General features: G+C 43.7%; 2 protein-coding genes and 1 long non-coding RNA gene across 3 annotated transcripts; 1 reads left to right on the forward strand and 2 right to left on the reverse strand.

The window, feature by feature from the left end:
* The first annotated feature begins 14471 nt into the window (after window positions 1–14471).
* On the forward strand, window positions 14472–54598 carry LOC115096659 (protein-glutamine gamma-glutamyltransferase E-like). The gene is made up of 13 exons (XM_029611610.1): window positions 14472–14587; window positions 16724–16894; window positions 17723–17965; window positions 18640–18758; window positions 21124–21252; window positions 22276–22453; window positions 24676–24808; window positions 28950–29053; window positions 36357–36599; window positions 43681–44025; window positions 46182–46339; window positions 51183–51316; window positions 54155–54598. Exons 1-13 carry the CDS (start codon window positions 14581–14583, stop codon window positions 54306–54308), a joined length of 2118 nt encoding a protein of 705 aa, XP_029467470.1. The 5' UTR covers window positions 14472–14580; the 3' UTR covers window positions 54309–54598.
* LOC115096661 lies at window positions 46234–50508 on the reverse strand. Its single transcript, XR_003858123.1, has 3 exons — window positions 50343–50508; window positions 49731–50219; window positions 46234–46364 (listed from the first exon to the last, which is right to left on the reverse strand). It is a non-coding gene; the product is annotated as an uncharacterized LOC115096661 (long non-coding RNA).
* A 12910-nt stretch (window positions 54599–67508) lies between the features above and the next one.
* LOC115096660 (protein-glutamine gamma-glutamyltransferase E-like) lies at window positions 67509–120776 on the reverse strand. The gene is made up of 13 exons (XM_029611611.1): window positions 120670–120776; window positions 103467–103640; window positions 101603–101848; window positions 98197–98315; window positions 94230–94358; window positions 92957–93128; window positions 92612–92744; window positions 90120–90223; window positions 89759–90001; window positions 85825–86133; window positions 84567–84724; window positions 83444–83577; window positions 67509–67805 (listed from the first exon to the last, which is right to left on the reverse strand). The coding sequence occupies exons 1-13, from the start codon at window positions 120674–120676 to the stop codon at window positions 67652–67654; spliced, it is 2082 nt and encodes a 693-aa protein (XP_029467471.1). The 5' UTR covers window positions 120677–120776; the 3' UTR covers window positions 67509–67651.
* Window positions 120777–141260: the final 20484 nt, after the last annotated feature.

Here is a 141260-nt window from a genome sequence, read left to right on the forward strand (position 1 = left end):
GAAGATGAGCATCATTTTTTTTTCTGAAAAGATTGGATATTAGCTTGAAAGGGCTGGGTGGCATAGTTTTTGCTCTTCGTGGGGGCAGGTCACATCTGTCCCACCGGCAGTCTGCTTAGAACTGGTGAAGTACAAAATGGCGCCCGACATGCCCAGAACCAAGCCAATGCCAATTTGCATGGAAGAAATGAACCCTGGCGTTAGCCTGGGTTCGCCAGCACCAGTTCTGAGCAGATTACCAGTAGTGTAAGACTGACCAAGGTCTGCTCCTGCCTCATGAAGAGGAGGTGAGGCAGGGGGAGAGCTGCAGATTGGAGGAGAGGCCCAGAAGGCTGTTTTTCCTTTTCTGTCAGAGCTAATATGTAATTTTTTTTTGTGTTTGTTTTCTTCATTTTAAAATTTCATTTGTTGTATATGGTTTTGTTTGTTTGAAATAAAAAGAAATGAAACAGATCACAAATGAAATGATTAGCAAAGGAAAAAAAACCTGCAAAATGAAAAAAAGCAATCAAAATGATAAAAATGTCTATGCAGAGTCGTAGGGGAAACTAAACAACATAACTCTGAACCTGGATTTGTTAGCCCCTGGCTGATATATTTTGTAGGGGCATCTGAAGGTCGAGGGTTACTGTGCAATTTCCCTTCTTCAGATGCGGCCTTTCCCCTTCTTCACCTCACCCACTTTAAGCCACCACTGCTAAGCTCTTTCAAGCCTTATCATTCTCATCTTCCTCTTTCATTCTTATGAGAATCCCTTCCATCATCTTTGTAACAAGTTTTCTAGTAATCCACACAGCCACCAGAGTTAGTGAGGCTGTTGTCCAAAATACTCTGGGACCAATACTCAACACTAAATGTTTGTTTAAGTTAGCCAAATAGGGCTTATCCGGTTAACTTAAATGGGAAATTCAGCAGCACTGTTATGCTGCTGAATATCTGTGTACAAATTTCTACTTTGCCAGATAAATTAAATCCGGCTAAGTTCAACCTGCTCTATGGCAGATCTGTCTTATCTGGATAAGAAGACTGAATATCAACAGTTATCCAATTAGTATAACCAGATAGATTGTCCTGCCTTGATCTGCCTATTACCCACCTCCAAGATACCCAGCTATCTACTTAACTGGATAAATACTTATCTGGTTAACTGGCACCTGCTGAACATAGCCAGATATTCAGTGGCCACCACCTAGCCAGATATGTTGCTACTTATTCAACTAAGTAGGGCTAAATATCACTGCTTCCCAATGCTTGTTAATATTATTTGGTGCAGGTTACCCCAGCCTTCTTGGAAGAGTAATGCAGCTGTGTTACTGCAGTTTATGGCTGAAACTGCCATTCCATGCAGGCGAGAGCCTGATGCTGTTGTGTAGGGTTTTAAATGATGCTCCTGGGTTGGTTGCCTGAGTTTTCTCTACCACTCTAATTAGATGAACATACAAAATTCCATACTTAATCCCACACTCAATCCCCCACCCATGTCTTTCCCCCAAGTTTTGTAATCCAAATAGCTACAAAACTAGCAAGGCAGTTCTCTGGTCACTAATCAGCCTGCTGGCATTGGTCCAGTTGGTTTATGGGGAGCTGTAGACCACTGGCACTAACCCAGCTACTCCATGACCTGCAGCATTGCTGGGTAGGGATGTGAATCGTGTCCTCGATCGTCTTAACGATCGATTTCGGCTGGGAGGGGGAGGGAATCGTATTGTTGCCGTTTGGGGGGGGGTAAAATATCGTGAAAAAATCGTGAAAAATCGTTAAAAAAATCGAAAAATCGAAAAAATCGAAAAACCGGCACATTAAAACCCCCTAAAACCCACCCCCGACCCTTTAAATTAAATCCCCCACCCCCAAATAACTTAAATAACCTGCGGGTCCAGCGGCGGTCCGGAACGGCAGCGGTCCGGAACGGGCTCCTGCTCCTGCATCTTGTTGTCTTCGGCCGGCGCCATTTTCCAAAATGGCGCCGAAAAATGGCGGCGGCCATAGACGAAAAAGATTGGACGGCAGGAGGTCCTTCCGGACCCCCGCTGGACTTTTGGCAAGTTTCGTGGGGGTCAGGAGGCCCCCCACAAGCTGGCCAAAAGTTCCTGGAGGTCCAGCGGGGGTCAGGGAGCGATTTCCCGCCGCGAATCGTTTTCGTACGGAAAATGGCGCCGGCCATACGCGTATGGCCGGCGCCATTTTCCGTACGGAAAATGGCGCCGGCAGGAGATCGACTGCAGGAGGTCGTTCAGCGAGGGTTCCGGCGCCTCGCTGAACGACCTCCTGCAGTCGATCTCCTGCTGGCGCCATTTTCCGTACGAAAACGATTCGCGGCGGGAAATCGCTCCCTGACCCCCGCTGGACCTCCAGGAACTTTTGGCCAGCTTGTGGGGGGCCTCCTGACCCCCACGAAACTTGCCAAAAGTCCGGCGGGGGTCCGGAAGGACCTCCTGCCGTCCAATCTTTTTCGTCTATGGCCGCCGCCATTTTTCGGCGCCATTTTGGAAAATGGCGCCGGCCGAAGACGACAAGATGCAGGAGCAGGAGCCCGTTCCGGACCGCTGCCGTTCCGGACCGCCGCTGGACCCGCAGGTTATTTAAGTTATTTGGGGGGGGTTCGGGAGGGTGGGGGATTTAATTTAAAGGGTCGGGGGTGGGTTTTAGGGGGTTTTAGTGTGCCGGCTCACGATTCTAACGATTTATAACGATAAATCGTTAGAATCTGTATTGTATTGTGTTCCATAACGGTTTAAGACGATATTAAAATTATCGGACGATAATTTTAATCGTCCTAAAACGATTCACATCCCTATTGCTGGGTGTGCTTCCTTTCTCCACCTTTTTCTCTGTACTCATCAACTCTCCTCTTGCCTCTGTTCTTGAGGGAGTGAAAAGTGGGTTGTTTTTTTTTTGCAATAGTGCACCCTCCCAGCCATGTTTCTACCCCTGTCATAGGATATAACAGCAGATAAGGATCATTTGTCGATGCAGTTTCTGTCATATCCCTCTATCTGTTTTCTTCTTTAGGATATACATTTCTAGGTTCTTATGTCTCAGGTCAGAGGGCTTATGGTACAGATCCTTCATATGATATGAATGCTGATGTTTTCCATTCCATAGTCAGGTAGGGTGGGTGGTTAATGTTAAACCTTATGTATAGCTAAAAAGCTCAATATCTCCATAGTAAATTCTGATTTATAGCTCTCAAACTAAATCAGTCTGGAAAGGGTACAACGAGTGAGGTGATCAAATTTGCGGATGACATAAAATTATGCAGAGTAGCTAAATCTCAAGCGGTTTGTGATAAATTGTTGGAACACCTTGTGAGACTGGAAGATTGAGCTTCCAAATGGCAGATGAAGTTTAATGTGGACAAGTGCAAAGTGATGCATATAGGGAAAAATAACCCTTGCTGTAGTTACACAATGTTAGGTTCTATCTTAGGAGCTATCACCCAGGAAAACGATCTGGGTGTCATAGTGGATAATACATTGAAATCGTCAGTTCAGTGTGCTGTGGCAATCAAAAAAACAAACAGAATGTTAGGAATTATCAGGAAGGGAATGGTGAATAAAAGAATGGATGTCATAATGTCTCTGTATCGCTCCATGGTGAGACCGCATTTTGAATCCTGTGTGCAATTCTGGTTGCCACATCTCAAAAAAGATATAGTTGCACTGGCGAAAGTGCAGAGAAGGGTGACCAAAATAAGGGGCATGGAACGGATGCCCTATGAGGAAAGGCTAAAGATGTTAGGGCTGTTCAGTTTGGAAAAGAGATGACTGAAGTGGGATATGATAGAGGTCTACAAAATCATGAAAGACTTGAACAGGTTAATTTAAATTGATTGCTTACTCTCTCAGATAATAGAAGGACTAGTAGGCACTCCATGAAGTTAGGAAGTAGCTCATTTAAAACAAATTGGAGAAAATTCTTTTTCCCTCAGCACATAGTTAAGCTCTGGAATTCATTGTCAGAGGATGTGGTTACAGCAGTTAGTATAACTGGGTTTAAAAAAGGTTTGGATAAATTCCTAGAGGAAACACTATAAACTGCTATTAATTAATAAGCAATAGTAGCTTGTGATTTATCTAATGTTTGAGTACTTGCCAGGTACCTGTGACTTGGAATGGCCACTGTTTGAAACAGGATACTGAGCTTGATGGACCCTTGATCTGACCCAATATGGCATATCTTATGTTCTTATGGCCATATTGAAATAAATGAAAATGAATCTCAATCTCAATTCTCTAGGATCTAAGCACTGTGATTCTCGAGTGGCAGCTTTAATTGGTGTCCATGGAGGGACAACGAAAGGGCAATGTATTTGGTTTTAGTCTTTGCTAACTGTTTCTTAAACTTCTGCACGTAAGTGGTTGGTTCACCACCTCTAACATGAGGATCTTTTAGGCATATCTAAGATGTGCAGGATCTGATAGTGATTGTCCAATAGTTTATTGCATAATAGCTTCCTTACCACCACTATGTGCTCATTCCCACCTTTTTAACTGAAATATGGTAGATACTGTATAACTCACATTGCAATAAGCCACCAATAAATTCAGTTCCACAAGTAATACAGTAAATGGTTGTAATCTGCAGATGCTCACCTGGTGCTTTTCACGTTATTACATGATTTGCACCTAAAACATCTCTTGGAAGGAAAACACCCTTTATACATCTACTGTAAATTCAAGGCTTACACTGCAAAAACATATTAGACGGGTAGTCAAAACATTTTATCATTTAAAAATGATGAGACCTTTGAAAAACTATATTGTTGGGAATAATTTTCACACTGTTATACAAGCCTTAGACTAACTTTCAAACCAGCGTGCAGGCGCTTATGTGTGTGCGCATGCCAGTGCATGCTAAGATACGCGGTCATTTTATAACATACGCACGCATATGCATGCATGTTATAAAATAACCTGGCTACCCGTACATGGGCGCCAAATTTGAAGAGGATGTGCGCCTAGACACATAAATTCCGCTTCGCTTCTACCACATAAGTTGAAGAATTTTAAAAGGGGTGCGTGTCCACGCCGTTGCCAATGTCACCGGTTTTTCCCAGGTATGAGCTAGGTACACTTCCCCCTTATGCCTCTTCTACTGCAGAAATGGCTTGATCCTTCCTACATAGCAGACGGTAAAGTTATGTGGCAGGGGACCTTGTGGCACACTGGGGCGCGTAAGTGCTTACATGCACATCTCTTGGCCAGGTCCCGAAATGCCCTGCCCCTTTTTTGGAAAACTTATCAGATGGGCGCGCAGCGGATTTTGCATGCATATCTGGGCATTTTTAAAATAGGGTTGGCGGGCGTAAACCCGACTTATTCGCGCACCCCCCGATTGATGTGTGCACCGGGCTTTTAAAATTCACATCTTAGTGTTAAGTAGATTGGACCGTTGTAACTCTCTTTCATTTTGAGCTATCCAAAAAATGGTTGCGAGCATTAGATTCAGTTCAAAATGCAGCAGGGAGAGTTATAATGGGACAAAGCGTACAGAACACATTTCCCCATATTTGGAACAACTACAGTGGCTTCCCATTCAGCCGAGGAATTTAAAATACTGACTCTCCTTCATAAAATAGCACACAGTGAAGTACAAACTGCTTTAAATTCATTGTTGAGCCCTTCTTATGTAATATCTCGTTCTTTACGTTCCACAGGTAGACATTTACTTTCTGTACCAAATTTTAAACAAATTGCAGAAGGCCTGGAGATTGCTTATTTTTGTTTCGTGGTTCATTACTGTGCAATTCATTGACTGAGGATTTGCAAAATGAAAAAGATTATTTAAATTTACGAAGACACTGAAGGCTCAGTTATATGGCCAGGTCTACATGTAGATTTCTTTCTGTTATTTAATATTTAAACCGTTTATTAAAGAAGTCAGCGAAACAGAGAACAGAGAAAACATGGGCAAATATATATATATATATATATATATATATATGCCCATGTTATTTATATTCCACTTTTTTCAGTGCTTCAAAGTGGATTACATTCAGGTACTGAAGGTATTTCCCTATCCCCAGAGGGCTTACAATCTAAGGGGGTCATTTATCAAAATGCGCTAAGGCTTGATGGACACTCTACCTGGGTAACATCAAGCTAGGTGGAGAGAACATTGCCCAAATCTCATCTTGGAGTGAGTTTCCTTACTCCGAAGGCCAGCAAATCTTCACAAGAGACCACTGTTCTGTTCGTATGTCTCTCATTGAATGTCAAAGTGGCCCTTAACCCCCTACACTAATACCTAAACCTCACCGTTATTGCAATTTGTGTTAACTTAGCTCTTTGCATAGGTAAGTAGCGCAAATTGCGATAAACTGTGTATTAGCATAAAACATGCCCCTTTTGCTATCACATGCAATACTTACCACATTTTGATAAATCCAGGCCTAAGTTTGTACCTGAGGCAATGGAGAGTAAAGTGACTTGCCTGTCACAAGGAGCAACAGCAGGACTCAAACTATGGTCTTCTGGTTTGTAGCCCACTGCTCTAACCACTAGGTATGTATGTTTTATTGTGATCCACTTTGGACAGAGTATAGTTGAAAATCAGTGCATTAGAAATGTGTTTAAAGGAAATAAATACATTTAATTTATAGATGTATCCATCTTTCCAAAGTTAGCTCATTCCATACAGAGTACATGCAACAATAAATAACTCACAATGAGATACAATCAATAAACAGTTAAACTCTTTCTAACATCATTGATCCTTGTTATTCTTTGGTACTCCAGAATGTGAGCTGGGAATGAGATTCTCAATTTCTTGAGTCTTTTGCTTTCTAAATCAAGGTTCTCCCCTGAAAATGTTTTTAATCTGATAACCTACATGTTTTGCCAGTTCTTGTTAGAATTTTCTTTCTGTCCTTAGTGGAAGAGAAATGGCTCACAGTAAATGAGGCTGAACATGCCTTCTGTAGCATCTCAAATGTCCTTTCCTTTTGTGGATGGTGATCAGGAGTTGCTCTCTCCCCTAGCTGGCCTATCCAATCAAAAATGTTCTTCATTATAACAACAAGCCTATCCACTGGAAGGTACCGGTACATATTGAAAAGATTTGCCCAGGTAATTTTAGGAGTTACCCGGACTACTTTTTTATTTAAAATTATTTTCCTTGATCTCCATTTAAACTTTGTCCGGATAACTTATTACCTGCACAAAATTTAGCTAGAAAAAAAGGAGGCAGTGATGGTGTTTAACTTTAGCTGGTTAGCACCAGTATACATTGGTATCTAGATTACATTATCCAGTTAAGTCTGATCATACTGGAGAGCTATCCTGAGGTTATTCAGATAACTTTGACTTTAGCTGAGTACATACATTCAGTGGAATGGAGATCTGGTTATGTTCTACTGAATATCCGAGAAAAATTACCTGGTAACTTTGCCAAGATAACTTTCTTGCTCCCTGGCTTACTCAATATGGACGAAATGCATTATGGCGTTAACGCACACGATAACACGTTAATGCGATAACAGCACTATCACTTGGTGCAAATGCACATTTTGGGAAGGGGTGGGATTAGGGAGGAGTTTGGGTGGGATTTAAGAAAAATGAGGGGCAATATTGCATGGTTTTAATGCCAGAAATAACCACCTTTTTTCCTAAACTGTGTGATAAGAATGAAATGGCTGTATTGCGACAGGGAGAATGGAGAGAGAAGGGAAGAAAAGAGAGGGAGAGCCTCTGGGGAGGCCTTCACAGTATGCAACTATTTATATGCCTATAGGGGGGCCAGCTAATAGCTCGAGGTGAGGTGTTGGTGATGGTTTAGGATTTAGAGGCCAGTTTTTCATTCAGAGTAAGATGTACGAACAGCACAGTACACCTCGGTGAAGATTTGCCATCATTTAGAGTGAGGAAAGTCTCACGAGGATGAAGTTTTGTACTATGTTATCTTGCCCTAGCTTAATGGTACTCTGTTATAGAGTTCATCAACCTCACCTCAACTTGAGCTATTAGCTGGCCCTCCTATAGAGATATAGGGCAGACTGGATGGGCAGACTGGATGGGCCGTTTGGTCTTCTTCTGCCGTCATTTCTATGTTTCTATGTAAATACTTGACTACTATTTATTTATTTATTTAAAATTCTTCTATTCTGCTGTCTCCATACAATGTTCGGCGCGGATTACAAAATAAGTCATAAAATTAATAAAAACAACATACACAAATAAAATAAACATTAATAAGCAAATACTATGAAAGTTTTAACTCTTTCTCTCTCAATGTGATGGGGCCAGAGAAACTGCAAAAGTGAAAAGTGTAAAACTTCAGTAAAAGTGCTTTTGGACTTCTGCTCAATTTTTTTTTGCTGAGGATTTAACGTGTATGTTTTTTTTTTCTGTGATTCTTTTTTCTCTTCCTGAAGCTGCAGGATATTAAATCATTGGGCAAAAAAAATTTGCTGTTTTAATACTGTGCAAACAAAACTGCTTGCAAGCTTTTTGAACTTCAATCTGGCCTTAATATACAGATATAAGTGGGCAAGGGGGACCATCTATTCATCTAATAGATTTTCAGAGACCTAATTTAAGCATCTAACTAGCTAGATACCTAGAGCCAGGGGTTAGAAAATGGGCAGTAGAAAGACTTGATCGTACATTGGACATACATCTAAATGTAATCTCTGTTATTTATTTGTTTATTTATTAAGACATTTTATATACCGTTGTTCCATGTAAAGATCACAACGGTTTACAAAAGTAATATTCATAGCTAGGATCAACACATAAGGACAGGTTACAGAGGTGGTATTCATCAACAGGTATCAAATGAATGTTCCAATACATGTTAACTAAAGATCTAGGCATATAATTTTGCACCAAATATTTGATGCCACTCGAGGCATTTCAATCTAAGATTCAGATGGAGTTTTCAAAGTTGATTCATGAGTTCTAAACACAGGTCATGATGGGCTCAGGGGAATGACCACAGCATTATAGAGTCTTTCATCTTCAGGCCGCTGGTTTCAGTTCCAGCTAAGGTGATGAATGCGAAATGAAGGGGGTGGCCTCAGCCCAACTGCAGGGGCCCCAGCGGAAGCTTCCGATTCCCATGAATCTGAATTCCACTGCGTATCTTGTTCTTGGACCCGTGAAAGAGAACATCGCACTTAGATGCAGAATTACCTTAGGATCACCAGCTGGTTCTGGGTTTTTATCTTCCAGATAGGCGGATCCGGTTTTGGTTTTACCTCACCGCATGCATGGACCTTACAGTCTTGCTTTTCTTAGGGAAATCAATAAAGAAATCAGAGCTGCAAGTGCATGCATACAGTGGAGTAAAACCAGGACTGGATGATGCTGTCCTGAAAACAATGGAACCAACCGGTGCCCCTAAACCGTATATGTCTGAAAAATGTACTACTCGGTGTCCACTATGGAAGGGCCTCCACTGACACTGTTTCCTGAGGGAGAGGAAGGGATTGTAAAGTTGAATGGGGGTGTGGATGGGTAGACTGAATGGGGTTTCGTGGTATTTATCTGCCATCACATTATCAGACTCAGTTCAAAGTGCTGTAGCCACCAGAGTACACTACCTGCCCCAAGAGGTACACCACGGTTTAGAAAGAATTGTTTTATTGGCTGTTTGTGATAGGTTATATAACTTACATGTAGTCTATCATTTAAAAAAAAAAAAAAAAAAAGACGGTAACTTTGAAACAGCTGCGCGGGCGCACATGTATGCACGCATCCCAGCTCGCGCCAAATGACGTGGCCTTTTTACAACATATGCGCGCATGTTATAAACTAGGCTGAACGCGCTTACATGTGCCACCGATTTTAAATGGATGCGCACACATTCACGCATATGTCACATCTACCACGTAAGTGAGGGAATTTTATAAGGGACGCGCGCTGTCACCATATCCTGTTTTCCAGTTCGTTCCCAATTCTCCCAGTTTAAGGATAGCACTTCCAAACCCCTAAAACCCCGTTGACTACCCTAGATTTTTTTTGTTTTTGTTCTTATACTCCATCTATAGCTGTAGTAAAGGTTACGCGGCAAGGGATCCTGGTGAGTGATCTCTTGGCCTTCCCCCAACATGCCCAGGCCCTTGCCGGACCACACACATTCCCCGCCCCTTTCTCTGAGCTTTTGAATTGTGTGCTGGCGTCTTTTAAAATCCACGCAGCACGTGCCAGCCTGACTTCTGCCCATATCTCCCAGCTTTGGCGCGCACTGGGCTTTTAAAATTTTATAACCTACGTGCAAGTATGTGCACATGTTATAAAACAGGCCCAGTGCGTGTACATGTGCTCTTAATTTTAAGCATTTACATGCACAGTAGGGAATTGTCGGCATTTGCAGCACAAGTGAGGACATTTTATAACATTTGCACATGAAGAAAATGACCAGTTCAGAACATAAGAACATAAGAACATGCCATACTGGGTCAGACCAAGGGTCCATCAAGCCCAGCATCCTGTTTCCAACAGTGGCCAATCCAGGCCATAAGAACCTGGCAAGTACCCAAACACTAAGTCTATCCCATGCTACTGATGCCCTCATAGGGGAGCTGTTCCCTTCTCTGTATTTTCTCCATCACAACTATATCTTTTTTGAGGTGCGGCAACCAGAATTGTACACAGTATTCAAGGTGCGGTCTCACCACGGAGCGATATAGAGGCATTATGACATTTTCCGTTTTATTCTCCATTCCCTTCCTAATAATTCCTAACTTTGTTTGCTTTTTTGACTGCCTCAGCACACTGAGCCGATGATTTCAATGTTTAACCAGTTAGTCCCCCAGTTTGCCCAGTCAATACCTAGGTCCTCAAGTCCCCTGGTTTGTTTGGCTGCACTCCCCCCACTCCCACCATTTACCCAGACCCCTCAAGCAGTTCATATGTAGCTATACATACTTTTATTCTGATTTACACCTGATCAATAGCAGAAGGAAATTTGTGCTGAAATGAGCAAGATGCGCACCACATCCATTTCACTACATACACGCCCCAGAATGCTCTTACTCTGCCCCTTTCCACCACCGCTTTTCTTGATGCCAGGTATTTGCGTATCGGTACTTGTGAGCCTATGTGACAGATTTTTAAAAACTCATCTGGGCGCAATTAAGCGACACATGCATGTGCATCTTCCATGGTACGTGTATCTCTTTTAAAATTCACCTTTAAATATTTGACAGGGCATGGAGGTGTGATAAGAAAATGTAATTTGCGGAATCCCCATGGCCCAGCAATATCAGCACTTTAGTTTTTTAATTGGGTGTGGTAATGACATTAATATGTTGCTTGTGCTTTTGAATGCATGGCTTTGAGAGCATAAGAAGTTTTGCTGGAAATAGATGTAGTAGTCTTTTGGTCCAAGGATAGAAATTCTACTTACTGGCCATGTAAATAATTGTTAGGGATGTGCAGCAGGGACGGATTCGTCCCATTCGGGATTCGGGGCCCAAATCTGTTGCATCCGTTCTCGGGGGCCTCCGATCCGTTCATATGTCAAAAATATATTCGTTCCCCCCCCAAAAAAAACCCATCCCAACCCTTTAAAGTTATTTATCTACAACCCCCACCCCCAACCCAAGACTTGCCAAAAGTCCCTGGTGGTCCAGCGGGGTTCCTGGAGCGATTTCCTGCACTCGGGCTGTCGGCTGCTGGTATTCAAAAATGGCGCCGATAGCCCCTGTGACATAATAAGGGCAAAGGCTATCGGCGCCATTTTGAATACTGGCTGCCAGGAACACCGCTGGACCACCAGGTACTTTTGGCAAGTCTTGGGGGGGGGGGGGGGGTCAGGAGGGTGGGGGGCCTATTCGTTGGTGATCCGTTGTATTTGTGGGTGTTCGCCATACTTTTGGAACCCCCATGAATACAACGAATATGGCATATACGTTGCGGATTCACAATACGTCGAAAACGAATGCACACCCCTAATAATTATCCCATATCCCAAGAATTCCTAAGTATTTTAACTTTCATAAATCAATAAATATTTCAACTTTCAACCTTAGTCTCTGGTGTGAAGCCCGTATGCAGGGGAGGTTTGTACCTGAAGAGGTAAAATTGACTATTGGGCTTGATGTAACATATAAATCACCTCTGTGTTGGGACTGTGTGTCTGAGGCAAAGGTAGGACTTCGTATTTTGGATCCTTTGATCTTGGCTTCCCTGCTCTTTGCACAACACTTACGATGAGCACATAGAACAAGCCAATGTTCTTTAAGGGAGTACATTGCAGAGTCATTTACCCTCACAAATCTGGGTTTTATGAGCGGAAATGTCTGTACTCAGAAAGCCCTGCACCCAGTTCATGTAAAACTGTGCACAAAACCTGGTTTCACACGTGCTTTTCCAGGAACTGCAAGGAGTTGTTCCAGGGAGCAGAGTCGGATTGGGATTTACATAAATAGTTTTCTATTTGAAAGAAGTATCAGATGAATTTTCAAAAACGTATGCACGTAAAAATTAGCACATACGCATGTAAGTAGTCTCTGCTCGCATATTCTGTATTTTATAAAAGTGGAAAATAATGCACACATATTCACTTTCATACACACATGTACGTTTGTAAAAAAGAGGGATCCTGGGTCAGGGCCAAGGCGCGCATATGTCTCCATTTTAAAAGACATGCATGAACATTTTCCAACTTACGTAATTTTACACCTGTTCATTATCTGGCGTAAAGGAATATGCAAAGGTTGACTTAAAAACGAGCGCGCACGCGTCCATGTGCGCACGCACAAGGATGCAATCATTTTATAAGAAGCGTGTGTCAGTGTGCGCATGTTTAAATTCAATGTCTGCACGCCGGATTTTAACATCCGTGTGCGCATGTGTGGGCGGCCCACGACTCACACGCGTAGGGGTGGAATTTTCGAAAGTACGTGCAGTGACGCGATCCGGCCTTTGCCCAGTTCCTTCCCAGTCCACTCCAATTAAGGAGCAGACTGGGAGGGAACTTTCCTTTAGCCCTTCCCTTCCTCCCTTTTCTCCTCTCCTCCCCGACCCCTAAACTAACCCTACCTATCCTCTTTTTTTTAATTTTCATACTTACTGCTCCTTGGGAGCAGAAGTAAACTCCATACGCCGGCTGGCTGCCAGCGCGCGCTTCCCCGGGACAGTGCCATTAGCCAACCCCGTCCTGCCCCACCATTCCCCACTGCTCCCTGCCCAGACCACACCGCCTGGTCCACCCCTTTTGCAGGGCCCGGCACTTCTGCACATAACAGGAGTTATGCACATGACCAGTTCCATTCTAAAATGCGTGCAGCACTCGCAAGGCCTGGCCACAGACATAACCCCCAGTTTTTACATGCATGGCCCTTTAAAATCGGGCCTTAAATGTGTTTATTATGTATTATTGGCCGGGTGGGAGATCTGGGTAAACTGGGGTCAGGTAAGGCTAAAGAACCAGGAAGATCTGGAGAACTAGTGCATTAATTGGTAAAACTTGTAGTTTTCTTGACTTGTCCATGTTAAATTGGCCGATTTACGTGTGTAAATCCCAATATACAATTATACATGAGTAACTCAGTCTTTATTTTTGCATGTAAAATATACCCGCTTATATTTTTAAAATAGTAGAAAAGGTACACTCATTAATGTATTGAAACATGCACTTTCAGTGCATTGCAAGTATTTGGGTGTTAGCCTACATATGCACATTTGTGGAGGGGTAAACACGTGTATTTTATAAAACACACATATATGGTACGTGGTGGCTATAAAATATTATGGTAAGACTATGTGCAGCCATATGCATGCATGTATGCCGCCACGCGCATTTGTTTGACATTTCTCCTCCCTGCATGCAAATTACTTCTTAATAGTTACATCTTCCAAAGATCAGGTGGCATGTAGTATGCATGCCTAGGGCCTGATTTTCAAAAGCATTTACAGGTGTAAAAATGGGTTTTACACCTGTGAATGCACTTTACCCATGCCAGTGGACTTTTGAAAATTGCTACAGTATATGCCATTGAATTGTCAATAGGTTTTACCTGCAGAAATGCAATTTACATATATAAATCCTTTTGAAAATTACCCCTATGTTTGGCCAATTACCCGAATATTTTCAAATCAGACTTATGCTCAGAAGTTTCCTTTGAAAATATTCAGTAAATTCTAAACTAGCTGGCCTGTTTGAAAATTGCTATGTCTTTTTTTTTTTTTTTTTTTTTTAAATCAATGCTCAAATTCATATTCTTTGGGTCAGCCCTGGACTTTGTGCCAGGATGGGGTATGACACACAGCAGAACGAAGTCTTCAGCCCAGGACAACAGTGGGGCTAAAGGCTCGTAGTGGAGAGGATGGATGACTAACCCCAGCCAGCTGTGATATTTCCTCTCAAATGAGTGATACGGAAGAGTTGGACATCAGGGGCAGGGTTACTGTGCTGCTCCCGGCCACTCATGAGACCTAAATCAACCAGGAAGGTGGGGTAAACTCCCCCCCTCCAACAAAAATAAATTCTCCGCCCTTCTCATCTGCATAAGAAATAAAGCCTCAAGTGTGAGTAATAAATATTGGACATGTCCTTGTTCTAACTGTGCATTCTGAGCAGCTGAGAAGAGAGAAGAACCAGCGAGAGAGAGAGAGAGAAGGACGTGCAATCATGTGGAGTAAGTTCATCCTATTACTGTTATATATTTACAGGCACTGCTTCTATACATTAATTGTAATGGGTTCAATATGAAAATAAAGTTTAATAAAATAAGTTTATAAAATAAATATTATGAAATATAATAATTCCTGTTAAAATGTAATGTAACTGCTGGTATATTTGCTGTACTGCAAGGAAAGTTTAGTAAACAAAAATAACAAATAAACATGCTGAAACAAATTACAAAAGGAGAAATATAATGATGTGAAAAGAAAAGAATTGAGTCAAAGTTAAGTTTTTTCAATTTTGTCCCTATTAATGTGATTTTTTTTAGATACGGCCTTCCCTAAAGAGGATGCAAAACCCATATCATTTATAGACAAAGTTTTTCTTTTTGTGCTAGGGATAAAATGAAAGAAAAACAGTGTTTGTTGAATGGACATGACTGGAATGAAATGTATTTAATAATTAAAAAAAAACAAAAAACAGGCATTGAATGTAAAGATTGGAATTTATGACACTGCATAAATAGCTGCAGCTGAAGCAAACTGTTTCCGGCTGTGGCTAACACCATACGGCTGCCAATGCAATAATAAAGCACTACGTCAAAAGCAGAGTCCATACTGAAATGCATCTATAGTGTTTTCTAACACTGAGAAGTAAATTCATATCTAGTCAGCAAACAGCTGGGTTGTGGATTTTGTGGCCGGAGAAAGTAGCCAGGGCCAGGGATGCACATTTGTACTATCCGAATGAGCATAATTTGATGCATGAGTCGATTTTTGGTTTGGGCTCATTGCAACCAAAGCAGAAATAGAACTCATTCCAAAAATATCTTTTAGTTTGCTAAATAGTGTGTGCTAGCAAATAGTGCACACCATTTACTGCCACACCCGACCCGACAACCCCGCTGCAGCCTCCTCCCCCCCCCATCCTTACTAATGCCGTCTGCAGGGGTTTCCTCGAGAGAAAGGGGCAGGAACGAGTCCCAGTTGCTCCTGCTCCGCCGGTGCTGGCAGGCTTTGCGATGGTGAAACAACATGGCACCAGCTCTGAGTGCTTGTTCTTGCCTCCTTCTGCTTAGGAGAGCCCTGCAGGAGGGGTAAGCAGGGACCAGAGGAATGAGGGGGCTGTGGGAAGGAGTTGGGAGGTGTTTCCTTTTGCATTGCTTTTTCTCAATTTAATGTTATTAAAGAAGGCCATACCTGAAACTCCCCACCACTACCAAACAAAATGAATAAAACACAACATTTATTTGCGTGCATATCCCTAGTCAAGGCTAATAGCACAGTTGAGTTTAAAAAATGTATGATGGAATAAGTTTCTGGAGGACAGCCCTTAAAAAATGATTGTTCAATAGACTTGGCTGTCTCTATGTAAGGAAGGTGGACCCTTGAGCTAAGACGAGGTTGTTGCCACCACCAAGGGGAGGCCCCTGGTGGTCCTCGTTGTCGGGAGGCGGTTCCGGGAGAAAGAACCCAATAGGACCTTCACCTATACCAGCCCATGTTCCCCATGGGTTGAGCCTTTGGGCGCCTGGGCCTGGAGGACTTAGGCGAGGGTCTCTCAGATGGCAGGCTACACAAGATGGAGGCCAGGCCGAGGTCAGCAGACAAGCAGAGACGAAGTGTTGCCGAGGCAAAGAGGAAGTGGCAAGGCAGGGTATTTATACCTGCCTTGCCTGATGTCATCATCCCGGGCCGTGGGGAACTTTCCCGCTGTTGGCCATTTAAATCTAGCCCAGGCGCGCGCGGGTCTAGGGGGCCGGGGATCACTCCGGCATTGGCGGTGTCGGGAGCATCGTGAGCAGGCCACAACGGTGGCAAACCGCACGGGGATGTGGCAGCAGAGGAGAACGCTGGTACAGGCTTCCTGCCCTCACAGGTGAGGAGACCCGTCCCGACTCTCCGAGGGCCGGGCGCCTCACTCTCTAATTCATACTTCTGGGAGTGAGCAATAGGGAATGGACTTCCTGTTAGGATCTGCCAGGTTCTTCCAAATGACCCAGACTGATCACTGTCAAAGACAGGATGCTATTCTCATTGGAACATTAGGGTTCTCTCAGGATGGTAGTTCTTATGGCCTTGTAATTTTTTCATTTCCTGATGCTTAATGTAGAAGGATTTTTCTTAGATTAATATCTCTTATTTTACAGATCCCAAACCAACTGGTATAAATTTACAAGCATCATTAAACAAGAGAGCTCACCACACAGACAGGTACATCAGCAAAGCCCTGATAGTGAGGAGAGGCCAGCCCTTCAGCATTATCATAGACTTTGACAGATCCATATCGGGAGAGAAAATCACATTTACTGCACAGACAGGTAATCTCGACCACTCATCTCATAGATATGAAATGTCCATGAACTCATCTCATAGACAGGTAATCTCTATAACACAAAGAGTTAATCTTGACCACTCTCACCTCACAAACAGGTAAACTTGACCACTCTTACTTCACAGACAGGTTATCTTGATCACTCTCATTTTACAGAGAGGTAATCTCAACCACTCTCACCTCATGGATATGTAATATCCATCAGTCTCACTTCACAGACAGGAAATCTCTATTACACAGAGATGTAATCTTGACCACTCTCATCTCAAAGACAGGTAATCTCCACCACACTCACCTCACTGACAGGTAATCTTGACCATTCTAACCTCACAGAGGGGTAAACTCAATCACTCTCACCTCAAAGATATGTAATGTCCATCAAACTCACCTCACATACAGGTAATCTCTATCAATCTCATCTCACAGAGGGGTAATCTTGACCACTCTCACATCATAGATATATATAATGTCCATCACACTCCTCTCACAAACATGTAATCTTGACAACTCTCACTTTACAGAGTAAAGGCAGGTCATTCACATCACTTGCATACTTTGCAGACAGATAATCCCCATCACACATACACCTTGCAGACAGCAAATTTGCATCACTTGCATACCTCACAGACAGGTCATCTCCATTATTTCTAAAAATTAGTATCTCGCACTACCCACAGTTCTAGGTAATCCCTATCACACTCACCTCGCAGACATATTAATCCCTATTACGCTTATCTCTCCTTTATACTGCCCTTACAGATAGGTAATTGCATAATTAATTCCATTTTTAATTCCTTCTTATTATCTTTCAAAGGACCAAGCCCTTCGGAAGCCATGAAGACAAAGACTGTGTTTCCTCTTTCCCGCACTAGGAACAAGGGCTCCTGGAGTGCCGTGTCGCTAGTGCCTTCCTCCAGATCTCTGAAGATTGATCTTACTAGCCCAGTTAATGCTATAATTGGCCATTACAAGATAAGCTTCCAGATCGCCTCCATGTGCTCAGTTACCTCCCACAGCCTGGCAGATATTATTTTGCTCTTTAACCCTTGGACTCCAGGTACATCAGAAACTAAATGACATATTGATTGAATACTTAAAACTCTTCAGAGCAGATACACCTGTTTTTGTAGTGAGAAGACTATTTACTGCATTTAAGAAACGTTTCTTGTATGATGTGACTGCTGACTATCAGCCATGGAGGCATTGCTTCTCTTGCAGTGCAGTGCTGCTTTCTGCTTTCACTGTTAAATATGTGAGACGTCAACTTTAGTAATAAAATGTAAAGTTTGTCGTACAGTTTTTATCTCTGTCATACTGGCCATGCAGCCCGAACAACCCTCCAATACAGCTAGCCAAAGGAGAGCTGCTATTTAAATAGCTGGATATTATTCTAAACCCTCTTCTAGGGTCCCATGCAAAACTCTATATACATTTGGCCAAAACAAAACCCCAAAATGGCTTTCAAAAAGTTATTTACATTGTAATTTTTGGCCTGGCAAATGGCAAAACCTCTTTAGTTACTTCCTGGTTAGAGCAGAAAGATCTGTAGATCCAGAACAGGAGAGGACGGATTTTATTAGGGCAAACATCTGTACTGTTGTTCATTCATTTGCATCCATCATAATACCAGCAGTGTATGGAATCAATTATTCTTAAAAGCATTCCAGATTCATTAAATACATGACTAACCTGGCATGTGCGTGTGTGTGTGGGCGTGTGTTTGTTTTTCAGGTGATGAAGTTTACATGGCTGATAATGCCCATCGACAGGAGTATGTCTTGAATGACTTTGGAATAATCTACAATGGAACAAAAGATTATATCCGAGGCTCTGGCTGGAGCTATGGACAGGTAAACAGAAAACTAAAACAGGCCATTTCAGGCATTCCTACTAGAGGTGGAGCATACCAATGTTTATAATTTGTGATTAGTGTTTAAATATTATGACCTGACAATGAGAGTTGGAGCATTGATCTCACTGTATGATCCACAATTAATTAGTCTTATTCTGCGGTCCTTTATTTTATAAGGAGAGCCATTAAACACTGTAGGATAAATGCAGCATTTTAATAGTTTTATACATAAGCATTTTCAGGGTTCTCAAGAGGTAAGCAAGTGCTTATGTATATCCTCCAAATATAAAACACTGTATGGCAGGGTAGAAATTTTCACAAAAAAGGACCTTGAGATGTGGCCAGCAGAAAATAGATTAGCATCAGTGAGGGACAAGTAGCAGAACCTTAACTGTTGGAGGTGGTGGAATTCCTGTTATTATATGAATGTAGCCCTCAGCAGGACTGAAAGCGGAAGGATTTTCCCAAACCTGTTCTGGTGATCACCCAGCCAGTCAGGTTTTCAGGTGATCTACAATGAATTTCCTTGAGATAAAACTGGATATGTGCAGATTTACCTGATGTATATTTGTTGTGGATCTCCTGCAAAGCTGACTGACAGTGGGCTCACCAGGCCACGCTTAGAAAGCTTTATGTTACATAGTGAGTCACGAAGCAAATATCAGAATTTTATTATTAAACTACTCATTTTATCCCAGGGTTTTCTCCCATTTTTATAATCCTTTCCCTCCAGTGCTCAGGCAGTGCACTGGCACTCTTGTCACAGTGCTACAGCAATTACATAGAAGACCCGTCCTCAACAGCAAAATGGGTCCCTCTACTTTCATCTCACAGCATATTCTCTCTCTCTTTTCCTCACCTCCCTCTGTATCACTACCTACATTGAAACTATATTTTCTTTCTAGCTTTGCTTTTTTTTTTTTTTTTTTATCATTACCTTGTTCATGGTCTCTGCTGTGCTTCTATGATCTTTCTCTTAGACAGGGCCGGTGCAAGGGTATTAGGCACCCTAGGCAAACCTTCTGCCTTGCGCCCCTCCCCCCCCCTGTTCCGGCCCCGACCTCATTCACTCAGACAGGCCCCCCTCTCTTAAACACACTTAGGTTCCTTGTCTCATTCACACACGCACCCTTACACAGGCTCCCTCCCTCTCTCTCTCACTAAGACCATTGCTCTCTCATACACACACAATCCCTCTCACACACACACACACACACACTCACGCACACTTTTGGCCACAAGCAGGATGGGTGTTGCTCGCAGTCCGCTGAGTCTCTGTCGTTGCCTGCTGAGTCTTTACTCATCTCGGCCGCGAGCGGGATAGGCTCCACTCACGGCCCACTGAGTCTCTACTCCTCTCAGCTGTAAGTGGGATGGGCTCTGCTTGGGACCCCACATGGTTGCTCTTTGCCTCCCCCTAATGGCTGGCGCCCTAGGCGACCGCCTCATTTGCCTTTTGGGACACGCCGGCCCTGCTCTTAGACAGACTGCATTTCCTTGGCTCTGTTTTTCATTTTGGTTGTCCTTATAGATGCTGCTTCTCCTTGCTCCCTACCTACCATCATCTTGCTCATTTCTTTCTGTTTTCCATGTCAACTCGCTCCTTTCCCCCCATCCTCCCTTTCTGAAACCTGGGGCACAAATTCATTCTGTCCTTGCGGGGCCATATCTTGTACTGAGGAAGACAGATGTGGTAGCAGGACTTGCCTAAAAGGGCCCTACAGGGAAACAGAGGAGTAGGGCTTCTGTTTGGACCCATCTAGTCTCTCTCTTGCCAAGGCCAAAGGCACCGAGCCACAGTTTATTGATGGCTCAGGCATATTTCTTCTGAACCCTATGTCACTGACTTGCTGGCTAGGGCAGTGGTTCCCAAACCTGTCCTGGAGGACCCCTAGTCAGTCAGGTTTTCAGGATATCCACAAGGAATGTGCATGAGATAAGCTTGCATGCCCTGCCTCCATAGTATGCAAATGTTATCTCATGCATATTCATTGGGTATATCCTGAAAATCTGGCTGGCTGGGAGTCACAGATATGGCTGCCCTCTGACCTTGTATGTGCACATCCTGTTCTTGACCAGCAGGTGACACCATTTTGTGATTGCTGGGATAACCTTTGACCCCCTAGAGAGACTGTGATTGCTGAGTCCACGGCATTCCAGCTCTTGCTAGCCTCTGAAGAGCAGGCTTTGTGATTGGAGACCAGGCCTCCTGTATGGTCATTGGACCTTTGTTTAATCATTGTTTACAAGCATCACATAGGTTACTGTCTCAACATTGCAGTACTCGGGTTTCTGACTTTCATGCTGTCATGTTTCCATGTATTTTCTGTACAGATCAGTGTCTTTTTCCTTGTGCATTACAGTTCGATGAAAACGTTCTAACAACCTGCCTTGCGATTCTTGATCGGAGTGTAAACTACAAAAGAGACAGAACCAAGGATATTTCCTCCAGAAATGATCCCATATACGTGAGCAGGGTGTGCAGTGCTGTGGTGAGTTCTCTTTGTATTAGTGACCTAGACTAAAACAGTGTTGGTTGATTTTCAGTCTGTGATCTGCGATTCAGCATCATTAAACATTAGGCTAGAGGCAAATTATGTGGGGTTTTTTTTATGAAGAAGGTGAAGGCATGGCTGTTTCCAGCTATTAATTAGCAGTGATAAGTGGGGGTTTTTTTATGTTGAGATATTTTACAGATTTTTAAAAATGTGATGTATTTTTATGCTGTTTATGTAATATGTTGTAATCCGCCCTGGTCAGCTTGCTGTATGTGCAGTATAGAAAAACCGAGAAATAAATAAATAAATAAATGTCCATAAAACAATTTAGCGCTGGGCGGCCTTGAGGCTGGCACCATTTTTTAACTAGAGCCGGTGGGGCAGGAGGTGCTGGGGGTCGATCTGCCCCTTTCATCCTCAAGAGATCTGCGGAGAAGGTAAAGGAGCAACAGTGCGAGAGGGGTGGGCAGGTGGAGGAGAAGGATGGGACGTTCCTTGTTTTTATGGGGTTTTTTTTGGATTTAAGAAGCGTGCAATATTTTATTCTGATTCACCAAACAAAAGGAACCAAAACAAACATTAAAGAAACCAAATCCCGAAAAAACCTGCATTCTGAAATGAAAAGAAATTAACAGAAACAAAAGCCTTTATCCTAATATTTGGAACATGGTGCCTGCTGGTCCAAATTACTTCTGCCGCCTGCTATTTTTGGAAATTTGTGCACGCTTTGGAAGTAAATCACTTCCAATCGAATTAAATAGAAGGCCTGAGAGTATGTCAAGGACGTTAGTGTATCCTTCCTCGAGACCAGTCAGTGATGTAACAATGTCACCCCCCCGTGCATAAAATTCACAATTGTTCAGAGGCCTTTAGCCACTGAATTCTTTGGTCGCTTTCTACCAAGGCACTAAGTGGGATTTGTGTTTCATCATGAGATGCACTGTAATACAATATGAAGGCAGTTGACTTTCTTGCTTTAATGCACATGTCTGGGGCGCTGATGGAGATGTTTTTCAGGTTAACTGCAATAATGAGGACGGGGTGCTATGGGGAAAATGGAAAGAGCCATACTCCAACGGGCAGCGTCCAAATTATTGGAATGGCAGTGTTGCTATCCTGCGTCAGTGGTACAACAATAATTTTCAGAGTGTAAAATATGGACAGTGCTGGGTCTTTGGAGGAGTGCTGTGCACAGGTAGGTTCTCCTGGCAAAAGTGCTAGTTAAAAGTAGTGCTTTTTCTCTCTGTCTGGAATGGTTGGTTAAGAAAAAAAAAACAAAAAAACTTAACAGTTGTACTGTCTGAAGTACTTGTAACAGGACACCATTACCCATTAGCACATGTGTACACTGATGGGCCTACTATGCACTAGTAAGGGGCCGATTTTAAATATTACGCGTGTGGGGTACATTTGTGCACGCTACCTGGTGCGCACAAATGTACACCCTATTTTATAACGGGTGCGCTGCTGTGCGCATGTTAAAAAATCCAGGGTCGGCGCACGCAAGGGGGTGCACACTTGTGCACCTTGCGCGTGCCGAGTCCTAGGGGCGTCCCGATGGCTTTCCCCGTTCCCTCCAAGGCCGCTCCGAAATCAAAGCGGCCTCGGAGGGAATTTCTTTTGCCTCCCTCCCTCACCTTTCCCTCCCTTCCCCTATCTAACCCACCCCCCAGCCCTACCTAAATCCCTCCCCACTTATTTCGGCGAGTTACGCCTGCTCATGGCACAGCCGCTATGCCGGAGGACTCAGGAACACCCCCGACCGCCCCCAGACCCGCCCCTTCCCACCCCTTTTTTGAAGCTCCGGGACATACGCGCGTCCCGGGGCTTGTGGGCGCCGCTGAGCCTATGCAAAATAGGCTTGGCGCGCACAGGGGCAGATTTTCTCGGGTTACACGTGTATGTTACACACGTAGCCTTTGAAAATCTACCCCACATGGTTTAACATGGGAGAAAATGTACCTAATTAATTAATGACTTAAACATTTGCTATTCTGCGTCTTGCCAGTTTTGGTGTCAAAGCAGATTACAGAAATGAAGACTTTGATAGGTATAACACGGTTCGATGTAGTTAACTGTGAGTGCCATTGTATGGTATAAGGATCAAGTGTGGCAAAAACTTTAATATGTCTCATGAGCCAGCTGCGGAAAAGCCTGGGTGAATAGCCATGCCTTGGCTTTTTAAAATTTAATCAACGCCTGATCAAAAAACACTCCAACCGTGGTATGGTATAAAAAGCTTCCTCTACAGAAACTACAAAACACGCAAATCACAATAAATAAAAAAATGCATTCCTCAAACAAGGAAACAATCCATGCAGAGTACAGAGAATTCAAATAACCTGGCTTAAAAACATCTCAGCCTGCCAGTGACCGGCCGGCCGGCACGCTGATCCATAAAGCTTTTCTCATTATAGAAAAAAATACATGAAAATCTGTGCTAAACTGCTGGATTGTGGCAATGCTAAATCCTAGCGTGGGCATGCATTTATGCTAAATATGTAAATAGAGGGTAATGAGCTAGTTAACCATCACTGCACTATTTACTAATGTCTGCTATGTTTACCATGAATTGAGGAGTAGCTAAATGCTAGTATGACAACCCCGTATGCCAGCATAAACACGCTAGCTTTAAATGATGGGAGGAGGAGGAGGGGAACAAGGATAATGTGGGGATATAGGTTCCTGGCTGCCCCCCCCCATAATCACCTTCTCCTGCAATCTCACATCCCCCTCGTGGTGCCCTCCCCCCCAAACACCCTTCCTTCTGGGCAACCCCCTGAGATGAAGAACCATTCCCCACCTCGGACAAAACAACCCTTTTTGGTCCCCCAGAATCAAAGGCCCTACCACCAGTAACCGCCTTTGCCATACCCTCTCCAAGGCCAGCAAGGCCTGCTCGTTCGCATTCCCATTTACAAACGGTTTCTTTGCATTTAGACACACGCTTGCAGGTCAAAGTGCAACATGGCAAAGATCAATTATGGACAGCGAACTGGGAGGAGGCAAATTAGCTGCTCTCCTCCTCATGTGTGCAGGGTACCCGGAGATGGTGGGCTTTTTGGGGTTCTCGATTCTTCTCATGGAGAAGGGAGGGGTGGCAGGGGGAATGGGGAGAGCGAGAAGGGGGCGGAGCAGAAAAGTCCCATGCTAACTGGCTCAAAGTTATAGGACTGGTTAGTGTTGGGTTGGTGGAGATCATCCTTAGTTTAGCACAGCTGCACTCTGCATCTATTACCTTAGTATATTGGCTTGCAAAGCTCATTTTAGCTAAATGTGGAAGGTTGGAAGCACTCACCTTCCCAATTTAGCACAACGTAGTGTGTCAGCTTGTATGTATATGCATAAGCTTGGGTAAAGTTTTATCTGGCTTTAGAAATAAAATCAGAAATATATGCTTTCTTTATTGTATCTCAGTCCTCAGGTGCTTGGGGATTCCAGCTCGGACAGTCACAAACTTTGATTCTGCTCATGACACAAATGTAAACCTAGCTATTGACAAATATTTTGATGTTTATGGATCTCCACAGTCCTCACCTGACAGCATATGGTAAATATTAAGAGTAACCATTCAGCAAAGAAAGTACAGTTTACGTACTGCTTAACCACTAACAAAATCAACCATCCAAACAATAAAAAATTAGTTATAAGTGTCTAAGTTAAAACTTTAGCCAATCACATTTATTATTATTATTTTTTAACTTTTTTACGCTATGAGAAACTGTATCACTGGTACTAAAAGTGACTGAAAAACAGAATATTTATACAGTACACTGCTATATGCAAAAAGGTATCACTTTCATATTCTAAGTGACCTTTAGCTAATAATCATCATGTTCTGAAAAAAAAAACCCAAACACTCGCAAATCCATTTTCAATATTTAAGGAAAAACCACTACTCCTTTACAAAAAATAAACTCTTCATTACAACAATAATTTGTCAATATCTCTTCCTAGCCGTTAATGTAAATTATGTTTAATCCCTCCTTCTGCCTATCTTTTTAATATCTTACCCTAAATGTCTTTTCTGTACTTCTTTTGTCCTCAACTCATTTATCTCAGGTTTACCACAATTTACTGATTTTTGTCTATAAAGCTTCAATTCTTCTGGTTCTTAGTTTTGTGTTTTTTTTGAAGGAAAAAGGTTAAGGACATATTCACAAATAAACAGTAACACTAGAAAATTACATAAGACAGACAGAGAAAAAAACAATAAGAATTCAAAACAATTCACTAATGCCTGAAAACCACTATTGCAGCTTTTTTCTTTAAATTAAAAATGTAACTGTACATAAGATTGTATACTGCAGTTTAAACGAAATAATTCCTTAGTAAAAGACAAAATGAATTTTTGATACAGTTCTGTTAAAAAATAGTTGAATCAAGTTATTTTTTTCACAGTAAATATGCAGGAAATGCTATCGGGCCAATTTTAAAAGGCCCACTTGTATACAATTCAAGGGTTATGCACCTGGCCGGGCCCTACATGCACTGCATGCATTTTCTAAAGGGCCCGGCCACGCGAGGGGCAGCGCCATTAGACATTGTCCTGGGGACGTGCACGCTGGCTGCCAGGGCACGGAAGATACTTCTGCTCCAGAGGAGCAGTAAGTAGACAAATAAAAAAATTGGGGATAGGTAGGGGTAGTTTAGGGGTCAGGGAGGAAGGATAGGTTAGGGTACTGTGAAAAATGGAAATCGCATTGCCACGCATAAATTAAAAATTACCTGCCCACTGCGTGCGGAATAGGCCACCCACCCGCACATGTGGATATTAAAATCCGGCGCGCATGTTCGCGCAGGAATCTTATTTTATAACATGTGCATGCTATAAAATAGCTGCGTCCATGTGCGCGCACTGGGATCCACACGCACATTTAAAAAAAAAAAAATCCCAAAGTGTTTTAAAGATCAGTGACACAACATATAGTATATAACAATTTTTTATTCATTTAAGGAACAGAGTAGTTTTGCTTCTGCAAAGTTTTTATCTTCAAGTTCCATGAAAGAAGGGTGGGAGAAGAATAAAAGGCACCAACTTAGGGGGTCATTTTCTAAGCCTATCGCACGCGAAAAGGGATTTTTCGCGTGCGATAGCTTGCCGGGGGCGGAGTCGGGTCTGGACGGGGAGGAGTCAGGGCGGCGTCGGGGCGGACTCCATGGTGTCTTCGCTGGCGGCGATAAGGTAAGCCACGTTATCGCCGCCAGTAGCGCGCCCAATAGCACCACCTTTCACGGTGGTGCTATTGGGTGCAAAAGCCGGCAGCGATAACACCGTGGTGGTGCGATCACTGCCGGCTTTCACAGGCCCACCCCCCGGTTACCGCGGGATTCACTATTCTGTGCGAGAATGGAAAATCCAGGCCTTAGTTATCTAAAACTTTATTTTACATATCAAGTTAGATGAATTTACAAATTAACAATTTATTTGAATATATTTTTTATAAAACCTCACTAAAATTTAGTTGGATAACATAGGGGAATTCTAGGACAGAGTTGAGTTAGTCAGATAAGTTATCTGGTTAATTCCAATTCAAAGTTAATTGGCTAGCTTATCTGTTTAACTCTGGTTGTGCCACCAGCAATCCTAAAGTTAGACAGATAAATTTATCTGGCTATTTGATAACTGGCTATATTCAGTAGGGTGGCTGCTGACTAAATATCTCTCCACAATTAGCCAGATAAGCTTATCTGGCTAACTTTGCAATCCAGCCAATGACTAATATTACCCCCTTAGAGGCAGATTTTAAAAGCGTTATGCACAGCAAAATCGGGAGATACACGCATGACTTGATTTATGTACAGGCCTCGTGGATTTTAAAAGGCCTGCGGCCATGTGTGTATCTCCCAGTATGCGGATAATAAAGTTTTGTCAAAAAAGGGGCGGGATGGGAGTGCACCATGCAGTTACATGCACTACTGGACACTGGGATCCCGCAGCCGCGTTACTTGCTTCTGCTATGGGCTGCGTGTAAGTAGGAAAATTAAATAAAAAAGAGTTAGCAGGTTTTTAAGGGTCAGGGTTAGTAGGGTAAAAGGGAGGCTAGTTAGGCAGGGGGTTTAGGAAATCCTCTCTTTTTCTGGGGTGAATTGAGAGGGAACTGGGAAATAGGACTAAGGCGTCGCCACGTGCATCTACTAAAATCCTCCCCACTTACGCGCTCAAGATTACTTTCACGTGCACATGCGTGTCGATATAAAATTGTATGCGCATGTACGCGTGGTTAGCCGATTTTATAACATGCGCGCATAATCGAGCACAAGTTATATCGGTGCATCCATGTGCACCCGCCAGAAAATACGCACACGCGTGCATACGTGTTATTTTGAAAGTTACCTCTTTTATTTCCCGAGTGATTTAAACCTTACAGAAACTCCTACATTGCCTAACAGATAACAAATGCATCATGCTGCCTAATAAGCTTATTAATCCACAGGGACTTCAAACAAATTTTGCAACTAATTTACATAAACAAAAAAAAAAACAAAAAACCCTACATTTCCCTAGAAAGTTTTACATTCAATACAAATCAACACAAATGAAGCCATACATTTCATATGGGAGATTAAAAAAAAAAAAAAAGGAAACATTTTTCTAAGCAAAATTAAATTAAACTTTACAGTCTAAACTACTTAAAATATTTATACAGCTTCACTGCTGTCAGTTTCTTCTTAATTTACTAAAAACAAAACAAACAAGTATATTTGAACAAATGCCAAAATGGCACCCACAATACCTTTCTTTCTTTAAGATTAACATACTAAATCAAAACAGGATTCTAACAGTTCTGGGCATGGGCCTTGGTGACCTAACATGGCAGCAGGCCAGGACCCAGTATCAGGCCTAGGTGGGACCCAGCCTCAGGCTGGACCCTTGCTTTGGGCCTGGGCCTGCCTGGGCCTTGGTGACGCGACCTGGCTTTGGGCCTGAGCCTAGGCCCAAACCTTAGCAATTTGACCCAGCCTCGAGCTGGGCTCCAGTGTCAAATCTGGACCTAGGCCTTAGGTTGGACCCTGGTGTAGGGCCTAGGCCTCAGTGACAGGACCAAGTTGTCTATTTTTTTTTTTTTAATTACATGAATACATCAGAAAATTTTAGGGTATTTTCATCGGAGGCTGTTTTCGGTTTCATTTCATGCATAATATAAAACCTTTAAATAAATAAATAAATACATAATAAACTGAAAATGGCCTCATTTGTCACATTCATTTAAAACAAATGCACATCCCTATTAAGAAATATAGTGGAATAGCTCAGAGGATCCCCGCATCTCCTTTGCCATCATTTAAGTGTTGCAGGTTATCGTACTGAAAAGCTGTCCTGCTGCAGTTACCAGAAACCACAAGAAGTTCAGATTGCCAACGGATTCCATTTTTTTCAGGATAGATTTAGCCAGACCTGGTTTTACCTCATTACATTCATAGATTTGTAGGCATGATTTTTCTTAAGGTAATCAGAACTAAAAGTTCATATATACATGTCAGGACTGAATCAATCTGTTCTGAAAAAAATGGAGTCCGTTGACAATTTTATGTTAAGCCTGCACTGTTAGCAGCTTGAAGTCTCCATTGGGCTTGGAGCTTTTTTGTCAGGGACAGTAAATAGTGAGGTGAAGGATAATACCATCCTGGAAATACTGGGCGTCTGGTAACCGTAACCTCATTGCTACATTTACATTAATCTCTTACAGGAATTTTCATGTCTGGAATGAAGGCTGGTTTGTCCGGAAAGACTTAGGATCTCAGTACAAGGGGTGGCAGGTTTTGGATGCAACACCCCAAGAACCAAGTGAAGGTAACGCAGAACATGTGCATCCCGCGCTTTGTGAGCGCTTAGGAAACCAGAATTTAGTTTGTATATTGTGCGATTAGGCCTGTGTGATGACCTCTTTGCGCAGGAGTGAGTTTCTGGGCTTAGAGCTTATGGCTGTGGCAGCGACAGGGATTTCTTAAGAGTCTAGATGAGCTTCTGGGCCTGGATTCAGCCAACAGATGGTAGCAGGCCCTCTGGGCTTGGGTGGATGCCTAAAACCCTGAGAACCCCACTGGGGTTATGAATCTGTAGAACAAGTGGGGCCGGTTCTGCGCCTCCTTAACGGTGACAATCTGTAACATTTCTGGCCAGACCTCAGTGGCTACGGCTCTGTAGCTTATACCAGAATAAAAGTATTACAGAAAAGAAAGAAATCAAACCATGGCCTGAAAATTTACATAGGGGTGTGCAGGGGGGGGGGGGGGGGAGGACTGGGAGTGTGTATGGATTGGGGGGGGGGGGGACTTTGAAAGTGCCATTTTGTGTCATCCTTTACCAGTTGCTTCGATTATTTTTCCTTTTCTTTGTCTATTCTTGTGTTGCTTTGGAAGAGGAAGGGTTCCAGGAAGCTTTTGGAATTGAGAAGTGGTCTGCATTCTAACAGTTTCCTATAGAAAAAAAATGGTGCTTTTTTTTTTTTTTTTTTTTTTTTTAAAGCACTGGGGATTATTCTGGGGGCTTGTTTTTCAGAAAATACTGATCCAATGTTTCTGGTTTTTAAACTCATCTGATTTACTAAGATGAGATATTTTATCATGGGAGTGGCTAAATATCGTGGCGTCTCTGTGATATTTTTCCGCTGCTGACAAATTATTGCAGCAGTTGTGCCATTCAATTTTTGATTGTGGAAGAAACATATAACAAAAAAAAATCACACGACAAAACAGGGCCTACTCAGACAATGACGGTTCACCTCGGACCAGGGCCTCCATTGCATTAAAGTTTCCAAAACCCTAAATTCTTCCCCCCCCCCCCCCCCCATCCCCCCGAAGTGGCATATGTCCCCTGGGAGGTCTTTTGAGACTTTAGCCCTCTACTGCCTTCTGAAGTGGCGCAGAGCCACAAAAAACAAATAAAAAACAGTGAAACCATGCAGAGATGCCCTGCCCTGCCCCTTCCCAAACCTCTCCCTTTTGTCTTTAAATCAACCTCCCCCAAAGCAATTCTCCTTCCCTTCCAAACCCTCCCCCCACCCCACTGCAGCAGCTCCAGACACTCCCCCTTTCCTTCTGGTCAACATCAGAAAAAATCCCTGGGCTTTAGCGGTCTACCCAAGCCACTCCCTCACATCCCTACCAGAAAAAACAAGACCTTGGTGGTGAGGGGGTCAACCTGACCACCTCACTCCATCCCTGGCCCCCCTACCTCTTCAAATGCGAGTTGGTGTATAGTGGGGGCTGGCATGCCTCCTAGTTCCAGGCCCTGTTGATGCCATTTTCCCAAATGGCATCAACCTGACTTCACCCCATCATGTGATAGGGTTAAAGTTCAGGGACCGACCTTTGCACATGGAAAAGTCTGGTCCCTGGACTTTGATCCTATTTTGTGTTAGGGACAAAGTCAGGTCAATATTTTGGAAAATGGTGCTGATTAGGCCTAGAGATAGGGGCTTCTCTGGGCCCCCACTATACACACCAATTAGCCTTTGAAGAGGTAGTGGGGACCAGAAGTGGTATATGTGTGTGTGTGTGTGTGTGTGTGTGTGTGGGGGGGGGGGGGGGTTGGGTTGTCCCCCCTACAGCATCAGAGGTTTTCTTTTCTGATAGGGGTAGTGGCCATCACCAAACACCAAGGATTTTTTCACATTTTAATTAGGGGAGGGGTAGGGGTGCTGGGGAGTTATTGGAAAGGAAGGGGAGTTGCTTGGTGTAGGTGAGTGCTTTAAGACCTAGGGGAGGGGTTTGAGAAGGAGGGTGGGATATCACCACGTGTTTTCAACGTGTCTTTTTCTGGGGGGCGGGGGCCTGAGCCACCTTTGCAGGTGTCGCGGGGGAGGGTGTGAGTATACCTTGAGTATTGTGTGGAATTCTGGTCACTGCATCTCAAAAAAGATATAGCAGAATTAGAAAAGGTACAGGGAAGGGCGACCAAAATGATAAAAGGGGTAGAATGATTCCTCTATGAGGAAAGGCTAAAGAGGATAGGGCTCTTCAGTTGGAGAAAAGATGGCTTAGAAGAGAGTACTCCTGGGGGAATTCTGCGCTACTGCAGAATGCAGAATTTGCGTAGAATTCCCCATCTGCGCAGAACTGCCAAATTCTGTGCAGAAAATAGCAGAGGAGACCCCAGCATGCCACACATGCTCCGTTCGCGGCAAAGATGAAGGCCTGGTGTGCCGTTTGCGGCACACGAGGGCCTTCCCTTTTTGGTGCAAATAGCGTGCCGGGCCTTCGTCACGAACGGAACACATCCCGTGGCATGCCGGTGACAGAGAATGTGTGTCAGGGAGGGGAGGGGGGATGCTGGTGAGTAGGAATGTGTGTGTGAGAGAGGGGAGGGTGACAGAGCATGGTTGGTAAGAGGGGGGGTGGGGAGGGTGAGAGAGAGCAGGAGGGTATGAGAGAGAGCATGGGGGGGGGGATGCCAGTGAGAGAGAATGTGTGTGTGAGAGAGGGGAGGGTGACAGAGCATGGTTGGTAAGAGGGGGTGTGTGGAGGGTGAGAGAGAGCAGGGGGGTGTGAGAGAGAGCATGGGAGATAAGAGAGGGTGGATGGGGGATGCTTGAGTGTGGGTTTCAGAGAGAGGGAGCCTATATGAGGGGAGGGGATGCTGGTGAGAGAGAATGTTGTGTGAGAGAGGAGAGGGTGTGGGGGAGGGTGGGAGACAGCTTGGTTAGTAAGAGGGGGAGTGGGGGGATGCTTGAGTGTGGGTTTCAGAGAGGGAGCCTATATGAGGAGAGGGCGTGTGGGGGAGAGTGAGAGACAGCTTGGTTGGTAAAAGGGGGAGTGGGGGGATGCTTGAGTGTGGGTTTCAGAGAGGGAGCCTATATGAGGGGAGGGTGACAGAGCAGGAGGGTGTGAGAGAGAGCATGGGAGGTAAGAGAGGGTAGGTGGGGGGATGCTTGAGAGAGGGAGCCTATATGAGGAGATTGTGAAAGAGTGTGTATGTGTTTGAGAGATTGGGAGCTGATGTGTATGAAAAAGGGGTCGTGTGTAAGTGAGGATGCTAGCCTGTGTGAAGGGATTGTGTATGTGTGAGCCAGAGCCTGTGTGAAGGGCTGCGTGAGAGAGAGACATAGGTAGTCTGTATGACGATGTATGTATGAGAGAGAAAGGGAGCTTGTATGGGTGTGTATGCAAGAGAGAGGGCCCTGTATGAGGGGATGTGTGTGTATGTGGAAAGGACACTCTTACAGTGAATTTCTAGGGAAATTCTGCTCAAAATATTTAAAATTCTGAAACTTTAAGTGATAACCTTTTTCTGTAATAATTTAAAATGTAATTACTGAAAGATTGTCATGTAAATTGTGTTATTTTGACCAATATAAAGTTTGCAGAATTTTCAGTTTTTGTGTGCATAATTTTAAATTTTTTTGCGCAAAATTCCCCCAGGAATTTTATAGAGGTCTATAAAAAAACGCATAGAGTAGAACAGGTAAATGCAAATTGGTTGTTTACTCTTTCAAAAAGTACAAAGTCTGGGGGATAAACAATGAAGATACTAGGTAATATATTTAAGACAAATAGGAGAAAATATTTCTATACTCAATGCATAATCAAACTCTGGAATTCATTGCCAGAGGATATGGTAAAAGCTGTTAGTGTAGATGTGTTTAAAAAAGGGTTGGACAAGTTAATGGAAGAAAAGTCCCTAAACCATTATGAAGGTGGATTTGGGGAAATCCACTGCCTATTAACCTTTTGGGATCCTGCCAGGTACTTGTGACCTGGATTGGTTACTGTTGGAATAGGATACTGGGCTTGATGGACCTTTGGTCTGACCCAGTATGGCAAATCTTATATTCTTATGTTAAGTCCCTAATGAAAGGCTCCTCAGGAAATAAAACATCATGGAATAGGAGGCTAAGTCTTACTGAGGACTGGTAACTTGTTAAAAGATAGAAAACAGTGAGAAAAAAGTTCTCCCAACTCTAATATAACTGGTATTTAACTTATGGGAAAAGGAACAAGAAGAGAAGTGATTTACCGGTAATTTGCAGATGGCACAAAAATATTCAAAGTAGTTTAAATAGAAGCAGACTGAAGAACTGCAGGTTTGCAGAAGGACCTTGGCAAACTAGGAAACTGGGCATTTAAATAGCAGATGAAATTTATTGTAGATAAGTGCAAAGTGATGCAGACAGAGAAAAATAATCCAAATTATAGGTACACAATTCTGGGTTCCGTATTACGAGATACCACCGAGAAATAGGATTTTGGAATCACTGTTGCCAATATATTGTATAACGGATCAATTTTAAAACACCGGCTTGCAAACATTCCAGCAGATATGTGTGTGGTTGGGCTGAGCATGTGCAGAGCACATTTTCAAAATGGCCCGGCCATGCGCGTATCTGCAGTACATGCAGAAGTGCTGGCAGAGCAAAAAGGGGTGGGGCATGGTAGGCAGGGACAGCACCATTTTGTGATGAGCCGGCCGGCGCAACTTACTTCAACTATGAGGTGAAGTAAGTTTAAAAACAAAAAAATTTAGCATAGTTAGGGTAGGTTTAGGGGTCGGGGAGGAGAGGGAAAAAGGGAGGAAGGTTAGGTAGGGGGTTAAGGAACTTCCCTCCCAATCCACTCCTTTATTGGAGCAGATGGGAGGGAACTGGGGACATCCTGATTGCATCACTACATGCTTTTTAAGAAAATCCCCCCTTACGTGCCACCTACGCGCACATGTGTGTGCCGATATAAAATCAGATTTTATATCATGCACATGTCTTTAAAAATCTACCCTCAAGGATGTGCATTCGTTAGGGATGTGCATTCGTTTCATACATTTCCTATACAAGCTTGCAATATGAAACGTATGAAACATATGAAACGAATGCACATCCAATTGACATGTAATGGGAAACGTATGAAACGAATGCACATACCTAGCATTCGTTACTCTGTTCATTTCATTCGTTTCAGTGGTATGCGCGTATCTCATGAATTAATAGTAGGTGCACAAACTAGATGGTATGTAGTCAGCCACCTGCATACATGCATTCCATCTGGTTTGTGTCCTTACTATTCATTTGTGAGAAACGAATGTACCACAGAAACAATTGAAATGAATGGAGAAACTAATGCACATACCTAATATTGACTTCCTTAGCCTAGTGTGGGGTGGCTGCCATAAAAAGCTAATAGAATATTAGGGATTATTAAAAAAGGAATGGAGAACAAAACTGAAAATATTGTAATTCCTTGGTATAGATCTATGATACGACCATACCTTGAATGTTGTGTGCAGTTTTGGTCACCCCCATCTCAAAAGGGTATAGCAGAATTAGAAAAAATACAGAGAAGGGCAATTAAAATGATAAAGAGATTGGAACATCTTCCTTATGCAGGAAAGCTAAACAAATTAGCGCTCTTTAGCCTGAGAAAAGATGATGATCAAGAGGGGATTTGATAGCAGTTTATAAAATCATGAGTGGAGTGGAATAGAAAAATGGGATAACAGCTATTTACATTTTCAAATAGTGCAAGGAAGAGGAGACATTCCATTAAACTAATTGGTAGTAGTTTTAAAACAAATTGGAGAAATATTTTTTCATTCAGCGTGTAATCAAGCTATGGAGTGGATTTTGTTGTCAGAGGATGAGGTCAAAGCATCTAGTATAACTGGCTTCAAAGGAAAGTTGGAAAAATCCCTAGAAGAAAAGTTCATAAACTATTATTAAATGATACACAAGTTTGAGAAATTCCTTCTATCAAGCTGGGACATGTTTTGTTGTGGCTTTGACAGAAGGCACCAAGTTTATTCTGGTACTTTTGGCTCTTGTGCCTTTGATGCATTGGAGTATGCTTTTTTACTTCCTCGTTTAAGAGAACAGGGCATTACAGCTAATGTACATTTACATTACATTTGGTGGATTGTTTTGGTTAATAACTAGGGTGTGCTTTTTTTTTTTGTGTGTATCACTTTTGTTTTGGGTCATTATCTGTTTGATTTCAGTTTTAAATGGATTGGGGGTGTTTATTTCAGCTTTCCCTAATTTCAGAGTTAGTGCACACTAACGGGATTTCATGTTTTGCTTACTGGATGTTAGTATGCACTACCTGAAAATGTTACTGATATGTTAAAAAGTGTCAATACGGGGAGCAGTTCATTAGCTGGAAGTATGCTTCTGCATTCCCATTGGCTGTCCCTTTTGTTACTTGTTTGTGTTGCCAAGGTTGCAAGGTGGTGGTTATGAAAGAATGACCAATGCCTGGTAACAAGTGTAAACAAACAAGTGATGTAATAATAGAACCAAGATCTAGTTAGCAAGAGCATGTAATGCAAGTGCATATTTTGAATTTGCCAATCCCTTTGTATTTTAGAAAAGGGGTCTTGGCATTTTGGGATATGCATGCTTTTAATTCCCCTGGTGTGTGTCTTTGTGTTTGAAGGGGGGGGGGGGGGGGGGTGACTGATGACAGGGGAAGTGACCGGGTTGACTGTATGGAGTGACAGGTGGGAGAGAGGCTGGTTGGATCATGGTGTATGTTGATTGTGATCTATCACCCCATAAAGTCATCCCACCCCCATACACCCAGGCTGCATCTCTCTCCCAGCTATCACCCCATACAGTCACCCTAGTCACACCTCCTCTCACACACCAGGCTGCTTCTCTCTCATCAGTCACCACCCCAACCAATCACTCTTCTTCCTGTCACCCCAGTCACCACCCCCTCTCACCAGTCACCCCCTACATACACTAGGCTGCTTCTCTCTAACCAGTCACCACTTACCACTTCAACCAGTCTCTTTCCCACCTGTCACCCCCCATACAGTGACCCAAGTCATTCACCCTTTCACCAGTCACCCCACACAGACCAGGCTGCCTCTCTCTCATCAGCCATCAGTTACCGCTCCAATCAAGTCTCTCTCCCACCTGTCACCCCAGTCATTCCCCCTCTCAAAAAGTACCCATGTAGTTTGCACCAATGCATACAACGATTGCCCCCTTAGAGATGTTAGAGGAAAGATCCAAATGACATTCCATTCTATTTTGCCTGGCTGGCCACGATTTATCATGCCAGTATTATACAAAAGTATTCATAGCATTACCCCTACGTCCTTCTGCATTTTGATAGACTGAGAACAAACTTGATGTCTTCTGTTATTTGTCCTGCTGTATTAGGGCTTAGTCAGTGTGGTCCTACCTCAGTTAATGCCATTAAGGAAGGAGATGTGCACCTGAAATGTGACACTCCCTTCGTGTTTGCTGAGGTGAATGCAGACGTTGTCAACTGGATATGCTCCAAAGACGGCAGAAAGAAAAGAATCGCCTGCGATACCTCGAGGGTTGGCAAATTCATCAGCACCAAAGCTGTGGGCCAGAACATCCGGGAAGACATTACTGCAAATTATAAATATCCAGAAGGTAAATTTCCCATGCATATGTGTGCACAGGTTCTATATTGTGTTTAATTTTTATTTAAACTCTTCCTAGTTGTTTACTCTAATGAGTACATTTTCAAAGGGGTTACGTACAGAAAATTAGCATCTACAAATGAAAATAGCCTGTATTTGTGTACATGCTATTTTATATACATCGAAAGTACATGCGCACTTACGGTTTTGCACCCACATCTACTAACGCAAAAAAAAGGACGCTCTAAGGGGCATTTCCAGGACAAGGTCAAGAAACATGCGCCACCTTATTTGTGCACTGTCACACCTGCTCATTGATTTGGGCAAGTGAAGTAGGATTTGTCTGTTATCTGCTATTTTTGGGAGAGAGGTCTAGGTGAATTGGAGTGGAGTTCATATTGAAGTATTAAAGGGTCTAAGAGAACTGGAGATGGACTCAATGAACTGGCAGAGGTATCGGAAAACTGGTGATTTCAAGCACTTGCGCGTATTTTAAAATATACCTGCCTCTGCATACAAATCAGGCGTTTTACGTGTGCATGTTGTAGTTTTCTCAAGTGTAAAATACACGGGTGTATGTTTCTAAAATAAAGAACCTACTTTCAATGCACTGACATTATTTGGAACATAATGCATGTAATTTCAGAGCAGAACAATGCTGTATTTTATAAACCGTGCAGCAACCTGCTGCACATTTTGTAAGTACTAGGATAAATCTGCATACATTCACTTACAAGCATAAATGCGCTACCATGACTAGGTCTGAAAGTTAGCCTCCTTGGGAGTCATTTTCTAAAGCATGTACTCAGGTGACATGGTGATTTCATGCACATAAATGGGCTTTTTGAAAATTATGCATAAAAATATGTGCAGAAGCAATTTCACATTTACTTTTCTGTGCATCACGGCAGAGTTGGGGAATTCATTTACGCGTGTCAGTTCAGTTTTCAAACGTATACATGTAGATGTTTGTGCGAACCTTTACACCCGTTCCCTCGCAGGTACAAATGTGCGCTTCTGCGCCACACAAAGGTACACACGATCCTGCTAATTTTTCAGAGTGGACTTATGTGCGCAAGTCTGCTTTGAAAATCCTGATTGACTTCCTCCCTCCGTGCACTGTTATAAAATTGGATTCTGATTGGGTGTCTTGTTAAGGATGACTGACATTCAATGTGGGGTTATTCTTCTTCTATTATATATTTTTAAGTGGATTTAGTGGTTATGAAATAATCATGCTGGAGGAAATTGAACACCCTAACTGCATGGCGATGTTCAAGCAAAAATATTTTAAAACTGGTAAAGGCGGAACCGAGAAGGACATAATGGGCCCTGTATTTAGCAGTACTTAGCCCGATACGTTTGGATTTATTGGGCTCAGTGGTGATGTTTGAATGCTTGGATATGTTCAGTGGTTACTACTTAGCCAGTAATTATTTATCCAGCTAAATAGTTATCCATTTAAATGGTGGGATGGGGCATACTGGAGTATAGCTGGAGGGATGGGGCATACTGGTGTGGCTGAAGGGAGGTATGTATGGAGGGAGGAGGGAGGCTAAGTTAGCCAAATAAGTAATGATATTCAGATTTATCTGGCTAAATTAGACTTGCTATTGAGCAGTTCTAAAGTTAGCTGGGTAAACTTATCCGGCTAACACAAAGTTATTCAGTGGGGCAGCTGTGCCACTGAAAATCCCAGCTAACAGTCATTTATCAAATCGCGTTAAGGCATTTTCCCATGTGTTATGGTGTTTTCGCATGCAAAAAATGCCCTAATGCATGTGATAAGCACCATAATGCATGGTGCGATACAAATTTTTAAACAGGGAGGAACTGGGGGCGGGATTTCCGTAAAAGTGGGCACAATATCACACAGTTTTAATGCCAAAAATAACTACACCTTTTTCAATTGCGTTAAGCTGTGTGATGTCATGTGATATGTCCGTAATGCAATTTGTGATTTTTAGATTGGGAAAAGGCCTGAGATGAGGGAGAGGGAGAGAGAGCCTCGGGGGGGGGGGGGGGGGGTGTGTGACACCATAGTAAGCAGCTATTTATGCTACTATAGGAGGCCCACCTAATAACTCGAGGTGAGCTTTAGGTAGTAGTGTAGGGGTTAGGGGCCACTTTTACATGCAGAGTGAGACGTACGAACAGAACAGTGCACTCTTGTGAAGATTTGATGTCCTCACACATTGATGAGTTTACATCACTCTGAAGGACATCAAAACTTCACAAGAGTGCAATGTTCTATTCGTACGTCTCACTCTGCATGTAAAAGTGGCCCCTAACCCCTACACTACTACCTGAACCTCACCTCGAGTTACTAGGTGGGCCTCCTATAGTAGCAGAAATAGCTAACTACTACAAGGACCTTGTAGATAGTCTCTCTCTCCCCTCTCTAACACACATTCTGATACATAGGCTATTACTATCCCTTGTCATATTTACTACATTTTGATAAATCTAGGCCTAAGTTAGCTGGATATGTTTATCCGGATAACTTTCTTAGTTGAATATTGTTTGCATATGGACCTCAATGGGCAAGGCTAGCATACTATTTAGAACTAAAACAATTATACTGAACCAAGTGAGTCGGTGATGGAGCAGTACATTATTTTATCTCTTAGACCCAGCTATAAAACAAATTAATTAAATTTTTTTTAGAAAGGTTACTAGCTAAAACAGTAAAATTATTTTTACTACAAAAATAAGAAAGCATGCAGTATCCTTTCACCAGCAGATAGGATTTCTTTGGGGCTGGTTTGAAATATATTTGCTAGGAATATGAAGGCAAAAGTGTTTTGATTTGGTTTGTTTTTTCCATTGTGGAGGATTTTTTTTTTCAGTTCATGTAATGTTAATTTCAGTTCAAATCTTTTCCCAAAATGGTATAAACACTCAATGCACAATAAAGCTCTGGAATTTGTTGCCAGAGGATGTGGTTAGTGCAGTTAGTGTAGCTGGGTTCAAAAAAGGTTTGGATAAGTTCTTGGAAGAGAAGTCCATTAACGGCTATTAATCAAGTTTACTTAGGGAATAGCCACCGCTATTGATTGCATCAGTAGCATTGGATCTTCTTAGTGTTTGGATAATTGCCAGGTTCTTGTGGCCTGGATTGGCCACTGTTGGAAACAGGGTGCTGGGCTTGATGGACCCTTGGTCTGACCCAGCATGGCAATTTCTTATGTTCATAAAAGAAAACTCCATAGCAAAAAAAACCCCAAACAAACATAAAACATAAAAAATAAAGAAACCAAAGGGCTTCCTCAATGCCTTCCATGCCTCCTCCTTGCTCCCAAGAAAGCCGGGGGCCCTGGCCATTCTGACCTCTTTCCTCCCCCCCGCCAAAATTTGCTGGTGCCATTTTTAAAGGACTGCAAGTCAGGGCAGGAGTGAGTGGGCATTGCCCCTTTCACCTTGGGGGAACCCCACAGAAGGGGGTAAGGGGCCAAGGAGGTCCCTGGGCCCAGTAAAGTTTTTAGGGGTGAGAGGGTGTAGGAAGGGCCTGGGGAAATGTTGGTTGAGCTTGGCTCAGCCCAGCTAGGTAGGTCTGGGCCCTGGCCCTAAGGCTTTGTTGGAGATGGGGAGATAGGTTGGAGGATTTCAAGGAGGCTATATTTTAAAAACCAAAATGAAAACACCAAACATTTTTTAGATATTTTCATGCAAGGCTATTTTCTGTTCGGATGTGCCAATCATTTTTTTTTTTAAATTGACAATTTTATTGGTGGAATAAACCGTAAACAGAGCTTCCATTACATTACATTGCCAACTGATAGAATTAATTCATAAGTACATATTAAGCATGGAAAAACTTTCCAACCTCAGATATCCTCTGATAAATATGCTATTACAACTGACTGTCTATATACCCTACGTATCTGAGATGTGTCTCCGCATGGTGATGCTTTCCCCTACCATTCCACCTTTTTCCTATTCCCATGTCCCCCCCTCCCCCCCCCCATGTCCTGAAGCCCAATCCCTCCCATTCCACTTATCCCCAGCCCCACTCCTACTACCGCCTCCCCTCCTCCCTATCCCAAACCCCCCCCCTCGCTCTAAGTTAGGTGGCAACGTGGCGGCTATTACAGCTACCTCAGTCTTGCAGGTAGCGCGTCAAACGGGACCACACTCTATAAAACTTAGAAAGAGTGTCTCGTCAGATAGCAGACAAATTCTCCATCTGATAGATCTGCTGTAATTTGGCTTGAAGCTGCGAGCGGCTTGGTACCGTTAAGGATTTCCATTGAGCTGTCACCAACAGCGCACAGCTGTAGTCACATAGAAAAACAGCAGCTGTTGATTCTCTTTGAGGTCTTCCCCCAGAAGTCCTAATAACCACCGCTCTGCTTGTAATGAGATCTTAATTCCTATAGTATTCCCTAACAAATCTTGGCAATCCTGCCAGAAGCCTTGTATTGATGGGCAGCTCCACCACATATGCAGAAAAGAGCCAACCTGTGAGCATCCCCGCCAGCAAAGCAGAGAGCAGTTCAGCAACCACCGTGCTATTCAGGCTGGGGGGTAATGCCAGCGGTACAATAATTTGTACCTATTTTCCATCATAGCTGCCAACATAGATCCCTACCCTAGATTTTGAAAGCACTCTTCCCATTGATCCCTGCTCCATGTGACTCCCAGGTCCACCTCCCATGCTGCAATATGTGACCCAAATATGCCCTCCTGGCCCAACAATAATTGATAGGTTTTTGAGATAGTTTTCTGCACTTTGCCCGCCAGAATGCAATACCCCTCAAATAAGGATTGCCCCTGGCGAAGGTCCTCCCTAACTTCCGTAGTGTTAAGAAAATGTTTCAGCTGGGCACAAGCAAGAAAGTCCGTCGCAGGGAGGCCATAAACATTTTGCAACTGCTCAAATGCAATCACCCCGCCCTGCCACACCTGGCCCAAGCAAGAGAGACCCAGCTTTTCCCAACGGCGGAATATCGGGTTAGATCTCCCCGTTTGAAAGTTTCTCAAATAACTAATAGGTGAGAGGGTTGAATATCTTTTTCCCTTAATTAATGCACATATGATGTATGTGCACTGTAAAGGCAGGGGAAGGGCCAAGGGATCCTGAGTTGTGAGACCCTCTGACCAGAACAGTATCCAGAGGGGGACTCCCTCAAACAAGGCCCACTCTATTTCTACCCATTGTTTAGTTGTGGCGGGATCGTGACAGTCAAAGGTTTAAGTTGGGAGGCAACATAATAATGTAATAAAGATGGTAAACCCACCCCGCCCTCCCGCCTATGTCGATATAACACTTTCCGAGCTACCCTTGGTGGTCTCCTGCGCCAAATAAAGAAGAACATTTTCTTCACTAATGGTTTCACATTTCTGGTGGGAAGAAGGCTTGGCAACGCCTGAAAGAGATATCCTAGACGGGGAAGAACATTCATTTTAAGAGTATTGAGTATTGATCCTTCCAAACCAAAGGGATAGTCTGTCCCACCGGTCTAGATCTCCCATGATGGATTGCATTAACGGTTGGTAATTATCCCGTGTTAGCTTCCCTATGTCCAAACCTAAGTTAATATCTAGATAGTGAATGGGCCCTTGTGTCCATCGAAATGGGAACAATCTTTTCCCCTCCTGTGCTATGCCAGGGTCTATATGGATTTGTAAAATTTCGGATTTGTCAAAATTGACACGGAAACCTGAGAGAAGTCCATAAGATTCCAATTTATCCCAAACCCGGCACAAGGATGAGAGAGAACGCAAAAGGATGAGAGAGAACGCGTTAATGAAAACAAAATATCATCAGCATATAGTGTTATCTTATATTAGGCTGAACCCACTGGTGTTCCCCACACTTTCGGGTCCTAACGCATGGCTGCCGCTAGTGGATCTAAACTCAGAGCAAATAGAAGTGGTGACAGCAGACATCCCTGTCGAGTTCCCCTCTTGATATGAAAATTCGAGGTATAACTATGGTTAATTTTTAGGCAAGCTATTAGGTCCCTGTAAAGTTCTCTAACCCATATGGAAAAATACACCTCCAGGCCAACCTTGTCCATAACTACAAATAGGAAGGGCCAGTAGACTCTATCAAAGGCCTTTAAGACATCAATCGTCAGAAAAACTGCTGGACTGCCGTCCCTATTAGAGCTATAAATCAAGTCTATTAACTTCCTAATGTTATCCGCGGTGGTTCTACTGGGTATGAAACCGGCTTGGTCTGGGTGAATGAATCCCTCGATCCGTCCCCTGAGATGAAGGGCCAAAATTTTGGCCAGTAATTTTAAGTCAATGTTAATTACAGAAATAGGCCGGAATGACGGGCAGTTCATAGAATCCTTCCCTGGTTTGGGGATCAAATGTAAATCCTGCCATTTTACTGTGTGTTAAAAGTTGCCCCCCCGTCTCGAATATAATTAAACATAGTAGTTAATGGGCCCCACAAGGTATGTTGGTATATTTTGTAGAATAGGGATGTGCCAATCATTTTAAACAAATGCACATCCCTAGTATTTGCATGGCGGTTTGGAGTAGATAGTCTTACCTCTGCTTGTGAGCTTGCGCAGTAGATACAATACATGGACAGCCTCTGTTGCTGTCTTTCACGCACCTTCCATAAGACGAAAGGTTTCAGAATTCAGGAAGAGCAATGCATGTGTGGCAGCAGCAGCTGTAAAGGATGACAACAGTGTGTCAATCTCAAATTCATTAAACTCAGGGAATTACAAGTAACATGTTTACTTGATACTGCATCAAGACAGATGGAAGTAAGGTTGCTGTATCAGTTCACTTTCCATCCTTTAACCCCCTTCCTCTCCTTCCCCCCCCCATCACTGGAGTGCTTTTTATGGTTCACTTATGGCAGCCACACTGCTTTATATATTCGGGTAATAACATATTTTGCTCATTTTAATTCTGACATGAAGAAGAGAGTTTTAGCTCTCAAGAACTGGTCAAGAAATGTATTAATTTATTCCAATAAAAACCTATCACCTGACATATATTTTTGTTTCTATTTGTTAATCTTTATATCTGTGCAGAATAGAGGGGGTTGGCATATTTGACACTAATTACTGCATCTACTTGTACTTTCATGGGATCTGTCACCTTGTTTATCTATTCACCAGGCTCTGCAAAAGAAAGAGAAATTTACAACAAGGCTTGCAACAAGTTGTTTAGAAGAAAACCCTTGGAGGAGTCCTCTGAGGAGGAGTTGGAGGAGGACCTGTTAGACGACCTCAGTGATGATTGTGAAGAGCATAGATCTGAGCCTGAAATCTGCGCCCAATTTAAGCTGGCTAATCCTCCTGTGCTTGGCCAGGATATAAATTTCAAGATGATGCTCAAAAATAAAATTTCTGAAGCAAAAACCATACGGATGAATCAAAAAGCATTCTCTATTGAGTACACTGGGCAAGCAGTGAAGGAGATCCTGAAGAGCAATAGTTCTGTGGCTCTTGGTGCTAATGAAGGTAATGGTCTATAACTGTATAGCTATAACTCAACACGGATTATATTAGAACTATTTAGTAGGCGTGCCATTAGGCACTGTGTCCTAACTCTGAACTAGGAGGAGGCCCAAGATATGCCCCCCCATTTGACAGAATATAAACAGAAAGAGTCACAGTCTAGAAGTATTTTAAGGAATGGATCTGAGAGAGACCTAGGCCATATCCACTCCAGTTGGAGATGATAAGGTTGGGTCTCACTCATATAAAGCTGCAAAGTTCTATAAAACTTTAAAATTCCAGCAGGTGTTGACAGAAGCTTACATTGAATTATAATTGGTGTTGTAATCATTTCTCGTCCAATTAAGAATGAAGGAATGCAGTCTTTCAAAGGGGAATTATTTTTTGACTAAGAAGATGTCATTTGTAACCCACATTATCATCCTTGGGAATGTGGATCTCACGGTAGAAAGTGCCATGTGTTCTTTTCTATGGAACCCAGATGATGAGGTGAATTTGCACATCCCTGTTTCCTACCACGTAGGCAACAGCAAAAAGTACCTAGACTACATACATTTGTGAATAATTCTATTTAGCCATTTTTTTAAACAGGTTTTAATACAAAATTTCCCCCCCTATATTATTTTATTTACTTCACTCTTGGCAGCATGCCCATTTTTTTTTTTTGTTTAATTTATATTCTGCCTTTTATGTCCATTTCAAAGCAGATAATATTCAGGTACTCTAGGTATTTCCCTATCACCAGTGGGCTTACAATCTTAGGGCCACATTTACTAAGCATTTTTCCCGTAGTGATTCAGGCCCTAATTTTGTAACCTGAGGCAATGGAGGGTGAAGCGACATGCCCAAAGTCACGAGGAGTGTCAGCAAAATGTGAACCCTGGCTTGCAGCCTGTTGCTCTAACTACTAGGCCACCTCTCCACTCATCTGCCTGGAAAACCCTTGCCAGCCCCAAAGGCTGCCGTAAAGTCTTCTCCGATGCTTACCCTTAGTGCTACTCCTTTGGCTGACAGGGCTCACTACGGTAGTGGCAGCTGTCTGGAGCTCTACTGCACGGTTTCCATGGTGCCACCCCTCCTTCCCCTGTTGTCCTGGATATCTGCTGCCCCTCAGACAGGAGACTCAGATAGAGCTATTACATAAGCCATGCGGCTGGCCCTATTCAGCCTTTGCACGAGTGCATTAAACAGTGTTTTACATGCAGAAGTGTACTTTTTATGAAACTGCCCACGTGATATGCCGGTAAACCTATGCGTATATGAGTGGGGGTGTTTCTGGTGGGGGGGGGGGGGGTTGGAGTTGGGGGTCGGGCTTGGACTTACGCGTAAACTTCTGGATTCTAAAATTTTCAGGAAAATTGTGGGGGTACCAAATAGCAGGGGTAACGTGTGCACTGTAGATTTGTTGGGATCATTTTCAAAAGCTGACCTTGGTGTGTAAGTCCACTTTGAAAAACTGGTGTCATGTGCATGTTGGAGGTCTAATTTATGCGGGCTGATTGAAAATTACCCTCTAAGCCTGCAATTTTCAAAGCTATTTCCATGAGTGAGGCACTGTTTTCCTCGCAGACAAGGGCTTTTATAAAGTTGGCCGCCCTATCTGCACCGGTGTCCCCGTTCACACAGAATTTTACCTGGGACTGAGATGAGACGTCCCCAAGGGCTGAATCAGGGAGGAGTTTTGACATCGGTCTACATTCACATTATCAGTAGCATGCATATACATTTTCCTGAAAATTTTCCACGTACGTACCAACAGTGTGTGGCTAAATTTAATGGAATAAGTTTCAAAGCGGATTAAGTCCGCTTGGAAAATTGTTGCTGACTTTCTTATGAAAAGTTGCTGATTTAATGGGGACATGCAAATTATCTCATATATATTCAATGCAAATATCCTGAAAACCCGACTGGCTGTAGGGTCCCCAGGAGAGGTTTCATCAAACACCATATACAGTCCTATATTGCTAACAGCAGTATATATTAATTATATTAAGTTGATGTCTGACATTTTTTTTATGATTTTACTCATTTGCGGTATGTATTTCCTTGCAATATGTAAACATGTAGCTTAAAGCTGGGGCTTATTTATTTATTTGACAGCCTTGCGGACCAGATTCCTGATAGTATTTTTCTATATTTTCCTGCATGCAATTTTATAGAGAAACAGATTTCATTGACGATACCTTACAGCCAGTATGATAACTTGTTGACTGAAGACAACATGATTCTATTGGTGGCTGTGTGCGAGGATGATCAGGGAAAGCAAATCCTGGTGCAGAGGAGCATTGTCGTCGAGAGCCCCCCCATTGTCATCAAGGTAAATGCAGGTCCACACTGCTGCCCTCAAAGAAAAAGATAGGAACAAATGAATTCAGTGTTTGTTAACTTTTATTGTCGGCATGTTTTTATTTTCTTAGTTGAATGGTATTTATTGTTGGATTTGCCCCTATAGATTCGTTCCTTGCCTTGAGCTATTGTTAAACAATCAATACAAAGAGAACATCATAAATTATCGCTGTTTTTTAGATTGTGATACCTCATAGTATGTAAGGCCTCTCGATTTTTTTTCGAGAGTGCTCTTAAAAAAACATGTCACATTTCAAGCGTTCACCACCAGTTGGTTTTACGCTAAAGAGACTTGTATTTATCGTTGTAATCATAGGTATCATCAATCATACTAGCTTTAAGGAAAACTTGAGAGTTTTTTTTTTAATTTTTAAACTTTTTTAGTAGAGTTAGATGCGAACAAATTACTTATCATTGTACGCTTGGCGTGCTGTGACGACCGCTTTTCTGAAACACCGGTAAGAACTTTACACAGTTATTGGTGTGTTCTTGAGCTATTGTTAGGCAAGGTAAGGAATAAATGTGCAAACAAATAAATAAATGATGCACGGTAGAAAGAATGCGGAATCCCCTCTGACCTGGAAGGGGTCGTACTCTGCCACTGACTCAGGAGTTAGCTTCCGTGCTCATTCGAATCTGGCTAGCACTGCTACCCCAACTGGATGTTCTGGCATGGAGTGATCACCTTAGTTTTTAGATGAGAGGGGGGAACTTTGTTGGCAAAAGGACAGGAAGCCAAAAGCCACCTCTTTTCTTGCTTCTCCACAGCACACACACAGGTATCCGGATTGCATGTAGCCACGAGTCCTTCCCTTGCACATGGCTACAATATCTCACCATGCAAAGAACCAAACCGCACAAAAGGAAAATAATGAGTCATACCCACATTTAAGACTGAGTTATTGGTAGCATATTGGTGTGATACAACGCCTCACCTCCCTCCATCCATGGGAAATCCTGAACTTCAGTGGTACTGCCAGGTCTCAGGGACAGCTTGTAAGCTCACGGAGAAAAACTGTACTACAAAACAGATTTAATCTCCCAGCCTTCCATATCATTTCAATAATGATGAAAACGATATATATTTTGTGTATGTGATGTCCATACTCAGCCACCACTGGAACTTGGTTTTACCAACATCTGGATAGGGGAGGGCCGGTCAAACAACAGCATGCCTAATGCTAAGAAGCAGAGTCTGACATATTGCCAGGAGTTTCCATACGATCCTGTTCACCCTTCAGGGTTTAATTAAAGGAAGGTGACATCCCTATTTTAAGCAATAAGATAAAGGGGCCAATACAATAAATATGCGCAGAAAGCGGGCGCTGAACAGTCAGCGCCCGCTTTCTTAACGCGCCACCAGGCGTCCCCCTTGGAGGCGCCATGCAATATTTAAATTAGGGGGTTGCATTAGCAAGGAGGCGCTAGGGGCGCTTGCGTCCTTGCTAACGAGAACCCGATCGGTGTTGGTTGGGCGCCGGTTTAGGAAAACCGATGTTGAGTTTATCGGCGTCGGTTTTATTAAACGCCGCACAGCCAGGGGGTTCAGTTGAGCATCCAATTCCTGCACCCGACTGCCGCTGTTTTGTTTTCTTTTTAACTATTTTTTTTTACTTTAGTTAATTTTATTTTTCCTCCTACTTAATATCACAACAATATTAAGTAGGAGGTAGTACAGAAAATCAGTTTTTTTCTGCTTTTCTGTACTAGTTTTAAGAGCGCGCCAGGCAGGCGTTAATTTTTGATCGCTAAATGTGCGTCCTAGATGCACATTTTTTTTTTTTTGCATTGGGAGTGCATGCCTAATAGCCTCATTCACATGAATTTGCATGTGATGAACATTATTAGATTCACTCTGCACTGGATGCGCGTTGTAGAGGCTCTAATCCCCTTATTGCATAAAGGGATTAGTTAGCGCCTCTACAATGTGCGCTCGGCTGAGCGCACTATATTGCATCGGCCCCAAAGTCTTTATAGGCTCGTAAAGCTGAACTTTATCTCTGTAGGACTGAGAAGTCACCAAGTTAATCAAAGGAAATGGTTTAAGTTCCTAAATTTAACTGAGCCTGTATGATACATTTCTCCTCTGTGATAACATATCAAAATTAAAGGGGAAACTTAATAATTAAATTTCAATATGCTGTATAACTAGGTGAAAGTGCTCCTTTTATAATGTGGTAGATTCCAAACCTGCCTACCTTGAAGCAACCTCCCTGCCACAAATGGGGTGGGTAGCAGCCATATTGCATCATTTTAGCTGCAAAGCAATGTCGTCAGCATAGCCCCCCTTTCCTATAATTGGGCAGACTTGCTAACTTTACAGTTTGGTTGACGGGTGCCCTCTTGAGGGTAGAATGACCCAGTATCTGTTTAGATCTAAGGGCTAAGGTTAAGTTGTGGCCAAAGGTAAGACACAAGGCAAAAAAAACAAAAACAAAAAAACAAAAAGCCCAAGCAAAATGTGAGAACTAGGCAAAAGATACAAAGTCCTCTTAACACAAGATTTTGGATGCACAATTTGTTGTGGAATTATTTTCCCTTCTAGAAGTCTCAGAATATTAAGCTCTGCAGCATAAGGTGCACTTTTTTTTTAATACTGCAAGAATACACTTGCAAGGTTTTATTTTTTTTTTAACCTACTTGTCACAGAAACAAATCTGGTCCAAAAACTGTTGTCCCTTGAAGGGAATAGTCCCACCCAGCTGTGCAACAGGCCTGCCTTAATTTTTAGTGTGAGAATTCTAGGGGTATGCATGGAAAATCTTTGGTTTCTTTACATTTCCTTTTGTTTCTGTCATTTTAGCATGTGCTGAATTGTTTTAATGTGTGCTAAACACATTTAAAACATACTAAAATGATTTAATGCAAGGTTTTATTTATTAAAAATATTTATTACCTGTTCATCACCAGGTAGAATGACAGAAACAAAACATAACATTTTATTTTTTTGTTATTTTGGATGGGAAATGGCATTAAACAAAATAACACATCATGCTATTTCCCCTCCATTTTTAAATGACAGCATATTCCTAGAGAATTCCTCTAATTGAAATTCAGCTTCAGTATCCAGTAAAAAAAAACTCTGGAAACCACAATCTGCCCTATCTCTGAATCCTGCTGCCTCTCTGTAGCAAATAACAGAAAGGTCTATTGAGCTGCATTCAAGATCAAATCAAAATAGGCTCTGAAAGAGAAGTTATCATTCACTGCGTGTTATATATTGATTTTAGGGATGAATAAAAGATTTTTTTTTCCTATTACCATACATTTTAATTCACAATCAATGCTTGCAGCCAAAACCAACCCACCAACACATCATATCTGTCTATGAAGATTATTTGTGATACACAAGATCTACTCACTACATCGAATAAATGATAAGCAGTGAATACTGTCCCGGGGTAGAGCCGAGCCGAGCCTTCGCTTTATGCATCCCAGACTTCTGTGAGCAGTTCCACTCTGCAGTATTCTCAGACCAGAGTATCAGATGCGGTGTTCCTTGAGTCCAGGTGTGGGGAACCAGCCTGAATAGAGAGTAGTCCATCCAGGGAAAGCTCCCCTCCTAGCAGTCCTCCCGAGGATCAGTTCACAGGGGCAAAAGAACAACAACAAAAGAAAAGCTTGGGTGCAAATGTCCAGGCCTCACTGCTAGTGTTCCCTTTGTCTGCAGGCCAGCAGCTCTGCTCCCAGTCTTCAGCCTATTCCCGCTCCAATTTACCAACACGTAAAGAAGAAACAAAAACTTGAGCTTAAGTTCACAGGAGGCCTAGGTAAACAAAGTCTCTGTGCCCAAGCACCTTAGGAGGCCTCTTGGGCTGCAGCACAAGTCTCTTCTACTCCCCACCTGTCCTCTTTTAAAAGGAAAAAAAAATACAAAACAGTTAACAGATTATCTTCCCCTGTCTCTAGGTAGCCAGCAAACTCTGAGGCAGCTGCACATAAAGATATATGGAACTGAAGCCAAAGTACTATACCCTTAGTCCAGTTCCATGTCAGCCTGGGTCTCTAGCTCTGCGTAATCCGTGTCCTCCCCTTCCACTCCTGTGGGGCTGGCTGGCAGCTTAATCTCTCCAATGCCTGGGTGTGGCCAGCCCGTGTGCTCCCTCTTCCTCCTTTAGGTATTCAGGTGTGTGCCTTTTTCTTTTTTTTTTTAATTCAAATATTTTTATTAAGTTTCAAAGAAATAAACAAAGAATAAAGCCAAGAAAGAACATGAACAAAACAGGTGCAGTAATCCATCAAGGAAAGAAAATGGGAATGTTCCAGGAACACCCAGGAACATATTACGTAGACCACAACCCAATAGAGCTAGTTACAGATGAAAATATCAGTCAGTTAGTCCCCACGTCTCTGCCCACCAAGCAGTCCAATTATTTCATATTAAAGGCGTTCTAATAGACCTCTATGTGTGGCTAAATGTGAACAAGAAGTCAAGGACAACTAATAGCGTAAACTACAAAACTGCATAACCAGTCCATATCACATTTTTGCCAAGCCTGATACTGTGTTACTGGCTGTTCCCATGTTGACATGCAGCATGTATCCCTTAGGTCAGCACCTCCTTCTGTCCCAGCAGGACAGACTATACATAGACTTTGATATTTCTCCCCCATGAGCCTGCTATTACTGGGGCTTTGGGATACACGGTATGAAGATTATTTGTAATTTACTTACAAAATACCTGAATGGGATCCACTTTGAAGTGCTGAAAAGCCAAATATAAATACATAAGAAACACGGAGAAATGTGAACAGCTGATGCAGTTGTGAGGTGAAAGCGGAGTTCCACAAATCAGCGTCTGTTTCTCCCTGCAGGCTCCTGATCAGGTAACAGTGAAGAAGACTGTTAAAATGGAGGTCGCCTTCGACAATCCTCTCACTGAGGAGGTGAAGGATTGCACACTGGTGGTGGAAGGAAGTGGATTAGTGAAAGAACCACTGAAGATAAAGTGAGTAGAAGGGACATTTGCTCTCACCCCTCTGATCTCAGGATTTTTTTTTTTATATCTAATATATTTTTAAGATAGGCAGTTTCCCCCTGCTTCTTTGGATTTCATCTCATTGGGAACCGGCCTCTAGGGGGCTGTGACACCACAAAACCTTAGCCACACCCACAGAGGGTCCCCCCCCCCCCCCCCCATTTTAAACCCCATTCCCAAATACGCTGTCTAGTTCAACCATCGCAGCAGCAGTATTTGACCAGGGACTGAACATCATGGCTTCTCTCAGAGCCTGGTACGTGCACATTTTGAGTCCGGCCACCGGGTGTCACTATTGTGTGATGGCTGAGACCCATTCCCCACCAAGGGCCTCTGTGAATACTGCCTCTTCAGGATTCCTGGTTCTGGCTGGACCAAGGAGCAGCAGCTGCGCTTAGGAAGTGCATCCAGTTCTCCTGCATCCACCAGGCTGGCTCTTGTATGTAATCGGTTTTGTCTGTTACTGCTGAATGAAGGTACAGAGAAGGTACAGAGAAGGGCAACCAAAATGATAAAGGGAATGGAACAGCTAACCTATGAGGAAAGTCTAAAGAGGTTAGGACTTTTCAGCTTGGAGAAGAGTCGGTTGAGGGGGGATATGATAGAGGTGTTTAAAATCATGAGAGGTCTAGAACGGGTAGATGTAAATCGGTTATTTACTCTTTCAGATAATAGAAATACTAGGGGGCACTCCATGAAGTTAGCATGTGGCACATTTAAAACTAATCGGAGAAAGTTCTTTTTTACTCAAGGCACAATTAAACTCTGGAATTTGTTGCCAGAGAATGTGGTTAGTGCAGTTAGTATAGCTGTGTTTAAAAAAGGATTGGATAAGTTCTTGGAGGAAAAGTTCATTACCTGCTATTAAGTTCACTTAGAGAATAGCTACTGCCATTAGCAATGGTAACATGGAATAGACTTAGTTTTTGGGTACTTGCCAGGTTCTTATGGCCTGGATTGGCCACTGTTGGAAACAGGATGCTGGGCTTGATGGACCCTTGATCTGACCCAGTATGGCATGTTCTTATGTTCTAATGATACCTGTGCTGACAGACATTTTTTAAAATTGCAATAGAGATCAAAGTTGTAGCTTTCCCATTGTAGAGAATGCCGTAGTCATAGCCCTCAATTTCCTGCAGCAGATTTTTCAAGATTCTGTGGCAATTATGAGCCAAATTTGTATAATCCTGCATAAAGTTTCACATCTCTCATTATGCAAAAAGTATATTTTTATTGAAAACTTTCATATTGTTTTTAAACAGAATTTAAACAATATACAAATTCAAAATTTACCATGAACAAAATTCATGTTTCTCTTCATGTCCCCTTTGCCTGCTGTGGGACATAGCAGCTGCAGACTTCCAAAATACATTCAGGCCTTTGTCAGCTGGTGCAGGGTTGGCCACATATGAAGATGACATTCTTCCAAAGTGAGCCCACTCCATCTAGGACTGATAGCAGAATCACCTTTGGCTTGAATCAAAGAAACAAATCTTTGAGAGATAATACTGACTGCTTGCTCATTCCACTCCAGCCTCACCTCCTCCCTTTCTGATCCCTTCAAAGACAGAAGTAGAGGGTGGACCACAGAGGAGGAGAGCCTGGATTAGGGTGTGGAGTGGCTGACTCCTCCCTTTTCCAACATCAGCCTCACCCCCTCCTGTTCCCTGCCTACTGCCTGGGAGAGGAAAGGAGGGGCTGGATCAGCACTGCAGGCCCTGTGTGGCTTCCTTGAGGTGAATGGATTAGTGGTGGAGGCACTTCAAGTTTATTGATTGTGAGGCAGGTTGAAAATTAAGCTGGCAAGAGGCTCATTATGCAGCTTTCCCCCCATGGTCCCAGACTGGGGGCTTTAGTCACAGTATTCAATGTGACTGAAATATACATTTGCAGCCTCATTTTTTTTTTGTCTGCCCTTTCCCAGAGACAATAGCAAAGGGTTCCCCCTCAGAAATCCTTGCTGCATACGTTCGGGCCTATTTCTGTGATTAAAGGGATCTCTAGGAAGAGGCTTAAACCCCTACAGGGAATGTCTGTAGGTATAGGGAAGGGGGAAGAACAAGGAATCAAAAGCTCTGCCCACTGCTGCTAGTTACTACCTTCCTTAATTTCTATTTATAAAGTAATGGAAACAGTTACTATCCGAGTAACGCAGTAACAGAGTACACGAGAGCAGATAAAGGCCAATATGGCCCATCCAGGATGGGTAGATGCACAGACAACGTCCCATTTGGAACGCGATAGCCACTTCGCCTTCCTCTATGTCCCTCATCTATCCTTTCAAGGGACTGCCACCTGGTGCAGATTGCCCCAGTGCTTTCCTGAAGATTTGATGGAATCATTGCACTGGTGTAATGGCCGATCTGCATTAGGTGACCCCAGTGCCTCATTTCCATCCTCTTGGCACTAGGGGATCAACTGGGTCTCAGACAGGCGATGGCTCTTGCTTCTCTGCACTGTGGCGTGATGTTAGTAGGGATGCGCTTTCACTGGTTAAACTGTCATTTCCTTCCCTCGCGCTTGTTATAAAATTCCCTCACTTCTGCGTGTAAATGTTGACAATTCCCAGCTGTTCATGTAAATACTTAAAATTAGGAGCACGTGTACGTGCACTTAGGCCTATTTTATAATATGCACATGTACTTGTGCGCAGGATATCAGATTTCAGCATACATGGACGCGCGCACGCTCTTTTTAAAGTTACCCTCTTAGTGAATAAGGCCCTGAATATGTATTTTAACTTGCAGATTTTGGAATGCGCAGTAATAAAATACTAATCCTTATTATTATTTTTTTTTTGCATTTCAGTGTGGGAAATTTAAAGCCAAAGGAGAAGGCTAAAATTCCATTTGAAATCACTCCCTACACCTGTGGCACGCAGCAGCTGCTGGTTGGCTTGGTCTGTGAGAAATTTTCGGAGGTGAAAAACTTCCAGAGCATCGCCGTGGTAAAGGCTCAGTAAATTCAGATTGCAGAGTGTAGCCTTGCAAGGAATGAAGCTTCCTGTGCTGTCCTTCACAGAGTAGTTTATTCTTTTAAACGCCTGAGCAAAAAAAAAAATATATATATATATATATATGAGCAAAGAAATTAATAGCACTGTAAAGTGGGGAATTCTTTAGCTAATTGTTCTCAAAGATGAAGAAAGTGCTTTGCATAGAATCGATGCCTCCTGATTTCTGTTTCTGGCTTTCTCTCTTTGATAGCGAATAAATATATAATAAAACAAAGAGATAATGCACTTTTCCCTGATTCACTGTGTTGGTCTCATTTCTTTTCGTTTTTTTTTTTAATTGCAATGGATTTCACGCCGGTGCATCCCATGAAGCTTCCAGTGTGAGCTGGCCAACATGAGTTATATGCACTGGTGGAGGAATGAGAATTGCCCCAGAACGGTGCTGTCTCAGGAGTACTTGTCATAATCCATCCTGTTCTAGGAGAAATGACTTGTAGTGGAATGACATGAAAGTAAAGGCCAATAAACAGAGAACAATAATGGAAGGCGAATCCTTTTCGTTGGACTAACAATACATTTGTTTCCTATCTTTCAAGAGCTAAACGCTCCCTTCGTCCTATCAAAAACAAGAATGAGCAGGTCGGACCAAAAGACGACTGAACACACACGTCAATCATAGATCGCATAATGGTGGTGTGACTGGGACAGGGAGGAGGGTTGATGTGATAGCAGAATGATAAGAAGGGGACAGAGAGACACACAATTATGTCTGGTAGTGAGCATAAAGAAACCCAAGCCACCTTTTTGTCTTGGTAGGATTTGGAGCACTGTGCTCGCTCTTCCGAGGCGGGGGAATCAAGTCTCAGGGACTGCGAGCTGGGGGGCAGGATAAACCGCAGGGCCAGTTCTGGGCCGAGGACACGCCACACAACCCCCCCCCCCCCCCCCCCCCCCCATTTCCAGATATATGTGCCATGCTCCAAAAGGACAAACTCCAGGCGATGCAGAAAAATGTATAATAACCCAGTTCCAGAAAATGCTACCTCCTCTCACGTCAAACTTCCCTTCCTTTGGTAACAGTTTCCTCTGTTAGCAAAGCCTCGCTTTCTGCTTTGTTTCTTTTCTTTGCTCGGGTTTCTCACGGGCCTAGCCTGGCCCTCAAAGGTATTTACTCACACGGTCCTGTTCAGCTCAAGGAGGAAGGCCCTCTGAGGCAGCAGACAGGAGCCCATCCAGCCCTGCAAGAAGTCACTGCTGGCACAATTTGTCCGCCTCATCCAGACAGATGGCCTGCAGCAGTTAAGCGCAGGCTTTTCTTAAGATCTTTCCAATCTATATGGCAAATACTCCATTATTTTTGTCTTCAGGGCCCCTGAGATTTACGGAGAAAATCTCTGCCCCACTCTTGCTACTCCCTTCTGCAACCCTGGAAGAGGATCACAGCTCCAACCTGTCTCTGTCTTTCCAAATCTGGAACAGCCCTAGGCTCAGTAGGATCAGGGTTTTATGACTTTTCCAGAGTCCAGGCCCATAGGGGAGGTTCCCCTGCTGTCCGCCAAGAAGGGCGTGCAACACCCCCTGACCAAAAAATGACCCAGATCCCTGGGATATTCCTTCTCTGGCTCCAGGATAAACCTTCTGCACTCTGCACATCCGGTGTCCTGGCAGATGGTTCACACTTTGTTTACACTTTGCAGATTTCCCAGAAGGGGAAAACCCTCCACTTTACCATAAACCTCTTAACAATATTCATTCCTTTACACTCGGTGGCATGGGGATGCCACAGTACTTACTCACCTTTCCAAATACGAGCTCGGGGTGAGTGACAAATTCAGGTACAGGTCCCTACCCCAGGAGGTTCAAGTTGGTACCTGAGGCAATGGCGGGTGAAGTTGCCTTCCTATCATAAGGGGCATCAGTGGCAAAAGCAGGCTACGAGCTCTGGTTTTCCTTGTTCTCAGTTCACTGCTCTAATCCTTAGGCCACTCCCCTGCTATTGCTTGACAGATTTAGGATTCTGCCACCTCTAGCCACTCTCCCCATCCCCATTTCCTCTCCTCCCCCACGAGGTCAGACAGTAGGGGGGGGAGAAGAAGGTCTAAGGCCCAACCCCACAGTTTCTTGTGGCAGCTAAAGGGTAGCAAAAGTTAGAAAATTTGGAAGCATCTTGGCAAACATTCCCGTTTTTTATTTTACGTTATGAAAATAAAGTAGTTTTCCAACCTTGCTTGTATAATGTATTTTCTTTTTATTAAGTGAGGAAAAGGGATCCCAATAATCAGTACAGGAGGAGATCTCTGGGATGCGAAGAGGAAGAGGAGAGGGTGCGAGGACCAAGGATGAGGAAAGGAAGCAGGAAGGACCAGGAATGGGGTAAGGAGAAGGTGAGAGGGTGAGAGGGTGGGGGATGGGGGGAGAAGAGGGAGAGAGGATTGGGAATAGGGAGGAGGAGGAAGGGGGACAGGAAGATCAGGGATCTGGGATGGGGAAAGAGGAGGGAGAGAGAGGGAGGCTGTGAGAGTGAGGAAAGGGAGAAGGGAGCAGGAGAAGTTGGGGGATGGGTTCCAGGATCTGGGATAAGGAGGAGATAGGAAGGAAGGGAGGTTCCAGGATCTGGTGCATAGAATCTGAGATCAAGGGAGAGAGAACCTGAACTGCAAGGAGGAGTGGGGGAAGGGAGGGATGAGGGAGGGAGGAGGGAGGGAGGAGTGGGGGAAGGGAGGGAGGAGGCAGGGGTCCCCACCAGGCTCTAGTCCTGCTCCCTCTTGCATTACCTCTCTAACCTCCCACCTGCTCTGGCATACATACCCCATACCCGCCTTCTCTCTCACACACACACAGACACATGCCCCACCCGCGGATCTCTTCTCACTCCCCTGCCTCTCTCCGTACACTGCAGTGATCCCCGCTCATCCCCCGTCTCACTTCCCCAAAGTGATCTGCCTTTGCTTTGTCTGCTTCAGGCTCATCCCCTCCCCTCCTGTCCCTGAATGACAGGAGGGGAGGGGCCTAGCTCTTCTTTGCTTTGCAATTTCTGCTCCAGGCCTCAGGCCCTGGTCCCTGCATCAGGAAGGAGAGGGCTGTTCTCTGCTGAATGAGCTTCGGCACAGTTGGAAAGCAGCAAATCTCCAGCCAGCGTGCTCTCCTCAGAGCTTTGTTGCGCTAGGCACAGGCTATGTGTGCCTATTGACAAATCCAAACCTGCCACTATTAAAGAATGGGATGAGTTAAACTTCTAATGTCTTATGGTCCTGCATTGTTATTATTATTATTTATTTAACAGTTTTATATACCGAAATTCTTGTAAGGGTTTACAAATCAGTTCGGTTTACATTGAACAGAAACAGTGCTTCAGTAAATGAAAGCAATTACATTGAACATTGACAGAGCTTCAAATGTGAACAATTACAAAGAACTAATAATAAAAATATCTTATTAACCAAAAAACAAGCATTGTTCTCCTTTTCTCTTTTAGTATCCTGAGCATAAGGTCATTGATGCAGTAGTCTGGTGCTGAAAAAAGTTCCCGGGTGATAGAAAGGTTGATAAAGTCTACAGAAAAACATTCCATGTGACTTTTATTTTCTGCTTATTCTACTAGTGACCGGCTTGATAGAAACCTATTAAGCAACTTTTTTTTTTTTCTGGTTCATGAGGAGCCAACACTCCATAGGAAACCCAAAATCCCTTTAGGGTGTTGTGCTAATTAACATTTTTGGCTGAACAGCAGTGCCACAACATAGTGGGAAAAGGACTCAGTAAGGGGCACCCATACCAAAATTTACAGTTTTGTGTCCGTGTGTCTGTGCACCTATAACCGCAAAACTAGAGCACTGGAATGCAACTGCTCCTACTATGTGCCCTACCAATAAGTAAACCTGGTTCTCTTCCTCTCTTCATCCCAGCAAATGACACTTGACACTGCTTTAGTCTCTGGCAATATTATTAGCAATTCTGATTGTGGTGCACTGCCCATGCCCCTCCCCCCATCCAATTTTCAATCTTCCATGGTGACTGTGGATTCTCCCGAGTCCTTTCCAGACTGGCCACGTTCTCTGCACAGTCGTTCAGTGTCGGTGGAGGTCTTGTGGATCACCCAGCCTGCAGGTGCCTCACACTGAGGAAGAGTGAGGGCCTCAGAAACCCCATTTAACCACTGATAAGGTTATTGGTCGAACATCTCATTTGGGTTTTTGATAAAAAAGTAGAATTGGGCTGCTGGTATTGATTTGCGCAGCTACAGCTAGAGAACTAATATTAAATTACCCGGCTGATCCTTGTCTTGCTAGCAGCGTCGCGTGAGCGTAGCGGTTTCAGAACTAGTGATATTTTGAACTTTTCATGTGTTTACTTAGATTTAGCTCAGGCCTTTCCACTGTACATTCAGGTACAGTGCGGATTGCACTTTAGCAGCTATGCCTAACTTGAAAGGGGGAAGAGGAGCTGGAGTGGTGGTGGCAGGGGCAGCAGGAATGCTCCATCCCAGCTGCCACTGGCTATTTCTTACTTTGAGGTGAATTTTCAGAGTTACACATAAAAATATGCAAATACGTGCGTAAGAAGCATCTACTCGAACACATGCTACTTTATAACCATCAAACATAGTGTATTTTTGCTTGTGCGTGCACACATATGTGTGAAAAAGGGAGCGGTGCAGGGGCGTTCGGGGTCACGGTCTACATTTGTGCGCGTGAATTGCTATTTTTAAAGATGCGTGTGTACATTTGCCAACTTACTTGTGTGATTTTACGCCTGCTAATTGTGCACTATTGGTCGTGTGGGAAGTCAGGCTGGAACTGTGGGGAGTTCAGGCTGAAGACTGGAGGACCGGTGGAGTAATTGCTAAATTTGTGCGTGCATGTTTTTAAATATGCCGATTTACACAAGTCCTACTTTATTTTCCGCTGTGGGAGCTGTGCCTGCATAGTGCAAAACATAACTCACACATGAAAACTCCACTATTTCTCTAAATCTCTTCCTCTATACTACTCCTCTGTCCACATTGTCACGATGCCCCATGTTGGGTGCCAATTTTATGCAACACCCTGACATCATAAATGTAATGATGGAATGGAATTTCCCTGTTGGTCATGCAGATGATGAAATGGATCTTTATGGTAACAGTAGGATTAGTTGTTGACTCCATTCTGTCCTCTCACCGACTGGATAGGGAGGATCTTCCTCAACTCCCCTCTATGAACTTTGAGCCCGCTGCTCCACGCCAGTGCTGGCTGGAAAGAACTGTGACAGACACCAAGTTCAAAAATTCAAACTATTAACTTTATTCTCTGGATTAACCAGTCAGCAAACTGTCTATAGGATTGGGGAGGTATGATTACACTTCAGCACTGAATAAATCAGAAATCCATGGGTTTCCAACAGTCAGCGATACGCAAGAAAGCGAGTGAAAAAAGTTAATTGGAAAAACAAGCAGCACACGCAAAACAGAGAGATAAGTGATTTAGTATAGGATTCCACATAAGAGTTGGGTGGGAAAAATTTTTTAATCAAGTAATTTTATTGGGAAAGTTGGGTTAAATTTTTCACAGTTAAGTAATAAAAGAAAAATAGAAGAAAAATCTTACGTGGGAATGGTAGATGACGTAATTCAACAGTGCTAAAACATGAGAAGGGTTGCAGCCCTGTAAGGGCAAGAGCCCATGAGACTGGGAGCACTTCATAATCTGATACCATTTCCAGTAAGTCTTTTGTTGAATAATAACAATATAGTTGTCTGCTTTTTAGCAGTAATCCTCAAGGGAACTTTTTGTTTATATTTAGTTAACATTTTGAGGTAGTGAGCCATCATTCTAATTACATTTATTGGATTCGAAAGAATAAAAAGTCTTTAAGTAATTACATTTTAAATTAATACAGAAAAAAATATGCAGAATTTTAAATATTTTGAGCAGACTTTCCCTAGAAATTCACTGTAAGAGTGTCCCTTCCACTCGCTCTCCCTACTCCCTGGCCACTTTGCCCTCTCAGGCCCCAACGCCTTCACCTGCCAGTATCTCTCCCCTCCACCTCTAGGCTCAACGCCTTTCACTCTATTGCCAGTCCCAGAGTTTGACCCTGTTCTCAGTACTGCCCCTCACACAGGCTCCCTCTGTCCCTCTCTCTAGTACACATACACACACCCTCATACAGGCTCCCTCACTCTTTTGCACACACACATCCCCTCATACAGGGCCCTCTTTCTTGCATACACACTCACACAAGCTCCATTTCTCTCTCACACATACATCCTCATACAGGCTACCTATGTCTCTCTTTTTCACGCACCCCTTCACACAGGCTCTGTCTCACACATACACAATCCCTTTACACAGGCTAGCACCCTCACATACACACGATCCCTTTTTCATACACACGAGCTCCCGATCTCTCACACACATACACACTCCTTCACAATCTCCTCATATAGGCTCCCTCTCTCTGGCATCCACACCCAAGCATTCCCACCCTGCTCTCTTACCTCCCATACTCTCTCTCACCCTGAACTCTCTTATACCCCTCTCCCTGCTCTCACCCACTATTTTCCCACATCCCCTCCCCTCTTCTCTCTCAGACCCCATCCCCTTTCTCACACCCATCTCCCTCTCCTCTCTCACATACACACACACACACACATTCTCTCTCACCGAGGTCTTTATCTTTGGCATGAGCGGCGTACACTCTGTTCGCGGCACACGGGGGCCTTCTATCTTTGTCGTGAGCGGAGCACACCCTATTCGAGGCACAAGGGGGCCTTCCATATTCGCTGCGAGCGGAGCACACTCCATTCGCAGGGGCCTTCCATTTTCGCCACGAATGGCGCACCCAGGTCTTCATCTTCGCCGCGAGCGGAGCGCGCCCCGCGGCACACGCGAGCCTTTGTCTTTGCGCACTCCGTTCATGCCAGGGTCTCCTCTGCTGTTTTCTGCATGGGGGGGGGGGGGGGGGGGGAATTCTGCGCAAATTCTGCACTCTGCAGAGGTTATGCATAGCTTTTAATTGTGTGTGATGAGAGCTGGGGGTTGGGCAGAGCAAGGCTGTAAGGTTCGCCCTTGCATTGGCTGTGAGAGAGTGGGCCACGCACAGACCCTCACCATTCACCCATCTCCCACTTCCCCAAATGTTGGAGAAGGGTGGGGAGCAGATGGTAGGGCTCCAGGGAGTCTGGCAGGATTGCCAGCTTCTTAGAAATATCACTGACGCTGTTATCTGCCGCACTTCTGGGAACTCAGATCCCCTGCCTGTGTACTTCCTCACCATTTCAAATCATCAAAAGGGCCAGACTCCAAGGGAGACCCCCATCTCCTTGCTATCTCACTGATTGGACTTGCTCTGTGCCGTGCTTTGGGGTTGGGGGAGCACCATCTCTTCCCTCACCTCAGGCAGCAGATTGCCTTGAGCCACCCCTAGCTACCTTCAGGGCTTTTGGGCATTCCTCCTGTGGTGGGAGGAAAGGGAGGGGAAGACCAGCTTCTAGGCCCTTAGGGCTTGGGACACTCTCTCAGGATCCAGAAAGCAAACACCAAACACACATCCACAACAGTTTGGATTGTTCCAAAAATAAAAACAGTTTTTCTGAGGAACTTGATGAATAGTAGTCAGTTGACAAAAAATAACATTTCTTCTATAAATAAAACAAGACCAGCTGTAACTACCAGAAGGTTGTAGCTTTAAGTTAGTCCAGATCTGCCAGAGGGTAGTAGATTTATCCATCACCAGTGAGGTTTGGCCAGCCTGACACTCCCAGGTCCACTATACCATCTGATCAACCACCATCTATTAAGAGCCCTAGAACTCACGGCAGGATCTTCCCCCTACATCAAGTTACGTGTGCAAGCAGACTGAAGTAACCCAGGCACTGTCAGGTTACCAGCAAGTCCTGGGTATTTAGTGACCATGTCAACTAGTAGGGATGTGAATCGTTTTTTGACGATTTAAAATATCGTCCGATATATTTTAAATCGTCAAAAATCGTTAGAGCCGCGATACAATAACAATTCCCCCGATTTATCGTCCAAAAATCGTAAATCGGGGGAAGGGGGAGGGCGAAAAAACCGGCACACTAAAAAAAAAACCCTAAAACCCACCCCGACACTTTAAATAAATCCCCCACCCTCCCGAACCCCCCCAAAATGCCTTAAATTACCTGGGGTCCAGAGGAAGGGTCCCGCTGTGATCTTCCACTCTCGGACCTCCGGTGCTTGTAGAAATGGCGCCGCGCTACCTTTGGTTTTTCCGTATGGAAAAATGATTCGCGGCAGGAGATCGCTCCCGGACCCCCGCTGGACCCCAGGGACTTTTGGCCAGCTTGGGGGGGCCTCCTGACCCCCACAAGACTTGCCAAAAGTCCAGCGGGGTCCGGAACGACCACCTGCAGTCGAATCGTGTTGTCTATGGCTGGCGCCATTTTGCGCCGCCATTTTGCGCAAAATGGCGCCGGCCGTAGACAACATGATTCAACTGCAGGAGGTCGTTCCGGACCCCCGCTGGACTTTTGCAAGTCTTGTGGGGTCAGGAGGCACCCTCAAGCTGGCCAAAAGTCCCTGGGGGTCCAGCGGGGTCCGGGAGCGATCTCCCACGCTCCTGACCTCGGGGACAAAAAACAAAATGGCGCCGGCGCTACCTTTGGACCTGTCATATGACAAGGCAAAGGTAGCGCCGGCGCATTTCTACAAGCACCGGAGGTCCGAGAGTAAATGATCACACTGGGACCCTTCCTCTGGACCCCAGGTAATTTAAGGCATTTTGGGGGGGTTCGGGAGGGTGGGGATTTATTTTAAAGGGTCGGGGTGGGTTTTAGGGTTGTTTTAGTGTGCCGGTTTCCCGCCCTCCCCCCCACTAGACCCCAGGTAATTTAAGGCATTTTGGGGGGGTTCGGGAGGGTGGGGATTTATTTTAAAGGGTCGGGGTGGGTTTTAGGGGATGTTTTAGTGTGCCGGCTTTCGATTTCATGATTTTCACGATTTTAAAAAAACCCAAACGGCGACGATCCGATTCCCTCCCCCTCCCAAGCCGAAATCGATCGGTTAAGACACGATCGATCACACGATTCACCATCTCTATCAACTAGTCAGAGAGGGATGGATTTGCGAGGTCCATGCAGATGTAGCCCCTCCTTCTGCTGAGTTTGCCATGGCCATCCCACTTATAATTCTATATAACTGCGCCCTTGCTACAAGCTTGGAAGGCAGTCCTTGGGTTTAGTAACTGAGGACAGAAGGTAGAAAGGAGTTAGATTTTTATTTATAGGCCCAGCTGGTTTCAGCCAGGCAAGCCCTGCTTGGGTGGTCCCCAGCCAAGGTGATGAGGGGTTTCTTTCCAGTCAGCTCTCTGGCTGATTTGGCTATTCCCTTCTGAGGTCATTTTTTTGAACTTTTATCTTTAAGTATAGGGAACTTAGTGAAGCCTTTCTAGCTCCTAGCCAAGGGAATGGGGATTCATGGGGCTGGCTTAGTTAGGTTAGGGAAGGCCTGCCCTCCGTGAGCCTCAGTGAGGAAGGGGGTGTCAGTAACCCGCTATGAGCCATGCCATGTTTTTCCTGAGTTTGGTATCCTAATCTCAAGATTCCAGGTTGGAAGTTCTGGCTGCCCTTCCGTTCTGTTCGGAGTATTTTAGAGTTTGAAATCCTTGATTTTTAGTGATATTTCTTCTCTGCAAAATTACAGCAGGTACTTCCAGGGGGCTGTAACATACACATCCCCTACTTGAATCTCTGACTGATCATGCTCCAAGGGGTCCCTCCTATCAAGGATCCGGAAAGAAATGAAAAAAGGACTGAAACAGTAGCCAAGACTAATCCAACAAACTGTGAATAAGGCAAGCCTAACATCCAGGAAGTCACTCATCCAATATTTCCAAACCCAAGGGAGAGAGAGTTTATCTCTTTGTGCAGAGACTGCAACAAAATATCCTTGCCAGTTGGAAGGGGCAGTTTTACCCATCAAAAGGGCACCTTGCCCACCTGGGGACCCTATTTTTCAAAACTCTGAAGGGTAGGAATTTCCCTGGCTGGTGTTTGACCTTCCTACACAGATTGAGGAGGAGATTGTAACAAGAGAAATCATTGTGCTGGTAGGGAATAAGATTTTGACAGTCTTCATTATTTTCATCAGTAAATATTCATTTGGACACTAACCCAGTGACTCCAGTCTAGGGAACCCCTCTTCACAGGAGACGGAGGTTTGAGCATGCTACCAGTTAAGTGAACTATAGCAGAAACAATAAAAGAGAAGAGACAATGCATCTATGTAACTTGAACCGCCAGCCCAGGAAATTGAAAAGATTCCTAGACCCCTTACTGTTAAGGTGCTGAAATGAACCATTGAATAGATGAGTCAGAGATTCAAGTAGGGGGATGTGTATGTCAAAGCCCCTGGTAAATTTTGCAGAGAAATATCACTAAAAATCAAAGGATTCAAACTCTTAAATTACAGAAGTATGACGGGACAGGGATTTATGACAGAAATATACTGGAAAACAGTCCTAGGAAGGAAACAGATTCTCACCCTGACTAACAAGGGTATTCCAACACTTGGATACTGGTTCCCAGACAACAGCAAGAGAATGAGCCAAGCCAGATGTGTGTGTGTGTGGTGTGTGTGGGTGGTGTGTGTGTGTGTGTGTGTGTGTGTTGCACATGGTCTCTTTCCATGGTCCTGCCTGGGTCTTGGCCTTTGGCTGAGAGAAGGTGACACATGCAGGGCCAGACAACAGAGAAAGCAAAAGCCTGGCTGAGAGGTGACTTATCTAGGCTGGGTAACTGGTGAATGACTGGCCATGAGTTTAGTGAAGCTAAAATCACTAAAAAGCTGAGACTGCGCAGGGCCTGACTCACTGATTGCTAAACAGCCATGAGCCTAGTGGAGATATATAATCCAAGCCAGGGAAAAACCCTCCTACTAAAGGATAAGGAACTGAAGGACATAGAAACATAGGAATGATGCAAGAAGAGACCAAACAGCCCAGTCCGTTTGCCCAGCAAGTTTTGCAACTTTTTTTTTTTCTCATACTTATCTGTTACTCTTGGCTCTTAGTAAACCTTTTGGTTCTTTTTCCCTTCCACCCCCACCATTAATGTAGAGAGCAGTGTTGGAACTGCAATCTAAGTGAAATATCTAGCTTAATTAGTTAGGGGTAGTAACTGACGCAATAAGCAAGCTACACACCCATGCTTATTTGTTTACCCAGACTATGTAATTCAGTCCTTTGTGGTTGTTTGTCTGTAATATAGATCCACTTTTCTTCATTCCCCCTGCCACTGAAGCAGAGAGCTATGCTGAATATGCATTGAAAGTGAAGTATCAGATGTTCTCCTCATCCCCTGCCATTGAAGCAGAGAGCTATGCTGGCAGATCTGGAGCTAGAGCAGTCCCCCATGAGCAAGGGGACTCTAGCAGTAGATGTGAAGGTGGAGCAGTCTCTACCTCGAGCAAGGGGACTCCAGCAGTAGATGCAAATGTGGAGCAGTCCCCCCTCGAGCAAGAGGATCCCAGCGGCAGCCCAGAGATGCAATCAGGTCCCCCAGAGGGTGGTGACCACAGTGGGTAGTCCAGGATGTAGAATCAGGTTCCCCAGGAGGACGTGGACCCCAGCAACAGACCAGGAGGCAGTCGGGTCCCCCAGAAGGGTGTGGACCATTGCGGCAGGTCAGGAGGTGTAGAGTTGGGTCCCCCAGGAGGACATGGACCACAGTGACAGACCAAGAGGCAGAGTCAAGTCCCAAGGAGGGTGTGGACTCCAGCATTGGCACAGAACCTTTCAACAGAGCAGACCTCTCAGCGGAGCAGGAGACAGTTTAGATTCAACAGACCCCCCCAGGCCAACATTGCCTACCAGCTCAGTTGCATCTTTTCACATGGGTGAGACTTGGGGAAAAAAAGGGTGGATAATAATACTTTCTTAATGGGAACATAATAAGTCCCTTCTCTTCCATATGGAGGTATACTGTGTGGGCCAAGAACCCCAAATTGCCACTTATTAAATGTTTTTGCTATCTTGTAGAAATGTAAATAGTTGTGTGGCCTACTAATCACGAGTACATAAGTGTGCTGTTTGACATCCTATTAGCAATGTACATACTCAGGTAGAAATGTATATGCTAGTATAGTCAAATAAACCTATATATATTTGACTGCCAGCCCTTTTCACAGTCTAATTTGTTTTCCTGGGGTGAAGGGAGGGAAATCCCACCCACTAACACCTGGTGGAGGCACCAGGGGCCAAGAACATGAGGACCAATGGAGTCTGCCCTAGGAACACCCCAAGAGGTAAGCAGTCAAGGGGCATTACACTAGGGAGAGAAAGAGTATCTCTCTGTGCAGAGACTGCAACACAATATCCTTGCCAGTTGGAAGGGGTGGTTCTGCTCATCAAAAGGACAACTTGGCCACCCGGGGACCCTATTTTTCCAAGCCCTGGAGGGCAGGAATTCCATTGGCTGGTGTTTGATCTTCCTGCACAGATTGAGGAGGAATTGTGGACAAGAGAAATCATTGTGCTGCTGTGGAATAAGATTTTACCAGTTTTCATTGTTTTCACCAGTAAATATTCATTTGGACACTAACCCAGTGACTCCAGTCTCACTTTGGCACACCCAGCATGCTGTGGGACAGACATACGTTAGTTGCCCAAGAGGAAGAATAAAAGGAGACACAGGACCAACCCTTAGCACTCGGACCTGGGAATCATCTCCTCCCTCCCCCACTCGACCAAGAACCCAGGGCCCTGGAAGGAAGAGTCAGTGATCAAGCTAGCCTGGGAAGGTTCCTGTCCCCACGAGAACAACAATATTTTTATGGTCTCGTCGGGTAGCAACCTGCTCCCGAAGCTGGTTAGACTGAGAAGAAGGGATGTTTACTGTGTGTTCAAGTCATTTCAATACTAGTGGATCCTGTTATCAAAATCTTCAAATTCAAATATCAGGTTCTGCTGAACCTTGCTGAATGGGAGGTTTTGGTGCTTCTGTCATCTTCTATCTCAGAGACAAGCCCTCCTTCCCCCACCAAATTGTCAAAAATGTAGTGTAATTCTAGAGACCCGAGTGTGGGAATGTGGGGAGGAAGGGGGGGGGGGGGGTAAGCTGGCCCTACTTCCCTTATGTAAGGATGCCCTCATTCTAGCCTTGTGCCCAACACAGCTTCCTCTGAGCTCCGCGTTGCTAGATGTTTCTTTGATACAGCAGAAATACATACACAAAACTAGAGACAAGAATGTAATCAAGCAAATGTTATATTTCCAGATAAACGTCCATGCGGGAATTCATTTTTTCTTTATTTCACAGAATGAATTCTTTTTCATTCAGCGCTATGCTGAAGCCTCATTTCGTGCACTGCCAGCAGATGGAGCGAAGTAAATTAGTTGCTTGGGGCCACTTGTGTGACCTGGCTTCCATTCACACTCTTAAACTTGTCAGATAATAAACTAGCCAACAGCATTCTGGTGCCATGCCTGGAAGGGATGATGTTGAACTGGATTGTTGATCTCTGGTTTGGCTTTAAGGATGGTGCGCTGAAACAGGAAAAAAAAAAGACTGTTAGGAGAAAGCATTTCCACATGGGGTCTCTCATTAAATAACACAACGTCTGTGTGTTTCATTGCCAATGGAGAGTTTTAATACAAGAAAACAATAGGTTTACAAACATAAGATGCTTCCTGGCTTACTCTTGCAGAAAGATGCAGCCAAAATAAGTAATAATGCTGTTTCCCCTTACCAAGAATCTGTAGAGGAGACCTAAATGCAGCCTGAAATATTGCAGCTTGTTCAGACCCCTGTAAACGCAGTTCCCAGGGACACATTGTACCAGTAAGGGGCCTAATTCTGATCACCCCCTAAAAGCAGCTTCAAACAGGAAAGGTCTACCTGCGGCCAATGGAATCTGGGTTGGACGTCGCCAAATCCCGCATACTGGGGAGGATACCAACATTCCAGCTTCCCCATTTCCTCACAGGTACAAATAGCTCTTTCTCCAGTGCTCCAGCCTCTCACTGCCAGGGTCCACAGTAAAAGACCTCAGCCACTACTTTCACAGCCATGTGATATTCAATGGTGGTCACATCTGCCACAGATAGCAGGAGCAATCTCATCAACATAAGAACATAAGAACATGCCATACTGGGTCAGACCAAGGGTTCATCAAGCCCAGCATCCTGATTCCAACAATGGCCAATCCAGGCCATAAGAACCTGGCAATTACCAAAAAATTAAGTCTATTCCATGTTACCGTTGCTAGTAATGGCAGTGGCTTATTTTCTAAGTCAACTTAATTAGTAGCAGGTAATTGACTTCTCCTCCAAGAACTTATCCAATCCTTTTTTAAACACAGCTACACTAATTGCACTAACCACATCCTCTGGCAACAAATTCCAGAGTTTAATTGTGCGTTGAGTGAAAAAGAACTTTCTCCGATTAGTTTTAAATGTACCCCAAGCTAACTTCATGGAGTGCCCCCGAGTCTATTATCTGAAAGAGTAAATAACCGATCCACATCTACCTGTCCTAGACCTCTCATGATTTTAAACACCTCTATCATATCCCCCCTCAGTCGTCTCTTTTCCAAGTTGAAAAGACCTAACCTCTTTAGTCTTTCCTCATAGGGGAGCTGTTCCATTCCCCTTATCATTTTGGTAGCCCTTCTCTGTACCTTCTCCATCGCAATTATATCTTTTTTGAGATGCGACGACCAGAATTGTACACAGTATTAAAGGTGCGGTCTCACCATGGAGCGATACAGAAGCATTATGACATTTTCCGTTTTATTCATCATTCCCTTTCTAATAATTCCCAACATTGTTTGCTTTTTAGACTGCCGCAGCACACTGAACCGACGATTTCAATGTGTTATCCACTATGACGCCTAGATCTCTTTCTTGGGTGGTAGCACCTAATATGGAACCTAACATCGTGTAACTATAGCATGGGTTATTTTTCCCTATATGCATCACCTTACACTTATCCACATTAAATTTCATCTGCCATTTCAATGCCCAATTTTCCAGTCTCATAAGGACTTCCTGCAATTTATCACCATCTGCTTGTGATTTAACTACACTGAACAATTTTGTATCATCTGCAAATTTGATTACCTCACTTGTCGTATTTCTTTCCAGATCATTTATAAATATATTGAAAAGTAAGGGTCCCAGTTCAGATCCCTGAGCCACTCTACTTCCCATTCCCTTCCACTGAGAAAATTGTCCATTTATTCCTACTCTCTTTTTCCTGTCTTTTAGCAAATTTGTAATCCACGAAAGGACATCGCCACCTATCCCATAACTTTTTACTTTTCCTAGAAGCCTCTCATGAGGATCTTTGTCAAACGCCTTCTGAAAACCTAAGTACACTACATCTACCGGTTCACCTTTATCCACATGTTTATTAACTCCTTCAAAAAAGTGAAGCAGATTTGTGAGGCAGGACTTGCCTTGGGCAAAGCCATGCTGACTTTGTTCCATTAAACCATGTCTTTCTATATGTTCTGTGATTTTGATATTTAGAACACTTTCCACTATTTTCCCTGGCACTGAAGTCAGGCTAACCAGTCTGTAGTTTCCTGGATCGCCCCTGGAGCCCTTTTTAAATATTGGGGTTACATTTGCTATCCACCAGTCTTCAGGTACAATGGATGATTTTAATGATAGGTTACAAATTTTTTCTAATAGGTCTGAAATTTCATTTTGAGATCCTTCAGAACCCTGGGTTGTATACCCTCCGGTCCAGGTGATTTACTACTCTTCAGCTTGTCAATCAGGCCTACCACATCTTATAGGTTCACCATGATTTGGTTCAGTCCATCTGAATCATTACCCATGAAAACCTTCTCCGGTATGGGTACCTCCCCAACATCCTCTTTAGTAAACACCGAAGCAAACAAATCATTTAATCTTTCCGCGATGGCCTTATCTTTTCTAAGTGTCCCTTTAACCCCTCGATCATCTAATGGTCCAACTCCCTTACAGGCTTTCTGCTTCAGATATATTAAAAAAAAATTTTACTGTGAGTTTTTGCCTCTACAGCCAACTTCTTTTCAAATTCTTTCTTAGCCTGTCTTATCAATGCCTTAAATTTAACTTGCCAGCACTTATGCATTATCCTATTTTCTTCTGTTGGATCCTTCTTCCAATTTTTGAATGAATTTTGGCTAAAATAGCTTTTTTCACCTCCCCTTTTAACCATGCTGGTAATCGTTTTGCCTTCTTTCCACCTTTCTTAATGTGTGGAATACATCTGGACTGTGCTTCTAGGATGGTATATTTTAACAATGTATCAAAAATGATGGTATACCTGGTATCTTTTTTATATAACTTATTCAAGCTGTCACACTACAAGAAGGTATATAATTTTGTAGGACCACTACTCATAGGGTCAAGGTATTCTACCAGACTCTCTTTATGGTCTCAGGTCCTTTTTACTTTATATATATTTTTTTGTGATTTTTTTCTTTTATAAATATTTTCTTTCCAGCAAACTGATGAAAACTCCAAGGGTTCAAATAGTATGAATCCCGCGAATAAAAGGCCGGTATATAAAAATCCGAAATAAATAAATAAATAAATAAATAAATTGGCGACAATGTCACTTTTTCAATCTAGATTCAAAAACAATTCAGCAGTGATTCTCATCTGCGCAGCCCAACACGATCGCGTTTCGGACCCCCACCATCAGGGTCCTGCTTCAGGGGGAAAATCCTTCGCGCTTATTTCGTGACACTCACAGGGCATTCATCAGACACATTCATAATCGCCAGCAGCTGTTTTAATCCAATAAAATAGACGCGGTCCCGATTTGGACTCGCCTTTCTTTCAAATACAGCAACCAACTGGATGCCTTTTAAAGTTCTCAAACTGGAAGTTCCTACGGCGTAGATGTTCTCAAACAGGTCGGACCCTGTTCCCAATCAGGTCATGTTAGCTCTTTACTTCCTCCATGTACTAGTCTTCTATCAGGTCGTACATCGACGTGAATCCGGAAGTGATGTCACCTATTCCAAACAAGTTCCCCACTAGGTTGTCATAATCCAATCCTTAAGGATTCCCCAGTCTACCATCAGGTCCTCTTTTAAATCATGTTACAATCCAACACGATGAAGTCAATTTTAAGTGAAAAAATTATCGTTGTACATACACACGGGCATTGGATGACATATATTACACCCTCGGAGTCACATGTTGTCAAAGACCTTAGGTCTACTGTTATATCTACATGTTTTCCAAGTTCTATAACCTTGTTATATGTACCGCCTCTTGGCGTAATTTTTATGTTTCAATGTAAACCGATGTGATCTGTATTTTAATACAGGAACACCGGTATATAAAAATCTAAAAATAAATAAATAAATAAATATTCAAATGGGGGACCTGCCACTGTTCACCAGTCAATGAAAGGGCACACATATCACAGTGTCCACAAGTGCGATGACCCCCACTACCGGATGATTCTGTCTTCGAGACAAAGGTAGAATGAACCACCTTATCACGCAGGTTCTGCCTTCTGAAAAATGCAAGTCTTGGACCTGTCTGGAATACATCATGCAGTGCTAGAACCTGCCAATCAGTGCGAACCACATTTATTACCGCATTAATTTGAGCAGAGTATCTCAAAGTACATGTTAATTGTTGAGAGAATGGTTGTTGTTGATACTGCAACAGCAGGGGTCTATTTGCAAAGAGAGCCCTCTTAAAAGCTCTTTTTACCATAGATCTCGGGTAACCTCTCTGAATAAATCTCTCAAACAAATCCGATGCCTGTATATGAAACTCTTCAGTAGTGGAACATACACGCCGTAATTGAAGAAATTGGGATATAGGTAACCCATCCTTAAGTTTAATAGGGTGAAAACTGGAATACTGCAAATAATTATTGCGATCTAGACTAATAGAGCACAGAAGCTGCACATTTCTAGGACATTTCTAGGACATTTCTAGGACAGATTTGCTGTGTATGTACAACGATAATTTTTTCACTTAAAATTGACTTCATCGTGTTGGATTGTAACATGATTTAAAAGAGGACCTGATGGTAGACTGGGGAATCCTGAAGGATTGGATTATGACGACCTGGTGGGGAACTTGTTTTGAATAGGTGATATCACTTCCGGATTCACGTCGATGTACGACCTGATAGAAGACTAGTACATGGAGGAAGTAAAGAGCTAACATGACCTGATTGGGAACAGGGTCTGACCTGTTTGAGAACATCTACGCCGTAGGAACTTCCGGTTTGAGAACTTTAAAAGGCATCCAGTTGGTTGCTGTGTTTGAAAGAAAGGCGAGTCCAAATCGGGACTGCGTCTATTTTATTGGATTAAAACAGCTGCTGGCGATTATGAATGTGTCTGATGAATGCCCTCGAAGTGTCACGGAATAAGCGTGAAGGATTTTTCCCCTGAAGCAGGACCCTGATAGTGGGGGTCCAAAATGCGATCGTGTTGGACTGCGCAGATGAGTATCACTGCTGAATCGTTTTTGAATCTAGATTGAAAAAGTGACATTGTCGCCAATTGACTTTGATTCGCGGGATTCATACTATTTGAACCCTTGGAGTTTTCATCAGTTTGCTGGAAAGAAAATATTTATAAAAGAAAAAAATCACAAAAAAATATTTATAAAGTAAAATGGACCTGAGACCATAAAGAGAGTCTGGTAGAATACCTTGACCCTATGAGTAGTGGTCCTACAAAATTATATACATTCTTGTAGTGTGACAGCTTGAATAAGTTATATAAAAAAGATACCAGGTATGCCATCATTTTTTATATATTGTTTACAATTTGGTTCCTGGAATACACGTGTTGTGTTGGAGGGCCTTTGGGTGTGATTAATATTTTAACAATGACCACACTTCTTGCACACTTTTTACCTCTGTAGCTGCTCCTTTCAGTTTTTTTCCAACTATTTTTCTCATTTTATCAAAATTTCCCTTTTGAAAATTTAGCACGAGAGCTGTGGATTTGCTTACTGTCTCCCTTCCAGTCATTAATTTGAATTTGATCATATTATGATCACAATTGCCAAGCAGCCCCACCACTGTTACCTATCTCACCAAGTCCTGTCCTTTAGATCTAAAATTGCTCCCTCTCTTGTTTGTTCCTGAACCAATTGCTCCATAAAAATTTCATTTATTCGATCCAGGAACTTTAACTCTCTAGCATGTACCGATGATACATTACCCAGTCAATATTGGGGTAATTGAAATCTCCCATTATTACCGCACTACCAATTTGGTTAGCTTCTCTAATTTCTCTTAGCATTTCACTGTCCATCTCACCATCTTGACCAGGTGGACGGTAGTATACTCCTATCACTATAGTCTTCCCCAACACACAAGGGATTTCTACCCATAAAATTTGACTGTGCATTTAGTCTCATGCAGGATGTTTATCCTGTTGGACTCTATGCCATCCCGGAAATAAAGTGCCATACCACCTCCCGGGTGCTCCTTTCTGTCATTGTGATATAATTTGTACCCCGGTATAGCACTGTCCCATTGGTTGTCCTTCTTCCACCATGTCTCTGAGATACCAATTAACATGGATCAGATTTCTCATGGCCGATCTCTACTCCTGAAAAAATGACAATGGTTAGGGGCTTGCCCTGACCTCGCCATTCCTGATGGGGATGTCTCTGTATAGAGGGCAGGATTCTCTCTTTGAGATTGTGATCTGAAAAGCCATTTATCCACCTAAATGCTTGCTTATGGGGGTGGGGTCATAGAAGGGGCTATTTGAAAATTCCCCCCCTCCCTTTTGAACGGGGTAAAAAGACACACCGTGTTCTGGGACACGCGCACTTTTACCTGCATTTCTTGTAGAAGTGTTTGCCCAGTTGGGTTCAGGCTGGGGAGGCGACAATGTCAAAGCTGCACGTATTGCATTTGAAGGAAAGTATATGTACTGAGAAAGAAGGTGCAGATTTCTGGGGGAACCTTTTCCTTGGGCAATTTTTCAAAAGAAGATATGAGCGGTGTAAAACCCACAGATAAAAAGTGCCCATGGGCTTTGCACCTGCCCATGCAGTTTTGAGACCTACCCCCAGGTAGGATAACTTTCAAATCTGCATGTGTACACACATATACATGTGTTTATGGGCACGCGCAAAGTGGTTACTGTATTTTATGACCCGCGAGGATACGATGTGTACAGGTTATAAAATATGAGTACATAAACGCACAAACATGCTTGCTTAAGTAAAAAAGAGGTGTCGCAGAAGTTTGAACTTATCCGACTAAGTAGTGGCACTTATCCGGATAAGTTTCAATTAATCCAGCCAAGTAGTAGCAAAGCCGCTATTTAGCCAGATAAGTCTGAAAAATGCGCTACTTAGCCGGGTAAGTTTGAACTTGTCTATGTCAAATTTAATCGGATAAATGAGCACAAATGATATACGTGTGTATCTTTACTTGCAATTTTAAAGGGATATGCAAGTAGATTTTACTTGCGTTATTTTAAAACATTTAACCCCTGTAAGATGGCTTTGATACACGTACGTCGGGAGATTTCTTAACATGCATGTAGCAATGAAATAACCAGTTTTACTAATTAGTCTACCAGTTTTCCCAATGCATCTGCAGCTCGTGGAGACCCTCCTGGCTCTTCAGCCTGAAGACTCTCCATTTCACCCAGACTTCACCCAGTCATTTTTTCACTTTTAAGATATTTGCAATCACTTACTCCTGATACTGAGCAGGAGTAAATGTACACAAGTAAGGTGCCAAATTTACCTACGTAGCTTGATTATAAAATAGCAACTTATTCTTTTAAATATTGGCCCCTCTCTCGAAAGCCCTTGTTCTGCCCCTTTTTTACATGTGTACATTTTGCATGCAGACCCTGATTTCAGCGTGTATGTTGAGGTTTTTAAAATAGCACATACTCTCATATATGCTATTTTACCCACGTACGTGCTATTTTTTACACATGCAACTTTTGAAAATTCACCTCTAAGTGTATTTGCTGGGCACCCATGCACCTAGATAATTGTCTGCCAAATAATCCATAGCCTATAAAGACTATTTTCTCCTATTTATGCAATACTAACGAGCCTTCAGGCATCAGAGTGACGGGCAGGATGCTTTGCATCTTGGCGGGAACCCTGCGTAGGATGCGCTAATGTCCTTCTCAGGCCCAGAGAGCCAGACTAGACTATTGTTGGATGCAGAAGGCAGTTTTCCAAGGCATTTCCCTGGGTACTTAGGCATTAATACGGCCTGACTGAAACTTGCCCCTCCTCAAACGCAGTTAAAAGTACATGCGGGCTCCATAGCATACACAATCTTAAACACATTAAAAGAAGGAGCTCCTGTGAGCATGTTTAGCAGGGGGGAGGGGAGGAAAGAGAAATATAGTGCATGTGCTATTTTGCCTTCTCCCTGCCACCCACTGCACAGATAGCAGGCAGAAGCTGAATGGATGCTTTTAAGGTGCACCTGCTCGTTTTTAAAAGGGAAACAATGCAGATTGCTTTCCTTTGAAAACTGGTGAAACATACACAGGGGGAGACAGCCCGTGCCCTTTGTGCATAATCCTGGCTTGTTGAAAACTGCTCCTCATTTTCAGTCAGAGGGTTCATGCCCAGGCAAGAACTGTGCGGGTGCAGCTCAGGCATTTGGGTAGGCGCTTGCCTGTGTGTGTGCCATCTCCTGAGCCCTGGGATCCGAATGATAGGATGCTGAGCATTGAACTGAATTTGTTGGTTCTCTCAGTGTGCATATTATTGATTTCTCTTGCTGGATTCTGATACCGCCTCATCTTTGAGCCACAGATGGGGGTGTGAGGAGGAGGAGGAGGGTCTCAAACTGCACTGATTTTGGAAACTCTTTGTCATACTCCAGCCTTACAGTGTATGTTTCAAAGACTGCCTCCGGTGGCTTATTGGGTCCAGCTGATCATATCAAACTGCTCACGTCTGTAGTGCCACAGTGCAGGAATGTAGGGGCAGTGCTCGAGTCAGCACTCCCGTTCCATCGTCAGGATAAAAACTTGGAGACAACGGCTTTTTGGAAGATTGAACAACTTAGAAAGGTGAAACTTTTTCCAGAAATGTGTGATCTAAGAATGGTGGCTCAGGCCTTAATTTTGACACCTAAGGATTTCTGCAATTCTTTATTACTAGGATTTCCACTAAATGCTCTGAGAGCCCTTCAACTTGCCCAGGATGTGTGCATGATATCCAGTGCTGCCCTTAGGGATCATATCACCTCTATTTCTGACTAACTTCAAATCCTTCCTATTGAATGGCAAATTCCTTATTTAAGGTCCTTACTTTGATTTTCAGAGCTATTAATGGCCTTGCACCGTTGTGCAATAACAGAGTAATAAGGATGTAGCACCCTAACCATTCTTTAACATCTCCTGCACTATTAGAAGTACCTTCCTTGAAACTTGCTAGATTATGCACATTCGCAAAGTGTACGTTTGGGGTGGCGGGTCCTCAGTTATGGAATTCCTGATGAGCTCATGAAGGAGTCCTCTTTGTTACAATTTAGGCAAACGTTTGGTAATTACTAGCTGTACTTTGATGATGCTTGAGAGTCTCTTCTGGCTGGGTTGTATTCAGTATATATTGACGGTATTGTTATCTGGCCTAATGGGTATGGGCATTTTGAGTTATTTTTTTTCCTATTGTAGTTTGCATTTGTATTTGTTACCCAGGCACTGCTCGGGCTACCAGGAAGCCCTGGGCATTTGGTGACTTTCAGGTCGATACAGTAAAGTGTGCTCCGTCGGAGCGCACTGTCAGCCTGCTCTGGACGCGTGTTTTCCCTTACCCCTTATTCAGTAAGGGGAGGAAAACACGCGGCCCACCCGCGGCACCTAATAGCGCCCTCAACATGCAAATGCATGTTGATGGCCCTATTAGGTATTCCCGCACGATACAGTAAGTAAAATGTGCAGCCAAGCCGCACATTTTACTCTAAGAAATTAGCGCCGACCCAAAGGTCGGCGCTAATTTCTTCCGGCGCCAGGAAAGTGCACAGAAAAGCAGTAAAAACTGCTTTTCTGTGCACCCTCCGACTTAATATCATAGCGATATTAAGTCGGAGGTCCCCAAAAGTAAAAAAAAGTAATAAATAAATAAATAAATACATTTGAATTTGGCCCGTGGCTGTCGGGCCGAAAACCGGACGCTCAATTTTGCCGGCGTCCGGTTTCCGAGCCCGTGACTGTCAGCGGGCTCGAGAACCGACGCCGGCAAAATTGAGTGTCGGCTGTCAAACCCGCTGACAGCCGCCGCTCCAGGCCATAAGGAGGCGCTAGGGACGCGCTAGTGTCCCTAGCGCCTCCTTTCCCTCGTTTGCACCGCGTCGCCTAATTTGCATACTGGATCGCTCGCACCGGCCAAGGGCCGGTGGGTGCGCCGGGAGAGCGGGCGTTCGTCCGCTCTCCCGCGGTTTTACAGTATCGGACTGAATATCAGCTGGTCAGAGGAGGGTGGATTTGGGAGTGTCAATGCAGATGCAGTCCCCTCCTTCTGCGGGGTTTGCCATGGCCATCCCACTTGTATTACTTTATATAACTGCGCCCCTGCTACAGCTCGGGAGGCAGTCCTTTGGGTTTGGCACAAAGTACAGAAGGTGGAGAGGCGTTAGATTTTTATTTTACGGGCCCAGCCGGTTTCAGCCAGGCAAGGCCTGCTAGGTGGTCCCGGGCCAGGGTCGGGAGCGGTTCCTTTCCAGTGCCCAACCTGTCTGGTTGGGTTATTCCCCTCTGGGTCATTTGTTTTTGGAAACGTTACACTTTAAGTATTGGGGCCTCTCTGGAGCCTGTGCAGAGCCTGGCTCAGGGAATGGGGAACCCTGGGTTTGGGCCTGGGCAGGTTAAGGAAGAACTGCCCTCTGTTATGAGCCCATTGTAGAAGGGGGGCGTAGTGATCCGCTGGGAGGCACCCCAGAGTTTTCCTGAATTTTGTAAACCTAATTTCAAGATCCAGGTCAGAAGTTCTGACTGCCCTCCTGTCCTGCTGGGAGCCTTAAGAGTCCTGCGCCCGGGGGGTTCCTCCCATCGGGGAATCCAAAAAGAAAGAAGAGAACAAGGACTGCAACAGTAACTTATCCAACAAACTGTGAGTAAAGGCAAACCAGTGTTTCCAAATCCTGGCAAGAGAGAGGACTTTATCTCTTCGTGCAGAGACTGTAACAAAATATCCTTGCCAGTTGGAGGGGGTGGATCTGCCCATCAAAAGGACACCTTGCCCACCTGGGGATCCTATTTTTCCAAGCTCTGTAGGGTAGGAACTCATTTAGCTGGCGTTTGACCTTCCTGCAAAGACTGAGGAGGAGATTGTAACAAGAGGACTCATTGTGCTGCTGTGAAGTAAGATTGGGCCAGTTTTCATCATTTTCATCAGTAAATCTTCATTTGGACACTAATCCAGTGACTCCAGTGTTTCTTTGGGACATCCAGCACACTGTGGGACAGACATACAGTGGTTGCCCCAGAGAAATAATAAAATAAGACAAGGAAGCCACCCTTAGCACTCGGGGCCTTGGGAAGCACATCCCTCCCCAACTCAACCAAGAACCCAGGCCCTAGAAGGAAGAGTCAGTGTTGAAGCAAGCCTGGGAGGGTTCCTGTCCCCACGAGAACAACATAAGAAATTGCCATACTGGGTCAGACCAAGGGTCCATCAAGCCCAGCAACCTGTTTCCAACAGTGGCCAATCCAGGCTACAAGTACCTGGTATGTACCCAAACACTAAGTAGATCCCATGCTACTGATGTCAGTAATAGAGACGTGCAATCGTTTTTGCCAAATTGGACTATTTCAAAGAAATAGTCCAATTCGGCATGGGTCGGGGGACCCGAACCCTGAGAAGGATTTTCCCCGAACCTCGGGGAAACTTCATTGTTCGTGTTAGCACGGGGGGAGGGGCATCTTTATTTTTTAAAAAAAACCCCACCCAACCCTTAGAATTTAGTTATTTACAACCCCCCTACCCTCCGGACCCCCCCAAAACTTGCCTAAAATCTGTGGTGGTCCAGCGGGGGTCCCAGGAGCGATCTCCCGCTCTCAGGCCATCGGCAGCCAGTAAACAAAATGGCGCCGGTGGCCCTTTGCCCATACCATGTGACAGGGGCTACCGAGCCATTGGTCGGCCCTTGTCACATGGTAGGAGCAATGGACAGCTGGCGCTGGACCACCACGGATTTTAGGCAAGTTTTGGAGGGGTCCGGAGGGTGGGGGGTTGTAAATAACTAAATTCTAAGGGTTGGGTGTTTTTGGTTTTTTTGGCAAAAATTGCCGAGAAAAAAAAACCCGACCCGATGGAAAACGAAGTTTTCCATGGGTTGGCCGACATGTAGCCTGACCCGAGATGCAAAAATGAAGCACATCTTCATTTAGAGGATAGCAGTGGCTATCCTCTAAGTCAACTTGATTAATAGCAGTTAATGGACTTCTCCTCCAAGAACTTATTCAAGCCTTTTTAAACCCAGCTACACTAAATGCACTAACCACACCCTCTGGCAAACATTCTAGAACTTAATTGTGCATTGAGTAAAAAATAATTTTCTCTGATTAGTTTTAAATGTGCTACTTGCTAACTTCATGGAGTGCCCCTTAGTCCTTCTATTATCTCTCATGAAGACCTCTATCATATTTTCCTTCAGCCATCTCTTCTACAAGCTGAACAGCCCTAACATCTTTAGCCATTCCTCATAGGAGAGCTGTTCTATCCCCTTTATCATTTTGGTTGCCCTTCTCTGTGCCTTCTCCAGTGCAACTATATCTTTTTTGAGATGCAGTGACCAGAATTGTACACAGCAGTCAAGGTGCGTCTCACCGTGGAGCGATACAGAGACATTATTTCATTTTCCGTTTTATTCACCATTCCCTTCCTAACATTTTGTTTGCTTTTTTGACTGCCACAACACACTGAGCCGACGATGTCAGTGTATATCCACTAGAGATGTGAATCGTGTGATCGATCGTCTTAACGATCGATTTTGGCTGGGGGGAGGGAATCTGATCGTCGCGGTTTTATTTTTTTTTTAAAATCGTTTAAATCGTATATCGGGGGAGGGCGGGAAAACCGGCACACTAAAACAACCCTAAAACCCACCCCGACCCTTTAAAATAAATCCCCCACCCTCCCGAACCCCCCCAAAATGTTTTAAATTACCTGGGGTCCAGTGGGGGGGGGGGGGTCCCGGTGTGATCTTCCACTCTCGGGCCACGGCTGCGTTAATAGAAATGGCGCCGCCATTTCTATTAACGCAGCCGTGGCCCGAGAGTGGAAGATCACACCGGGACCCCCCCCCACTGGACCCCAGGTAATTTAAAACATTTTGGGGGGGTTCGGGAGGGTGGGGGATTTATTTTAAAGGGTCGGGGTGGGTTTTAGGGTTGTTCTAGTGTGCCGGTTTTCCCGCCCTCCCCCTTCCCCTCCCCCTTCCCCCGATTTACGATTTTTGACGATAAATCAGGGGAATTCCTATCGTATCGCGCCTCTAACGATTTTTGACGATTTAAAATATATCGGACGATTTTTTAAATCGTCAAACGATTCACATCCCTAATATCCACTATGATGCCTAGATCTTTTCCCCAGGTGGTAGTTCCTAATATGGAACCTAACATCGTGTAACTTCAGCATGGGTTATTTTTCCCTATATGCATCACCTTGCAGTTGCCCACATTAAATTTCATCTGCCATTTGGATGCCCAATCTTCCAGTCTCGCAAGGTCCTCCAGCAATTTATCATAATCTGCTTGTGATTTAACTACTCTGAATAATTTGATTATGTCACTCGTTGTATTCCTTTCCAGATCATGTATAAATAATATATTGAAAAGCACCAGTCCAAGTACAGATCCCAGAGACACAGTCCACTGTTTACCCTTTTCCACTGAGAAAATTGACCATTTAATCCTACTCTGTTTCCTGTCTTTTAACCAGTTTGTAATCCACGAAAGGACATTTCCTCCATGTTTTTTTTTTATTTTCTTAGAAGCCTTTCATGAGGGACTTTCTCAAATACCTCCTGAAAATCCAAATACACTACATCTACCAGTTCACCTTTATCCACATGTTTATTAACCCCTTCAAAATAATGAAGCAGGTTTGTGAGGCAAGACTTCTTTTGGGAAAATCTATGCTGTGTTCCATTAAGCCATGTCTTTCTATATGCTCTGTGATTTTGATCTTTAGAATAGTTTCCATTATTTTTCCCAGCACTGAAGTCAGGGTCACTGGTTTATAGTTTCCCAGAATGCTCCTGGAGCCCTTTTTAAATATTGGGGTTACATTTGCTTCCCTCAATTCTTCAGGTACAATGGATGATTTTAATGATAGGTACACATTTTAACTAATAGATCTGAAATTTCATTTTTTAGTTCCTTCAGAACCTCCAGTCTAGGTGATTTGCTACTATTTAATTTGTCAATCTGGCCTACTACATCTTCCTACTTCTGGCCTACTACATCTTCTAGGTTCACGAGAACTACAAATATTTTTATGGCCTCATCGGGTAGCAGTCCGCACCCGGAGTTGGGGTTACATATTTTATTAGCGTACTTATGTAAATCTCTGATAACTGTTGATCATACGGGGGTACACTTTTAAAATAATTTTCTACTTTCCCCATGAGAAAAAAAACGATAGGACCAATAGCGTATCTCTGATGTGGCAGGCAGAAGATTCTTCTAGATTTACTGTTGTATCCTTGTTTACAGTGTGCATTACATGGATTTCACACCCTCAGGCAGCAGGACTTACTTGATTTCAATCACAACACTCTACTCTCTTTGGGGTCAATGCAATAATTATGTGCAGAAAGCAAATGCTGAACAGTCGGCGCCTGCTTTCTTAGGGGCGGATTTTCAGAGCCCTGCTCGCCTAAATCCGCCCTAAACCGGGCGGATTTAGGCGAGCAGGGCCCTGCGCGCCGGTGAGCCTATTTTACATAGGCCTACCGGCGCGCGCAGAGCCCCGGGACTCGCGTAAGTCCCGGGGTTCTCTGAGGGGGGCGTGTCGGGGGACGGGCCCGGTCGTCGCGACGTTTCGGGGGCGTGTCGGCAGCGTTTTGGGGGCGGGTACGGGGGCATGGCTACGGCCCGGGGTGGTCCGGGGGCGTGGCCGCGCCCTCCGTACCCGCTCCCAGGTCACGGCCCGGCGCGCAAGAGGCCCGCTGGCGCGCGGGGATTTACTTCTCCCTCCGGGAGGCGTAAATCCCCGGAGAAAGGTAAGGGGGGGGAGGTGTAGACAGGGCCGGGTGGGTGGGTTAGATAGAGGAAGGGAGGGGAAGATGAGGGGAGGGCGTTAGAGGATTCCCTCCAAGGCCGCTCCGATTTCGGAGCGGCCTTGGAGGGAACGGGGGTAGGCAGCGCGGCTCGGCGCGCGCCGGCTATACAGAATTCATAGCCTTGCGCGCGCCGATCCAGGATTTTAGTGGATACGCGCGGCTCCGCGTGTATCTACTAAAACCCCGCGTACTTTTGTTTGCGCCTGGAGCGCCAACAAAAGTACGCTAACGCGCCTTGTTTGAAAATCTACCCCTTAATGCGCCCCTAGCGCCTCCTTGCTAACGAGAACCTGATCAGTGTCAGCCGTCTGTCGGTTGGGAAAACCGACGCCAGGTTTATCGGTTTTCCCTAAACGCCGCACAGCCAGGGGGTTCAGGAAACAGTTGCTTGTCAGTTGAGCCTCCGTTTCCTGCACCCGACTGCTGGCGTTTTTTTTTAAACTTTTTTTTTTTAAGTTAATTTAGTTAAGTTAGGCAGGCATTAATTTCTGATCGCTACAATGTGCATCCTGGACACACATTTTTTTTTTCTTGCATTGGGAGTGAATAGCTAATAGGCTCATTCATGTGCATTTGCATGTAATAAGCGCTATTAGTTTCACTTTGCGTTGGATGCGGGTTGTCGAGGCGCTTCTCCCCTCATTGCATAAGGGGATTAGTTAGGGCCTCCACAACCCACGACCAACTGCGGGTTATATAGTGCCCTCGGCTGAGTGCACCGTATTGCATTGGCCCCTTTGCTTGCTTCGTTAGAGGTAAACATCTATCCCTGGCTTGCTCCCCTAGCCTTCCAGTCTTCCCCGAAACTCAAAACATGGGATGGATCACTCAGGCTATTCTAGCAACAAAGGCTTGGTGAAGGTCTGGCCAGGATCCTGAGCAGGATTTCATCTAAAAACACTGCACTTACTTTATTATGAATTGGTCTTTAAGCAGACCACTGCCTTCCACCACCAGTTTGCAGTCTGTCACATCCTCATTGAGTGGATTGCTAAACATTATGTCCACGGTTAATGGTTTGCCTTCCACTGGCTGCCCAGTTAACTGCAGAGACAAAAAAAAACAAACCAAAACTCTTGCTGAGTATTCAGAACATTTTCTGCCTTTCATATTTTTTTAAATATCAATAACAGAGATGGGCCAATCAAAAATTGCAATCCAGCGACCCATTGGATTATCGATCGTATTCTAAAGAAAGAAAGATAGCGAAATGATGCACGTATCTCATGATGCTTATATCTCCCACCTTGAGTTAAACTGTAGTCCAATCTTAGAAATAAATGGAGATCCTGAGACAGGTGCAAGTAACAAATGACTTTCTGAAAAGGTCTGATTCAGTAAAATGATTTGTGCATCACTTTTACTATGATTTGATTCAGATTATGTCACAAAAGAGGGGTTTGGTTCTGAAATGTAATGGAATTATGGGAAAAAGTCACATCCTTCAGGATTGCTCCACTGACTTATAGATGTTCCATTACAGAGAGCCATAGTAGTATCTAGGCCAACCCTCCAAAATAAGGCAGGCATTGCCTTACTTGGAAGGGGAGTCATCCGCTTTCTGCTTCATTCTCCCCCCCCCCCCCCCCCCCACCACACACACACACACACTTTCTCTTGAAGGTCAACATCTCCAGTGTTGATGAAGCACAGATGTTGTAGTAATGTTGAGTTTCTTGTCTCACCCATAAATCAGTGCAAAATGCGCTCAGCCATGCAAGCAGTGCATTGACCTCCAAGCAAACCTCAGAAAGCAGAAATCGGCTCCTCTATGAGCAGTTTCTCAGTCAGGAAGGAAAAGGAAAAGGACTTATATTGCTTCTTCAAAGTCAGCCGACAACTACACCGCCTGACTCTGGGGTCTGATAAATCCAATACTGTAGCCGCACAGCTGGGATCCAAAGTGCTGGAGGGAATAAGGCAGTTATGCACCTACACTGCCACATGTGACAGACTTGATGCCTTAAGCTCTAGTTGCATGCCTAAGCTTGTTTTCACTTCTCCATCTTCTCCACTGAGCAGGCTGCCCTTACCGTGATGACTACTGGAGGGACCTTCAAGACGAGAGTTTTCTCTACCAGCAGTCTTCCCTCCTTATCATCCTCACATATCGCAGATATTTTGATCATATTGTCTTCTGTCAGAGCCTTGTCATACTGCACATAGGGCACTAACACTGGGATCTGTTTCTCTGGGAAATTCAATATTATAATATTAAAAAAAAATCTACGTGCACAGTAGCATTTCAGAACAAAAGTAAAGGGCAGACAGTACTCTCGGTTTGTTCTTCTGTTTCTATTTTTTCTGCTGTGTGTGAGCCAGAAACTGGGTGGCTCCCTGGTCTACATCTGTGGTGTAGCCTCACCTGTACCATTGCATATTTTTAATAGTTACTATTCTTGTTGGCCTACGGCAGAGACTGTTGTGCAGTGCCTTTTTTTTCTCCCTTTTATTCTACTCTTTGACATTCTCCCTGCTTGAATAAAATAGTGTCGTTGGGGTTGCCCATTTCAGCCCTCCTGAAGGCTGGCACTTCCTGGGTCACCCTCAGTACTTGGAGTGCTTCCTGGTGCAAAGGACAGGAAACACAGTCAATCCCATGCATATCCCTGTCTCGATCCTGTCATTTGTTAAAATAAAAATTCTTACAATTTTGCCCCTTTTGGCATTTTTTTTTTCTCTCTTTCCTGCCTTTTGCTAAATCCAGTCAGACAGGATGTGGATTAGGATTATGTGATTAGAAACACTTCCTTTCGTGCCCCAGATCTTTTTGTCTCTGGCACATCTCACGTTTGTGGTTTGTGAACAATTCACAAACCCATGTTACTTAAAACCAAGATATGAAGGATCCTGCTAAAGCCAAATAAAATACATTGTGGCCATCCTCCAGAAAGGGACAAAGAAGGTTTGGTGTACTTCTCATGTAGCTAGGATAAATGTTGCATAGAAAGGGTTTGGAGTTTTACATTGTAATTGGGCCTCTCTCTAAATTGCAACCAAGTGCTCTTTTGCTTACTGCAGTGGTTCTAATTTGATCATTGTGATGCATGTATACACACAATATGAATTATAGAAGCTAAGTTTTCAATTGTTCATTGCATTAATTACTGAAAAAGCAAGCTAGTTTTACACATTTTTGCCATATATTCGAGATAACGAAGCATGAAGCAAACCTTGTCAGAGATGCTCTTTATTCAAGTGAGCTACAAAGATGGATAACATTTACATCTCCAAAAAGCCAAATCTAGCCAATGTAATCTGAAAATATTTTGAAATAATATGAAAAGTTACCTTCATTAGGTCCAAGAGAAACAGACTGGATGCTGTTCATGATCTCGTTTACTATGGCATTTGTGTATATTATGGAGTAAACATTTAGGGTTATCTTTATATTCTTGGTATCAGATACATCATTCTTGAGAGTCAGTGTGAATTCAATATCCTTGCCAACTTCAAGGGGTCCAATCGTATCAAACTTCCCAGAGAATGTAGGTTTTGGTGCTGGTTCTTGTCTCGCAAGTGACATAGCACTAAAACCCATTTCACCTCCGGTCAACTTTTCACGAGCCTTCTGATACCTCTGCCTTTCTTCAGGAGAACCTGACAAGAAGAGAAATGGGATGGTCAACGCGCATCAACTTGAGGCTATGTCTTTGTGACATGATGTGCAGTATTCCTAGGTACAATATTGTCTGAAATGGATAAATAAGCATGAAACAAAGTCATAGAGGATTTTCACTTTATGATGAATGCCTCGGTATTTTTCGTGTATATTCTCATGATTCCTGAATAGAGAATCCATGAAGTCTGTGATAAGCCTCTGATTTGAGGCTTGTGTATTCCTTCATTTATCTAAGATTTCATGATTACAAAGAATTGCAAAACTGATATCTATTGTATTGTCTACTGTAGCCATTCCATAAATGGATATTCTATGTCTGTCTATTAACCTTTGCTAATCTCTGTCTGTTCTTCTGATTAACTCCTCTTATATTTTTATCTAATTTCACTCAGCCATACCTCATTGGAAAGCTCTTAAGCTGTAGATGTGCAATGGGGAGAAGCTTTTCCATATCAATGTCAAATTCAAAATGGCAAAAAATTATTTTTGGTGTACTATTTGTCTGTGTTTGGTAAAAAGCTGATGGTTGTCCATAGAATGGATTAATCAGAGGCTACAATATCAGCAATCACCACAAGATGTCAGTATTATAAAGTTTTTATTGCACTCACTCTCCCTGTTGATTTCAACTGGTTTTTCTGCAAGTTAACTAGGTAAACCTGAGTGATGTTATCAGATAGCTGACATCATTGGAATTTTACAGTATGCTTGTCCAACTACTTTCAAGGTAACACAGTATAATTCCATTTCTGTACGGTAAAGAAACAAAAATATGTATTTAAGGTAGAAAGAATAATAATCCTGTTTTAGTAAACTGTTTTATGCAAAACATTATCAGCTGTCTTCAGATATATCAATTTACCGAACATTACCCAGCATGCATCTGTTGATGTTCACTTGCTGAAAATACCATTTTGCAAATGTAAATTACTATTCAAGGTTCCCGACTGACTGATCTATTCAGGGAATTAGAAGGTAAAGTGAACTAGAATTAAAACAGTGTTATAACTAGGGCTTCTGACCTTTGGCATTCATATTCATAACATATACATTTTGGTGTTTATTGTTGAATTAATTAGGGGATTTCCAAAAGGGTGCTAAAAATTAGCGCTTACTGTTTTTACAGCACTTGCGCTTTCTCCGATTACGTTTTTTGGTTTTGTCAAAGTAATCTGCTTTCAGTATATTCCAACATGCACTTTCCCAAAAAGGATAAAAAAGAGTAGGAACAGCATTTGCTCCCCCCCCCCCCCACCCACTATGTCTAGCCCCAGCCCTCACAATTGCTCAGCACACCACTCTCCCAAAACATTTTAAAAATGTGGGTATGCAGCATCTACAGAAATCCCCATTTCTTCTGAAGTCTGCGATTATTGCTCCCTGAGGTTTATTGTTATAGAACACTGCCTTAGGATATCCACAATGAAAATGCATGGGAGAGGTGTGCATGCACTGCCTCCATTGTATGCAAAATCTATATCATGCATATTCATTGTGGATATCCTGAAAAACCAGACCAGTTTCTAGCACTGGAGTACTGGAGTTGCCTACCCCTGGCCTATTTTATAAATTCATGGGGCTTCAGGAGACTATCTTATCACTGAAAGAGTTGTTCTGTGCATTTGGATGTCAGAATGCGAAAGGAAGCATCCTTAGAAGGCAAGTGATGTCATCAAGTTCCACTAATATATTTTTGATCATGAGGGTAGGTTAATAGGAAAACCTATTTAAAATGTGGAAGATTTTGTCATCTTAACCCAAATGGTCAGTTATGAAATGATATCATTAATTTGAACATAAGAGGCTCTTATATAAGATGAGGGTTTTTACACACTAGCTGATAGATAAGAAAGGACTACCTTTATCATGACTTATAATTTAAAAAGAGAAGTCTTTGGTTGTTCATCCATTCAGATCTGCTTGACTCACTGTTACACTGTTATTTCATTTTAAAAGCAAACAAAGATTAATTGGGCCGATGCAGTAAAGTACGCAGGAGAGCCGGCGCTCCGAGGCGAGCGCCCACTCTCCCGACGTGTGCCCAGGCCACTCTCCTGGGCACGCGATTTTGTATTCAAATGAGGGCGTGTGCTAATAAGGAGGTGCTAGGGACACTAGCGCGACCCTAGCGCTTCCTTATTGGCGGAAGCGGTGGCTGTCAGCGGGTTTGATAGTTGATGCTTAATTTTACCGGTGTCGGTTGTCGAACTCGCTGACAGCCACGGGTTCGGAAAATGAACACCGGCAAAATTGAGTCTCTGTTTTCCAACATGCGGGCTGCGGGCAGATTTTTTTTTTTTTAAGATTTTTAAATTTTTTTTTATTTTGGGGGCCTCTGACTTAATATCGTCATGATGATGATAGTAAGTCGGAGGGTGTACAGAAAAGCATGTTTGGGGCTCCTCCTCTTTACGCCCTTTTGCTGATCTCCAGCGGGTTTATGACTTACCGGAGTCGGCCAGGTACTCCTATGCTCAATTAGTGCACTTTGCTAAGTCTAACCTACTTGCTACACATTTGGTCCAGGGTGAGTCGGATTTTGAAAAACTGTGTGAAAGGGCGCATGGTTGTACTCGAATTTTATCCCGGCTGTATCGAATGTTAGGGTTGCAGGATACCACTATTTTCCCATTCCAGAGGGCTTGGGAGCAGGACCTCCAGGTTAGCTGGTCCCCCCAAACTTGGAAATCGATATTTCAGCGGCTCGGCAGGGGATATATTGCGGCTTCTCTTATTGAAAACTCCTATAAGCTGCTATATCGATGGTACAGGTGTCCTTCCCAATTACATAAATATACTCCTCTTTATCCAGATACATGTTGGCGAGGCTGTGCGGAGGAAGGCACATTTTTCCACATGTGGTGGGCCTGCTCCCATGTCCAGGGGGTTTGGGGGCAGGTGCATCAATGGCTCCGTGCAATCTTTCCTGGCATGCCTGTTTTCACTCCTGCATCTGGGCTATTGGGTCAGGCGATTTCTGGAATGTCGCAGCCATCTAATCAGTTAGCCCAGTATGTCTTCACAGCCAGCCGCTGTGAGAGAGCGCGATTGTGGAAATCCCCTTCCCCTCCTACAATCGAGGACATTCAGAGTAAAGTCCGGAAGATTTATAGGTTATCTCATATTACAGCTTATAAAAATAAGAGAGTGTCCCACTTCGAGCGAACTTGGCTTCCCTACCAAAAATGGTATACCAAGGTGTCGGGGGCAATGGGGACCTGAATAGTGTTTTGACCCCGGAATGGCTCAAATCTCGATCTGTCGGTCCAGGATATATTGAGTTGATTTCTTGCATTCTTCTGGCATATGCCTCATTTGATTATCTCCTTGATCTTTGTCTTTGTGTACATGTGAAGCAACGGGGGGAGGGGGGGGGATGGGTATAATAGTCAAATGAACCATGTATAGACGGTGGGAGGGGAAGGCCTGTATGGATTATGTTGTACTATGTTACTGTTTACCATATTAGGTACAGGCTGTTCCCTGTGTTAATTCCATTTACGAGTGCATAATATGTGTACACTTGCATGTGAAGTTTGGATTGTACATGCTTGTTGGTTCAATAAAAATCTTGAATATAAAAAAAAAAAAAAATTTCCTTACCCTCTGGATATTTGTAGTTATTTGTGACATCTACACGACTAAAGCTGCCCACAGCCTTTGTGCTGGTCTTCTGACCAACTGATTTAGTATCCGAGTAAATCTTCTTTGAAGTCCCATCATCGTAGACAAGCCACTGAGCTTTGTCAGCATTTGTTTCTGCATACACGAATGTCCCATCATAATCCAGATCCACATCTCCTTCCTTAATGGCAAACAGTGAAGCAGGACCCAGGCGATATATCCCTAAGAAATAGAGAAGACCAAAGTAGGCACCGGTAGCAACCAATCCAAGCCTATTCCGCTGCAGCAGGAACTTCTGCCAGCTCTCTCTCTCTCTCCTCACTGTTTCACACTTTGTTACCTCCACTCGGCTCCTGAGGAGTAGCATCCACTACCTGCCAGCCGTTGTATTTGGCTCCTAGGTCAGGACGGGTGAACCAACACTCATTCCAGACATGGAAGTTCCTGTCATTGAGAATTAACAACAGCTGTTTATAAAAGAATCCTAGTTCTGCCTAACCTCTTTTAGGAGCTAAGGCAACGTTAGAGGATTGTGTGCATGGCAACTTTTCTACAATTCTTGATGTTTTAGACCTCCATGTGTATTATAGTTTCCATGCATTTCACTGAAAGAATGAAGGTGAGACCTTCATTCTCCTCTAAAATGTTTGGCAACGTATTCAAAGATGAGAGCTCTCCCTGTCTCTTTTTATAGCTGGACGGGTACATTTTACAGGCCCAGTAAGTTCCATAGCCCGTTACTGCAGCATTGTGCAAGATAACCAAAGAATTATGCTACGAGCATGGCTATAGCGGCCCCAACAGATCTGGCATACCGGTAGTGATGTCTGAGCAGAGATGCATGTTTAGAGAAGTTTGACACGCCCCAGTGGGAGGTGTCTTAGGCTCAGCAAAACTCCAGTGCCAAAGTGAGAGCAGAGTTAGTCTGAGGGAGTTTGTCTGCATTCTGATGACTGAAGATATCTCCTGGTCACTGAATGGTGCTGGAGGGGGGGGAGGGGGTCTTTTCCCTCCAAGGGAGCGCTTTTCCAAACATAAAGGCACTGTCAACAGAGAGGTACTGTGAAGAAGAAATGTTCCCGGCCCAGGAAAGTGGCTGGGGGTCCCAAGGCCAGGGCTGCTCAGGCTTTCAAAGGAAGGAGGAAGTGTCTTGGGGTGCCTGAGAGTGATTCCTAAGAGGTGCCAAGTTCTGAAGGCCCAAGGATTGCTTCAGAGAGACAGAGGAGCGTAAGGCGATTGCCCTTTAGGGGAGTTCAGTAAGACCACTGCCCAACAAGGGAAGGCCTTGAAGAGTCGCTAACTGAAAAAAAAAAGTGATCAGCCAGGGACTCCGTTGCTGCAAGGAGGTGGCAATTGAAAGAGACAGAAGGAAGGCTGCATCCAGAACAGGTACTGGGTGGAGCCAAGAAAGGTAGTTTCCTTCTCCTGGGAGTTTACCTGCCAGGCTGTGCATCATATTTTTTACTGGGAGAGTCTGAAATTATTTTCTGTGCTTTGTTGTTTCTGAACTGTCTAGTGCGTCAGCCATTGATGCAAACAGTATTGGACTTTGTATGTCCTGCCTTCAAGTGATCAGTGGGAGACTTACTTTTGAACAATTACTTCTGTGTGCAGTGTGGTGCTTTGCATTTCAACTGGACTGGTGTGCAGAAGCCCCCCCCCCCCCCCCCAGAGAAGAGAGAAAATCATAAAGGCCTTAAATATTTGATTGCTCTGCCTGCCACCCCATGCGGAAAACTCAGAAGGGGATGAGACTGTCCATGCTCCGTGAGCCTCCTGGTGCGCCCCTGTGCCTATGCCAGGCATAGGCACAGGGGCGCCTTTGCAAGGTGACAGATCCAAAGGCCTTGCAGGTTTGAGCACCAGAAGGCTAAGTAAGCTTGCTCATACATGGCAGGGGGAGTAGAACGGATGGCCATTGTATCCAAGTGTCTCCAGGCTTGGGCTCTAATGCCAGACTACATGGCCAGACAAAAGGGACAGCTGTGCATACTTGGAGGATGTTGGTAGTAGTGGGCAATTAGAATCCCAGTCTGACCATGAGATTTGTTCCTTCTGCTTATATGATAGGTGCTATGATTGAGCTCTGAACAACTCTTGTGCAGGAGTTGAAAACTATAGATAACTAAATTGGACCTTTTCATAACAATGAGATCAGCATTTACATGAAACATATAACCATCCCTGAAAATCCTGACTAGCAAAAATATATTTATAATTCCTATGTGAATTTCTTGGGAATTTATAGGTAAAAGTCAGTAAATATAAATAATGGTTTTGACTGACTCCATTCGTGAAGAATATGCTCCCCATGAGAGAAAGCAATCCATGATTTTGTGATCAGTGGATTCTAATCTGTAATCCACTTGGGAAGTGAATTGTAATACTGGTAATCATTACCAAAAATCACAGTGCTCACAATCTGCAGATCATAAAACTTTAATGTGAGGCATTCTCCGAGCTGACGATGAGACCTTTGCATGGACCTAGTGAAATTCTTCCACCAGACCCCGCCCCCCCCATCTTTTCAGGAGAGACAAGTATGTTAGAAAGAGCAGAATTTCCTTCCCTGGCTGGGAGTGAAAATTCCCCTGGTCTCCATTCTGCCCATAGGGACAAATGGAGTGCGCAGGATCCCTGGGAGCCACCTGGTTCTCTCCAGATGTGACATGCACTCTCTTGGCCAGCAGGGAACCTGGTTTTGTCTTTACTATCTGAATTGTTTTCGGATTGCAAGAATCCAACCTCCCCATCAAAGGGGGCTACAGATTTTCAGACACTTTCAGGACCATCTTTAGCTCTTCAGATAAATGTAGGAATCGTGATATTTACCACACACTGTCACTGCCTTCCCAGGTTTTTTTATCTGGATTATAATATTGATCAACAATCAGGTTTCCATCCGTATCGTGGGCAGACTCAAAGTTTGTGATCATCCGTGTTGGAATTCCTAAAGTACGCAGGACTACATAAAATGATACATAACAAAGTTAATGAATTTATAGAAAGTCAAAGCACCCATAACTCTTATTTTAAGCACCTGGGAAAATGATCTGAGCAATATAAAATGTTGTTTTCTACCACATTTTCAAGCAATTAATATATTCACACGTCTCAAAAAAGTTTTTTTTCTAGTTTTATAAATTAACAAGTGGTGATGTTGTCCTTGACATATACCTGTGCATAGCACCCCTGCAAAGACCCAGCACTGTCCATATTTGACCGGTCCTGATGAATTCCACTTTTTGAGGATGGCAACGCTTCCGTTCCAGGTGGATGGACCGACACCATCACTGTAGTCTCCATCCCATCTTCCCAGTACTACCCCACTGTCATCATTGGCATTAACCTTAAATAAAAAAAAAAAGACATAATCGTAACTTGGTTTAGGTAAGCAAACTACATACTTGTGTTCGCCATCTAAATTAAAACATCCCTTAAACTTCCATTAGGAATGATGTGGACTCCCTTGAGAAAATGCTCTTAGCACAAAAACATCTGGACACGGTATCCTGGCCTATACCACTTGCAGGGGCCTTTAACTCTGGTGTACAAAAACTTTGCGCTAAAGATTCATAAAGGTGAATTTTAAAAGCCAGACGCACGCATTAATTAGGGGATGCACGAATATATCAGGCTCGCATTCGCCAAGTGGATTTTAAAAGGCGCCAGAATAAGCGTGTATCTCCCGGAGCGAGTGCATCTCGGAGGTTTTGAGCAAGGGGCGGTGGAGTGGTCTGGGCCGGGGCATGGGCGTGAACCTGAGATGTGCGCGTAAATACTGACGCGACCCAGCACGTGCCGAGAGATCCCCTGCGGTGTAATTTTACTTCTGCTTGGATGATGTGCAAGTTAAAAAAAAGAAGAAAGAAGAAAAAAACAGGAAGATCTGCAGGTTTTAAGGATCAGGGATAACTGGGAGGAGTGAAGGCTATTAAACTAGGGGGGATTTGGAGGGTCTCTCTCTTAATTGGGCAAACTGGGGATGAACTGGTAAAACTGGGAATAACAACATCCCGCACCCCTTTGAACATCTCCCAATTTATGCAGTAGAGAAGCAGGGTTTGCGCACACATTCACGCGCCCGCTTAAAGTTTGGCGGGCACGTGCACATGGCCAGGCCATTAGGTAACACGTGGAAATATGCGTGCGTATGTTATAAAATGGCCACGTCCCTGGATGCAGGCTGACATATGCACACAAAATATGCACATGCACGCTGGTTTCAAAGTTATCATCTTGTCTGCAGACTACGTCGCCTGTGATTCAGCTCTGTGCCATCCTCTTTCGTGAGGGAAAATTGTATGGCGGAGGTTGTATGGATTTCCTTTGGGTCACAAAATACTCTTCACATTTTTGTTAAAATTTGATTTTAACTGTTTTAAGTTAAATGTCTTAATCATTCTCTAAAACGCAGTTTTTTCAGATGGGCTTTGAATGCTTTCCTTACCATGGCGCTGAGCACTCTGCACACATATTTAGGGTCATTCCTCTTGGCCACATCCGCAGCTGGATCCCGTCGATACTGTAAGTTGCTATTCAACATTTTAAGAGTGGTAGTCAGCACGCCGGCTTCAAACTATGGAAACAAAGTAAAACATTGCAGATCACCTGAAACGAAGAAAATCTGTGACTCCACTGTCAGATAACAATGAATGCTTACAAGCCTGTTGCTTCTCTCTGTTTTACATATGAGAATGATCTTGTTTTAACAATCAATTTGATTGGCCATGACAGGCTTTCCAGTCAATACAATTTTCATTCTTGGCAACAGCTTAGCAATGTAATATGTTTGCATTATTAGTAGAGAATAAGATTTAATTCTTAGTGGAACGCAAGATTTGGTGAGAGAAGTAACGGTGGTGGGGCCACTTGGCAACAGTGATCATAACATGATCAAATTTAAACTAATAACTGGAAGGGGGACAATAAGTAAATCTGCAGCTCTAACACTAAATTTTAAAAAGGGAAACTTTGATAAAATGAGAAAAATAGTTAGAAAAAAAACCTGAAAGGTGCAGCTGCAAAGGTTAAAAGTGTTCAACAGGCATGGACATTGTTTAAAAATACAATCCTAGAGGCGCAGTCCATATGTATTCCGCGCATTAAGAAAGGTGGAAAGAAGGAAAAACGATTACCATCATGGTTAAAAGGTGAGGTGAAAGAGGCTATTTTAGCTAAAAAAACATCCTTCAAAAACTGGAAGAAGGATCCATCTGAAGAAAATAGGATAAAACATAAGCATTGTCAAGCTAAGTGTAAAACATTGATAAGACAGGCGAAGAGAGAATTTGAAATGAAATTAGCCATAGAGGCAAAAACTCATAATAAAAACTTTTTTAAATATATCCAAAGCAAGAAACCTGTGAGGGAGTCGGTTGGACCATTAGATGACAGAGGGGTTAAAGGGGCTCTTAGGGAAGATAAGGCCATTGCAGAAAGACTAAATGAATTCTTTGCCTCCGTGTTTACAAATGAGGATGTTGGGGAGATACCAGTTCCGGAGATGGTTTTCAGGGGTGATGAGTCAGACGAACTGAACGAAATCACTGTGAACCTGGAAGATGTAGTAGGCCAGATTGACAAACTAAAGAGTAGCTAATCACCTGGACCGGATGGTATGCATCCTAGGGTTCTGAAGGAACTCAAAAATGAAATTTCTGATCTATTAGTTAAAATTTGTAACCTATCATTAAAATCATCCATTGTACCTGAAGACTGGAGGGTGGCCAATGTAACCCCCAATATTTAAAAAAGGCTCCAGGGGCGATCCAGGTAACTATAGACCAGTGAGCCTGACTTCAGTGCCGGGAAAAATAGTGGAAACTATTCTCAGGAACAAAATTGTAAAGCATATAGAAAGACATGATTTAATGGAACATAGTCAACATGGATTTACGCAAGGGAAGTCTTGCCTAACAAATCTGCTTCATTTTTTTGAAGGGGTTAATAAACATGTGGATGAAGGTGAACCAGTAGATGTAGTGTATTTGGATTTTCAGAAGGCGTTTGACAAAGTCCCTCATGAGAGGCTTCTACGAAAACTAAAAAGTCATGGGATAGGAGGCGATGTCCTTTCGTGGATTACAAGCTGGTTAAAAGACAGGAAACAGAGAGTAGGATTAAATGGTCAATTTTCTCAGTGGAAAAGGGTAAACAGTGGAGTGCCTCAGGGATCTATACTTGGACCGGTGCTTTTCAATATATATATAAATGATCTGGAAAGGAATACGATGAGTGAGGTTATCAAATTTGCAGATGATACAAAATTATTCAGAGTAGTTAAATCACAAGCAGACTGTGATACATTGCAGGAGGACCTTGCAAGACTTGAAGATTGGGCATCCAAATGGCAGATGAAATTTAATGTGGACAAGTGCAAGGTGCTGCATATAGGGAAAAATAACCGTTGCTGTAGTTACACGATGTTAGGTTCCATATTAGGAGCTACCACCCAGGAAAAAGATCTAGGCATCATAGTGGATAATACTTTAAAATCGTCAGCTCAGTGTGCTGCAGCAGTCAAAAAAGCAAATAGAATGTTAGGAATTATTAATAAGGGAATGGTTAATAGAACGGAAAATGTCATAATGCCTCTATATCGCTCCATGGTGAGACCACACCTTGAATACTGTGTACAATTCTGGTCGCCGCATCTCAAAAAAGATATAGTTGCGATGGAGAAGGTACAGAGAAGGGCAACCAAAATGATAAAGGGGATGGAACAGCTTCCCTATGAGAAAAGGCTGAAGAGATTAGGGCTGTTCAGCTTGGAGAAGAGACGGCTGAGGGGGGATATGATAGAGGTCTTTAAGATCATGAGAGGTCTTGAACGAATAGATGTGACTCGGTTATTTTCACTTTCGAATAGTAGAAGGACTAGGGGGCATTCCATGAAGTTAGCAAGTAGCACATTTAAGACTAATCGGAGAAAATTCTTTTTCACTCAATGCACAATAAAGCTCTGGAATTTGTTGCCAGAGGATGTGGTTAGTGCAGTTAGTGTAGCTGGGTTCAAAAAAGGTTTGGATAAGTTCTTGGAGGAGAAGTCCGTTAACTGCTATTAATCAAGTTTACTTAAGGAATAGCCACTGCTATTAATTGCATCAGTAGCATGGGATCTTCTTGGTGTTTGGGTAATTGCCAGGTACTTGTGGCCTGGTTTGGCCTCTGTTGGAAACAGGATGCTGGGCTTGATGGACCCTTGGTCTGACCCAGCATGGCAATTTCTTATGTTCTTATGTTCTTAATAGGGATTCGCGCAATAAACTTTTTCATTTCAGTTCTTTTCTTTTGTTTTCAGGACATTTTTTGCCTGAATTTTGTTTCCAGAGATTTTTTTTTCATTCATTTCGGAAAATAGCACACACTGTTTGCAAATAGTGCGCGCTGTTTTCCAAAATTAATAAATCTGAAAAATGTCAGGTTTTTTTTTTTTTTTTTATTAGAGCCACTGTCCAATTGGTTTATTCCATTTGGAATGTCCCGAAAATGTTCTATTCTGTTTAAGATGTGCGGTCCTTTTTAAACGAATGCCCAACAGAGTAGGGCAATGGCTGGGCTGGTGGTGAGGAAGGGGATGATGGGGTCATGCTGGAGAGGTAGGTCTGAGATGTGCTGGGGTCAAGATGAGGCCAGGAGAGTTAGAATGTGTTGGGGGTCAGGTTAAGGAGGGGAGTTAGAGTTTGCTGGGATAGTGAATAAGGAAGGGAGAAAGGGTGTGCTGGGGTGAAGTTAGGAGGGAGATTCAGAGTGTGTTGGGGTAAACGAGGAGAAAGGAATGATGTGCTGGACTGGGGAGGACTGTGAATAGAGGCCTCTGCGGAATTAAGTAAAATACATCTTCTCTAAAGCAGTGGCTCCCAGTCTGATCTTTGGGACACACCCAGTTTTCTGGAAATCTGCAATGTGTATATATATGAGAGAGATTTGCAAACAATGGAGGCAGTGCGTGCTAATCTTTCTCATGCATATTCATTGGGGATATCCTGAAAACCTGACTGAGCTGAGAATCCCTGCTCTAAAGGAATGAAGCCTGTGTTCTTAGAAGGGCTTTGCAAAGAGTTTGAATGGAAAGTAGACATTTATTACCATATTCACAGCCAACAAAGATTTAGTAAAGAGTTCAGTAAGTCCACCAAATAAGATTTTGATGGCAAAATGTACTAGTTAAGTTATGACATGCCTGTAAACCACTGGCCACCTACCCTCAATACTATCCTTGATGAGCAATTCTTATATTCCTTGGTGAACCCTCTGGGGATTTGGCACTTATTGTAGCACATCAAAATTCTAATGTGAGATGTTGGCACATTTTTTTTCTGGGGTAGCAGTGGGCTAGCTCAGACCAGTAGCGGTTATCCCAACGGGGCGAGGAGGCCCAGGAACAAGAAATATCTGCTTTTCAGTTACAATACCTGTGCATAGTCCCATCCCCTGCTTCCAAAACTGTTTGCACTTCCTACATAAACGAGTCCGGTTTCGTTCAGAACATACTCATCCCGCTCATTAGCATTGGACATGTACACGTCATCTTCTGCCAAAACAAAGACAACAAAATGGGTCTTTAAATCTGCTCCGGCACAAGGTAGGGGGTGAGGGTGGGAGGAAGCAATTTTGAAACAATTTGCAGGACGGCAGACTGCAAGGGCACTTTTTATGCATGCACTTTTCCAAATTGTCAAAGAGAAACAACCTGCCTATTTTGTTTCTCCATTTCAAATCTCCAGGTGAAAAGTCTGCCTAGGAAAAGCCACTGTCGCCCTTTGCACCTGTTTTCTTGTGTGAGCGGCAGAAGGCGGGGGCAAAATAGCTTGGCTACTTATTTGGAAAGTGGAATGTATTGGGCATGTGCTTTTTTTTCCCCCCCTGACCTGAACATGTTCACGGGAATGCCCTTTTTTTTTTTTTTTTTAGCTGTGCCTAAAAGCAGTCGTACTGCAGAAGCTGCGCATGCTTTTATCCAAGCATGAGGAGGGCCATGTGGGGTCAGGCCCATCATACCCAAGTAAAAACCTCATTTCGTAGGTCAATGCCTTTGAAAATTGCAGCCTCTGGTATGAACTACTATCGTTTCGGCTGAGAAGTAATCAACCCAAGGGGGGAATATAAATAAATATAACTCTGGTTCTTGATTCACCATCCAATAATGATCAAAAGCTACAGACCAAAGTTTAACGTAACTGGATGTAGCAGAATATAACAGATTATGACCCTCATATACTGAGGCGCTGACTACTCTTTATCTTCAGTGTAACAGGGTCTTGAGAAGACCGCACCTTTGAATATAATCATGGGCCTTACAAAGTCACACATATAAAGATGAATTTTAAAAGCCCGGTGCATGCATCAATTGGAGGATGCACGCACAACACAGGCTGGTGCACGCCAACCAATTTTTAAAAGCTGCCCAGACAGACATGCATCTCCTGCTTAGTCCGCATTTCAAAAATTTTAAAGAAAGGGTTGGGCGTGAGTTTGGCCTGGGCAGGGCCTGGCCAAGAGACGTGTGTGTAGATACTTACATGCCTGGGTGCGCACCCAGGTCCAGTGGCACGTAAGTTTACTTCTGCTAGGGTTGAGATGTAAGTTGAAAAAAATAAAAACCTAGTCATACCGAAGGGGTTTTAAGGGTCTGGGTTAACTGGGGGGGGGGGGGGGGGGGGGGGGGGAAGGGGTGTAAGCTATTCAAGCAGGAGGGTGTGGATGAGCTATCTGTTAACTGGGCAAACTGGCGAAACTGCCAATGACGTGGGCGTGTGCCCCTTTTCAAATTCCCTGACTTACGCGGCACAAGCGGGATTTGCCCGCTTATGCATGTGCGTATTTAAAATTGGGTGCACATGCGCACAGGGCCAGGCTATTTTCTAACATGCGCACATATACGCGCACAAGCTATGGAATGGCCACGTATCTGGATGCGCGCTGATGCACGTGCACCAAGGAACGCCAACGCGCCTGTTTGAAAGTTACCCTTCTTAGGGGGTTTTTTTGGAGAGATTTTTTTTTTTTTTTGTACGCAAGTAAAACCACTCATCTTTAAGTGAGTGTTTGTCTTCTCAGCAAATTGCCCACCCAACACTGCTTCAGTGTTTCGCCGTTTAAACATCCATGGTGCTGTGTTCAGCGTCCAGACACGCTGAGATATTGACAAGCACCGTGGATGTTACCTTTAAACGATGAAACACTGAAGCAGGGTTGGGCAGGCAGTTTGCGAAGGAGACAAGCACTCACTTAAAGATGAGTGGTTTTACTTGCGTACAAAAAAAAAATCTCTAAAAAGAAAAAAATGCTAAAAGGTAGATTTTAAAAGGACAACACACGCGCAAAAGAGAGAGATCCTCTTTATAGGGCTCAGTCTGATCATCTATATATGGACCACTGTAAAGGGGCACTTTGATTTGAGGTGAGTTTTCGGGAGGTGGGTTGGGATTAGTGGGGTGGTGTTACAGACACATTCAGAGGTATCCATTGTAAAATTGACCTCATTACAGAATTCTTGACCTTATAATTGATGAAAAGGAGTTGATTTGTACAATGCAGTCTGATCCCTGTAAAGAGGCACTCTCTCTCTGTCTCTCTGTCTCTCTCCCTCCAATGGACTCCTGCAGCTAACAAGGACAAGCGGCACGCAGATATTATCCGCACTGGGTGAGGAAAATTAGAAGGCTTAAGTGCTGGAACGCCCATGCTCTGCCCCTCTGCCACCCCCTTTCTCTGGGCACGCGTACATCAGTGTGCACGCCCCCTTCCCAGCTATTTAAAATGCGTGTAGCTCCCACTCGAATCTCTTAACGCGCGTCAATGGCCGTTTTTGCACGCGCAAGGCTTTGAAAATCCACCTTTAGACAGCAGTCCTATTGACTGTGCATTTTGATTTTTCTGCTTGCTGTGGATGTGGGTAGCGGGGTATCAGATTACAATTTGTTCTTGTACATTCGCTTTGTCAGTTTGTTTGTTCCACTTTAATAAAGATATTTCACTAAAATCTACCTTTAAATGTGCAGCTTTGCATGACCAATGATTATATGCAAAGATGTGGTCTCCTCGAGACCCTATTACACTCCAGATAAAGAGTGACGTCAGCGTCTCATTATATGAGGGTCACACTTTCTTATATTTAGTTACATCCAGTTACATTAAGCTTTCCGTTGCTAAAGGAATAGGGATATTTTTGGTCTGTAGCTTTTGATCATTACTGGATGGTGAATGATTGTTTCAGCTGAGGCAGCTTTTGAACCAGGGTGCATGGGACTGTGAATTCTGTGATGGCATTCTGATTCATCGATCGATGGGAATCTCACGTTTTTCTAAAATTCAGAATGCTCCAATTACACCAGAATAATTCGTTTTAGCAGGCATGCCTGGTGTCCCATTTGTTTTGGTTTTCATGGTTCCGATGTTTTGCTGTGCACTGGTTTTGCATCCCACATTACCCTGATTATAGAAAAATGTAGATATTTCAATGCAATTAAAAAAAAAATGTTCTGGCATACTGATACCCCATAAATGGATAATGGCTGTGTGTTGCTAACACTGAATTTTCAACCATTCCAACACACTTTCTCTGCAGGCAGGGGCATGCCAAGGGCTTATCAAATAGTCTAAAAAGTGCTGTTTTTTTAAAGCACTTATAATTGTGAAATCACTGTGAAAGAAGAAGTCCATCTCCGATTGGTCTATTTTTTAGCAATGTTTTGTCACAGTAGCATAGCATCTAAACTCCTTAGCACTCTCCCGTCGGGATCTGAGCTGCAGGGTACACATTTGATGCATGGGATTAATCAGATGCAGTTTAACTTAAAATAAAGTAGATATTTTTACCTTTAACCCAAGCGTTAAATAGCATTGTGACATTTCCTATCACTTTGGTTGAATTCTTGCCGTTGGAGGCTATCTGGGAACTTAGTTTGTAGACTCCTATGATGGCATTGGCAGGGCTGGACATGCTGATATTCAAGGTGCTGGAGTCGCTGGACTGTAGGACAGCTCCCCAGGAGTTCTCAGTGCTCCCTGAGGTGGAGACGTTGACCACAATTTGTGTGTTTGTAGCCTGTGAGGGCTTTGGTCCTACAGGGGGGAAAAGATTTATCCAACAATTAAAAAAAAAAAAAAAAAGCAGCTGTGAAAACTCAAACATAGTTATAGGGAAGGAGTATTTAAGCAGTAAGTAGTGGAATCTGAGATTTAGTACACTTCTTTGATCATTAAAGATTTCATTAGACATTTTCTGCAGATTAAGATTACAGAAATACAAGTGATAATGTGGGCAAAGATTTCCCCTGGCACTGCAGAGAGGTGGGGATCCCCTGGCCCTATGATGGATTATTTGTGGTGAGGAAATAAGCCTCTCCTACGTGCCTCTAACCTTTACATATCCCCCCCCCCCCCCCCCGACCTTCACCCATCCCCATTGAAACTTCCATTAAGTATCTTCCCTTCATTCAGCCTCTTGATCTCTACCCTTCCACTATCTCCCACTATCTTCCACTGCCCATCTCCCCCTCCATTTCCACCTCTCTGCTCTCTCCTTAACCTCCTTCCAGCTTCTCTACAGCAAGATTGGAACATGGAGATGCAAAGATGCCATAGGGATCTCCATCTGTGACTGATTCTTGGCTTAGTGTATCAAGCCATGCAGGTGAGAGAAATATTTCATCTTATTACAGCAACCCTACTGCAGGTTACTGCAATGCTAGGTTTCTGCCTGAATATCGATGTGGCAGAGTCAGGATGGTGCTTTGCTTTGGATTATAAGGCTCTATTTCTCATAGCTCCCCTATCTTTAACCAGTATTGGCTGAATCCCTGTGCTGAGTAGGGGGTGAGGAAACCACATCTTCTGATCCACACCCAGTAAAGTAGATATTGGTGATTATGAGAGTTTGGTATACTTTTTGGTGATTTTGTTTGGAAGGAAGGTTTTGTCCACCCTTCCTGCTCATGAGAGAGGAGTTGTGAAGAACAAGTATTTTTTTCTCCAAAGTGGCCTAGTAACTGCTAGGAGGATGAGAGAGCGGAAGGATACCATCTGCAGGAGATTTTGCAAAGAAGAAACAGCTAACTCCTGATAGTGCTCGCTAACTTGGCAGAGTTAGTGTGCACTATCGGGAGTTAGCGCGCACTAATGGGAGTTAGCGCGTACTGACTTCCATTAGCGCACACTAACTCATAAATGAATTTTTTTCCGAAATTTCAGAAAAAATTCAATCGTGTTTCAGCTCTCCCGAACCATTGCGAGTTAGGCAATTTTGTTGACATTGCCTAATTTGGGGGAAACGATTGCACATCCCTATTTGAAACACCCTGCTCGTTGGGCCAGCTTGGTCATTGGCCCTCACCAGCACTTAAAGGCAGAGTTTGAGCATACACCCTCAGAAGGAAAGGTTTACACTATCTGAGGGCCCTGGAGGTCTATCGTCCCCCATCCCTTTTCATCGAATACATGCTAGGGTCTGGCGAGACTGTGTCAGGACTAAACCCTGCTGCCCTAGCTGCCACTAGAAGAGGTGCTACCTATATACAAAGTAGTAGATCTTTTAAGCAGATGTAGCACCTGTCTCCCTATCCAAGGCTATGTCTGGGGCAAGAGTATGTATGCATGTATGTATGTAATTTCTAACCGTGGAGCCAAATCGGGATGAGAGGAGTTTAGCTCAGAAGCGGAGTGAGTGTTTGGTGGAGGTTACCTGTTTGTGCTATGATTGTGATGCGATCCCCAGATTGCATGGGTCTATTGCATTGAAGGGTAAACTTGAAGGGCTGTCCTCTTCTTAGGATTAGGTCGCTGCTGTCATAGTAATCGGTGTGGTGTGCTTTCTTATTGGAGGCAAGTTCCAAATTCACACTGGTTACTGTCAGGGCTGCAAAATAAAAAAAGTAAACTTTAGCTGCAAATGGGAAAAATGCATTCAGTCTTTGAAGAGGGCCTTTGGACGTTAAGAAAGATACCCATCTCGTACATACAAAGAAATACTGTACATTCCTATCATTATTAAAATATAGTTGAAAGGTGTTGAAAGAAGTATTTATGATCATCTTAATATTTTTTTTCAAATATTCATAACATAGTCAAATCCTTGTAGGATATCACCACCCTATGACTCTAGAGCAGAATTACTCTCCCTATTTTAAGTACACTGCTTAGTACAGTTCTTGCTGCTTCCAGAAGTATTATTCCTTTATTCTGATTTTCAAGTTCCAAAGAAGGGCACTGAACAGAATAAAATCTTGATGATCCTTGCTCAGGGAAATGGAATCATTATGACATAACAAAACTATATAGGTTTTATATTATCTTTGAGCTATGGTAGCATTGCACGCAGGTAAATGATAAAGATATTTTGAACAATTTGCAATATTAGTGAATTCAACTGTGTATGTATTATTTAATTAAGCAATTGTAACCCTGGTCTGTGTGGCATGTACTTAACCACTACCTAACCTGGGAAAGAATGGGTTGCAATAGATTCAGTGGTAAATGTAAATACGGTAGATGGTGCAAAACTGGGACTTGTGCTGTTAAGTTTGGGGATGCTACGGAAGGACATCTATTGGTCTAAAGCAGGAGACTAGCAGAGAGGGAGCACTCACTCATTATTTTGTCTGCTTTTTCTTCCAGTGGAGGCATATTTTTTTTTTCCATGGAGGAAGCAAATTCTGCTAGCTTCCTTTGGAAGAGTCCTTGGGACATCACTCAAGAGACCATGCTACCTTAGAAGTCTCTATAATAATAACCCAAAAAAGCTGAAAAATAGAAACAAATCACTATATGAAGATTCAGCTATGTGAGGAACTCTTATAGAGGTGTGAAGTGCAACCGTCATAAATGGCCACAAAATGCTTGTTGGCTTATGTTATGAAGCCCGAATAGCACTGGGCTTATCTAATCATAGGTTGCTACAACACTTGATATGCACCATCCTGGGCTAAATCTTAAATGCAAACTAACTGATGCTTGCACTTATCTTGATCCACATGACAACGACTAATGTGAACAATCCTGAAGTATATCCTCCGACACCACAGTGTTTCGGAGTGTCTTACTCCTTCTTCAGGGAACTCCAGGTGATAGCAGGTTGTCTGTGCGATTTTAGAAATTATGTTAGGTCAGTCCTGAATTAGAAACAGCATCTGCTTAATACGGCGCGCTGTCAATCTGAAGCCTGCCAGCATTTCATGTGAGAAACTTTCTGTCCAGGATGTTCTTCCCTGTGCATTCGTCTGGTGCTCCTGAGCCTTCTGTTCCTGTAGACCGGTGGTCCTCGGATGGAGTATTCCCAAGCTTGCTGCGGTCTGCAGGTGGGATTGGTCCCTGCGCTCCTGAGCCTCCGTTCCTGCCAGCCATGGGGGAAGCTTCGGATGACACCGGTTTCGTCATTGGAGCTCCTCTGTGCCTGGATCTTCCCTGCCCTCGTCCCGTTCTCCTCGTGGTCCATGACCAGCCCTTGCAGGGCGCGCAGTGGGACAGGGTGGTACGCGACTCAGTCCCGTGGGTGGGCTGAGTAGGGCGCCCTGAGAGACAGTGCCAATGTCCATGCCTTGTGTCTTGCCTGTTTGGATGTTCAGTTCCTCGTCATGCCCAAGATGCCATTGCACCAGCCAAGTGTCTTCGTCAAGGATGCCGTTGCATCAACCCAGTGTCTTCGTCAAGATGCCATCGCATCAACCCTTGTCCTGTCTTGTGTGGATCAAGTTCCTCGTCATGCGTATGATGCCGTCGCATCAACCCAGTCTCGTCTAAGATGCCGTTGCATCAATCATAGTTCTGTCTACGTGTCAAGGCCTCCGTCTGCCCTCAACCTCAGGCCAGGCCTGCTGCTCCAATGCCGATCAAGCGGCAGGTCCGAAAGGGCTCGGAACAGTCGGAGGACTGTTCCTCTACCAACATCCTTGGATGTTGGCCTTGGGAGCTTGCAGGCCTGGCAGAGGGTCAGCCCGTCAGCCACGCAGGGCCCACCTGTCACCCCTCTGCTCAGCCCTGAAGGTCTGGGCCTGGGCTGAGGCCCAAGGGCACACTAAACACCCCCAGCCTCGAGGCTCTTCGTAACAGAATGCAAGGCCTTTCGAAGCCGTTCGCAACAGAATGCAAGGCCATGTGCCTGACGGGTGTGCTTTGCTGATGGATCCGCCTTGTTCAAGCCTTGTTTGTGTTCCTGGACTGTTATGGGACCGGAAAAATTTTTTCAGGATTTTTTATGTATACGACCTACTGGAGGCGCCAGTTTGCCATAGTTACGACCTGCTGGAGGCGCCAGCTGTCTGGATTTCTTTTTGTAACGACCTGCAGGAGGTGCCTGCATCCAGACCTTTTTGTCATCATGTTGCCAGGTTGGGGTTCTACGATCTGCAGGAGACGCCTGCACCCCTACTGGTTTTGCTGGTTTTTCTTTGCCCGCCTGGGTTCCCTCCCCCAGGTCTTCTTGGTGTTTCTTGGTGCTTCTTGTTGGTTTTTGCTTGTTGCTCGTCTGTCTGTTTTGTATTGTTTGTGCTGTCTGTCTGTTTTGTATTGTTTGTGCTGTCTGTATGTGTTGTGCTGTATGGTTGCTTACGTTGTATGTTGGTTGGTTTGTGCTGTGTGTTGTTGGTGGGTTGCATTTGTGTTGTGTGGTTGTATGATGGTGTGGTTGCGCTCGTTTGTGCTGTTTGTTGTTTGCTTGTTTGTGTTTGTGTTGCTGCTGTATGTTGTTGTTGTGTGCGTGCTAGGTTTGGTTGGTTGTGTGTTGGTTGCCGTGTGTTGTGTTGGTTTGGTTGCGTGTGCGGCTGCTGTATGTTTGGTTGGTGGCGCGGTGTTGGTGTGTTTGCGCCGTGCGCTGTGTTGGTTTGGTTGCGTGTGCGGCTGCTGTATGTTTGGTTGGTGACGCTGAGTTGGTGTGTTGGCTGCTGTGTGTTTGGTTATGGTTGCGCGTATGGCGGCTGTGTGTTTGGTTGCGGTTGCATGTGTGGCTGCTGTGTGTTTTGCTGTTTGTTGGTTGTGCTGTTTGTTTTTGTTGGTTGTGCTGTGTGTTTTTGTTGGTTGTGTTGTGTGTTTTTGTTGATTGTTGTTCGCCTTTTGTGCTGTGTGTTCTGTTTTATCTTGTTCTTTTGTCTGGTTTCCTGTGGTTTGTCTTTTGTGTTTCTGCTGCTTTGCTTTGTGTCATGCTGTCTCCGGATTACCAGCTTCCATTTTTTGGACCCTCGAATACCTCCATCCGGTATGGACTGATACCCTTATCCTCGGACTATTGATAGGAGGTTTGAGGAGGGGGGCTTTGAGGAGGGGGGTACTGTCATGAACCGTGCTGCCCGCGGGTTTCCCCGCAAGCAGACTTATCTCCCCACACTGCTTCTTCACCCGACATGGCAGGACGCCGCCGTCGGGCCTTCGGCGCAGCTGGAGCCGCGGTCTCGCCTGCCCACTCGGCCCGGAGGCCGCCTTGGAGTCTCTTTGCTCCGTGGTCAGAACCGCGGCCTTTTGCACCTTCCTATGGGACTGGGACCGCCCCCGACGCTTCCTCCATCTTCGTGGCGCTAGGCCGCAAGCCCCGGTGCCATCAAACTATGAGGTCTTCCGATTTTCCTCCAACACTGTTGAATGTTCTTTCTCCAATCGGATGAAATTTTTCTTTATCCGTTATTTAATTGTTCGAACTGAGTGAGTCATTATTCTAATAACTTTATGTCTACATCAATTTGTTTGAACTAAATAATTCTTCATTTATTCTGAAGACATTGTTTATATATCATTCTCAAATGAGCTTTTGCTACCGCTTAAAGCTATTTGAAATGTATGCGGATTCTATATCACATTAACATAACGGGGTTATAACTCTCCTTATCAATTGCTGACGCCAAACAAATTTTACGTGTCACAAACATTTATCTCTCATGGGAGAACAGTGTTGGAGGAAGATCGGAAGACATCATAATTTGAACTTTGCATAAAGAAAAGAAGCAAGGAACAACAACGGAAATAGTGAAAATCATAAATTTTGATGGAGACATTCAATAGGCGGATTTTGGGACATGGCCAAGAGGGTTTATTGAATGATATATAAATATCTTTTTATTTAAATCCTAAAAAAAGCTTGCAAAAAATTGTTGAATAAAATAGAGAGTGGGTGGGTGGTAAGTTGATGATTATAACATAAAAATTGAAGCAAGGCTGTGGAGGCATGCATCAAAATATATGAAACTTACCCCATTCTGCAAAAACATTTTTTTAATAAATTGTTTTTTCAAATCTCTCCATAACGAACGAATCCAAATTTGATAAATACATTATAGGGTGAGATTTCTTCAGGATTTAAGAGTGTGAATTTTTGGTCTTACCTAAGCGGAGATTAACACGTGTAGCGAGGTTGGTACCATCAGACTACAATGCCCTAGAACTAACAGACTGATGGTGGCTGTGTGCTGTCCAGCAAGGCTACAAGCACAGGAGTATGATGTTTGGGCAGCCAACTCTCTAGTTTTGGTAAGTGTTTAGATTATTGCACAGCTTGGAATACATGGGAGGGTTATTTGGATTAAATCTGGGATATAATTGCTCATCTACTCAGGATGGTAGAGAGCCAATGAGAGGGAACTCCTCCTCCCCAACTTAAATAAGGAGTGCTATTCTATAAGTGTTCAAGCTTCTACAGATGGCAGCTGGGATACATACTGGCAGAGTGGCACAACTGAGCTTACTGGATGGACCAATTGGTCTTTCTTTACTGTTATGAACCTCAGTACATAGCCCGTTGCTCCCAAATATCCACCCCCCTCCCTTCCCCACATCCCTATTTTCACATAGATTCAATCTCAAAACTATTAAGGAGACAGTATGATTAGCAACCACATAGCTCAGTGTGGCAAAGGTAGGGGCACATTGCGCTTGTACTGCAGCTGCCAGGCATCATTCTCCGTGCACTAGGAGAAAGCAATTGCAGGCATTTGTTCCGTACTTCTACAAAGCAAATTCTCCATGTGCATTAAATCATGGTTTTCTTTGCTCCTTCTTGTCTCTGCTTTCTGAAATATAATTTGATTCTGTATGAGAGCCATAGTTTTCTTGAGATGGAGAGAGGTACGTCAGTGGGCACGAAAGAACTTAAAGAAATGCCTAGGCAGAATCATCAGGTGATAATACAGATTTGATGAGCCTTTATAATCTTACTTAGAGCAGTAGAAATTGTATTGAAATGGCATAGCAAAATGCAAACCAAAGCAAGGGCAGTTCTGAGCAAAGATGGAAAAGAATCCGTGATAAAGAGCAATTACTTTTGAGGACCGGTCTGATCATTTCACAACTTATGCTAATGTTACGCAAAGAAGTGACAGCTACTCAAATCCCAAAAAAAGAAGGGCTGGGTGTCAAGTCATCATACGCTGGCATTGGATGCTGTAATGGCAATAAAATATAGACAGATCTAAAGTACTGCAAGTGAAGCAGAAAAAAAAGGGATGTGAAGCATTAAGCAGCTTGAATTTTGAGTGTCATTTTTTGTTGACTCACCTTAAACATGATTAGATTTGAGGTGGGTTTTTTTTTTTTTTGTGGGCTCAAATTGTTCTCAAACTAGTTGTAACCAAAATGAATGCAGTGCAATTTTGATGAGTCAGTCTCATGCAGAGCCGCAGCCAGGCAATTTGGCGCCTACGGCCAAGTGAGAACCTGCGCCCTCACCCATGACACCAGGAGTTGGGAGACTCTGTTCAATGTTTGTACAGCAATGCCCATGGCCAGTGCAAGGGCATTAGGTGCCCTAGGAAAACTTTACAGCCTTGCATCCCCCCACCCCATCACACCCTCCTCACACACAAATTTAAAGTTATGCATTTATAAGGACAGATTTTACATTTATTTATTTAGATTTATATTCCGCTTTTTGCACTTTTTTCAGCACTTCAAAGCGGATTACATTCAGGTACTGGAGGTATTTCCCTATCCCCAGAGGGCTCAGGTGACCGAGTGGAGCCGTGCTGCTGTCTCTTTTTGCGATGGTGAGCCGCTGAGTTTGTCTTATTTTCAGCGGCATGGGGCCGCCCTTAAGTCTACCTTTGTGGCAGGGAGCTGCTCGAGCCTGCTTACTTCGTGGCAGAAAAACCGTCACCACCCTGGCCCTGCTCCTGTGCTGCCTCTGTTTCTGCCTGCCTCTCTAGGCGCATGGCCGCGCCTCTCATCATGATTTAAAGGGCTCGCGGCTGGATATGCCCCAGGCCCCACCTCATGACGTCATCTAGGACGTCTTCTTGCCAGTCCTATGAAAGGGCTTCTCTCCAGTCAGTCAGGGCCTTCGGATCGGGTTCCACAGTCATCTTTGTCCTCTTCTTCGGTCCAGGTCCTCTGAGGTCTTCTCCTGCTTTGACGGCTCCATCTTCATGTTCCTAATGTCCTTCATCCGTACCTCCAGATGTCTCCGTGTTCCTGATGTCCTTCATTTGTATCTCCAGATGTCTCCTTGTTCCTGATGTCCGATGTTCCTCCCTGACGTCTTCATCTTTGCCTCTGCCTCCAGTTCCTTGGATCCTTGATGTCCATCTTCCCGGCATGCCATGTCATGGTCTAGGACCAGCCCACGGGCGGGCTGTGTAGGGTGCCTCATGGTAGAAGGTCATCTTCTCCTCCTCAGTGCATGCCTCCAGAAGACTTCTGCTTGAGTCCTGTCTCCTGAATCCAGAGTTGTCTGAGAATCCTGTATCTTGTCTGCTGAGCTTGAATCCTCTCCCTGTCTTCTGAGCCCTTTGCATTGTGGCCGTCCATGTCTAAGACTCTATTTGAACCTGCTCCGCTGCAGCGTGGTCCGCGACCAGCCATGGGCAGCTGTGTAGGGCGTGGCCCGGTTCAGGCCTCTTCGGGATCTTCGCCATGTTCTAGTCTCATCTACTTCACACCTGGTCTAGAGCCTGCTTCGAGCCCAGCGTGGTCCACGACCAGCCCCGCGGGTGGGCTGTTTAGGGCGCGCTGCGTCGCAGTCTCAACCCAGTACTTGATCTTGCTCCTGTATACTTTTGCCTGCTGTACCTTGCTCCTGAATCCTTGTCTGCTGTACTTTGCTCCTGAACCCTTGTCTGCAGTACCTTGCTCCTGAACCTTCGCCCAAGAGTCTTCGCCTATGTCTTCGTCCAAGTGTCTTCCATGTTCCAAGGGCTCTATCTGCCCTCATCCTCTGTCCGGCCTGCCGCCTATTGCCATTACCCAGCGGCAGGTACAAAAGGGCTAGGAACGGTCGGAGGACTGTTCATTGATCCACATTGGTCATCCTGGGGCGTGCAGGCTGTGCTGTCAAACCTCCCGGTAGAGGGTCAGACCTCCCGTCTCCTTGTCTTCATTCCAGCCTTGTCCTGCTCCTTGTTACCTGTGCTCGCACCAGCTCACCTCCCTCGGTGTGTCTTGGGGCTCCTCCCTGAGTCGTGCCATGGCTCAAGGGCTCACAACACCCGTTCCAGAAACGAGCCCTTGACTCTGCACTCGTAACATCTTCTGAGGTAAAATATCACTGTAATATGTATATTATATTTACATGTACTGCTATGATGCCAATCAGAAAACCCTGCAAAAGAAGCAAGGGATACTTGGAACCTATAAGGTATTAAGCCTACTGTAATCTATCTTGGGAATGGGCATGACCCCAGAGAGCCATGAGAAAACAGAATTTCTATATCAAAACAGCACTAACTGCCAATACTCAAATAGCACCAATACTACCTATGAAAATCAATACTGAAAATATTACACCCTTAGGAAAACAGAGCAAGCCAAGCTGCTATAGATCTCTATATAGAAACTACACACTATTGGAATACCTCACTTCCATCAAACATTCAAAACACAGACTCAAATACAGACTAGAGAGACTATAACATATAAATAGAAATGTACAAACAAAAACTGGAAACCACAACAAGCAAAATTCCATATACATTACAAACAATGGAAAAAACAGAAACATTACCATTCCTCATAAAACAAAATTAGTAAAACTTTACCAATAAAAATAATAATTCATATTAATTAATAAATAGAATAACATTCAATAATTAAAAATACGTATACAAATTTTCCAAACACCAATAAAATATTTCAAAACAGACACATCAAATAACACCCAACAGTTAAAATAAGGATTTTAAAAAATCCACCGTAATCCATTCCTTGGAACGTTTGATTTCCAGATGTCCTGAAATTGTCAGAGAGTAACTGGGGTAGTTGTGCACACACATGCTCCCTCTCCTACACAAACATGCTCTCTCTCACTCTCCCACACACATGTATACGCGCTCTCTCTCTTCCACACACATGCACACACGCTCACTCTCTCTCACTCTCCCACACACATGCACACACGCTCTCTCTCCTCCACACACATACACACACGCTCTCTCTCTTCCACACACATGCACACATGCTCCTCTCACGTCCCCCTTGAAGTTGCAGGCAGCAGTAGTCTCCTTCTTCAGCTCCCATGGCCAAGGGAACAATTTCCAGCCATGGGGCCAACACAGCCTTAACACTGGATTCCTTCTGGCAGGGCAAGGTGTGCCCTTCCTCCTCCTGCAAAGCAGTGCAACCTTTCTGAAATTGAGAGTATGGTAAGCGCGGCCATAGCAAGTGGAAAAGCAGTGCGGCCCCGCCAGACTTGGCACCTTGAACAGTGGGGCCATGCTATTTTCCCACTTACTAAGGATGTGCCAACCACGCTGTTGATTTTGATGGGGCCAGGCTGCTTTTTCTCTTGCTGAGGACCTACCAGCCGCACTGCTGTCGTTGGCACATGGCAGTGCTATGGCGCCTTTTGGTAGCGGCACCTATAGCCTTGCGATAGGCATGGTACGGCTCTGTTCTTATGACTGATTTGAGTGCAGTCCAATTTTGACGAGTCATTCGCTGAACATTTTGATGAATTGCCTCACGACACCTACCTTTGGGGCCTATTTATGAAAGTTTTTCTCCCATTTTGTGCTGTGGGAAAAGTGCTTAGTAATCAGAACTCTTTGTTTAGCCCTAATTTTAAAAATGGCCTTTGAAGGCAATTTTCAGGGTTTTTTGGGATGGTTTTCCAATTAAAATTATTGATTTGTAGTCTAAGTGGTAAAACAGCATATAGGTGCTGAAAGAGGTCAATAGGTAATTTAAAAATGTAGGTTCCCTTTCCTCTTACAAAGGAAATGTTTTCAATGTGGGAATTACTATCAGTTGTTCCATTTCAGGAGGGTGTGTACTTGGATTACCGAGAGAAGGCCGGATACTTCCTCTGGAGAAATGGCGATGTCATGCACTTTCTGAGTGCAAAAATGCCAGAAGAATCAGAGAGCACAGGGGTGGATTCATTATGACCCATTAGCTCCCTCTTTTGTGTAAGAAAGGTCCAATAGATCATTCTTACTAATGCTTTGGCCCACACTTTCATAGGATCTGTGAGTAATCATCATGTGGGAATGGCATCTCTGATCAGCCTTCGATCATGCTGCTGTGGGAGGGGAGGGATAAATACCTATGTCCTGGTATAGTGGTCAGACAGTTGCACACTTGGGTCAGAAAAGGAACCTTTTCTGTCCCAAGCAAAAGGATATTCCCTATGCCCTGGATCCCCTTGCCCAAAACTTGAACTCAACCGATTGGGAAGTCTGCATCTCTCACACAGGGGAGGCAGGGGGAGTGAAGAAGATACCTGTTCAGCATTGATGGGCAATTACTGACTCCAAATAAATTGGAGACTGTGTTTTTTCTTTGCTGTACATTGTTCAACCTTCTTTTTTAACCTCGATAACAAACTGTAGGTCCCCGTAAACACAAATCTCTGCATGGCGTACCATTTGTGTGGCAATGGTGAAATGTCAAGTGTTTCCCCCCAACCAGAGGTCCAAATCAGCAACTTTCTGACAAAATCAAGAACCCAAAACCCATTGCCTAGTAGCTAAAACTGAACACCGGCCACAAAAATATAGATGTTGCACTTATGCCAACCCAGAGAATGCCGCTCTGACCCCATTTAATCTGAAAGCTGCTCAGGGATTTAAGACTAATGTATGTAATAAGCATCCAGGGCTCATAGTGCTGCTTTCTGCTACCTGCTTTACTTCACTTGCATTGTCTTCTTTTATTCCTTGTGCAGAACCTAAGAAATGCAGCAGCAAAATAAATGTAAAGGAGGTTTGACAGCATAGTCAAGTTTTTATTTTTTTTAAATAGCTGAGTGTGGCAAATACTCATTGCATTCTTCGACTTGTGGAGGCCCATATAAGACACAGTCCAGATAGCAAAGTTAGCTGAATATACTTATCTGGCTAACTTTCAAGGCATAGCCAACAGTGCAGCCACTTTATTGAATATAGCCATCTATCTTAAATAGTTAGTCGGCTGGTGGGGACTCTCTGGAGGAGAGAGGAAGGAGCTGCTGTGAGTTCCCCGTTTTCCATCTGTGCCAAGGGCCCCTTTGCTGCTGAATCGACTGCAGCTGAACTTCATCTTGAGCCTTCTTTTGCTTCCTCCGAAGTCATCAGGGCGACCGTGGGCTCTTTAAATCCCGCAGCAGAGCGGCACACCGCCTAAGCCACGCTCGTCGAAGGGGCGCGCGGCTTTGTCCGGCTTTGTCTGGCATCGGCTGCTTGGCTGGGGAGATTGACTTCTTTCCTATTAACCCATGGAGCATCAGCTTTTTGGGCAAGAAAAGAAAGGCTAAGATCATTACTTCCTCCCCTGCTCCTCAGCTCAAGATAGCATTGGCCCAATGGGTGCTCACATCAACAGATTCACTAGACCGCCACAGGAGGAATGCACTGGGGGCGCTTTGAGTGTCTCTCTGAGTCCTGGCAATGGCCCTACCCTGCCTCAACTCCCAGGTAGTTTAGCTGAGGAGTCTTCCCCCTGTATTTGAACCTTCGAATCTTAGTGGGAGTTTGTTTGAGTCTTCTTTGGTGAACTTTCCTGCAACTTCTTCTCCAGCTATACATCCAGGAAGGGTAACCAGTGGGAATTCTCCTTTGGACACTGGAAGTCTTCAAATAAATATTGAAGAACCACCCAATGTCACACTGGGTGATTTGTGGAGGATGTTAGCGAAATTGGACTCTCATGTATCTCAGGTTAATTAATACTCATCTCTCTTCTTTGGTTAATATAAATAGATTATCAATCGAGGAACAAAGTAAGAAGATCTATGAGCTAGAATCCTCTGTTAATGCTTTGTCTTCTAAAGTACAGGGATTGAAAAATGCTGAAAATATGCATATTAGTGATAGTTTAGCTCCTCATGCTGAAATTGAAAATATAAAAAATTTGTTGAGATCAAAAAATCTGCGATTTGTTAATTTTCCATTAACGAGATTATTATCACCTTGTGAGGTGTTTTAAAAATTCCTCAAAGAAATACTTTCATATGAAGAGGATAATATTCCTTGTGTCTCAAAAATCTTTTTTCTTTTCTTATCAATCTAGTAAAATGTTTGATATACAAGGGGAGGTTAATGAGAATAGCCCAGGAATCTCTACTTTTTTTTTTAGAAGAGTCGATGGATATTATCAATAAGAGGGCTACATTGTTTGTTTCTTTTTCCTTGGAAAGAGATAAAGAAATGGTCTTTGAGAAATTTTTTTAAAAACAAAGATATATTATTTTGTGGGCAGAAAATTTATATTTTTCCTGATGTCTCCAGACCTACTCAGGCTTGAAGGAGACATTTCCTGACCTTGAAGAGTAGAGTTGTGGGTATTGGTGCGACATTTTTTTAAAAATTCCCTTGCAGATGTTTTATAACTTTTCAAGGTAAGAAATTCATATTTTCTGACTCATCACATCTTGAGACTTTTCTGATAGATAAATCTGAGGTAAATGTGAGTTCATCTGTAGCAACCAAATTTAGGACCTAAACAGAAAATTTACTTCCTCTCTTAAGTTTTTTTTTTTTTTTTTTATAATTCCTATATTGTCCCCCATTTTTATTGGGTCCATGAAATGCAGAAAATATATTGGTTTGTTGTTACTTTTAAATGTGAGTACTGTACACAAGTTTTCCTTTAAATTTCTTTATGTTTGTTAATAAAAAGCTTAATAAAGAAAAAATTATAAAAAAAAAAAAATAGTTAGCCGGCTAACTATAGCCAGCTAACTTTAGGACAATCCGGCGCGCACAAATGTATGCCAGATTTTATAACATGCGTGTGCAGCCATGAAAGGTGGCGCTATTGGGCACGTTACTGGCGGCGAAAAGGGTTCTTATCTTTTCACCGCCAGCGATGTCTCTGCCGCGTCTGCCCTGTTGCCGCCCCGACTCCTCCCCTTCCGGTGCTGATGCCGCCCCCAACTCCGCTCTGATCTAGGTATCACACGCAAAAAGTCCCTTTTTGCGTGCGATATCAATAGAAAATGACCCCCTTAGATAACTATTACAATATCCATCTAACTGGCTTTTCAATATGGACCTCTTGGTGATCTCTAATGGGTCCTGATCCCTTGGGAACCAGCTTTAGCTGGAAGCCCACTGTGTGCCACTGCCAACATGCCTGAGAATGCTTTGTATAGCAGGGTGGGAAGAAAAGTTAAAATGAGCCTGCTGATTTGTGCAGCTCCCGGAGTCTTTTGTGCAATATCTACCAAAGTATTCTTTGAGATGATTTTCCTGTATGTTATGTATTTTTGGACAGAGTTGGAAATGAGAAGCACTGCTTTAGAAAAAAGGTGGTGCACTTTGAGTTATGTTTGAAATGCAATTATTATCTTTTAATTAAAGGATACAGTGCACAAGAACCTTTAGGGTAGAAACATAGGTGTGTGAGTAAAATGTGATTATGAAATGATGAACTAGCTCTTTCATTTACTTTGCATATAACCTGGGAGAAGTAACACTGTCGCACAATTTTCTGACAGCATTGCTGCAGTAGAACACAATCTCACAATGCCAGAAATTATTTGAACCCTTTGATCTTTCTTCTAGTAAATTCAGAAGTGGATAACAAATTATGCACGGGCCTAAATCTCTGAAGGACATTGCACACAGTCCCCAAGCCAACCTAGCCATCACAATTTTTATTTTTAAGCAATAAATACAGTACTCTAGTCTGGATATCTTCAGACATTCATCACTTGTTTGGAATGAGGATTTTGGAGAATTAAATTCTTTGAAAATACTAATTTCAAGTTAGTGGACTATATGAAATAGTTGAGAAAAATCATGATGGTATATGCATCAAAGTCATGAGGCAGTATGCATTATGCAGGCTTGATGGTAACTCTTTTTTGCACATCTGTCTTGTGCTATCATTACTTAACACCTCACTGAATACTTTGCCATGTATATTGTGTTAAATTGTCAATGACAGTACATCAGTAAAGGTCACAAGACTTTAGCTTAAAAACAGAAGACGTGTCTTGCTAGGTCAGACTCGCACCGATGCTCTGTTAAGCTCGGGATCTTGTCTCATACAGTGGCCAATGTGGGTCATCTGAAAGCCCTTGGCAGGTCCCAATGGGAAGATCCATTCCCCAGCTGCAAGAGACAGTGATCCCCATACCTGTCTGGCTAATAATTGCTAATACATTTTCCAGATACTTGCCCTAACCTTTTTTTAAGCCATCTATACTATGAACCTTAACCACATACTCTGACAAGAAATTCAACAACGTTATTATAGGTTATCTGAAAAAGAAAAGGCTTTCTCAAATTTGTTTTAAATGTGCTATCAATTAGTTTCATGGAGTATCCCCTAGTCCTCGAACCATTTATTTATTTACTTGGGGCGGATTTTAAAAGGGTTACGCGCATATATTACGCGCATAACCGCGAGTACCGGCTCCTGTGCATGCCGAGCCTATTTTGCAAAGGCCCGGTGACGTGCGCAAGCTCCTGGATGCACATATGTCTCGGGCCTTGAAAAAAGGGGTGGGGATTTGGTGGGGCGGGTTTGGGGCAGGACCGAGGCCTCCAGCACAGTGGCCGTGCCGGGGGATCACGCACCGGCACTTGGCCAGCAGGCGCAACTTATTGAACAAAGACTAGTGGGGGGGGGGGGGAGGGTTTAGGTAGTGCTGGGGGGCGGGTTAGGTAGAGGAAGGGAGGGGAAGGTGGGGCGGGCGGTAGGAAAGTTCCCTCCAAGGCTGAGGGTACAGGGAAAGCCATCAGGGCTCCCCTAGGGCTCGGCGCACGCAAGTTGCAGAAGTGTGCACCCCTTTGAACGCACCGACCCCGGATTTTATAACATGTGCCTAGCTGCGCGCATGTTATAAAATTGGGCGTGGATTTGTGCGCGCCGGGTTGCGTGCACAAATCTACACCCGCGTGTAGGTTTTAAAATCTGGCCCTTAGTGTTTAAATGTGAAGGCACCCTGAACGATGAAGGAAAGATTGCAATATACATCATACATCAGGCAACCAATAAAATATAAACATCATTCTGTGGCTCACTCTCACTCCCTGTAATATGGTATCAATAAGCACATTATTTCACACTACTTAAGAATTATTTGTAAATACAGTAAAATGCCCCATAATTATGCAATAATTTGTATTATAGAATACCTCAGCTCCAAATACATGTATGATTTCAAAGCATTTAACAACCATAAAGATTAATATGCATACAGGCCTCAACAGTTCCAGCATCACAGAACTCAAATCTTATGCCAACTCTGTAAGGGCAACAAACGATAAATAGCTTTCATGAACTAACTTGCAATAATTTATTAAGTGGATGTTTCCTGCCAATGCAGAATATCTTTGATAAGTCAAGTGAAACATATAAACTACATTATAATCTATAGACCGTGGGCCCAATTGCAGTAGCAGCTGACAATCTCTTCTGTTGTCTACTTTTAACAATGCTTCCCTCACAAGTTTTTTTTATTGTCTGATATATGTATTACCTTTAATAATTGCCTGTATGAACCGGTTGAGTCAATTTACAAAATACAATTAAATTACAAACATCAAGATCCCCTCTACATCAACTTAAGTCTTATACAACAAAATCCTATCCTATTAGGTATATAATTTTATAAAATATATATTTTGTATGAACAAAACAAAATAACCCCTCCCAACAACCATCCCCTCATTAAAACTCCTAACTCCTTCAGCCTAGTCTTAACAAATACCATCAAGGGCTCCGCTCTATAGATATAAACTCCCTTATCACAACTCCATACTGGCACAGCCATATTATAGCTTATACGCAATCCAAAATAGCAATGTTTTGACCATCGTAAGCAACTTCAAGTAATTTTTTGTAGTCAACATTCTCTAGGAAGTTTATTGCACAGCAAATGGGCAATAATAGAAAATGCTCTAGATCTTAATTTCTGCAAACAGTTTTCCTTGCCAGTAGGGAAGACTCACATCTCTTCTTATGAAAAACATAAACTCTGCCTGGGATCATAAGGTATTAACGGAGAGGGTCATTTATCAAAGTGCTATATGGCATTTTTGCATGCAAAAAAACGCCTTTAACACATGCAAAAACACCGTAACGCATACTGCGATGCAAATTAGAAAAAGGGGAGGAGTTTGGGGTGGGATTTGTGGCCAAGTGGGCTGGCTTTGTAATTTGCGAAGCCATATCGCATGGCTTTAACTACACCTTTTTCATTTGCTAAGCTGCAGGAGAGCCAGGAGAGAGAGAGAGAGAGAGAGAGAGAGAGAGAGAGAGAGAGAGAGAGAGAGAGAGAGAGAGAGAGAGCGCACCTAGCTATAAGGCCCTCATACTAGATAGGTATTTATACCTCTATATGAGGCCCACCTAGCTTCTCGAGGTGAGGCTTAGGTATTAGTGTAGGGGTTAGGGGCCACTTTGTCTTTCAGAGTACGACGTATGACAAGCTAGGTTGAGAGAACATTGCACAAATCTCATCTTTGGGTGAGTTTCCTCACTCCGAAGGTCATCAAATCTTCACAAGAGTGCACTGTTCTGTTCTTACATTGCACTCTGAATGTCAAAGTGGCCCCTAACCCCTACACTAATACCTAAACCTCACCTCGAATAGCTAGGTGGGCTTCATATGGAGGTATAAATACCTACCTAGTATGAAGATCTTATCGCTAGACTTGCTCGCTCTCTCTCTCTCACTCTCTCTCTTTCTTCTCTCTCTCTCCCTCCCAGTGGTTGTAGGTAGGAAATACAATTCTGGCACTTATTGCAAAGTGCAAAAAAGTTATTGCAGTTTGTGCTAATACCTATGTGAAGTGCTAAGACAGCACACTTTGCGATAAGCAGCCTATTACCATAAAACATGCCCCTTTTCCTATTACATGCGATATTTAGTGCATTTTGATAAATCCAGGCCTGAGTTTGCAAATACTTGGGACCCAATCCATTCACGTCATTGTAAACCAATAAAAGAATTATATACCAAATCTGAGATTCTATCAGCAACTAGTGAATCCTAATTATCAAAGGGGTCACAGTCTCTATATTTTATACCCACAAGGTCTTTGCGGCCATGTTTTAAATCAATTGTACTCTCCTATGGGTTCCTTTGGTAACCCGATTAGAAAAGCATTGCAATAATTTAAATGGGAGGTTACTCGCACAAAGGTAATTAATGTTCAATTTTGTACCGCTAGAAATGATCTCAGCTGTCAAATCATCCATAAAGTCAAAAACAACTCTAGCATCAAAGATGAAATGTGTGCATGGAATGATAAATCCTGTTCCAGCCACATTCCTAAATTCTGCACCATAGAAGAAAAAGGTCTCTGTCTTGTTTATCTGTTAACACTATTATAAATCAGTGTTGTGTGAATTGTACCTTGGATTAGCAGAATATACATTTTCATGCCATAAAAAAATAAATAAATAGTTGCATATGTTGGCATTTCCAGTGCAAAAATGTCTGAGTAAGGATTTAAGACTCCAGATCACTCTGTTAGAAACAATTCCCCCGAAAGGAAGGAGCCTCAGGCTATAAACAGCAATACATTTCATTCCATTCTACCTACCTGCCATGATGATGACGTCACTCTGGCCGGCTGTTTCTTCTGCTGTCCTTCCACTGCTGTAGTGAACAGTGAAACTGTACGGTTTTTGCCTGATCTAGCCAATATTTATAATCCCCACTATGAGGCCAATTCAAATGAGATGGGTGAGGTTCTTTCTAATGACTCTGTGCTGTTTGCCACCTGAAGCAGCCTTTCTCAATCTGCATGAGGTTGCTCAAGGTTGGGCTTGGCTAGGAGATACTTCCTGCTACGCCTTTTACAGAGCCTGTCAGGGGACATGCCAAACATGTTCTTCCTTATTTGATCAGAAGAATTCTTTTTGTCTTTGAAACTCATCTTTTTTGGGTACAGTTTTCTTATGGACATGTACGCACCCTTGTGTGGTGAAATGAACTGGCACACTAGAATCAGTAAGACAGAGGATACATGAAACAGATAATCACTGACTGGGCCTCCTATTCTTAAAAAGCTTGCTCCCATTTAGTGTCTTATGGAAACATCTCTTTGAAAACAGAGAAAAAGGCATGTCAGCACTAAACTTATTTTAAAATAGAAGATTCAATTTCAACCAGCTGTGCAATCCATGATGGAAAGACTGAAATCGTAGAATTCTGAGGTGGCAATTTTCTTTATTTCAACCTCTGCCAAACATCCCTCTTTCACCAAGCGCTCTACGCTATCAACAACTCTTTCCAGTGTGCACATCACTATTTTTGACAGATCTAATGGACTTTCCCAGCATATACTGTGTAAGTATAGTAAGTCAACAGAGGAGCATCTAAGTTCAAATGAATCCAGATTCGTAAGATGCTATTCTGAATTAGTGTTCTAATCACTAGAAACAGTATTAACTCTCTAACGTAAGCTATGGAAGAACATGTTAGCTAGAATGTCCCATTTCATTCAGGCTACGTATCCAAGAATTGGCTTATAAAATGGTCGTAACCCATCCACCTGTTTTAGTTGGGTATTTCTAACTTTAAAGAGTTTTCTAAGATTTGCATATTTATTCTTGATTATTTTTATATTCTTTGCATTGGTTTAGGTTCATTGTATCAGCTTTACTACCTTCAAGGATGGTACTTTTTTTTTTTTTTTTTTTTTAAACAAATAGGTAAAACCTATTTAATGAATCCATTTTTTGGTTTGGATTGTTATTGCAAAAAGAAATTGATGGTACCTCTGAAAATGCTGGAAAATATTTATTTCATTTATATTTGGCCACATTATAGTCCATGGGTAAGGAAAACTGCATTTTTTCTTTTCTTTTCAAGCCAGACAGAGTGGAGCCAGGATGGGAAGGGACAAGGAAGGAAAAGGACTAATCCAGGTGAAAAACTTTTCACCAGCCTATCTCAGCATGACTTCCTTATTATTTTAACCTGAAAGTGACTGAAAAACTTAACTTTGAGCACTCACCATTTTGGTCAGTCATTTCTCTGTTGATTCTGAAGCTTTTTTTTTCAGAATGAAAGAAAATGTTTATGTAAAGATTTAGAAAGGAAGGAAAAAGCAGGGTGGGCTGTTGCCAGTTGTCACAGTGTCACTCTGTTAGAAAAGACACTATAATATCTCTGTTACAAGGTTATAGTATCATTCAAACAGGGGCAAGAATGCTGCAGACCGATACTCTCTTTTTTGAATGCTGAGTCTTCAGCAAGAAAGAAAGAGAGATCTGTGTTGCACTATGAGAAGCGGTATACAGCAGTGACTGACTTGCAGGCAGGTACAGCAGCCTTTGCTCTCTGATTTTTCTGTTATGGAAAGCAGACAGTGTACTATGTTTGTGACTCCTCTACAAACTGAGTCACTTAGGCCTAGATTCATCATTTTGCTATAAATTTTGCATGAATAGTGCCTGCGATAAAAAAGGGGCGTGGTTAGGGTAATTTTTGAGTTACCATAACATGCACTATTTTAGCATTTCGCATAGGTATTTTACCTATGCGAAGTGGTAGGTAGAGAGTGCATCAAGCTAGGGCAAGAGTACATTGTACAAATCTCATCTTTGTGTACCTTTGCATACTCCAGATCACAACAAAGCTTCACTGAAGTGTACGGTGCTGTTCATACCTCTGACTATGCATGTAAAACTGCTCTCCAAACCCTAGACCAGTGGCTCTCAACCTTTTTTTGGCCGGGACACCTGACAGATGGTTCCCACATGCATGACACACTGATCATGTGACCATCACAGGGCTAAATGTAAACATGCACTCTGCATCCACAGGAATCCCCTCAACCCCCAGCAATGAGTGCAGAGCAGATCTAGGGCATTACCCTGTACAACTCGCCATACAAAAAAAATATTCTGGTTCTGATGACATCTCAGTAAAATCAAAACAAACTCCCTTTACTACTAGGCACAATAGCCTTCCTTATGAAAACACAGTAATTTACCACTAATGCATATCCTATTGAGAAAACACAACAAATAAGATTGATACACATGCCTACATGCTAGTAAAATACCTCACCTCAGTCACACACCCAGAACTGACCTTCACCAGGTACAGAAAAACCACAAATTATAAATATGGAGACAGAAACTGGAATGGAAAACCAAAAAAGCCACTCTGCATGCAGTGCAAACCTGGAGAAATGGAAAGAGAAATATAGCACCTAACAGACTCTCAGGATTTGCAATAATGCACACAAACTAATCTGCACAAAGTTACACCTCTATTATGGAACACACTCAAACAGTAACAACCCTGCCCAAGAAATACAACTATTAAACCAGGCCCTAAACACTAATACATTTCCTATTGGGAAAACAGAATAAGCTAAGCTGCTATAGAGTCCCACACAGAAATAATTGTAAAGCTATACTAAAAATGTTACAAAACAGCTGCTGAACAGAATAATATCCAACAATTAAAAAAACTCATAAAATTATTAAAACATGTCCAAATATCAATAAAATATTTCAAAACAGCAGACATCGCTTAATACCCAATAATTAAATAATTAAAATGGCAATCAAACAAGAAAAATAAATTTAAAAAGCCACCTTTATTTATCCTCTCCAGCAACTCTCCTACTCCTTTCCCTTCTAGGCTAGTAGCACTCACCAGAAGCAGCAAGGGCTGCTGAAGCTCTGTCCTCACAGTCCTCTTCCTTAGCGCCCACAACCAGTCACTCACATACACACACACACAATTAGACCCCATGACCAGTCTCGATCTCTCTCATCTTCCTGACCAGTCTCTCTCTCACATACGCACACTTGTCATCTTCCTGACCAGTCTCTCTCTCTCTCACACAGAAACACATCACCTCCCTGACTAATCTCACTCTCAATCACACTCATGCTCTCTTATATACAAGCTCTCAATCACACACAAATGCTCTCGCACCCATGCACCAATTCACACCCAGAAGTTCTCACCCAGGCTTTCCATTCACATCCCCACACACAAGCTCTCACTCAAGCACCGATTCACACCAGCTCTCACCCAGACTTCCATTCACATCCACACACACAAGCTCTCACTCAGGCTTCCATTCACACCCATACACACAAGCTCTCACCCAAGCACCCATTTACACCAGCTCTCACCCTGGCACCCATTCACACCCACACACACAAGCTCTTACCCATTCACACCCACAGACACAAGCTCTCACTTAGGCACCCATTCACACCCACACATACAAGCTCTTACCTATTCACACCCACAGACACAAGCTCTCACCCATGCATCCATTCATACCCACAGATACATGCTGTCACCCAGGCACCCATTCACACCCTCAGACATAAGCTCTCACCCAGGCACCCATTCACACCCACAGACACAAGCTCTCACCCATGCATCCATTCACACTCACAGACACAAGCTCTCACCCAGGCTTCCATTCACACCCACACACACAAGCTCTCACCCAAGCACCCATTCACACCAGCTCTCACCCAGACTTCCATTCACATACACACACAAGCTCTCACCCAGGCTTCCATTCACACCCACACACACAAGCTCTCACCCAAGCACCCATTTACACCAGCTCTCACCCTGGCATCCATTCACACCCACACACACAAGCTCTTACCTATTCACACCCACAGACACAAGCTCTCACCCATGCATCCATTCATACCCACAGATACATGCTGTCACCCTAGACACCCATTCACACCCACAGACACAAGCTCTCACTTAGGCACACATTCACACCAACATAAACACAAGCTCTCACCCATGCATCCATTCACACCCACACACACAAGCTCTCACCCATTCACACCCACAGACACAAGCTCTCACCCATGCATCCATTCACACCCCCACACACAAGCTCTCACCCATTCACTCCCACAGACACAAGCTCTCACCCATGCAACCATTCACACCCACAGACACAAGCTCTTACCCAGGCACCCATTCACACCCACAAACACAAGCTCTCACTTAGACACCCATTCACACCCACAAACAAAAGCTCTCATCCAGGCACCCATTCACACCCTCAGACACAAGCTCTCACCCAGGCACCCAATCACACCCACAAACACAAGCTCTCACCCATGCATCCATTCACACCCACAGACACAAGGTCTTAACTAGGCACCCATTCACACCCACAAACACAAGGTCTCACCCAGGCACCCATTCACACCCTTCGATACAAGTTCTCACCAAGGCACCCATTCACACAAAGACACACAAGCTCTCACCCAGGCACTCATTCACACCCAAACACACAACCTCTCACCAAAATCTTCTTCTTCCTTCACTGCAGGGATGGGCTCCAGTTCCACCATGGCTTTACTCCTGCAGGCCTTCTTTTTTGCCTCCATGGGGATGAGCTCCTGTGGTGGCCTTGGTCAGGGTCAGGATTTCCTCTTCGCTGCCACGGGGATGGACTCTGGTGGCGGCCTTGCTTGGTCAGGGTTGGGTTTTCCTCTTCACCGCCACGGGGATGAGCTACTGTGGTGGCTTTGCTTGGTTGGGGCGGGTTTTCCTCTTCGCTGCCATGGAGATGGGCTCCGGTGGTGGCCTTGCTTGGTCGGGATCGGGTTTTCCTCTTCACCACTATGGGGATGAGCTACTGCGGTGGCCTTGCTTGGTCGGGGTCAGTTTTTCCTCTTCGCTGCCACGGGGATGAGGTCCCGTGGCAGCCTTGCTTCATCAGAGTTCGACACTGCCATTCCTCCCACCCCTGGGCTATGCGACGCCTGCCTCACCGGCCAATTAAAGGCTTCCTCCCTTCTTCCTACTTCCACTGGCAGGTATAAGAGAAGAGGTTTCCAATTGGCCTGCGTGGGGGCAGGCAGAATGAAGGAGGCTTCCCATTGGGCACTGGGGGTAGGACGAAAGGAGACTTCCAATTGGCCCGCAGGGGGCTGGAAAAAGGGAGAAGGAAAGTACAATGGGGCAGTGGGACACTGGGAGATGCAACACACCTGCGGTGTTTGACGACACACTGGTGTGTTGCGACACACTGGTTGAGAAGCGCTGCCCTAGACTACCACCGAAACCTCACCTCAAGTTACTAGTTGACCCTCCTACAGTGATATAAATAGTTGACTAGTATGTATGCGCTAGAGGCTCTCTCTCTCCGCTCTCTCTCTCTTGCTCTCTCTCTCTCGATTCATGATATTTATCAGAAATCCCATTTTGGGCATATCGTACAGCGTAACACCAGAAAAAAGGTGTAGTTATTTCCAGTAATAACATGCATTATGCTATCTCATGCAACGTTAAACACCCCTATTTTCATAAACTCCTCCCCTTTGATTACATTTTAAAAATTTGCATACGCATTTTGCGATACAATAAATAATGCATGCTTTATGGTGTTAGGTCCCTGACGTCCATGATAACGCCCTAACAAATTTTGATGAATGACTCTGTTTGTTACTAATGTAACCACTTGTGAATCCCGTTTTGTATTTTGAATTTGTGTAGAGGAAAGAAGCAGTTTCTGATGAAATAGACAATCATTTAAGGGAAAGTTACAAGTGAGGATTGGAATATAGGTAAGTGTGGTGGTGATGGTAATAATGACTAGGGTGAACTATTGTGAAAAAAAAAAAAGAAAACATTTTTTTTTTAATTTAATTTAAATTTATTAAGAGGATAATATTTATTGGTGAAATAGACGTTAACATGCACAAGGTATGTGTTTTGATTTAAGGTTTCCTGTTATGCTGTGAGTTGGGCAGTGAATTTGGAATAAGCGTGCTAAACTCAAGAAGAGGTTAAATGAAAATCAGTGTGTGAACAAAATCCCCTGAAGAAACCAACGGGTGAAACAGGAGTTTCCTGTCAGGATGTTATAAAAGAAATATTGATTTACAAACAGCAATTCAATAAGGAGCATTAATTTCAAATGATCGTTTAGAAGAAGCATGCTAATATAATTAAATAAGGTTTATAACAGTGAAAAGAAATCTTGTGCCAAATGTAGTTGGAATAGGGATACTTAGTAAATGAGGAGTATGTTTACATTGTAACTTTGGGAGTGTTGCAATATTGTTGATTGTTAAAGTGTAACAAGTTTGTATTGTCAAATTTTAATATTTCATTGTTTGTATGAATGAGAGTGGTATGAATGGTTGATGTAATAGATGATGTTTTATGTTTTTTTAAAGGATTGTTAAAGAATAAAAATTGAAAATATTTAACTGTAACACACGGGTATATTGTTTGTAATACTTACCAGTGATAATACCTGTGGTAGACCCAGGATAGTCTTACTATATATTTGTTACTAATGTAAGTCTATATATAGTAAGCATGCAAGCAAGCAGACAGAAGTTTGTAGCATGCTTTGTTTCTAACAAAAGTGATCTGATCTGCTGTATGTGAGTCCACACTAGTACTGGGTGTGTATTGTAACACTAAACATTCCTAGCCATTAATGATCAGTTTCAAATTCAATCATGTCACTGGCGTCAAAGGGCAGATGTGGCAATGACAGAGCAATAGGAAAAGTTGCTCCTTCAGAGACCTTGGGGCCAGCACAAGCAATATTGGTAGAACCAGGAGAACCCCTAAATAGAAGATATGGGGGAGTAGCTTGCATGGAGTGGCAGTTAAAACCCTAAACATCTTGCTAGGTAGAGTGGATGGCCCATTTTGGTCTTTATCTGCTCTCATTTACTATGTTACAGAGGCTGGGTTAGGTAAGAAGCTGGAAGACCAACTTCCTGCTTCCTTCTCCACTATACCTATGGTGCAGTAACAGAAGGTGGCATCAGCAGTGACAAGTCACTAGGAGTGGAACAGCTAAAAATAACACAACACTTCCTCCATTTCATCTTGAGCAGTATCTGCTGGAGATCTTCAACTACTGATTCAGATGTATCCTGTGAGGGATTTTCAAACTCAGAGGATATTGAACATCAAGTAGTTAAGGAGGATTTGAGCAGTCTAGTTAGTTACTAGTGTGCTATCCAGCCGCAGAAGGTAGCAAGTAATATTGCCAAAAGCACGCCTCAGAAAGAGTAGGTAGTGGAGAGTATGAGAGATGCTCCTGGCTTTTTTCTCTTCTGGTCCACATTCAACCCAAGCCCCAACAGAAACATCCAGAGTTCCTGAGAAGGACAGCGGATCCTGCTAACTATTGGTCTCATCCAGTAGTTAGCCTTCAATATATTATACCACCTATTTTAGGCTGCATTCCCAACTAAGAGAAGGTATGATTCCTACGAGCCATAGGCCAATTCCATCCTAACACCATTCAAGGTCTGAACCCCACTCTGAAGGATCTGGGCAACAGAGTGACACTGAGGGGGTAGTGTTGCAGGGTCACTCTGTAGGGGTGTTAAAAACACAAGGCCAGCATCTACTAGGTAGCTCCCCTACACAAAACAGGTATTTATTGTGGTGCAAGTGTAGAGAGAGAGAGAGAGAGAGAGAGAGAGAGAGAGAGAGAGAGAGAGAGAGAGAGAGAGAGAGAGAGAGAGAGAGAGAGAGAGAGAGAGAGAGACCATAATGCATATGCCCTAGATAAGTATTTGTATCCCTATGGGAGGGCCACCTAGTAACTCGAGGTGGGGATTAGGTATGAGCGTCGGGGGTTGGGGGCCACTTTCGCATTCCACATGAGACATACGGAAAGAACAGTGGTCTCTAGTGAAGATTTGCTGGCCGTCGGAGTGAGGAAACTCACTCCAAGAAGAGATTTGGGCTACATTCTCTCCACCTAGCTTGTTGTTGCCCAGGTAGAGTGTCCATCAAGCTAGGTGGAGAGAACGTTGCCCAAATCTCCTCTTGGAGTGAGTTTTCTCACTCCGACGGCCAGCAAATCTTCACTAGAGAGTAGAGACCACTGTTCTTTCCGTACGTCTCATGTGGAATGCGAAAGTGGCCCCCAACCCCCGACGCTCATACCTAATCCCCACCTCGAGTTACTAGGTGGCCCTCCCATAGGGATACAAATACTTGTCTAGGACATAGGCATTATAGGAACTCTCCCTCCCTCCCTCTCCCTCTCCATCAAAGGGTTGAATTTATTGCACTTGGAAAATGAGGCCCTAAGTGAGCACAACTGTAGGTTACACACTAGATATAGCAGAGGCAATGGTTACTATAATAATAATGCAGTATAATACTTTCTTTTACTGATGTTAAAAAGATGCAGGAAAACAGCACAGCTCTGGTATATCTAGAAGTTCAGGATTCTCTCTCTCATACACACACACACACACACACACACAGACACTCACACTCTCTCTTTCATGCCTCTGTTGCAAAACATAGCCCAGAGTGCAAAACAGCTCAGTTTCTCTTGTGACTTGAGCTTTCTCACCAAGGAGCCTGCCCATTGGTTGTTTGCTACAGTCCTTCTGTTCTCAGATGTTTTACAGTCATGTGATGTAGGGTCAGTGAGAGAACATGGAGTCCATTGGCGCCTACCTTCTGCTACATCCTAAGCCAAGCTTGTCAGATTGGGGCTAAGCAATCCCCTTACAATGCCACATTTCTTCACCGATCAAATGGGGAAGGAATTGGTGCTGGGCTGTCTTTTTGTATTTGTGTTTTTACCTTAACATAGGCACAGCAAAGGGAAATTCAGACTCCAGAGTTCACCCCCAGGTCCCTTCCCCACTGACCCCCACATCAGAATGGCTACAGACCTCCTTCAGTGATTTTCTCCAGCTTTGTTCCACCTAGGGAGAGTTTCAGCATCTTTCAGCATCTAGATGGTTTAATTCATTTTTTTCCCTTATTTGTACATCAGGACTGCCATGGACATTCTCCAGAGTTTTCTCTGGCTTCAGTTCATTGCTTGTGATGCTTTTCCCTCTCTCTCTTGTGGTGCCTTGGGGTGTTCATGCCACTGTTGTTGATACTCTTTGCCTTGGGGTGTTCATGCCACTGTTGTTGATACTCTTTGCCTTGGGGTGTTCTTGTCACTGTTGGTGCTGCTTAACCTCGGCCATGGTGCCTTGGGCTATTCATGGCGCTCTTAGTGCCATTTTGCCCCACTTTTGGTATCTTGGAGTGCTCATCCCTCTGCTGCTGCTGCCACTTGCCTGCAAGTTTCATTAAACACAGATAGAAAACCCCAGTTTTAAAGCCCAAAATAAGGTGCATTACTTCCCTCATTGACCCTAATGCAAAAAAAAAAAAAAAAGACTGAATGAACTAAATAACCAAATGAAACCCTACAAAATGAATCACGGACCCAGACTAATCACATGAACAAACTGAACGGAAAATGTTTTCCATGCACAGCTCTAATACCTAATACCTTCCCCAACTCTTTCAGCTGTTGTACTGCCATTCCTGTGATACGTCAGCCTGTGAAGCGGGACAGTGCAGATGATAGGTGTAGTATTCTTGCTGGGTTTTTTTTACATTTTGGGGGGGGGGGGAGGGAAGGAAAAGTAGATTGGGAAGAGCAGGAAGCAGAGAGGTTCTGAGACTTTATATAAATTGTCATCAATCTCAGGCTTGATTTTCCTCCATTCATCTTCTTCTGTTCTCTTGACACCCAAGAATGAGAGGCAATAACACCCTCATCCAGGCTATTGTGCTACCACCCTTTAATTAGCAGGGATTATTGAAGAGCAATATGGTCCTCAAGCTCTCACATCATTGCCACTGTGCTCCCAACCTTGAAATACTAAAGTTAATTTCATCTTTTGGCTCTGTGGGTCATTGAATGGCTGAAGTTCTGGTTTGGATATAAATCAGATGCAATAATGAGCAGCAACAGCGCTCAACTGGAATTCCCAACCCTGCCAGTTTGCCTGGAGGAGAGAAGGCAATTCAGTCTTTGGCTTTTCACAACAAATTTTTTTATTGAAACTGACAAATAGTGCCAATTATGATAATACTTTTTAGTAGGGAGGAGTACACTTGTTACAGCTTGGCTATAATGCTGGCTCAGATCCCCCAGACTTTGCTTGATTCTTGATCTGATTCACATTGAGTCTACTTATGACCCAGTTCCATCCAGGAAGCAGGTGTGCATGACAGGAGCAGGTGGGTCTGGAGTTATGTAATGGCATTTTCCTAGTGTACTCCAATGATAACCTTCTCCACAAGCGTGTGTGTCCGTCCGAGTTTCTTTTTATGAAAGGAAAACAGAAAATACAGAGATGTCTCTCTATATATTATCAAAGTATTAGGGAAGACTCTGGATGAGCATGGTGGTGCATCTGTGCATATGTATACTGTGTAGCAACACTCACCCGGAGCAGAAGGGGGGACCGGACCGCTGCCACAGGCTTCAGGCAGTGAGTGAAGGGAGCAGTGGTGGGATCAATGAGGTGGCGAGAGCAAAAAGGCTAGTGGGGGTTTCCTGGGCTTAACCAGCAGAAAATAAAAAAATCAGCTGCGGCAGTGGAAAGGCTGATGGAGTTTTCAGGTCCATCCAGTGGCAGGGAGTATCCAAAATGGAAGGAAAGGGGTGAGTGAAAAGAGAGAGGAAATGGGGAGGGGATGAGAGAGGGGAAGAGAAGGTTGATTTTTGGGTGTGGGAGGAAGGATTGGGAGAGCTTAAGTGAGGTGAGAAAGAAGACTGTTAGAGTCGGGGGAGGGGGGTGTGTGTGAGCAAGATGGTAGAAGGAGTGAGGGAGAGGAGGGCAGAGGAGTGGCAAAGTGAGTGGAAGGGGAAAGAGAACATGCACACACATATCCCACATACACCATCCCCCCCACACACATCAAACCCTCCACACCATCACATGCACAGCCCCCAAAGTACATCCTTCCCAAACTCACAATCCCCCAAACACACATATACAGGGTGAGGAAAGCAGGAAGAAATTGTAGAGAGTGATGTGAAAGAGTAGGCACAGTCATGCAGACATTTCAACACTCAACCCTCCCACAATTACATCCCCCTTCACACCCACCTACACCCTTAACCCTCCCCTCAGACATACACACACACACACACACACACTCACTCACTCAGGGAGAAGAGGGCTACAAAATGGAGAGTGCAAGGAGGGACAGAGTGTGCACTCATACATACAACCCAAACCTTCTCCCTGCATCCCCCTTACTTCCCCTCTGTAGTCCATTTCAATTCCAAATTATTACTTGATGAGTTGCATTTCTTACAAATACATCAAAGCAATGCACATAATAATGATAAAAAAATGTACACAATAAAAAATAAACATTATCAAATAATTTTAAAAGCCTGAGTAGTTCAAATGGTAAAGCGTGAGACCCTTAATCTCTGGCTCATGGGTTCAAATCTCTTGTTGGGAGAGAAAGTTTTGTTTTGCCAAGAGTAACAGATAAGTATGAGAAAAAAACAAGTGTGAGAGCTTGCTGGGCAGACTGGATGGGCCGTTTGGTCTTCTTCTGCTGTCATTTCTATGTTTTTATAAAAACAGATAAAACAAAAGATAAAAAACACACAAGCAAAAATACCTGCTAAAATAAACTAGGAAACATGAAAGGACAGACTAGATAAAATAATCATAAAACAATAGACAAATGCTTCATGAGACCAAAAAAATCAAATGAAACGGATGTAATATACAAACAAGTTTAAATAAAATGGCAGTAATTGTCACAATAGTCATTAGGAGGCCGATATTCAAAAGCCATTTAGATGGATAAATTAAAACCTATCTATCTAAATGGCTAAACTGCGACATTAAAAGACTTATGATAGAAAATAGCCAGATAAGTTGGGGTGTTCCAGGGCTAACTAGTTAACCTATCCAGCTAACTCTGGTCGCACCAAAGGGCTGTCTGAAAGTTAACCAGATATACTTATCTGGCTAACTTTAAGATAACTTGTTATATTCAGTGGTGCTGCTGAATATCCCGGTTAAGTTAGCCAGATAAGTGTATCCAGCTAACTTACTGAGTCACTCAGCGGCTGAATATTAACCCCTAGAAATATTAAAAGAAGTCAAAGAAGGCTCTGGAATAAAGAAAAGCATTTAGAGCCATCCTAAATTTCAAGTAATGTTTCTCACTGCATAATTGTAAAGGCAGAGTGTTCCAAAGGCTAGGTGCAACTAAGAAAAGCAAATCTCCAGTGTAGAGTGCAGCCAGAAGTTCGTGCTGTGAAGATCGAAGTGTACATGGTGGGCAAAGTAGGGAAGACTTCCAAATCAAAAGGTCGTAAAAGTCAAACACCCTATTTTGAACTGTACATGGAAAGAAAGAAGAAGCTACGAAGGTTATACAAAACAGGGACACATTGATCAAATTTTCTTTTATTAAAGATTACCTTGGCGGCTGTGTTCTGAACAGTTTGTAATCTCCTGATCTGGTTAGAGGTTAATCTATGAAAAAGAGAATTACAATAATAAATAAATTCTACTATGAATCGAAGCATGAGTTAAAAGTTTCAAATCTGAGCCATCTAAAAATGGTTGGAGCCAACTAATGAAATGCAAGAAGAAATAGGATTTTTGAAACAGGTTAGAAATGTGAATTGAGAAATTGAGTGCAGTATTGAGTCACACCTAAAGCAGTAATAGTTTCCTTCAGTGGGATGGAGACTCCCGCCATATACGGAACAGGAAGGGAAGCTGTCTTTCTCTTCTCATGAACCACATAGCTTCTGACTTGGCAGGATTCACTTTGAGTTTAAAGGATCTGAGCCAGTTAGCTACTCTGGATTACCAGCTGTAAGGATCTGAACATCATCAGCATAAAAATAACTGGTGAAACCCAGGCTCTGGATCAAAGTGGCCAGGGGAGATGAATATAGATTAAAAAGAATAGGTGAGAGTGCAAACCCCTGCGGAACTCCACTCTCCAAAGCTATGGAATCCGAGGTGTCCAACATCCATATAACCTGATCAAATCTATCCATTAAGAACTAAGGACCTGAACTATTCTAAGGCTTGATCATGTATCCCCATTTCTAATAATCAATCCAGTAATAGTTGATGATCCACTGTGTTAAAAGCAGCATAAACACACCAGAAAAACCTCTCTGCCATTATCTAAGATCAGGCTTACCTCATTAACAAAGGATCTCAAAGCTGTTTCTGTACTATACCCTTTTCTATATCCGGATTGCTTAGGGTGAACGACCAAGGTCTGTTCCGAGAATGTGCAGAGTTGAATCGGAATCATTTTTTCAATGATCTTAAACAGTGAAGACAAATTAGAAACAGGCCAGGAACTACCAGGCACATCTGAGTCCAGCTGATGCTTCTTCAAGATGAGTTACAGAAGTTCTGTCTTCAAACATTTGGGAAGTGTGCCTGTACTACGACTGGAGTTCACAACAGAAGTCAGAGCAGGAAGAAGCCCCAAGTTTGGACTTTTGATAAATTTAAAAGGAATAGGATTTGAGACAGAGGAAGAAGAAATCATCTGTTGCAAAATTAGCTGTAACTCAGCAACTATAACTCTTGAAAAGGTAGAGAGTTTACTTACTGGTACTAACGTTATCTTGCTTGGAAGGCCTCTGCAACAGATATAGAGGGAGATCATGAATTGGAAGAAAATTCACTGAAAATAGTTTTGATTTTGTCATTGAAAATATGACGGAAAATATCTGCTGTCAGACTGGAAGACATCGTACCTTGACTTGACTGGTTGCCAGAAATGCAGGAAACAAGGCCAAAAGGTGACATTGAGGTCTATTATTGGCTTTGGCAAGAACAGATTTATAATCTTGTTTTCTCGCCTGTTTAATTGCTGCAAGATAAAATATAATATTAGCCTTGAGTTTATGCTCAGCTAAAGAGCTGTGGGTGGAACGCCACAGTCTCTCACACTGCCTAACCTGCCTTTTTAAAATCTTTAATCCATAATGATTCCATGGTTGATCATTGTTTTTGTAAATTTGGGAATAAACAGGAGCTACTTGATCAAAGGCAGCTCCTAGCTTATTGTTCTAGGTACCTATCCTCTCTTCCAAAGGTAAATCCATGGAATCTTCTGGGAGAGCAATAGCTTGAGCTAAGGCATCCAGATTCAAGTCCTTGGGATTCCTAACAAAAATTCTGGTAAGCGTCAAAGGCTCGTCCCCCACCGCACCCCACATCTACTCAAACGTACAGAGGAGAGGGAGAAAGAACACTTGCATCCATACACGTAAACCTACATTACCACCTCCACCTCCCCTCATACCTCTCCTGCACTTCCACTCACCCCATCCACACCCCCACCTACCCACACACATCTGGGAAAGGGGAAGAGTGCAAGGGGGGGAGGGGAAAAAGGTGAAGGGAGAATAAGGGAAGGAGTAGGAGAGGAGGGGAGGGAAACGGTAACAAAGTGGGAAGTATAATGGTGAGGGGGAGAGAGATAAAGAGTGTGTTTAACATTCGTCTCCCACACTTCCATTCATACCCCTCCACACCACCACCACCACCACCTACCCCCCACAACATCCCACAAAACCCCACCTTAACACACATTCCACATCACCTTCCCCCAATCACACAAAAGGTGAGAAGAGGAAGAGAGAGTGTCCCCAACACTCATACCCTCCAGACCTCTCATACATCCCACCCCTACACAGGGTGAGGGGGAAAGAATGGCCCCACTTTACACACCACTAACCTCCCCACATACACATGGAGAGGAGAAGGTTTCAAAGTGGATGGGGAGGGGAACAATGTGGAGAGTGTAGGGCAGAAGGCAGACAAAGTGTACATACACACACTCACATCCCTCCTATATCAGTCCCTCCCTACATATGCACAGGGCTGAGGAAAGGGGGACAAAGTGGAGAGTACTGGGGGATAATAGTGCCCACATACACACTTACCCCAAATCTTCACCTCACAGAGACCCCATCTACATCACTTTCCCCCCTCTACACACATAGGAGGGGGGACAGAAGAGAGGGCTACAGGGTGGAGAATGTGAGAAAGTGTATGCACACATACCACACCCTCACTCTCTCTTCTCTTCACACATCCTACAGAAACCCCTAAACACCCACAGGGGTGAAGAGGAGACAAAATGGAGAGTGCGAGTGGGAAAGAGTGCTCCCAGCCCTACACAGACATCCCGCCCCCACACACTGCAGCTAGATCACAATCCTCCACCATACACACACACACATGGTGAGGGGGGGGTGGGGTGGGATGTGGAGAGGAGGCAGGTACAAAGTGAACATTGCAAGGGGAGAGGGGGGCAAACTGTACACCCACAGAGTCATACATCCTACCTCCCCCCCCCATACACATACAGGGATGATTAGACAGGGACAAAGCGGAGAGTATGAGGGGGTGGGGGGGTGGGAAGGTCCCCAGCCTTACTCACTCAATACTTGCCATCCCCTCACCTCACATACAATCCCCCATCGGTGGGGTTGATGAGCGAAGGGAGCAGCCCATAGTAAAATGCATATCCAAACCAACAAGAAAGCGGGTAGGGGGTGGTGGTGGTGGTGGTGACATTTTCAAAAGCATCTATGCACATCAGTTTTAATTTGCTTCCCCCACAAGTTGTTTTTCATTAAAGAGGATAATTTTAAACAGGCCGCAGAGGCCTGAAGTCCCCATGCACGCAGAATCCTGTGCTGCCTGTGCGCGCACATTTACAACTGCTGGGGAGCAGGCGTCCGTGTGCACGTGCACCTTTACATGCGTTCTTTCAAAAAGCCAGAGTATGCACACGATTAGTTTCCCCGCCTCGAGTCCACCCTCTGCTGAATAAGTATAAAAGGGTGCACAAAATTGCACCCATACACACTTTTACTTGCACAACCCCCAGGGCCATTATACCTTGTGACGATGTAGAGGGCAGCGATGGGATGAGGGTTGAGAGATCAGGTAGGTCAGGTAAAAGACATGGGCGAGGGAAGGGGTGGCAGAGGAAGGGAGAAGGGAATTATGGTCTTGGGATGCAATGAGAATTTCCATTCTTATTTACTCAATGTGGAATAATCTCAACCGGGCAGACCTGCCTTGGTTGTAGGCAGACCTGCCTACAACCAAGGTCTTAAAACGGAAGATTCAAACATGCACTAAGGGATAAACTGATGCATTTGTCGATGGCTGCCAAACCTGAAGTTCCTTTTGGAAACCATATTGACCCCCCCCCCCACCCACCCACTAGTAACAATGACCTCATATTTAACAAAAAAAAATGAACATTTAGCAAGTTAAAATCTTTCCAGTTACTCAAAATCATTTTTAAGGCAAAGATATATCTAACAACATTTTCCGAGTTTCCACAAGCAATTGTGAGATAGTAAATTTCTTTTTTATCAGTTGGTTGTCAAACTGCCAGAGATGACATCAGAGCCCTGCTTGTATTGGCAAGACCAATAAAGCTAAAGACAAACACTTTGAGAACTGATGCAACCCTTAGTCTACTGATACTGACCTGTTCCAGCTATTAACACTCCTACTACTTAGGCTATGACAGCAAGACAATGCCTAACTAATATCACATGCCCAACAACACAAACTAACTAGCCTCAGGTCATCGGAACCGGGGATTTTTCAGACTCTGCTAAGAAGCTACTAGATGAACTGGATAAGCAGCAATAACAGCAGTTACAGTGGAACTCTAGTGTAATCAGAGCAAAGCAAATCAGGGGATATTTTGTCGGTCGATGTCCATTGAACTCAAGCCCTTCTTACACCCCTTCAATTTCAACCATTTCTTTGGTGCTCGGCATTTATTTATTTAAAATATTTCTAGACTGCTTACCTGACAAAGAATGGTTGCCCAAAGCAGTGTAGAATAAAAATTAAATTATCACCCACGGTACAAATAAACACAACAACAAATTCAGCATTGTCTCCTCTTGCAGAGCGCAAACCTCACAGGCTAATTTTAAAACGAGCGCAGGTGCGCCCATGCACGCGTGCAAGCGAAGGTGCGCTTGAATTTTAAATCAGGCGAGCGTATGCTTTAAAATACGCCTACCGCGCGGAAGCGTGCTCCCAATTTTAAGAGGTTACTCGAGCAAACATGCTCTGCGTATCTTCCATAGGATTTTGCCGGCTTGAAAGTGCATATTTAAGTAGATTTTAAAACATGCTCACGCGAGGGACATTCCCAGTTTTCCCAATTAGTGCACCAGTTTGCCCAATCAATCTCGAGGTCATCCAGTCCCCTCTGGTTCTTCATACTGCACGTCCCCCAGCTGACCCGGACTTCTCACCTTGTCATGTAAGCCCTAAAATTCGAGATCTGCAGACTTGCCCCTCATCAGGAGTAGCAGCAGTAAAGTTAAGTGGCTGCGGCGGCCGGTTTTAAAATATGGCTTTACACGCATAACTGTTGGCCCTGAAACACCCATGCTTTGCACCTTTTCTGCCCCATTACTTTTGGCTCATGCATGCACATATACATGCGTAAATCACAGCTTCTAAAATGTGCGCTGCTCATGCGCTACGCACATATGCGCGTACGTAGGATTTATTGTTCGCGAGCAGCACTTTTAAAATCGACCTCACATTGTGTCATGGTATCATTCCCTGTGAGAATGCATATGATCTTTTCCACATAAGTCCGTACTTGGGAACTCTCCGGATTTGCATGGGAATTCTAATTGATTTGCCGAGTCTCTGGGTAAATACTGGAAAACCCCGGGTGCTGCTGCACAAGAGGCCCACATGGGCCTCAGAAGAAGTCACCTTGGCTGCGCAGGTGAGAAGGAGGAGCGCATCAGCCATTTATTTGTTTATAAAATTTATATTCCACAAGCTTTCAGCAATGCTGTCCAATTTGGAGCACATAACGACAAAAATCACACAATTTATACAACAGATGGAAAAATATACATAAACCTAACACAGGACAGCATAAATGAACAGAAATAACAAGCCATAAAATTCTCTGCAATGCACGTTTAAAAGATAACAAGAGGTGGACAATAACTTCAATTAAAATTAAAAAGCTTCTTGAAAGAGTAATGCTTTAAGAGCTTTCCTAAACTTCTTTAAATCAGTTTCCTTCTTCCAAACACCTGGAAGACTATTCCAAAGTGTTGGGTCAAGGGCCGAAAATGCCCTTTTCCAAGAACTGGATAATTGACATATTTTGACAGTAGCTATAGCTAACATATCTTGGTTCAAAGAACGTAATGATCATCCAGTCTTATAGGGAATTAATAACTCATGTAACGTATTTAGGACCAATATTTTCACAAGCTTTAAATACCATCATAAGGCATTTACATTTTGCTCTCTGCAATATAGGGAGCCAATAAAGGTTTGCTAAAGTAGGAGTGATATGGGCTCTCAAAGGAACTTTTTCCAGCGGTCTGGCCTCAGCGATTTAAATGATTTGCAACATATAGGGAGGAATTTTTAGAGGTAAGCTAATCCATTATATAAGACGCTGTAATAATCAAGCGATAATCTACTCCTTGATAACAGTGATCTGGAAAGGAATATGACGAGTCAGGTAAACAAAAATGGCAGATGATACAAAATTATTCAGAGTAGTTAAATCACAAGCGATTGTGATAAATTGCAGGAGGACCTTACGAGACTGGAAGATTGGGCATCGAAATTGCACATGAAATATAATGTGGACAAGTGCAAGGTGATGCATATAGGGAAAAATAATCCTTGCTGTAGTTACACAATGTTAGGTTCCATATTAGGAATTACCACCCAGGAAAGAGATCTAGGCGTCATAGTAGATAATACATTGAAATCAGTGTGCTACAGCAGTTAAAAAAGCAAACAGAATGTTAGAAATTATTAGGAAGGGAATGGTGAATAAAATGGAAAATGTCATAATGCCTCTGTATCGCTCCATGGTGAGACCGCACCTTGAATACTGTGTACAAATCTGGTAGCCGCATCTCAAAAAAGATATAGTTGCACTGGAGAAGGTACAGAGAAGGGTGACCAAAATGATAAGGGGAATGGAACAGCTCCCCTATGAGGAAAGGCTGAAGAGGTTAGGGCTTTTCAGCTTGGAGAAGAGGTGGCTGAGGGGGGATATTATAGAGATATATAAAATTATGAGAGGTCTGAATCAGGTAAATGTAAATCGGTTATTTACTCTTTCGGATAATAGAAGGACTAGGGGGCACTCCATGAAGTTACAAGTAGCACATTTAAAACAAATCGGAGTACATTCTTTTTCACTCAGGGGCGGATTTTAAAAGGAGCGCGAATAGCCTACTTTTGTTTGCGCTCCAGGCGCAAACAAAAATACGCTGGATTTTAGTAGATACGCGCGGAGCCGCGCGTATCTGCTAAAAACCTGGATCGGCGCGCGCAAGGCTATAGATTTTGTATAGCCGGCGCGCGCCGAGCCGCGCAGCCTACCCCCGTTCCCTCCGAGGCCGCTCCGAAATCGGAGCGGCCTCGGAGGGAACTTTCCTTTGCCCTCCCCTCACCTTCCCCTCCCTTCCCCTACCTAACCCACCCGCCCGGCCCTGTCTAAACCCCCCCCCTTACCTTTGTCGGGGGATTTACGCCTCCCGGAGGGAGGCGTAAATCCCCGCGCGCCAGCGGGCCTCTTGCGCGCCGGGCCGCGACCTGGGGGCGGGTACGGAGGGCGCGGCCACGCCCCCGGACCGCCCCGGGCCGTAGCCACGCCCCCGTACCCGCCCCCAAACGCTGCCGACACGCCCCCGAAACGCCGCGACGACCGGGCCCGCTCCCGACACGCCCCCGACACGCCCCCTCGGAGAACCCCGGGACTTACGCGAGTCCCGGGGCTCTGCGCACGCCGGTAGGCCTATGTAAAATAGGCTTCCCGGCGCACAGGGCCCTGCTCGCCTAAATCCGCCCGGTTTTGGGCGGATTTAGGCGAGCAGGGCTCTGAAAATCCGCCCCTCAATGCACAATTAAGCTCTGGAATTTGTTGCCAGAGCATATATTTGTGCAGTTAGTGTAACTGGGTTTAAAAAAGGTTTGGATAAGTTCTTGCAGGATAAGTCCATTATCTACTATTAATCAAGTTACTTTGGGAATAGCCACTGCAATTACTAGCATTAGAAGCATGGGATCTATTTAATGTTTAGGTACTTGCCAGGTACTTGTAGCCTGGATTGGCCACTTGGAAACAGGATGCTGGGCTTGATGGACCTTGGTTTGACCAAATTTGGCAACTTCTTATGTTCTTATGCTCTTATGTACTCGATTGGATTTTGGGACTGTGCTCTATCCTCTTACATCTCTCATTGTACTTTTACTGTATCCGCTGATAGTTCTTTCTGCATCGCTATTCCTCTATTTGTTGTTGAGCCTCAAGGTTCTATGCTGG

This window comes from Rhinatrema bivittatum, chromosome 8 (assembly GCF_901001135.1).
Source record: "Rhinatrema bivittatum chromosome 8, aRhiBiv1.1, whole genome shotgun sequence".
NCBI lineage: Eukaryota > Metazoa > Chordata > Amphibia > Gymnophiona > Rhinatrematidae > Rhinatrema > Rhinatrema bivittatum.

What these genes read in the sequence shown, in the direction of transcription:
- LOC115096659 (XM_029611610.1), top strand. An exon ending in CTTTAACCCTTGGACTCCAG is followed by an intron (nt 17,966 to 18,639) that starts GTACATCAGAAA and finishes TTTGTTTTTCAG; the next exon opens with GTGATGAAGTTTACATGGCT. An exon ending in AAAGAACCACTGAAGATAAA is followed by an intron (nt 51,317 to 54,154) that starts GTGAGTAGAAGG and finishes TTTGCATTTCAG; the next exon opens with TGTGGGAAATTTAAAGCCAA.
- LOC115096660 (XM_029611611.1), bottom strand. An exon ending in TGCAGGGGTGCTATGCACAG is followed by an intron (nt 92,745 to 92,956) that starts GTATATGTCAAG and finishes CATTTTATGTAG; the next exon opens with TCCTGCGTACTTTAGGAATT. An exon ending in GAAGGCAGTGACAGTGTGTG is followed by an intron (nt 90,224 to 92,611) that starts GTAAATATCACG and finishes TCTCAATGACAG; the next exon opens with GAACTTCCATGTCTGGAATG.